We start from the raw sequence: 144179 nt of genomic DNA on the forward strand, positions 1-144179 counted from the left end.
GGTTATTAAGAGAAGTAAAACCACACGGTACCATCATTGTGAAAGTGCTTAAGGCTGGCACATTGTGATTAATCACTGTATCACTGTCCAGATGTAGACTATTTATAGGTGAAATATGCTTTGTTCATGTAGTTGACAGTTTTTCCACTCAGCCTGTTTGAACATCTTCTGAGCGGAAAAAAAGAAGATAATTCAACTTTAGCAGCCTTGCAACAGAAGATCTTAATTTTTTTTAATTTTTTTTTATCATTTTTCAGTCTGACACTCTTCAGCCAGGATGGCTCACTTAAGTCATGATTTTCCTCAAAGACTTGTCAATGTAATAACAAATGCTGTGAGTATATTTCTGCTGATAGTAATCTTCTACATTGTGCAGTACATATTTGATATGGACTTTGTATGCTCGTGCAGACCAGGTGTACATCTAAATGGTATACTGTACTTGACTGTCCCTCCTCTGATCCTCACCTGGGTTGTCAACATCACTGAGCCTCTCCACCAAAGGAGGATTTTTTCCAGCTGGCAAAGTCTTTGTCCCAACAATTTCTGCAGCATTTTTTTTAAGTTGTTTATAAACTACCTCACTCTGAGTTTTGTATGGGTAGCCACTGTTCTGTTTGATGGAGACTGGTACATTTGCCTGATGACAAACCTCAACGACTCTCAGACTGGAATTCCTTGCAAAACAAATCTGAGCTACGAGGAGTACCGCATTAAAGCCGATTATAAGACTGCGTCTCTTGTAAGTAACAACACACAGCAAGCAAACATGCAAAATTAAACCAAAAACAATTTGGGAAATTACATTGTTTTTTATCTTTATACAAATGCATTTTTTAACACAATACGTTTTGTCATATATTGTTTACACGATGCAGAACACTGTACCCAATATGCAGTATGTATCCAACCCAGGACTTAATATAATGGCTGGCTTTTAAAGAAATGTAATGTTATGTTGTCAGTTATTTTGTAGGAGTAGCTGTCAATCTTCCTGTAGTATCATCTCTAAGAAGTCTTTAACTTACTGATGCAATAACTAATACTAACATTAAATCTTGAATTAATCCAATTAAAGAAACAGCAGTTTTTCAAGTTCTCCATGTGTTTAATATTAGGAATAATGATTCATGAACATGCCACTTCAGAGCCCCCTACGGTCACTAAATCTCAGACCAGAAGAAGTTAAACCTAATTTCTTAATCAGCTTCTATGAGCGATGTGGCTCCACATGAACGCACTATTATCTGCCAAAGTTCTTTCTTTTTGTTTTTGTCTGTGCTCTTGGTTTGAAGTGGGCGGTGCTTAGTTGGAAAATCAGAATCAGAATCAGAAATACTTTATTGATCCCCGTAGGGAAACTCTTTGTTACAGTAGCTCGCCTTTACGTCAGTGCACACAGGAGAAAACGATATTATACACTATAAACAGGTCAGAAATAAATAAATTAAGTAACATGTTGGTATAAGTATAAGATAAACTAAGTGTCGAGTACCAAGTGGGTTTACTGGTAGATGGTGAAGTACAGTATAAATACAATGTCACTAATTATGTAATAAATAATAGTAAAAGCGGAGGTGCATGTACTGTCGAGAGTAATTGAGGTATATCCGTAACAATAAATAAGAAAAACTAACAAGGAAAACTAATATTGCACTTGAGGAGTAAACAGAATATTGCACAATTATTATTAATTATGGCGGAGATGTAATGCTCAATGACCAGTTTAGTGACTTAGGGTCAAACAGACTAATCCTTAGAGGAGGAGTTAAATAGTTTGATGGCCACAGGCAGGAATGACTTCCTGTGGCGCTCTGTGGTGCTCTTTGGTGGGATGAGTCTTCTGCTGAAGGTGCTCCTTTGTTTAGCCAGCACGTCATGGAGCGGGTGGGAGACACTGTCCAAGATGGCGTGTAGTTTGGCCAGCATCCTCCTCTCTGACACCACCGCCAGAGAGTCCAGCTCCACCCCACAATGTTACTGGCCTTACGGATCAGTTTGTTCAGTCTGTTTGCGTCCGCTACCTTTAACCTGCTGCCCCAGCATGCAACAGCATACAGGATAGCACTGGCCACCACAGACTCATGAAACATCTTCAGCATTGTCCGGCAGATGTTGAAGGACCTCAGCCTCCTCAGGAAATAGAGGCGGCTCTGGCCCTTCCTGTAAACAGCCTGAGTGTTCTTGGTCCAGTCCAGTTTGTTATCTAAGTATACTCCCAGGTACTTGTAGTCCTCCACAATGTCCACACTGACCCCCTGGATGGAAACCGGGGTCACTGGTGCCTTGGCCCTCCGTAGATCCACAACCAGCTCCTTAGACTTTGTCGCATTGAGCTGCAGATGGTTCTGCTCACACCATGAGACAAAGTTCCCCACCGCAGCCCTGTACTCCGTCTCATCACCACCGCTGATACATCCCACCACAGCAGAGTCATCAGAAAACTTCTGAAGGTGGCAGGACTCTGTGTGGTGGCTGAAGTCCGTGGTGTAGATGGTGAAGAGGAAGGGAGAGAGGACAGTCCCCTGAGGGGCCCCAGTGTTGCTGACCATGCTGTCTGACACACAGTGCTGCAGCCGCACGTGCTGTGGTCTGCCAGTCAGGTAGTCCACAATCCAGGACACAAGGGGGGCGTCCACCTGCATCGCTGCCAGCTTCTCTCCCAGCAGGGCAGGCCGGATGGTGTTGAAAGCACTGGAGAAGTCAAAAACATTCTCCTCACCGTGCTTGCCGGCCTGTCCAGGTGGGTGTGGATGCGGTTAAGCAGGTAGATGATGGCGTCCTCAACTCCCAGCCGGGCTGGTAGGCAAACTGAAGGGGGTCCAGGAGGGGTCTGACGATGGGCCGCAGCTGTTCCAGCACTAGTCTCTCCAGGGTCTTCATTATGTGGGAGGTCAGTGCCACCGGTCTGTAGTCCTTGGAGCCACTGGGACGTGGCGTCTTCGGCACAGGAACGAGGCAAGATGTCTTCCACAGAATGGGGACCCTTTGAAGACTCAGGCTCAGGTTGAAGACGTGTTGAAGGACTCCACAAAGCTGGGGGCACAGGCTTTTAGCACCCGGGGCTAACGCCATCGGGGCCTGCAGCCTTGTTCGAGTGGAGCCTCATCAGCTGTCCTCTCACCTGGTCAGCAGTCAGGCACACAGCAGAAGTTACAGGTGGGGAGGGGGAGTCGTAGGTCTGGAGAGGGCCGTTAGCCTGATGGGGAGGGGGAGCAGAGTACTCAGAGGAGATTGAGGGCCGACAGCAGCTGAGTTAGAGGGGATGACCAGGAGCCGGTGTGTCGAATCTGTTAAAGAACAGATTCAGTTCGTTGGCCCTGTCCAAGCTGCCTTCAACTCCTCTGCTGCCAGTCGGTCTGAAGCCAGTGATGGTCTTCATGCCGCTCCAGACCTCCCTCATATTGTTCTGCTGGAGTTTCCGCTCCAGCTTCCTCCTGTACTTGTACACTGTAACAGTGATGTCCCGTATTTCTGAGTGCCAATCACAAACATTTAGCAATGTGAATTCAGAATATGATGGCAGTTGGTTGTTTGCTAATGTTGCCAGGCAAGAAGTCCTCAGAGTACCCAAATGACAATATAGTTTGTCATTGTCTTCCAGTGTTTATAAGGACAAAGTGAGTTTTTTTAGTCACATTGGCAGCCGCAGTGAATGGGAAGACCGTCCCTAGCTTGGACAGAGCCAGGCTAGCTGTTTTCAGTATTTCTGCTAAGCTAACTGGTGGCTGTCTCTAGCTTTGTATTTACTATACAAACATGAGTGGTATCAATCTTATTGTCTAATACTCAGCAAGAAAGTGAATAAACGTATTTTCCATTCACTTATTTTCCACAACACTTTGTTAAGTGAAACGGGATAGAAGCCTTAGTTTAGTATCAAAGTCAAATACTTGTACACTCGTCCACCACCGCAAACCTCCACCTTACTTTTCATTGGGTGATACGATCATCACAATACTTCCTGTTTGAACACAATCATTAATTATTTATGTTACCGATGAACAAAAGAGAGAAAGAAAGGTTGTTAAATGAAGGTGCTAACGATGTCTGGTTAGCTGAGCTAATTAATAAATTATTCACTGTTCCAAGCGACCCCTCTCAACAGCACAAAAGTACTTTATGTAGGCCTATGTTTTTTTCTAGATCTCTACTGTTGAATATTCTGTAATGGTAGAAGTGTTGAAACAAATTGGAGCTTGACTGAAACCACAAACATTTTGCTTTCTGTTCCTTGAACTACTAAAGAAATCTCTAAAGATTACTTTTTTTCTTTTCCATGACATTGGCTTTGGTGCAATCTGTGTTCTTTTCATTTTTTGGAGCACTGTTGAAAGCATAAAAGCCTATCATATCAGAAAGAAGACATGGAAAAGAGGCTGCAAGATATTGTGCCCTCCTTACTACAGAGTGGTTTATGAAGGTATTCTGGATGAGCAAGTGAGTAACCATTTGAGAGACGAGCTAACAAAAATAGCATCAGAAAGAGCAAAAGCAATCTGTAAGCCCTTCCTTCGAGTTATTGAGGAAAACGAGCATCCATTTACATGTGATGGCAACGACAACGAAAGCACAGTTTCGGAAGCCTGGGAAAAAATTTCAGCTCCAGATTTCCTCTTGATGGACCATGAGAAGACTCACCTGCTGAAACAGAGACGTTAACACATGAATGTTAATTGGAGAGGATGGACTCTGATGAGCAAGCAGCGTTCATACTGAAAACTTTATTAATCCTGGACAGTTTCATGAGGACGAAACAAGACATCTTTAGGTGGTTTGATGATATAATTATAAATCATTTTCCTTATTATCAGCTGAGTCATGATTTGTAGGTAAAGTACATTTCAGATGCCTTTCCCTCTCTCTAGTCTACAATCCAAACTTTTATTCTTTTAAAAGTTTAATGACAAATCATTCAAGTTCTTTTCGTCCCCTCCAGTTATGATATGGACACAGTCCTCATCCCTGAGTTTGCTCTATGGGGATGTCTTGATACTGCTGTGCGTTTGTATTTTAACAATGTGTCAGCCAGTATTGTCAGGAAGAAATTATAATACAGCTGTTTATGCAGTATTTTTCAATTCTGGGTTATGCCATTCTGTTCAATGGCATCCCTAAAGCTGTGCTTCTCTTAATTATCTGAAATTGTCAAGATCACTTTCTCCTGACTGGAAATGGCAGATAGAAGCCTGATTAAAAAGAACCATGCCACCATCTGGTTGTATTACTGGGTAAGATGTTGTGGTAGAAAAGTGGTAGAGCTGTTTGTTTGAATCATACTGTATATTGTGAGTGAAAATGTGGTCCATCTGATGAATTTCAATTAAACTGTTTATGATCATACTGATTACAGTTATTATATTTGTTGGAAGTTCTGTTCACTGTCAGTCAAACCAATCCAAGCGTGAGTTTCTTCCTTCGTGCAGTTTCATAGGAACTTCTGTTCAATTAAAATAAAGTCAGAGGATTTATATTTTATATTTAATATTATATGTAAATATACTGTATTTACAACGTTAATATAAACAGCGTGAATGTAACTTTGATTCATTAAAATACAATGATTTGTTACAGTAAAAAAACTGATGGTTATTCTGTTTGTGTTTCATTATAAAAAAGGTGTGTTTAGCCTTTGTCAAGGTCCTGCTTTGCTATCAATTTGTAGCCGTGCTAGCGGGATGGCTCTAGGGACTGTGATGCTGGTCTGTCGGCTGATCCACCACTTTGGTCCAGACTGAAATATCTTCACAACTCTTGGATGAATTGCTATGGAATTTTGTGCAGACATTCATGGTGCCCAGAGGATGAATCCTGCTGATTTTGGTGATCCCTGACTTTTTCCCCTTTAGCTCCACCATGAGGTGGACATTTGTGGTTCAGACTGGAATATCTCGACATCTGTTAAATAGATTTCCATGCAATTTATAGATATTATAAATAAACAAATATTCAAGGTCCTTACAGGATACATTCTAACTTATTTGGTGATGATCATTTTTCTTTAGTGCCACCAGCATGCATATCTCAACATATATCCAGTTGACTTGATGATCCTCTGACCTTTCCTGTAGTCACCATGAGGTTGACTTTTTAGTTCTTTATTGAAATATCTCAAGTGGATGAATTGTAATAACTTTGATCCCAGGCTCAGTAGAAAGGAAATAAACTAAACATCCTCCATCCTGCAGGACAAGTTCTTTCTGTAAGAAAAGATGAAACTTTAAAAAAGCAGACAAGACTAAGTGCCAAAGAGACAATATGGAGGTTAAAAACATGTATACCTGTCCATCAATTTATACATGCACATATCTAATTATTCATTGTGGCTGCATCATAGCTTAATATCGCTGCAAGTACAGCAAATATAGTTAGAAAACGTATGTATGTCTCTCTCCTACTTCACTTTATTTCTTTCTCAAACTGTGGGAGGACATGGGCCTAGATTGTTAAGGACAAATTAAAGTATGAAACTACCATTTCATGACAATGCGTCATGTCACATTTGAGTCTTTGAAGGAGAGTTTAAAATAGACAGATAAATTTCTCATGACTAACTTTGTCAACACTTGAAACCTTGTATTACACAAACTTGCGGTTTTCACCACGATTAACAACCCCTACCATCCTGCAACCAGATCATGACTGGATGTGGGCACTCTTGCAATTTAGTTGGAACAGAAATATGACGCAAGACAACAATCGTATTAAAGACAAGAACAAAACTATACTCTAGCTGTAAGCTAGATGCAAATAAGACTAAGGCCTTTAGCTTTTTAGTTTCACTGTGGTAAACTGGTGGTAACAGCAGCAAATGCTGCACCAGTGTTGTCGTGTGGATGTCAATGAATGTCATGGGAGCAGGGAACACAAGGATAGGACCCAAATGCAGACTTAGAGGCAGAGCAGATGCAGTTCATCAGTTTATTACAGGAAAAGGCTTACACGTATAGTCAGGCAGGTAGAGGTCCAAATCAGGAGGGCAGCCTAAGACAGGCAAACAAATCAGACAAGGAGCAGGCAATAAACAAAATCCAAAAATCCAGGCGAGGGCCAAGCAAAAGCAGAAATAAATCCAAGAGACTCGGGAGAAGCACAGGAAACAAGGCTGGGACACCTGACACCTGACATCTAAACCACATACCACTGCTGCTGCAAATGATCACGACAACTAGCTGACACTGTATAACCGAAAAAACCCGGACTAAATACACTTAAGTAGGGGAGACAACGAGACACAGGTGCAATTAATCAAGGCGGGGCCAACAATCTAAACTGGAGGGAAAGCAAACTAAGACAAACCACAAGACACACAAGGAGAGGAGAATACTACAAAATAAGACAGGAAACAGGACAAACTATGACAAGTGTGTCATTAATTACACCTACTTTTCCTGTTATGACCAGTCAAAATGTCTGCTGTGAACAGGGTCTATTAGGCTCCACATATTTGACAACATGCCTGTTAACTGTAGATACATTTTGCAGAACTGAGATCTTGCCACATTTATTTTCACCACATTCTGTAGATGAGAATGTTTCTGTGCATTCCCCACACTTACTCAGCCTGTCCAGCTCTTTAGTCATTTCAATGAGGCTGGCAGCAGGTCTCTCTCTTCAGTCAGGTTGGCTTTGATAGCGGAGAGTTTTGCAGCTGTCATGTTCTAAAATAAACCAAGAGACACTTTTCTGTTTATTAAAGGATCTCGGAATCAGATACCAAATAATTAGAAACAGCATCCTATGAAGTGCATGTGTGGTATATTAAAAGGTGGTTTGGAAGAAATTTGGGTGTATGTTTTTTGTTTTTTAATTAATAACAAAAGTGGCTATTTGGATTTACTACTACACTACTGTGAATCTCCTACTGTAAATTAGTTTTTGTTTTATTAACAATAACAATTGCGATTTTATTCATTAACTGGACCTTCTTCTATGTTACTTCTTCATTATACAGTATATGTAGTACTCCATATCTTTAAAGTAATGGCCCTCTTTTAATGCAGAGGTGCTGTATATACATACAAATATACATATATATATATGGGATTTAGACCCACAGTGGACACCGAGGCTGATGAGCCCAGCCAGCAGGAAAACACTCAGCAGCCCCAGACAGAGAACAGCTCCATGAAACCTCCTCTCTGGGCTCCTGGGACCTGAACACAGAGAAGACCAGTGAATAGTATAATAGTAGTATGCAACAGTAATCAGATGATTACATCCATGCACAGCTCAGTCTGTCAGCCTCTCCGTCTGACTGAACATTTTTACCTGCCTGATATGTTGAAGGTCGACAGGTTTGGCATTGACATAGATTTCCTCCATCGCTCATAAAGTGGCCAACTATTTTCTAAAGGGTCAGCTCCGCAGCGAAGACTGCAGCACATGTAAATGATGAAAATCTTGCTGGTTTCAGTTTCTCACTGCTTTAACTTAGGAAGTCACAAGTTTCAAAGCTGCTAAAAGTAGTTTGTATGACAATGCTCTGCCACTCCCTTGAAGCAGCATTATTATCAGACACACCGTATTACAATTAATATACATGTGTTGTATCTGTCAATTGTCAATATGAAAACTTGGGCTGTGTTATTATGATTGATAGCTTGTGCTACGTACACCCTGTATGTAAGATGTTTGTCTCTGTACCAATCTAACTCATGTAACATCTCAGGCCAGCAGCTGTTCTGCACCATAGACTGCAACTAATTAACAGTTAGATAAGAGAGAGTGGGGGAAGGTACAGTGGATATGATAATCCCATGGTGACATACAGAGGTGATTTGGGGTGACAAAGAGTGGGAGGAAATGTATGCACGTGTTGGCAGGCCGGAGCCGACACCCTGTCGATATGGGTGGTTTGATCATTGCATGGGGGGTGACTCGCACATCCTCACTGACCAGCCGCTCTGATCACACCCGAGAATGGAATGCAGCCGCCTGTGAAGATCAATAGGAAGGGGGGAAGTGTGAACTTAGGCATTTACATAGTATTGTGTACTAGGAGGAGCTCAGGCCATATAACCAACTGTTTTTGTACTGCCTCTTCAGACATAGCGGGGAGATCGCCTGGAGAGGTCTCTGTGTTGTGTCTCCAGATATATCTGTATTGTTTGATTGTTTGTAATATTTGTGGGGATATAAATACTAGTTAAAGACATTTGTAGGTCTCCTGTGGATCCCTTCTCATCAACCAACTCGGAGAGAGGTTAGCATACCTCGACACTATCTATCTACAGTAGATTCAATGCTTGATTGCCATTTCAACATAGTCGATAGGAATGAGGATTGGTGAGCTCGCACAAAAGTAAAACAACAAGAACCCCACCTCACATAAAGTGACCACCTTAGGACTTAAAAATAACTTAAGTAATAATAATAATCCCATGGAGATGCTATCAGTACCACAACCAGCTAGGTTGTATACCATTGCATACATGCCCTTACAGTGTCTTGGGCAAATATCGGGTGAAAAATCTCTGGTATCAAGAATGTTTATATGACCAATAAGGTGTTTGGGCTGATTTACAGCTTTAAGAATAATAAAATTAATTTATTGGCATAGTACTCAATAGGAAATTTGAATAAAGTGAAGAAAAGTGACGATTAGACCCCATCGTGCGCCATATTTTAAGGGGGTAGTGATGCCGTGAGCTGTACGGGAATATCTCCCTGATGGAGGCTAGACACTGGTGGTGGGTTTAATATTTTTATTCCTGTCAGAAGAGAGGGCTTTGAAACAGCACTTAAATCTTCATGTCGGGAAATAAAATGGTAAGGCTATATTTTAGAGGCCAGTAGTTTCCTGATAATTTCTTTCAAGGAAGTTTCCTTGTTTACTCTTGACCTCAGTATTTATTTGTGAAAACTTTGATGACAAATTGATACAATATATCCAGAGACTTAATTTGGATATAAAACCTCAAGCAGCATTCCTTTTCATTAACAACTGAGATCACCTGAGTTGTGCAGGTAAATTATTTCAATGGAAGTGAGACAACCTTGTTTATTGATATTAATGGTTCAGTGCTATGGAGAATGAAGCTGCTCTTTAAATGAAGACGCTTAAAGCATTGAGAATGTATTAAAAAACAAACTGCTTCTCATTCTAGTTGGATATAACTTTAATGCATGATTTTACTGATGGAAATACATTGAATACATATAAAACATCATTAATAAACTCATCAGTGATATCAAAAATACCATGTCTCTTCACAGCTGTTTAAAATGTAATCTGTTAATCAGGAGTCGATCCAATTAGAAAGACAAAAAACCAAAGTAACCTCGCTCTTCACGTGACATATCGGTCTCACATGTTTGGACAGTCAGCCATTGTTTTACAAATCCTTTGTTGAGCCAATTTTTAGGAGGAACTTTTGGGGCACCTTAAAAGGTCTCACAGCAAGGGACTGAATACTCACTTTCCAGAAGACACCAAACCCATATGGATCATTGGTGTACACTGGTGGCAACTGCCACCCCTGGTGTCCCCATGTGCCCTTCCAGTAGAGAAAACGTGATGCTGTGCTATATAGGCTGCCCTACCTGCTAGAACATTAGTTGGCCTCTACGTGCCTCTAAATGGTTAAATAGTTAACAGTTACCTGTGTTTTTATTACAAAGGTGTAGTAGTTATGCATCTGAGTCACATAATAAAACAATTTTAATCTTAATCCAGGAAGTGCTGAACCTGTCAGTGCTCTGGTGAACCAGGTGAAAGCTTGGAACACAAACACAAAAGTTTCCCGATAGCCAAGAGAAGTACATACACGATATAATTCTCTATAAAACCAAGCATATTGTTACGATGCAAAACAGATCAGGTCCCAGGTAAAAGTAAAGTCAAGACCCTAATCAGTTGGAAATATCAGTTGGAGTAATAATATTCTTATATTGCAGCCTTATTGCAGTACAGTAATGTAATAAAATGTCATTTCACGCAATTACTTCTTTCTAATATAACATAGCCTATATGTTTACTATAGAAATACATAATAATGTACTTATACACGCAACTTAAAGATTTAGATTTTATTGTATTTTCAAATAAAGTTTCAATTTTACATGATAAAAGGCTTTGAGGATTAGGATGAACTGATGAGTTTTCAAAGTAACATACATACAATACATATTTACAGTATGATTAATGATTGATGAATTCCAATTTTACATTATTCATGTCTACATACAAGAACGGTTATTACTAAAGACCTTGCGTAATCATACAATGTATAAGCATGATCACATTTATGATCTCAAAACATACACCAATGTTAAGCTATTTTCTTACAGATCCATGGCAGAGACGTTGTACATGACAGGTCATTCCAATTAGTGGTGAAAGGTCTGATATGTGCACAGTCCTCTTCACCCCACTGTGGATCTCCACCACCATTATCAGGCTGATTCTCCTCCCAGTCTCTAACAGGTTAATGAACAAGCGAATCATGAATCTGTACATCTCTGACATACACAAAGTTCCTCAGTGGCACATAATGGTCTGTAGGTGAATACATAATAAATGTATGTCTCCTTCCAATATTTTTTTTTCTTTTAAGGGCATAATGAGCAGGATTTGTCGGTTGCAGTTTATAATCATACGATTCAAAGTTGGCCCCATGCAGAGAGCGAGAGAAAAGTAGTGGTCGAGCGAGCTAGAGAGTGAATGAAGAGAGGGAGAGGCATTAGCGAGAACAAAGTAGTGAATCAGTTAAATAAAACGTTATTTTCTGATTGTTTCACAGCTTGCTACGTCCTGACCTCAGGTTGAAACGTCCCGAACACAGCAAAATAATATGAAAATACAGGCAGAGGGCAGGGTCTCTGCAGATACAGACACCGCCACATATTTGTTTGGTCATGAATGTTTGGTCAGTCACCACTGAAGTGAACTGCACTCATCACAAATCCAAGCAGCCTGCAGCCTCTGCTCTCTATGAAGTTCGAAACAAACTACAAACTTTATACCACCTTCTACAGGGAGTGTGTTTGATACTCAAAACTTAAATTGTTGGTTGACTAAATAATGTTGCAATGCATGCACAAATACTGCCAAAACTACAGTAAATACTAAAAATACCATAACACAATGCAGGGTGATTTTATCATTGAAATTCTGAGTAAGAAATGTTTAAAGAAACAGCAAGTAAATCTAAATACCACATGCAAATACTCCCTGTTTGGACAAATTCTCAAGCTTTTTCAACTCTTTAGCTATTTCAACGAGGCTGGCATTCAGCAGGTCTCTTGCTTCAGTCAGGGAAGAAGACCTGTTATCACTGGCCTGGAGATGCTCAGTCTGGTTGGTTGGTGTGGAGAAATCTGCAGCTGAGCCATGTATTGAGTTATGGTCTGAAATAATCAAGAGACATTTCTCTGAAACACAAGATATCTTCTGCATTCATGTTCTATAGAAACAGCTATTGTATTTCACAAGACTACATATTTCCTTATTTTGTCCCACGATTATCAATGATCATACTTAATGAAACTTATGAAATACTGCCATTCAAAGAGTGTAGTGAAACTCTGGCAGTCTTCAGTAAAGGGAACATATTTGACTGCAGTTTAATTGAACATCAAATGTAATTCAGTGCAGCTGTCAGCAGTAGAAATACAACATGTCACTGCTTTTGTGTCTTGAAAATGATACTCGTGTAATAAGCAATTAAGTTGATACTGGATAAATGCTGAAATGCACCAATTCAATTTGAACACGTCACAAAAATGAAATGAGGCATTGTTATGTTGATTTGGCTGTTTGAGGTTTGATTGTGTACAAAATATTGAAAACAATGCAATCGAAACAAAAAATAAAATTTTTAAAAACAGGTCAGAGTAAATCATGGATGAAAAGTTAAAGTGAATGATGCTCCTATAATCATGAGTTCAGCTTGACTAACTTCTGAATGTGAACCAGACTCACAGAGGACACCGAGGCAGATGAGCAAAGCCAGCAGGAAAACATTCAGCAGCCCCAGAAAGAGAACAACAGCTCCATGAAACCTGCTCTCTGGGCTCCTGGGACCTGAACACAGAGAAGACCAGTGAATACAATCAAGAATACAACAGTAATATGACAGATAATAATACACATTTATGCAGAGCTTAGTTTGTCAGCTTATGTGCTACTCATTCTTACCTGTCTGATTCTGTGACATTTTTGAGTCAGATTTGTCAGATTCAACATTCACATAGATTTCCTCCATCGCTCATAAGAATGCCAGATACTTTGTCGAGGGTCGACTCTGGAGCGCAAGTTTCTCTACATGAAAATGAGAAAACTCTTATTGGGTTCAGTTGTTATAAACTTTAGTTTCAGGAAGTCACATCTCAAAGACAGTAAATATAGTTTGTGCGGTAAGTGGTTGTCACCTCACTTGAAACAGGAACTTTCAGAAGCTAGATTTGCTTAATGTTCAGTCACAAGAACAAGTGTAAAAGGAATAAAGTAACTTAATATTTTACATGTTCCTAAAAACTGTTATAGCCTATACTGTAGACAGAAAACAATGTTATTTCTAAAGAAGAAATAACATTGGTGTCGGCTAGGACGCACTGAGGTTATTTCCTCGACTGAGCCGGTTTGGTATTATACGGCTTGTTTGAGAGGAATTGCTGCTTGCCTCGAAAGTAGACGAGAGTAGCCGTTTGCAGTCGGGGGAGGCAGGCCTATTAAAACGCGTGCCTGGAGTCGAACAGCTTGGAGTTGGCTTGACTCGCCTTCAATTAGCGTTAGTAGCATTAGCGTTATTTGTTGCTGATAAAGTGGTTCCAGTGGAAATCCCAAGTGACTCAAGTGTCTGTTCATTTTAAAACAAATCAATACAGGGGGGTTGAATACTGCATGTAAAAGGCATAACCACTTACTTTTCCAAACGATTTTGGTCAGTGGTTTAGACCAGTTTGCATTTATGGAGAACGCACAAAGGCATTTAATTGTTAGTGTCAGAAATGTACTCATTAAGTACATGTGTTACTGCTTAAGTTCATGTGGACAAATATTGGGGAATAATGATGAAAAACAATAATGGCATTTAACGTCATTTAATTGTGCGTGGTGACGTAAAACTTTTTCGGAGCCAATTGGAGAGTTTCATCAATATCACGGGTAAAAACCTCCAATGAGTGCTCAGCTCGATCTATTGGCAGGTCGTTTCCCATCAAGTATTTCGCTTCTGCAGCTCGTGGAGAGAAACTGTGGCGTCTAGCTCTCAAAACTGCGAGCGTCTTTGTCCCCAGAGATTTCCATGTCTCACGCAGAAAAACATCACTAACCGTCATGCGTTTTGCACTCAGCAAGACGCGATCAAAATTGTGCAGGTCTGCATCGGTCAAACAAGCCTATAGTGATTTGCCGTGGGACACGAGGCGCGGTGCCAATGTGTTGTGCACTGCAGTCTTGGTGGTAAGAGGGAGTGAGTCTCGCAAGATCTGCTGCCCACCTGCTCAGCTCAGCTCATAATGTTTTGGTCATTTTATTTGGGGAAAACACACACTTCCCTTTAATCACACAAACCATTTTACACACGTTTTGTTCGTCTTTCCACTTTTATTCGTTACGTTATTCAACCAGCTGACATGTGATCACACAGAAAAAAAAAAAGTTTTATTCCAGTTATGGCATTCATTGCAGACAGACAGAATACAGATTATTACCAGCTCTGAAATCCACAAGAGTTAGTCGGCAGCCTATACTGAAGGACTTTGCTCTACTCTGGTGATTCTCTTTCTTTCTCTGTTCCACCTGCAGTCTGAGAGATGTTGCGCACTGTTAAGCCACAATTACGCAAGGCAGATCCGGGGTTACATTTTGTGCAACAAGCAAATAACTACAGAAACCTCAAACTTATCGTTTTTGGTTCATCATTCTACACAGTTGTATACTTCAAATCAACAAGGCTTGACACAGTGAAAACAGTTTACATGGTTCTGTGAAAAGTGTGGATTTCCTCAAATGTCCCTCTCCACTAATTACTCCCTCAGGGCAGGTCCTGGCCAGGCCTCCACATTTTGAATTACAATACAGGTGTGGCTGTGATGAGCAACATGATGTGAAAGAGACTGTTCTGTTCAAGTTTATATCAAAAGACTGTTATTTCTAAAATCTGCGGATCATTTCCAGGATAGCGATTATGTGGCAATATGAAGATTTGAATATGTAGCAACAATTTCGTTCACAGATTGAGAGCAATTTAAAACTTTAAGTAAAACACTCAAATCTAACTCAATTAAACTTTAAAAAGAACAAGAACTTGGGAAAAATAAACTAGACTGCATATTGAAGTCTTGTAATGGCTCAGAAAATCCCAAACTTGAACCCAGAAGCTGGACTCAGTGACAGACAGGATAAGACAAATCTTTTCATTTCTTATCTAAACCAGGGTCTAGAAAAGCTGCGCAGGTAAAAATAGAAACGCTCTGTCAAAATGTAATAATTCTTATATTAATAATATAATTCATATAATGATAGTAATTTATAGATATTCTCTACAGCAGACGGGGAGAGTGCGGCAGCAGCATGACAGGGGCCTCCAGAAATTAACAGAGCTTGGACCAAAAGTGCCCTTAAATGCTCGTAGTTTATTTTTGTTGCTGTTCTCACTTGTTATTTTTCCAAATAAAACTAATCTTTGTGCAGCAAATTGAGAATTGAGTGTTTATTTAACAATGTAACATAATAATTATACATTTTTTCAAAGTTTAGTATATGCCCCTAAAAATCAGTTCAAGGGGCAATAGGCTACCTTCTGAAAAAAAAGGCACAAGGGCTGCACCTAAAGATTATTTTTATCGATTAGTTGATTAATCTAACAACTAATTGATCAATTATTCTAATGATTATCTTTTTATTACTTGATTAATAAAACAATTAATTTACCCAAAATAAATGGCAGAATATTAATATTCATTAATACTCATTAATATTTCAATATTTTATTCAATTATTTTCTCTTAAAAACAAATGATAACAAGAAACAAAGTAAGTACTGCAGGGCATTATTCTGCAACAAAAAATATATTTGTCTATTAAAAATATTATAATATTTGAAAGAATAAATTAAAATACTACCCTATTTCTAGTAGGTTATTTTTTTTGTTACCATTTTAATTCTACTTAATTCACCACCTTATTCTAGTGTTTGCTCACAAACTACTTTAATCTGCTCACCTTGCTTTTCCCTTCAGTTCTCTTTTTTCCCCCGCGCACACACACACACACACACGCACACACCCCTACACCTCTGGTCTCTGCACGCACACACACACACACACACACACACCCCTACACCTCTGGTCTCTGCACACACACACACACACACACACACACACCCCTACACTTCTGGTCTCTGCACACACACACACACACACACACACACACACCCCTACACTTCTGGTCTCTCTGCACCTACACCTCTGGTCTCTGCACGCACACACACACACACGCACACACCCCTACACTTCTGGTCTCTGCACACACACACACACACACACACACACACCCCTACACTTCTGGTCTCTGCACACACACACACACACACACCTACACCTCTGGTCTCTGCACGCACACACACACACACACACACACACACACACACACACACACACACACACACCTACACCTCTGGTCTCTGCACACATTCATCGGCTTGCCCCGCCCAAAAAACACAACTCCCGTGTTGGATTTTTTCACCCGCGGTTCCGTTTTCACAGCAGCAGGTGAGCATGGAGGAGGCTGGTTGTAAATGACGTCACTTATCGAAACCAACGTGGCACCGAATGACATCGGCACCAACAGGTGCACTTTCTATGGCAGGCCAGTTGCGCCTTTATTACCAACTTTCTTCTCAGAATATCACCCCCTCCCCCGGCTCCGTATTTTATTTTTTACAGCAATATTATAATCAAAATGTTATTAAAACATACCAGATTACCAGATACCCCGGCATCGGCATGCAACGCCATTCACACCGCCATAACACATCTCCAGACTCAACACCCGAGTGCACTCATATTAATCTCGGGTGACTTCAACCATGCCAGTGTTTCAACAACACTGACTAACTTCACCCAGTATGTGAGCTGTCCTACTAGAGAGGAGAGGACACTGGACCTGCTGTATGCTAACGTTAAGGACGCATACAGCTCCCCCCCCTCCCCCCTGGGTAGGTCAGACCACAACCTGGTTTACCTTAAACCCTGCTATGTGCCTCTGGTTAAAAGGCAGCCTGCGACCATAAGGACAGTGAGGAGATGGTCAGAGGAGGCCTATGAGACACTGCAGGAATGTTTTGAGGTGACAAACTGGGATGTACTCTGTGAGCCTCATGGAGATGACATTGATGGGCACACTGAGTGCATCACTGGCTACATTAACTTCTGTGTGGACTGCAATGTGCCAACCATGGTGGTCCATTGTTATCCAAACAACAAACCGTGGGTAACAAAAGACATCAAAGACATCCTGAATGCCAAGAGGAGGGCCTTTACTGATAATAGGGAGGAGGTGAGTGCAATCCAGGCCGACCTGAAGGTGAAAATCAGGGAAGCCAAGGAGAAGTACAGGAGGAAGCTGGAGCGGAAACTCCAGCAGAACAGCATGAGAGAGGTCTGGAGCGGCATGAAGACCATCACTGGCTTCAGACCGACTGGCAGCAGAGGAGTTGAAGGCGCATTGGAGAGGGCCAACGAACTTAATCTGTTGTTTAACAGATTCGACACACAGGATCCTGCTCATCCCCCCTCTAACTCAGCTGCTGTCGGCCCTCAGACTCCTGAGTACTCTGCTCCCCCCTCAACTGGCTATCAGACTAACGGCCCTCTTCACACTAATGACCCCCCCCCCCCTGCCTGTAACCTCTGCTGTGTGCCTGACTACTGACCAGGTGAGAGGACAGCTGATGAAACTCCACTCAAACAAGGCTGCAGGCCCTGTCGGACAGCGTGGTCAGCAACACTGGGGCCCCTCAGGGGACTTTCATGGTGTGAGCAGAACCATCTGCAGCTCAATGCAACAAAGTCTAAGGAGCTGGTTGTGGATCTACGAAGGGCCAAGGCACCAGTCACCCCAGTTTCCATCCAGGGGGTCAGTGTGGACATTATTGAGGATTACAAGCACCTGGGAGTACACTTGGACAATAAACTGGACTGGGCTAAGAATACTCAAGCTCTGTACAGGAAGGGCCAGAGCCGCCTCTATTTCCTGAGGAGGCTGAGGTCCTTCAACATCTGCCGGACAATGCTGAAGATGTTTCATGAGTCTGTGGTGGCCAGTGCTATCCTGTATGCTGTTGCATGCTGGGGCAGCAGGTTGAGGGTAGCGGACGCCAACAGACTCAACAAACTGATCCGTAAGGCCAGTGACATTGTGGGGGTGGAGCTGGACTCTCTGGCGGTGGTGTCAGAAACGAGGATGCTGACCAAACTACACGCCATCTTGGACAGTGTCTCCCACCTTCAGCGGAAGACTCATCCCCCCAAAAAGCACCACAGAGCGCCACAGGAAGTCATTCCTGCCTGTGGCCATCAAACTCTTTAACTCCTCCCTCTAAGTGTTAGTCTGTATGACCCTAAGTCACTAAACTGGACATAGATCTTTACATCTCTGCAATACTTGAAACAATCGTGCAATATTCTGTGTAATACTCCTGTGCAATATTTTAGTTTTCCCTATTTATTGATATTTATATTTGTTCATACCTCTATTAATGCTGTGCAATATCCACCGTCTCATAATAATCTTAATAAGCTATACTTAACTTGACAGTACATGCACTATTACTTACTACTTATTACATATATTATTACATTGTATTATTATACCGTATTATCATCATCAACCGGTAAACCCACTTGGTACTTTACACTTATTTTATTTTATACTAATACCCACGTGGTACTTAATTTATTTTCTGACCTGTTTTAGAGTGTTTTATATTTTTTGCTAGTACTTTTTCCTGTGTGCACTGACGTAAAAGGCGAGCTGCTGTAACAAAGAGTTTACCTTCGGGGATCAATATTTCTGATTCTGATTTCTGATAAATTGCCTGGTCTGAATCTGATAACGTTAGCCTGTGTGTTTTTTGGCCTTTACATAGTCTGTTGCTTTGCTTGACATTACTGTGTTTATTTCCATAACCTTGAATGCAAAGAATGGACGGAACGCAACATAAACAAAGGCCTATCTGGGTAGGGTCTCACCCACACGGTACCACTAAATGTTACAACCATAATAGTCTGATCAGTGTTACTGAACGCTGGTAGCTTGTCAAAGCAAAGTGAAACCTCCTAACTAACCTTATTTTCTTCTGCTTTGAGCAGCCCCTTCTATTAAATATGAGCAAAACTATACATGTCCCAAAACTCAGTTGGCTATTTGGTGCAACCTTTCTAAAAAAAAAAAAAAAAAAAAAAAAAAAAAAAAAAAAAAAATAGGCCTAGGCTACATCAAAAATTTGAAATATTTGATTGTAAACATAGCTGTGTGTGTGTGTGTGTGTGTGTGTGTGTGTGTGTGTGTGTGTGTGTGTGTGTGTGTGTGTGCTAGTCAGCCAGTCATAACATCACCAACACTAATTGAGTGAGTCCAGAAATGAGAAGTGTGCATAGGTCCTCGGGCTAAACAGTCAAAGTCGACATCCCACACACACATACAAACAAACCCATTGTAACATAATTCACTTCCATGCCATATGATCACTGCCAAATGAAAATTCACTAAAACAGGTTGGAGGCTTGAGTTTTTTCTCTTAAATTTCCGACTTTCTTCTCAGAATATTACCCCCTCCCCCGGCTCCGTATTTTATTTTTTACAGCAATATTATAATCAAAATGTTATTAAAACATGCCAGATTTTTTGGGGTCCTCAGACACGTACAGGTTGGGGCGTCAGGTGAGGGCTTGAGGAGGAGGGTCCCATTAGGGGAATTGTTCCATCCAAACAGAGCAAATGAACATCAGCAGTAAATGCTTCAAGATAAGGATGCTAATGCTAATGATTAGGAAGAAATTTAGTAATAATGGCATCACATGACTGTTACTAGTTTATTAAAACTTCCCTTCTCTGATTGGAAAGCAGGAGAATCTATAATATAACAGAGGACATCACAGTCAGATAACAGTGTTCTGCTGTACTCAGATCTTTATATAATGAATGTCAAACTTTTTATCAGAGCAGCTTCATCATATTATCACAGATGTTCTGACATCGTTTTATATTTGAAATATATATTAAGTGGTTGAACAGCATGTGGGTCAGTTTGTTGAATGATGGGAAATTAACTTTTTAAGATGAGCATCTGCCAGCCACTGACAGATTAATGTTCAAATTCAAAAGCCACTCAATAATAAATCATTATTCTGTGTCTGAACTCTACCAGCCACTTTCATATCTTACCAGCATTTGGCTAGCTGGCTGCTGCTAATTTCCCAATAAAAACAAAATCAACTAGCAGCTGCCTTCGGCTCTGCTGGACTGTTAATTACATATATCTGAGTGATAAAGCCTCATTTTTCTTAGCTCTACGCGGATCATCATGACAGACAATGCAGATAACAGAAAGTAACGTCATCTGAAACACACACCGACCAACTTACAGCTGTGCATTAGCCATGCTATTAGCTTGGCAGTGCTATTAGCTTAGCCGTGCTATTAGCCTAGCCGTGCTATTAGGTTAGCCGTGCTATTAGCCTGGAGTACAGAGTTGAATAAAACGGTTTAAACAGCATGAATTAGCTGGCTAATACAAAGCAATGATAAATAGTTTATATAATAAATTCCTTAGAGTAACATTCAAGTTTGACATTTTAAGACCTAGTTCATAAAGCTCCGGCAATAATGCTAACTTTATGCTGTAACATCGAGCACTCAACTATTTCACAAAGTGCCTTAAAACACCTCGGTTAGCTAACTATAACTAATGTCATTCAGAAATATGAGTGTTTAACGTGTTTCCCACAAATACTTAATAATAATAATTCATGAATATTTGACTTACCAACTCTTCTGCATCAGCTCCGCAGTCGACTGTCCGATGAGAGCGGAGAGACGCTGCGGGAGGTGAGCGGTTCGATCCCCGGCTCGGGCAAAGACGGAGACGCGCTTCAGTGGTTGTAAGGCTGTTTAACTGAGACATAATGGCTGTAGAATAGTGTGGGGTTTTACTAACTGATGTAGTAGATTAGCAAATAGTAAACATAGTATTCAAACAACACTATAAACAGTGAGAACTTCTTCTTCTTTTCCTTTCGGCTGTTCCCTTTCAGGGGTCGCCACACTGAATCATGTGCCTCCATCTAACCCTGTCCTCTGCATCCTCTTCACTCACACCAATTAACTTCATGTCCTCTCTCACTACATCCATAAATCTCCTCTTTGGTCTTCCTCTAGACCTTCTGCCTGGCAGCTCCAACCTCAGCATCCTTCTGCCAATATATTCACAGTCTCTCCTCTGAACATGTCCAAACCACCTCAATCTGGCCGCTCTGACTTTATCTCTGAAACATCTAACATGAGCTGTCCCTCTGATGTCCTCGTTCCTGATCCTGTCCGTTCCTGACCCCAAGCCCCCTATATATATATATATATGTGGCAAACTTAACACTCTGGGCCGATCATATCGGGAGGAAATCAAATGCTACTGCTCTGCGTCAGCAAAAACCAAGGAGCTGATCGTTGATTTTCGGGGAAAAGAGGCAAAAACACCCCCTCCTGTCTACATCAGTGGAGCTGAGGTGGAGCAGGTGAACAGTTTTAGGTTGCTGGGAATCAGCATCACAGAGATTGTGACATGGTCATCTCACATATCCAAAGCTGGTAAAGAAAGCTCAGAAACGGCTGTAAGAAGGCAAAATTCCTGTTAACTTTTACAGAGGAGCAATAGAAAGCATCCTGACTGGAAACATCACAAACTGGCATGGGATGCGCACGGCCCAGGACAGGAGGGCTCTGCAGCGGGTGACTAAAACCGCTCAGCAGATCATTGGTACCGACCTACCGAGCATCAGTGGTATCGGGGAGGTGAGGCGCCTGCTCAGAGCCCAAAGGACACTGAAAGACAGTCCCCAGCCCAGCCACAGCCTGTTCACCCTGCTGCTGTCTGGCAGCCGGACCACCACACTGCAGAGCAGCTTCTTCCCTCAGGCTACGAGACTGCTGAACTCATCCCCAGCACTCCAGCGTGTAAAATATATATATATTTTTACTTATTTATTCACTGCTCTACTGTATATCATTTTTGTATGTGTGAGTTTCTGTGAATAGAAAAAAAGGGAACTGCAACTGAATCTCATTTTACACCCGTGTTGTAAAATGATAAATAAATAAACCTTGAATATGTATGTGGTCATCAGAGCAGGACAGCCTGAGCTTCGTGGTCCACGCCAGCATTCAGCAGAGACACCCTGTCCCAAATATATCCAGAAATGAAGATGCTGCTGATATACAAGCTTCAGCTTAATGTGTATTTATCATATAAAGACTACTAACAGCTGTTTGGAGCATTAAAGCTCTAATAAGATGATTTAATGGTGTATTTTTGGTATAATTTTGCATATATAGATAGAGCTTCAAATTAGTTCTGTTATTAATTTTCATTATTTTACACATTTGACTGCTTAGATTGTGACCTTTGAACCCTTACAGTGTGTCAGCAGCAGCATGAGTCATCCATGTTGTGTTTTATTGACTAGTGTTGCAGTTAAATGTCATGTTTACATGTTAGAAGTTGAGTAAGGCATTACAAATAATAAAGCTTCCAAATAAAGTGCAGACTGCAGAGTTTTTCCTTTTATTTAATAAAAGCTCTAAAAACCCACAGTACAGCTCAACCTCAGACTGACACAGTTAGTGACCAGCTGGTGAACGTAGTGAACATTTAGCAGCTAAAGAGCCAGAAATTCCCCTCAGGAGTTGGTAGAGACCAAAAACAGAGCTAAAAGAGAGAGAATATTGAATTTACATTTATCAGGTGACACAAACATGACTCCACATGCAACAAAAAATGAATAAAAAAAAGTGGTAAAATAAAAAAATATAGATTTTTAAATCATAAAAATGGTATAAAAATAATTAAATTAATGAAGATAGAACAAAATGATAAAATGTCCCTCAGTCCCCCGCTGGCCTCCTCTTCATTTCCTCCCTCCACTCATCCACAGAGAGTGGCCAGTGTCGATCCTCTCGGGCTGGCCACACCTGCTGCAGATCTACTGCGATGTCTGCCGCCAGGTTTGGCTCCCCGGCATCAACCTGGGGCTGGCCAGCACTCCCTCTCTAATGGCCACGTAGTCCGTGAGGATGAGGGACCACTGAGTCCTCCTGATCCCGTCAGAGCTGGCTGCAAATGGGCTCCACCAGGCGGCTGGCACTGGGCCAGTTTGCAGAGCCCAAGTTCAGTCCGAGAAGGCAGCTGAAAGAGGAAGTCATGGAGAGGACAGTGAGGGTTAACGTACAGCAGATATTTACTAGAGAAAATAGCAATATTTGAAATTAATCTTACCGTCAGAGACTCTCCTTCCCAGGACAGGAGGTGTCCTTCCCGTGTGCTTCCTTGAAGGGTAGACAACTCGCTGTTTGTCCTGCTCTGGCAGGCGATGCCAGAGCACGATGAGTGTCCACTCTCCTGTCAGAAAGCCCCTGAAGGCTCCGTGCTTCCAGCAGGGCCTGGGCCGGCTTCAGGACATGCTGATATCCCGGCTGGCCGTCACGACCCTGCATCTCCTCCTGAGAGGAAACACCAGAAAGGAAGAGAAGGAGGGACGAACATCACCATTATCATCATCATTAATTAATTATTATTATTAGTAGTAGTTTCTTAGCGAACTTACCTCAGAGTCAGAGGAGGACTGCTGGGGAGCAGGAGTCTAAACCTCAGGGGCCTCAGAGAGGGGCATATTGGTCAGGGTGACCAGACCGGACGGCTCAGACCTGGGTGCGTCAGCTGGATCACCTGACCGGGCCGCTGTGCTGGTGGGCTCGAAGACAGTAGGGTCCTCAACGTCCTCCTCGATACCCTCATCCACCTCCTCGAGCGACTGGATGGCAGCAGCCTCGTCCGGAGTGCGGCACTTCAGTTGTGCAATCGCCCTCAGATCACAGGACAGCACAAACATTAAATACAGCTTTGTCACCACATAAATACATCAAATTAATATATTCAGCTCACCGATGAGCCGAGGCCTCCCCCAGCTGTCCCTGGTAAACAGCCCGACTGATCCGCTGCTGCTGCTCCGCAGTGAGAGCTGCCCGCCAGGACTCAGGCAGCAGCTGGAGAGAGAACCAGAGGAACATACAGATGGCATAGTACTCCTAGATCTCTGGCCTGGCTGACCATATTTCACCTGTTTTAGCGTCCCTTCATTGGCTCCCTGTTCATGTCAGATCGGACTTTAAGGTGCTTCTGATGACTTATGAAGTTGTAAATGGGCTCGCCCCTTCTCGTCCCTCTGATCTCTTTAAACCTTACGTCCCATCCCGTGCTCTCAGAATACTGGGCTCCTACGTGTCCCCAGAGCTCGCGCCCCCTTTTCTCTGAAATAATCTCACTGCTGACATCAGACAGCCAGATAATGGTATCAAACGCTGCACTGATGTCCAGTAATACAAGTACTGGGGTGGAATTTGAATCAGTGGTAAGCAGAAGATCCTTTACCACTTTAGCCAGTGCAGTTTCAGTGGAAGGACAGGCCCTAAAGGCAGACTGAAAAGGTTTAAAGAGATCGCTGTTACTTATGTGAGCCGAACGTTGCCGAGACACGACTCTTTCTAATCCCTTTGAAAGAACGGAAGGTTAGAGACTGGTCTGCAGTTATTGAGAGATCCTAGATCAAGGTGCGGTTTCTAAAGTGGTGGTTTAACCCCAGCAGTCTTAAAGCTAGTTGGAACAGTGCCACTTATAAATTAACAATATTCAGGTCCCAGAGATGGCCAGAGAAAAGTTCCGCTGGAATAGTTTCAAAATGTGTAAGAACTGAGACTAGCTGGGATTCAGCATGCGAGTATTGTAAGACCGATTCTGCAGAGGTAGCTGGTGATGAGGAAGTCATTTTGTGTCTTATTTCATCAATTTTACCACCGAAAAAACAAAACAAAATCTAAAACATCATGAGCCGTAAAGGATGAGCAGCTGACAGGCTGCTTTTGATAAGTTTAGCTACTGTACCAACAATAAATCTGGGATTGTGCTTATTGTTACTGATTAAACAAGAGAATAGGCTGTTCTTGCAGCAGTAAGAGCACGCCTGTATCTCCCTGTAAACCAGGGTGTTGACCTCTTTGACCGTCTTGTTTTGGTAGAAAGAGGTGCAACTGAATCTAGGAGGGTAGAAAGGGCTGAGTTTAAGTCAACGGGCTCTGTTGCTGACGAGAAAGACTCACTAAGTGCCATTAAAGTTACCAATGTGGTGAGTAGTAAAAACATCAGTGACATTAGAAGGACAGCTTCAAATGTAATTAGAAAGTGGTGCAACACCGTGGATGAGACAGAAGAAACGTCCAGGGCAGACACGTCTATCCCACGGGAGAGATTCAGGTCCAGGCTGTTACCTGTCAGGTGCCCTCCCCATGATAACTCAGAGCCAGAGAAGCTGCCTGTCTGGGCAGCTCAGCTCAGTTCTTCACACACACTAGCTGGAGCTCTAGTTCAAAGTAATTGGGATTATGCTGCCATCTTCTGGTACACCGCATTATCACAACATCTCAAAAACAAAACTACAAAATATTTAAAAATAAAGTGATTATATTAAAAAGTCCATCCACTACACATCTCGATCCTGCACATTTCAAAAAGCTTAACTGGCTGACGGTGGGAAAAAATAACCATTTATATTGAGATGCCGCTCACTTATAAAAGTGTTAAAAATATGGCAGCAAAGTACTTAATTATTTCTCACTACTAAAGAAAAAAAAATTCTAGGTGGTATTTGCATTGTGCCTCTATTTCTATCTATCTATCTATTTATTTATTTATGTTTCATATAAACCAATCATGTCCAGATTCTGCTCAAGAATCAAATCATGGATCAGTATGGCTTTGGTAGATAATATGATTTTCATAAAAACCTATGTTAAAACATTAGATTAGACAATTTCTCTACTAAAATCTAAACACGTAACGTTATAGTTTACATTTAGATGAGACATGGTGAAAATGACAAGTGAAGTTTCAGAAAAATAAAATGTACCTCTGAGTCCTTCTCCTGGCTCTTTTCTCCGGCACAGAGTGAACAAAAAGGCTGTATATCCATACTTGAGTACAGTAGAGTCATAAAAGTCCAGATTTTTTGTTGGTTTTGTTGTAGTTTCCCACAGGGAAAGAGTTTTAAACGGAGACGCTGCGCCACTACCGCTGCAGTACCGCCACCGGCCACGAGGCGCTGTTTCAAACATTAAATAAAAAAAAAAGAAAAATGAGGAACGCTTCACGAATTTGCGTGTCATCCTTGCGCAGGGGCCATGCTAATCTTCTCTGTATCGTTCCAATTTTAGTATATGTGCTACCGGAGTAACACAACAGATCCCTGTCCCTGTGTGCTATTTACAGGGGTCTGTCCCAGGACTAACCTGTCCCAGGGTGGGAGCTCACACAGAGACTGGAAGGGTAAGTAAACTGCCTCTAAATGGCTTTAATCTAGACAGAGCACAACAGTATGCAGGGGTCTGGGGTGTTGTGCTGTGAGCCCTGTACCTATAGTGACCCACCAAGATCCAATCTGACCCATCTGACCCAGTCTGGGTCCTGTTTGTACTGCTGAGGAGCTCGCAAGCTTCATGGGAACTCTGTGCATAAAGCGTTTACGTCAGGCAGCCAGGATTGGTGTGCAGAAGGCGAGATAACAAAAGATTTAGTCACAGCTCCTCCTCCTGCACTCCACCCAGAGGCACTCCTCCCCACCGGAAACCCCTGCCTGAGCTCCAACGGCTGCTGCCCCCTCCCCTGAGGACACACACAGAGAGACAGGGGTGAGGGGTGAGGGGTGAGGAAGACAGAGAGACACGCAGGCTGCAACGCGTGATCCCTTCTTGCACTCTGACAGACGTTCACAGCAGCAACAAGCTACTCAGCTCAGCGCCGCGTGCTTCTGAAGAGCTCAACCCTGAGAAGAAGCAGAGGAAACAAGACCGTATATACACAGCTGAAGCTTTATGTTTCATTCATTATCATGTTGCTTTGTTGCAGGACAGCTGACGTGATCACACACACGCTGGCTTTGGATAATAAAGTCTCGCTCTGATGACGTGAATTTCTCTCTGCTGTTATCACAGAACCTCCCTGAGATGGACTTTACGACAGGGCTTACCAGCTAAACTCTTCCAAACCTAACAGGGTTTATACCTCACATTATCAGGACTGAAGGGGGCAAAAAGGGAGTGCTCTTTCTCCTCATTCAAACCCATTTACATTCAAACTACCAGTGTTCTTTAAAATACAACACAGCATTTCAGAGTAAAGATATTTTTGTAACACAGCCAGGATTGATTTTTATTAAAAGTGATTAAACTGTTCTTTATTTTCACATCTGTTTTAGCTGTGGTTGTTTCTTCCTGCTTCATACTTCCTGTTTCCTGCTTTTGTTTTTAATTTAAAAAATGTCAATGCAGTTTCACAAACTTACCACCAGGTGTCAGCCTATGACCGGTCTATGGCGTGAGGGGCGCTGTTGCGGCTGTAGTCTAACTGCAGAACATGGAGGAAAAACACACACATTATCAAAAATGAGTCACAAGAACTGCATTTATTTATCTACATTTATATGTACTTGATGTGAATTGTTGCATTGTTTAACAATAAATCAACCACGAACAATGCCGTTATTGTAAGTATGCGGTGGGGCAATCGCCAAAACCAAATCCCATTCATAAAATCGGACAATTTATAATCGTCTTGCTTTTGTCACATCGCCAAACTTTAATTAAGATTTATTTTTTAAATCGGGGGTTTCATCTAGTAAATTCGGCATACAACAGATACACCTATGAGCTCTTATGTACATTAGACGGTAACTTTTAGAGCCGTTTTTCCGCTGCTATCCCTACAATCACCTACCAAAATACACGGCACAACCGTACACTGTAGCACAACACATTCTAAAAGTTGTAATTATACTGAAAGAAAGTAAAGTTAAAACAAAGTTACTTTGATAATTACTTGTTTTACCAGAAACGTCGACAGGTGGGGGTCAGCAGGTCTGGACTCTAGCAAGGCCCAAACTTTGGGCACCCACACCGCGACACAATCCGAAACATTTTGGGGGGTGGAAGCCGCCCCCATCACACCGAGACGATCAGCCAATCACACAGCCCTGTCAATCATCACTGTCAATCATCATTAAGCAGGGAAGGTAGTTCAGTGACGCATAATCTTGTGAATAAATACAGATATTTACAGGCTATAGCCTATTATTTAACAACCTTGTGAAAATAAGGCAGCTTTTGAGTGGAAGGAAGGTGTATTTAACTTTTCATGGAGCTCAGCTAGCAGTTTTAACATTTTTCCTTAGCTTAGGTAGCTAAACTACTCCCTGAACTTAACTGGTGCGGCTTGTTGCCATGACAACCTCAAGGTCAAGGTCACTCTTGACCACTCATAATTCAATATTTATTTATATTCATTATGCAGCATGATAAGGTGTTTCAGTTAAACTAAGCTATTGCATTAACTACGGTAAATACATATGAAGTAAAAACAGTACAGTCATGTTGTCCAGGCAGGGAGGAAGAGAAAAGACAAAGCAACAGGTTAGTTTGTGCGTCAGTGAATTGGTCTACACTTTCACAAAGCAATATTTTATTTATGATAATGTAACTAATTACTAAACTAATTACACAAGGCCATTTTAGGACCTAGGTGAAATAACTGTTTAGAGAAAACTGCTTTTAATAGTGGCACACTAAACATTTATGGTGTTACTTTGTAGATGTTACAATACATTTGGCAATGAGAACAATGCTGTTGGAATCTGCTGTTCCAACTCTGGCCAATGGCCTTCTGCGGAGATATCCCGCCCCTTCCAATCACCGCACAGTATTTGTTCCCGTTAGGCAAAACACACAGCCAATCAGATGGCTGAATTTGTTCCAATTGCGAGAATCAATGTTTTTGGCATCCAATGGGAGAAGCGGATTTGTTCCAATTTCTCTCAGTGATCCCGCCTCCTGCAAGCGGACTTTTTACTGCCGCAGAGACAGAAGCAAGTCGGTGAGTGAAGCATTTGTCAGTTATTATGAAGTATTGGACGGAAAACATGTTAAAAACTTATAATTCCGTCTGACATTAGTCATACTGAGCTAACCGAGGTGTTTATATGTTGGGAAATAGTTGAGTGACGGATGAAACAGCGTAAAGTTAGAGCATTATTAGTTCTTACAATGTCAGACTTTAATTTTACTGTAAGGAATTTATTATATAAACGTTTTTATAAATTGCTTTGTTTTAGCCATCTAACGTTCATGCTGTTTAAACCATTTTAAACACTGTACTGCAGGCTGATAGCATGCTAACACACCCACCGCTGTCGGCTGGTCGGTGTGTTTCATACTGCTTATGTGATTAACAGTCCAGCGGAGCTGAAGGCAGCCGGCATGTTTTATGGGGAAACTAGCAGCTGGTCGAGTGGCTGGTGGATTCCTTAAGCCTTCCTGTTCCACCAGGAGAGAAAGTGCAGCTCCTCACCGTATGAATATTCAATTAGCCATGCGGCCAGGAAGGTAAACAGAGGCGGAGCCTGCCATAGGTAACAAGCGGAGAGAAGCAACAGTCAAAAGGTCTCTTTTATTTACAGTTTTTACAATGTACAAAACATCTACTAAGACTCCACACTCTTCTGCAGTAATTCTGCCTCGGTTAAACTGTTTTAATACCCCCTGAAGCGCTTCTCCAGCTTTGCCACAGCCGGGGATCGAACCGCTGACCGCTGAGCCCCCTCCTCTTTTTACTCAGTCAATGAACTGTCGCCTCAACTCGGCCAATGGCCTTCTGCGGAGATGTCCCGCCCCTTCCAATCACCGCACAGTATCTGTTCCCGTTAGGCAGAACACACAGCCAATCCGATGGCTCAATTTGTTCCAATTGCGAGAATCAATGTTTTTGGCATCCAATGGGAGAAGCGGATTTGTTCCAATTTCTCTCAGTGATCCCGCCTCCTGCAAGCGGACTTTTTACTGCCGCAGAGACAGAAGCAAGTCGGTGAGTGAAGCATTTGCCAATTATTATTAAGTATTGGACGGAAAACATGTTAAAAACTTATAATTCTGTCTGACATTAGTCATAATGAGCTAACCGAGGTGTTTGTATGTTGTGAAATTGTTGCCTGATGGATGACACAGCGTAAAGTTAGAGCCGGACCAGAGCGTTATTAGTTCTTACAATCTCAGATTTTAATTTTACTGTAAGGAATTTACTATATAAACGTTTTTATAAATTGCTTTGTTTTAGCCAGCTAACGTTCATGCTGTTTAAACCATTTTAAACACTGTACTGCAGGCTGATAGCATGCTAACACACCCACCGCTGTCGGCTGGTCGGTGTGTTTCATACTGCTTATGTGATTAACAGTCCAGCGGAGCTGAAGGCAGCCGGCATGTTTTATGGGGAAACTAGCAGCTGGTCGAGTGGCTGGTGGATTTAAAAAAGTCAATCTAAATATAGATTCTCCTGCTTTACAGAGTAAAAAACGTAAGTTTTAATAAACTAATAACAGTGACATGATGTCATTACTATGTCATTTCTTCATAATGTTAGCATTTCCCGTTCCTTTCCCTTTAAAAGGAGGGCCCCTAAGGTTTAACTTGTCTTTGTGAACTTGCAGGACGCCTTCACCGCTACTCCTCAGCGTACCCTGACTTTGTGGAGGCAGTCAGGTTCCACCGGGCGTTTGAGGAGGCCCAGCAGAAGTCCCTCCAGCCCGGTCAGGAGGGACAGGCCCTTGTTGGCCGGGGACTTCAAATTCGAGACCCTGCAGAGCCTGTACGAGTCTGAGGACCCCAAAAAGATCCGGTATGTTGTAACAAAATGTGGATTATAATGTAGCTGCTGTACTGACCGGCGGTGATAAGAATGAAATGACAAACTGTCTGATTTACTTAGATTTGTCAACTACCTCCGGAGGAAGGCGCCAGCTCCCGACACGCAGATGGAGAACGCCGTCCGCTACGTCAGGAGCAGAGACAGGCAGAGAGCTGCTGCTGCTGCAACCGCCACCACTACCGCTGCCGCAGCCGTTCCAACCAGCAGCACCACCACCACCACCACAGCTGCAGCCACCGGCAGCAGCACAGCCTCTGTCTCGGCCGCAAGCCAGGGAGCCGGGAGTGCATCACAGTACGTGTTTTATGTTAAAGCGGTCTGAGTTCGAGGAACCTGGAGGACCTTTCTGAAGACATGTCAGTGTTTGTCGTGTTGTTACATTATATATGTTGTGTGTACTTTTGTCTTGTTACAGGTTTGCGGCCTTCGTCTCTGGGCGGCGTTCTCTGTCTGCGGTGGAGATGCAGGCAAAGATCAAGAAGCCGGTGCTGCCTAAGCCTGCGTCTCCAGGTGAGTCCAGCCTGAAGTAAACACACAGTTAAACTTCATCGGATTTCTTGTGCTCACATTTTTTGTTTCTTGTCTCTCGTCGGGTGATTACAGCTTCCTTCAGACCAGCTCCTCCCTCAACACCATCCGAGGAGCCTTCAGATGAAGAGCTGGTCAGGGCGGCAGTTGACGTCGAGCAGTGTAAGTAAAAAGTATTACATATTCATGTAACATGTTGTTAATAACAGAAAGACTTGAATTCATGTTTGACTCCCCTTTTTATTTTGCTTCATAAATGTTTCCGTAATCAGAAGGACAGGAAATGTCAGGGTAAGTTTGGTTAAATGAAAAACCCTGTAGCTTCTGCCTGTCTCTAATCACTAACCCACACGCCGGCCAATCACCTGTCAGAACATCACTAACGAGCGCACCCTGCAGAGTCACAGTTTCTTCATCATCCCGTCACCTGCGTAACTCCTCCAGCTGCTGCCTGCTTCCCTCAGCGAGTCTAATGTGTTTCTCATAATTTTGTCTCACCCTCGCTTTCTCTCTTCGAACCGCCTTCTCTGCTCCTGCGGTGTTCATGCAGCTTGGCTGAGCGTCTGCCCGTCGTTCACTGTTAACACACAAATCTAATTCTTTCCTGTTACCGAAACATTTTATTTCTCTTTAAGCCCCAGATGTACAGCCCCCTCTCTCGCTCCTGCAGCATCCACCTCCCGCCACCACCTCAGCAGCGCCACAGAAGGGGGCCGGTGTCTCTGCTGTGCTGGACGAGCCCACAGACGAGGAGCTTCTGGAGGACACACTGGAGCGAGACCACCCCCTGCGACCTCCAGCAGCCCTCGTCAAGGTCCAGCCTGCAGAGCCACCAGCTCCCTCACTGCAGCTGCCACCGCCTGCTCCTGCCCCGGAGGAATGACGACAGGAGGAGTTGCCCGGGCCAGCCTTCCTCCCTCCCCCGCCACCTGCTGGCAGTGCTGAGGTAAGGCTGTTTGTCTAACAGTAAACTTTACTCATCCGGCCTCAGATGTCACTGCTGCCCTGAGATATTAAAGGACCCTGCGTGTTCCTCTGGTTCTCTCTCCAGCTGCTGCCCGAGTCCTGGCGGGCAGCTCTCACTGTGGAGCAGCAGCAGTGGATCGGTCGGGTGCTGTTTACCAGGGACAGCAGGGGGAGGCCTCGGCTCATCGGTGAGCTGAATCTCTGGTGGTACCCCCCCAAACCCGGCCGATCTACCACCAGCCTCCCACGTCCCCCGACCCCTTCTTTGCATGTCGGCTGTTCTTCTGGATGCCACACCGGATCTGGCATCTGCAGCTGACATGCCCCCAGCCTTTGTCATGGACCCTGTGCACAAAGGCTGGGGGAAAGGAGCACTTAACAAATCCTCTGCTTCCTGTTTTTGCTCTGTGACAGGAGAGCTCATCGGGGTGGAGTTCCTCTACTGGCAGATGGGCAGAGTGCTTGAGGACGTCAGCTTGGACCCTGACACTCCGGACGAGGCTGCTGGCATCCAGTCGCTCGAGGAGGTGGATGGGGGTATCGAGGAGGACGTTGAGGACCCCACCGTCTTCCAGCCCGATACCCCGTCCACCAGCGCAGCGGCGGCACCCTGGTCAGGTGATCCAGCTGACGCACCCAGGTCTGAGCCATCCGGTCCGACCGCCCCTGACCAAGATGCCCCTCCCGAGGCCCCTGAGGTTCAAGCTCCTGCTCCCCAGCAGCCCTCCTCAGACTCTGAGGTAAGTTCACTAAGAAACTACTACTGATGATGATGATGATAATATTGATAATAACAACAATGTTCGTCCCTCTTTCCTTTTCTTTTCCTCGTTTCTGGTGTTTCCTCTCAGGAGGAGATGCAGGGTCGTGACGGCCAGCCGGGATATCAGCATGTCCTGAAGCCGGCCCAGGCCCTGCTGGAAGCACGGAGCCTTCAGGGGCTTTCTGACAGGAGAGTGGACAGACTCATCGCAACGCCTGCCAGAGCAGGACAAACAGAGAGTCGTCTACCCTCCCAGCCCGAGGTTGATGGCTCAGACCGAAATCCAGCTCTTTGAGCTGAACCAGAGGACCCTGTCCCGATGGTGAGTTTAACAGGCAGCTGTGTCGATGTGCTGTAATTGGTACTGTGACTGAACGTTTAATAAAAGCTGAAGAGACTAAAAACGGCCTGTTTGTCTTTCAGGTTCTCTCGACGCCAGAAAGAGAGGGGGAGGGCTGTGCTGGAGCAGGGAACTGGTGTCGTCCCTGCTCCAGCTGTTGCTCTCCAGCCTCTCCTCCAGCGAAAGGGCTGTCCTCTGTGCAGGTGGGACAAGGACAGCCCTTTCACTTTGACGTCCCCGAGGAGCAGCCGGGACTGTCTAATTGGGGTCTGCTTCCTCGCCCTCCCACTCCAGATGAGGAGCTGCCCGGTCCCTCACATGGTGGCCTTCTCCCTCCTCCTCCAGCACCGCTCCACCCACCGACACCGTCACGTCTGCCCCTGCTGCTCAGCCTCCTCCTCTTCCTGCAGCCCAGCGTGTGCCCAGGACCACGGCATACAGGAAGAGAAAGGCGGCCCAAGCGGCTGCTGCGGGGGGGGTCACGCTGCCCGGCAGACGTTACAGTACACCTGCAGCAAGTGTGGCCAGCCCTAGAGGATCGACACTGGCCACACTCGCATTGCAGGTGTGTCTTACTGTGCGGCTGTCGGAGGGAAAACTGTGGAGGACTGTATGGAGGAGATGAAGAGGAGACCAGTAGGGGACAGAGGGGGACTGAGGGACTTTTTAATTATTTTATTTGTTTATTTCATACATTTTATAGGACATTTTTACCTGGTTTCCTTTTTGGTTGGATGTGGAATCATGTGAGTGTTGGTGTCACCTGATGAACGTCAGTCCAGTCTTCTCTCTGTTCAGTTCTGTGGGTTTTTACATATTGTTGTAAATAAACTTTCTGCACAATCTGCACTTTGTTTGGAAGCTTTATTATTTCTGATGCATTACTCGACTTTTGACACGTAAACATGACATTTAACTGCAACACGTCAATAAAACACAACATGGATGACTCACGCTGCTGCTGCTGACACACACTTCACAGGTTCAAAGGTCAAAGCTGTCTAGTGAGTTCTCAAATGTGCAAAGTGATGAAAAGTAAACAAACATGTCATTTATTAACATTAATAACAGAACTCAGTTGACTCTTTCAGCTCATGTGAATTAGAACAAAACACACCATTAAATCTTCTCGTTGTTACACCTTTAATGCTGCAAATATGTTCTTGAAACATGATAAATACACACAGTGACGAAGCCTGTATATGAGCAGCAGAGTCTTTAATTGCTCGGGATTGTCATCAGAAATATATATATAAACTACGGAGGGCCAAGGCACCAGTGACCCCAGTTTCCATCCAGGGGGTCAGTGTGGACATTGTTGAGGAAGTACCTGGGAGTACACTTAGACAACAAACTGGACTGGGCCAAGAACACTCAAGCTCTGTACAGGAAGGGCCAGAGCCGCTTCTATTTCCTGAGGAGGCTGAGGTCCTTCAACATCTGCCAGACAATGCTGAGGATGTTTCATGAGTCTGTGGTGGCCAGTGCTGTCCTGTATGCTGTTGCATGCTGGGGCAGCAGGTTGAGTGTAGCGGACGCCAACAGACTCAACAAACTGATCCGTAAGGCCAGTGACATTGTGGGGGTGGAGCCGGACTCTCTGGCGGTGGTGTCAGAGAGGAGGATGCTGGCCAAACTACATGCCATCTTGGACAGTGTCTCCCACGCACTCCATGACGTGCTGGTCAAGCAAAGGAGCACCTTCAGCGGAAGACTCATCCCCCCACAATGCACCACAGAGCGCCACAGGAAGTCATTCCTGCCTGTGGCCATCAAACTCTTTAACTCCTCCCTCTAAGTGTTAGTCTGTATGACCCTAAGTCACTAAACTGGACATTGATCATTACATCTCTGCAATACTTGAAACAATCGTGCAATATTCTGTGTAATACTCCTGTGCAATATTTAGTTTTTCCTATTTATTATTCATACCTCCATTACTGCTGTTGCACTACTACTTATTACTTATATTATTACATTGCATTATTATACCATATTATCATCATCAACCGGTAAACCCACTTGGTACTGCACACTTATTTTATTTTAGACTTATACCCACCTGGTACTTAATTTATTTTCTGACCTGTTTTTATAGTTTTAGAGTGTATTGTATTATATTTTTTTGCTAGTACTTTCTCCTGTGTGCACTGACGTAAAGGCGAGCTGCTGTAACAAAGACTTTCCCTTGGGGGATCAATAAAGTCTTTCTGATTCTGATTCTGAAAAAGAGCCAACTGAGTCAATGAACTGTCGCCTCAACTCTGGCCAATGGCCTTCTCGGAGATGTCCCGCCCCTTCCAATCACCGCACAGTATTTGTTCCCGTTAGGCAAAACACACAGCCAATCAGATGGCTGAATTTGTTCCAATTGCGAGAATCAATGTTTTTGGCATCCAATGGGAGAAGCGGATTTGTTCCAATTTCTCTCAGTGATCCCGCCTCCTGCAAGCGGACTTTTTACTGCCGCAGAGACAGAAGCAAGTCGGTGAGTGAAGCATTTGTCAATTATTATGAAGTATTGGACGGAAAACATGTTAAAAACTTATAATTCCGTCTGACATTAGTCATACTGAGCTAACCGAGGTGTTTGTATGTTGTGAAATAGTTGAGTGACGGATGACACAGCGTAAAGTTAGAGCATTATTAGTTCTTACAATGTCAGACTTTAATTTTACTGTAAGGAATTTATTATATAAACGTTTTTATAAATTGCTTTGTTTTAGCCAGCTAACGTTCATGCTGTTAAAACCATTTTAAACACTGTACTGCAGGCTGATAGCATGCTAACACACCCACCGCTGTCGGCTGGTCGGTGTGTTTCATACTGCTTATGTGATTAACAGTCCAGCGGAGCTGAAGGCAGCCGGCATGTTTTATGGGGAAACTAGCAGCTGGTCGAGTGGCTGGTGGATTCCTTAAGCCTTTCTGTTCCACCAGGAGAGAAAGTGCAGCTCCTCACCTTATGAATATTCAATTAGCCATGCTGCCAGGAAGGTAAACAGAGGCGGAGCCTGCCATAGGCAACAAGCGGAGAGAAACAACAGTCAAAAGGTCTCTTTTATTTACAGTTTTTACAATGTACAAAACATCTACTAAGACTCCACACTCTTCTGCAGTAATTCTGCCTCGGTTAAACTGTTTTAATACCCCCTGAAGCGCTTCTCCAGCTTTGCCACAGCCGGGGATCGAACCGCTGACCGCTGAGCCCCCTCCTCTTTTTACTCAGTCAATGAACTGTCGCCTCAACTCGGCCAATGGCCTTCTGCGGAGATGTCCCGCCCCTTCCAATCACCGCACAGTATCTGTTCCCGTTAGGCAGAACACACAGCCAATCCGATGGCTCAATTTGTTCCAATTGCGAGAATCAATGTTTTTGGCATCCAATGGGAGAAGCGGATTTGTTCCAATTTCTCTCAGTGATCCCGCCTCCTGCAAGCGGACTATTTACTGCCGCAGAGACAGAAGCAAGTCGGTGAGTGAAGCATTTGCCAATTATTATTAAGTATTGGACGGAAAACATGTTAAAAACTTATAATTCTGTCTGGCATTAGTCATAATGAGCTAACCGAGGTGTTTGTATGTTGTGAAATTGTTGCCTGATGGATGACACAGCGTAAAGTTAGAGCCGGACCAGAGCGTTATTAGTTCTTACAATCTCAGATTTTAATTTTACTGTAAGGAATTTACTATATAAACGTTTTTATAAATTGCTTTGTTTTAGCCTGCTAACGTTCATGCTGTTTAAACCATTTTAAACACTGTACTGCAGGCTGATAGCATGCTAACACACCCACCGCTGTCGGCTGGTCGGTGTGTTTCATACTGCTTATGTGATTAACAGTCCAGCGGAGCTGAAGGCAGCCGGCATGTTTTATGGGGAAACTAGCAGCTGGTCGAGTGGCTGGTGGATTTAAAAAAGTCAATCTAAATATAGATTCTCCTGCTTTACAGAGTAAAAAACGTAAGTTTTAATAAACTAATAACAGTGACATGATGTCATTACTATGTCATTTCTTCATAATGTTAGCATTTCCCGTTCCTTTCCCTTTAAAAGGAGGGCCCTAAGGTTTAACTTGTCTTTGTGAACTTGCAGGACGCCTTCACCCGCTACTCCTCAGCGTACCCTGACTTTGTGGAGGCAGTCAGGTTCCACCGGGCGTTTGAGGAGGCCCAGCAGAAGTCCCTCCAGCCCGGTCAGGAGGGACAGGCCCTTGTTGGCTTCGGGGACTTCAAATTCGAGACCCTGCAGAGCCTGTACGAGTCTGAGGACCCCAAAAAGATCCGGTATGTTGTAACAAAATGTGGATTATAATGTAGCTGCTGTACTGACCGGCGGTGATAAGAATGAAATGACAAACTGTCTGATTTACTTAGATTTGTCAACTACCTCCGGAGGAAGGCGCCAGCTCCCGACACGCAGATGGAGAACGCCGTCCGCCACGTCAGGAGCAGAGACAGGCAGAGAGCTGCTGCTGCTGCAACCGCCACCACTACGCTGCCGCAGCCGTTCCAACCAGCAGCACCACCACCACCACCACAGCTGCAGCCACCGGCAGCAGCACAGCCTCTGTCTCGCCGCAAGCCAGGAGCCGGGAGTGCATCACAGCACGTGTTTTATGTTAAAGCGGTCTGAGTTCGAGGAACCTGGAGGACCTTTCTGAAGACATGTCAGTGTTTGTCGTGTTGTTACATTATATATGTTGTGTGTACTTTTGTCTTGTTACAGGTTTGCGGCCTTCGCCTCTGGGCGGCGTTCTCTGTCTGCGGTGGAGATGCAGGCAAAGATCAAGAAGCCGGTGCTGCCTAAGCCTGCGTCTCCAGGTGAGTCCAGCCTGAAGTAAACACACAGTTAAACTTCATCGGATTTCTTGTGCTCACATTTTTTGTTTCTTGTCTCTCGTCGGGTGATTACAGCTTCCTTCAGACCAGCTCCTCCCTCAACACCATCCGAGGAGCCTTCAGATGAAGAGCTGGTCAGGGCGGCAGTTGACGTCGAGCAGTGTAAGTAAAAAGTATTACATATTCATGTAACATGTTGTTAATAACAGAAAGACTTGAATTCATGTTTGACTCCCCTTTTTATTTTGCTTCATAAATGTTTCCGTAATCAGAAGGACAGGAAATGTCAGGGTAAGTTTGGTTAAATGAAAACCCTGTAGCTTCTGCCTGTCTCTAATCACTAACCCACACGCCGGCCAATCACCTGTCAGAACATCACTAACGAGCGCACCCTGCAGAGTCACAGTTTCTTCATCATCCCGTCACCTGCGTAACTCCTCCAGCTGCTGCCTGCTTCCTCAGCGAGTCTAATGTGTTTCTCATAATTTTGTCTCACCTCGCTTTCTCTCTTGAACCGCCTTCTCTGCTCCTGCGGTGTTCATGCAGCTTGGCTGAGCGTCTGCCCGTCGTTCACTGTTAACACACAAATCTAATTCTTTCCTGTTACCGAAACATTTTATTTCTCTTTAAGCCCCAGATGTACAGCCCCCTCTCTCGCTCCTGCAGCATCCACCTCCCGCCACCACCTCAGCAGCGCCACAGAAGGGGGCCGGTGTCTCTGCTGTGCTGGACGAGCCCACAGACGAGGAGCTTCTGGAGGACACACTGGAGCGAGACCACCCCCTGCGACCTCCAGCAGCCCTCGTCAAGGTCCAGCCTGCAGAGCCACCAGCTCCCTCACTGCAGCTGCCACCGCCTGCTCCTGCCCCGGAGGAATGACGACAGGAGGAGTTGCCCGGGCCAGCCTTCCTCCCTCCCCCGCCACCTGCTGGCAGTGCTGAGGTAAGGCTGTTTGTCTAACAGTAAACTTTACTCATCCGGCCTCAGATGTCACTGCTGCCCTGAGATATTAAAGGACCCTGCGTGTTCCTCTGGTTCTCTCTCCAGCTGCTGCCCGAGTCCTGGCGGGCAGCTCTCACTGTGGAGCAGCAGCAGTGGATCGGTCGGGTGCTGTTTACCAGGGACAGCAGGGGGAGGCCTCGGCTCATCGGTGAGCTGAATCTCTGGTGGTACCCCCCCAAACCCGGCCGATCTACCACCAGCCTCCCACGTCCCCCGACCCCTTCTTTGCATGTCGGCTGTTCTTCTGGATGCCACACCGGATCTGGCATCTGCAGCTGACATGCCCCCAGCCTTTGTCATGGACCCTGTGCACAAAGGCTGGGGGAAAGGAGCACTTAACAAATCCTCTGCTTCCTGTTTTTGCTCTGTGACAGGAGAGCTCATCGGGGTGGAGTTCCTCTACTGGCAGATGGGCAGAGTGCTTGAGGACGTCAGCTTGGACCCTGACACTCCGGACGAGGCTGCTGGCATCCAGTCGCTCGAGGAGGTGGATGGGGGTATCGAGGAGGACGTTGAGGACCCCACCGTCTTCCAGCCCGATACCCCGTCCACCAGCGCAGCGGCGGCACCCTGGTCAGGTGATCCAGCTGACGCACCCAGGTCTGAGCCATCCGGTCCGACCGCCCCTGACCAAGATGCCCCTCCCGAGGCCCCTGAGGTTCAAGCTCCTGCTCCCCAGCAGCCCTCCTCAGACTCTGAGGTAAGTTCACTAAGAAACTACTACTGATGATGATGATGATAATATTGATAATAACAACAATGTTCGTCCCTCTTTCCTTTTCTTTTCCTCGTTTCTGGTGTTTCCTCTCAGGAGGAGATGCAGGGGTCGTGACGGCCAGCCGGGATATCAGCATGTCCTGAAGCCGGCCCAGGCCCTGCTGGAAGCACGGAGCCTTCAGGGGCTTTCTGACAGGAGAGTGGACAGACTCATCGCAACGCCTGCCAGAGCAGGACAAACAGAGAGTCGTCTACCCTCCCAGCCCGAGGTTGATGGCTCAGACCGAAATCCAGCTCTTTGAGCTGAACCAGAGGACCCTGTCCCGATGGTGAGTTTAACAGGCAGCTGTGTCGATGTGCTGTAATTGGTACTGTGACTGAACGTTTAATAAAAGCTGAAGAGACTAAAAACGGCCTGTTTGTCTTTCAGGTTCTCTCGACGCCAGAAAAGAGAGGGGAGGGCTGTGCTGGAGCAGGGAACTGGTGTCGTCCCTGCTCCAGCTGTTGTTGCTCCAGCCTCTCCTCCAGCGAAAGGGCTGTCCTCTGTGCAGGTGGGACAAGGACAGCCCTTTCACTTTGACGCCCCCGAGGAGCAGCCGGGACTGTCTAATTGGGGTCTGCTTCCTCGCCCTCCCACTCCAGATGAGGAGCTGCCCGGTCCCTCACATGGTGGCCTTCTCCCTCCTCCTCCAGCACCGCTCCACCCACCGACACCGTCACGTCTGCCCCTGCTGCTCAGCCTCCTCCTCTTCCTGCAGCCCAGCGTGTGCCCAGGACCACGGCATACAGGAAGAGAAAGGCGGCCCAAGCGGCTGCTGCTGGGGGTCACGCTGCCCGGCAGACGTTACAGTACACCTGCAGCAAGTGTGGCCAGCCCTAGAGGATCGACACTGGCCACACTCGCATTGCAGGTGTGTCTTACTGTGCGGCTGTCGGAGGGAAAACTGTGGAGGACTGTATGGAGGAGATGAAGAGGAGACCAGTAGGGGACAGAGGGGGACTGAGGGACTTTTTAATTATTTTATTTGTTTATTTCATACATTTTATAGGACATTTTTACCTGGTTTCCTTTTTTGGTTGGATGTGGAATCATGTGAGTGTTGGTGTCACCTGATGAACGTCAGTCCAGTCTTCTCTCTGTTCAGTTCTGTGGGTTTTTACATATTGTTGTAAATAAACTTTCTGCACAATCTGCACTTTGTTTGGAAGCTTTATTATTTCTGATGCATTACTCGACTTTTGACACGTAAACATGACATTTAACTGCAACACGTCAATAAAACACAACATGGATGACTCACGCTGCTGCTGCTGACACACACTTCACAGGTTCAAAGGTCAAAGCTGTCTAGTGAGTTCTCAAATGTGCAAAGTGATGAAAAGTAAACAAACATGTCATTTATTAACATTAATAACAGAACTCAGTTGACTCTTTCAGCTCATGTGAATTAGAACAAAACACACCATTAAATCTTCTCGTTGTTACACCTTTAATGCTGCAAATATGTTCTTGAAACATGATAAATACACACAGTGACGAAGCCTGTATATGAGCAGCAGAGTCTTTAATTGCTCGGGATTGTCATCAGAAATATATATATAAACTACGGAGGGCCAAGGCACCAGTGACCCCAGTTTCCATCCAGGGGGTCAGTGTGGACATTGTTGAGGAAGTACCTGGGAGTACACTTAGACAACAAACTGGACTGGGCCAAGAACACTCAAGCTCTGTACAGGAAGGGCCAGAGCCGCTTCTATTTCCTGAGGAGGCTGAGGTCCTTCAACATCTGCCAGACAATGCTGAGGATGTTTCATGAGTCTGTGGTGGCCAGTGCTGTCCTGTATGCTGTTGCATGCTGGGGCAGCAGCAGGTTGAGTGTAGCGGACGCCAACAGACTCAACAAACTGATCCGTAAGGCCAGTGACATTGTGGGGGTGGAGCCGGACTCTCTGGCGGTGGTGTCAGAGAGGAGGATGCTGGCCAAACTACATGCCATCTTGGACAGTGTCTACCACGCACTCCATGACGTGCTGGTCAAGCAAAGGAGTACCTTCAGCGGAAGACTCATCCCCCCACAATGCACCACAGAGCGCCACAGGAAGTCATTCCTGCCTGTGGCCATCAAACTCTTTAACTCCTCCCTCTAAGTGTTAGTCTGTATGACCCTAAGTCACTAAACTGGACATTGATCATTACATCTCTGCAATACTTGAAACAATCGTGCAATATTCTGTGTAATACTCCTGTGCAATATTTAGTTTTTCCTATTTATTATTCATACCTCCATTACTGCTGTTGCACTACTACTTATTACTTATATTATTACATTGCATTATTATACCATATTATCATCATCAACCGGTAAACCCACTTGGTACTGCACACTTATTTTATTTTAGACTTATACCCACCTGGTACTTAATTTATTTTCTGACCTGTTTTATAGTTTTAGAGTGTATTGTATTATATTTTTTTGCTAGTACTTTCTCCTGTGTGCACTGACGTAAAGGCGAGCTGCTGTAACAAAGACTTTCCCTTGGGGGATCAATAAAGTCTTTCTGATTCTGATTCTGAAAAAGAGCCAACTGAGTCAATGAACTGTCGCCTCAACTCTGGCCAATGGCCTTCTCGGAGATGTCCCGCCCCTTCCAATCACCGCACAGTATTTGTTCCCGTTAGGCAAAACACACAGCCAATCAGATGGCTGAATTTGTTCCAATTGCGAGAATCAATGTTTTTGGCATCCAATGGGAGAAGCGGATTTGTTCCAATTTCTCTCAGTGATCCCGCCTCCTGCAAGCGGACTTTTTACTGCCGCAGAGACAGAAGCAAGTCGGTGAGTGAAGCATTTGTCAATTATTATGAAGTATTGGACGGAAAACATGTTAAAAACTTATAATTCCGTCTGACATTAGTCATACTGAGCTAACCGAGGTGTTTGTATGTTGTGAAATAGTTGAGTGACGGATGACACAGCGTAAAGTTAGAGCATTATTAGTTCTTACAATGTCAGACTTTAATTTTACTGTAAGGAATTTATTATATAAACGTTTTTATAAATTGCTTTGTTTTAGCCAGCTAACGTTCATGCTGTTAAAACCATTTTAAACACTGTACTGCAGGCTGATAGCATGCTAACACACCCACCGCTGTCGGCTGGTCGGTGTGTTTCATACTGCTTATGTGATTAACAGTCCAGCGGAGCTGAAGGCAGCCGGCATGTTTTATGGGGAAACTAGCAGCTGGTCGAGTGGCTGGTGGATTCCTTAAGCCTTTCTGTTCCACCAGGAGAGAAAGTGCAGCTCCTCACCTTATGAATATTCAATTAGCCATGCTGCCAGGAAGGTAAACAGAGGCGGAGCCTGCCATAGGCAACAAGCGGAGAGAAACAACAGTCAAAAGGTCTCTTTTATTTACAGTTTTTACAATGTACAAAACATCTACTAAGACTCCACACTCTTCTGCAGTAATTCTGCCTCGGTTAAACTGTTTTAATACCCCCTGAAGCGCTTCTCCAGCTTTGCCACAGCCGGGGATCGAACCGCTGACCGCTGAGCCCCCTCCTCTTTTTACTCAGTCAATGAACTGTCGCCTCAACTCGGCCAATGGCCTTCTGCGGAGATGTCCCGCCCCTTCCAATCACCGCACAGTATCTGTTCCCGTTAGGCAGAACACACAGCCAATCCGATGGCTCAATTTGTTCCAATTGCGAGAATCAATGTTTTTGGCATCCAATGGGAGAAGCGGATTTGTTCCAATTTCTCTCAGTGATCCCGCCTCCTGCAAGCGGACTTTTTACTGCCGCAGAGACAGAAGCAAGTCGGTGAGTGAAGCATTTGCCAATTATTATTAAGTATTGGACGGAAAACATGTTAAAAACTTATAATTCTGTCTGGCATTAGTCATAATGAGCTAACCGAGGTGTTTGTATGTTGTGAAATTGTTGCCTGATGGATGACACAGCGTAAAGTTAGAGCCGGACCAGAGCGTTATTAGTTCTTACAATCTCAGATTTTAATTTTACTGTAAGGAATTTACTATATAAACGTTTTTATAAATTGCTTTGTTTTAGCCTGCTAACGTTCATGCTGTTTAAACCATTTTAAACACTGTACTGCAGGCTGATAGCATGCTAACACACCCACCGCTGTCGGCTGGTCGGTGTGTTTCATACTGCTTATGTGATTAACAGTCCAGCGGAGCTGAAGGCAGCCGGCATGTTTTATGGGGAAACTAGCAGCTGGTCGAGTGGCTGGTGGATTTAAAAAAGTCAATCTAAATATAGATTCTCCTGCTTTACAGAGTAAAAAACGTAAGTTTTAATAAACTAATAACAGTGACATGATGTCATTACTATGTCATTTCTTCATAATGTTAGCATTTCCCGTTCCTTTCCCTTTAAAAGGAGGGCCCCTAAGGTTTAACTTGTCTTTGTGAACTTGCAGGACGCCTTCACCCGCTACTCCTCAGCGTACCCTGACTTTGTGGAGGCAGTCAGGTTCCACCGGGCGTTTGAGGAGGCCCAGCAGAAGTCCCTCCAGCCCGGTCAGGAGGGACAGGCCCTTGTTGGCTTCGGGGACTTCAAATTCGAGACCCTGCAGAGCCTGTACGAGTCTGAGGACCCCAAAAAGATCCGGTATGTTGTAACAAAATGTGGATTATAATGTAGCTGCTGTACTGACCGGCGGTGATAAGAATGAAATGACAAACTGTCTGATTTACTTAGATTTGTCAACTACCTCCGGAGGAAGGCGCCAGCTCCCGACACGCAGATGGAGAACGCCGTCCGCTACGTCAGGAGCAGAGACAGGCAGAGAGCTGCTGCTGCTGCAACCGCCACCACTACCGCTGCCGCAGCCGTTCCAACCATATTCATAAGATAAGTTAGTTAGCTAAGAAGAAACAGTAGTCAAGTCAGGTATGTTAGTGACAGGAGAGAAACAAAGTTTAGTTTGTCTACTTGAATATAACTTTAAAGCATAGCTTTTATGACTAGAATAATTATAACTGTTTAGTACGCTTAACTAAAGTAACTTTAATGTAATTAGAATGTTCAATAGCATTGTGGCAATAAATAGACTGTGAATTGTAGTTCAACTTACATCGCTTATGCGTGAATCCTCATGTGCCCATTCCAATCACCTTTGCAGACATGATGTTCACGTTGCATGCAATCCGCTCCATCAAGAGCATGGATTTTCCGTTGAATACAATGGATCGATGTCTCAATGCGATTGTCAGCAATTCAGACGAATTTGTCATTCTACGATTTGACATGGCGATGTCGCTATGACCAGATTCAGTTATGCATGAAGATCTGTCTAGAGTTAATTAAATTGACTGAATTTATATAGCAAATCAGTAATTTATTTACATTTGAGTATAGTTAACGTGTTGAGTAGTGTTAGTTAACGTAGTTAGATTACTGTACGAAGTTAGATATGTATGAATTACTTGTAGACTTATCATTTATTTAAGATGCTTTTATGTAAATTAATCATGTTTAAGCATTAAGCTGATGACTAAGTTAAACATGTACAGCTACGCGTCGTGATTCACATTGTGTGGTATATAGCAGGACTTATCAGCGAGCTAGCAGCGCTGTTGTGGTAACTGTAATGGCTTGATAACTTAGTCCACTATGATTCAGATGCAGTTCTACCTGTATATTAGTCCTGAGACAGCGATTCATTCCTGTAGCAGGAAGCACAGGTAGGTATCAGTAGCATGCTCACGTACTAAGCTCAGCCTCTAGTCGTCAGGTTACTAGTTTTAATACTACTCAGCCAGTAGCCACAACACTACGCTGACAGCTACCCCTTCGATGTTATTCTAACTGCTTGACCACTGGAGACGTTCGCTCATGACCAGACTTCCTTGACCGATCGAGTTGACCATGCACATGTTTCCAGCTGATGTGCCAATCTTCAGACGCATCGAGCCGACTATCGTAACGCCGTAAGCAGCACATGCATTTCGTAGAAACTAGCAAGTGCCAAGCATGTAATTACTGTTCCATTAGCACAAGCGAATCAGAGTCATATTGTCGATTGCCATATTAATCGTTACAAGTTAGCTGTAAAGCGTTGTTAGTGCTCATGTCATGCAATCATTATAGGTATAGCATTAGTCGCTTCTGCAGTCGCTGAGCATTGACAGCGTTCAATGTGTAACCTGATGAAATTAAGTCTGAACTTGAGACATTGTCATAGTATCGGGTATGACTAGTTAATAGCCACTAACTATAGTTCTATGAATCGATTACAGTATTAAAAGTCAATACTATAGATCTTACTATTAGTTTTAATACTTTCTTTACATGAACTTAGCTTTACTTTCTATATGCTACTGCATTCGACATTCCGCTGCAAGGTGCTCGTGCTGTCGTTTGTTACAGCTACTGCGAGGCAGTCAGGTACTAGCGTCTGTGGTTACGGTATTAGAATCCGTCAGACGTGCTGTAGTCCTGGCTCTATGTCAGGTAAAGAAGTGTTATGAACTATCAAATTAATATGCATTCTACTGTCTCATATAAATAAGTTAGCTAATACGCGTGATTTCTAGTTAAAGTCAGCTTACTATTAGTTAACTTTGAAGCAGTTCATACCACCGCTACTTCGCAGTCAGCCGCTCGTAGCAGCGTGTGCTCATCGGCACGGCCTCTCTGCGGACCACCCAGACAGACACAGGCTGGACGGCCTGTGTCATGACGGTTCAACGGTTAGTGACGCGACGCTGATACTGAGAGCACTAGACGGGTAGCTTGAGACTGCAATGTGGTCTGACGTGTGTTGGCTCATGTCATGATCGTGTCTCTAGCAGAGTCACTAGCGTCGATACGTAGTCAGGTAACAGTCGCTAATGACTGCGCCTACGCTGCAGATGTGAAGTACCGACAGTCTCATCGTAGTTCTAAGCCAGTAGATGCGACTTCTTCAACTGCAGCCTCTCACACCATCTCCGTTCACGTCAGCACTTGTCAGCCTAGATTACAGCGCAGTCAGCCGCGCAGAAGCTTCGACTGCTGAGACAGGATGACAATTCGTTAGCTTCTCAGTGTCCTGATACAGTCGTTACTCACTGCTTGCCTGTTCGAGCTGACCAGTAGTTCGTTCGTAATGGGTAACTGCGTATGCATGCCGGACCTGAGCAGTCGGCGCTGTCGGAATGCTAACGCACCTGTCAAGTCTACTCAACAGCCTCGTCACTAGCTCAAGTCCCATCTACTCCTAGTGACTCAAGTCGCTTCCGATCTGATTACGTGTCTTTAAGTGCCTCAGTCCTCCTGAACGCACTGCCTGCCTACAGCTCACGCATGTACACGCTCATGTGCGCGTGACCATTCACTTTAAGCACAAGAACCTTCCTTATCAGCCTATGACCTGCAGAGTCGCTCCTACGACATGCTCTCGCTCATGGCGATTCAGGCGTAGTTGTTAGCTGAGCGCACTGACGCTCTGCTGCGAGACCACTGTCAAGCCGTCGACCTGCCAGGCACGTCTCAGCTGACGCCAATCCCGTGACTTCCGCTCTAGCGACATGTAATCTGAGTGAGCTTCTGCATGCCTGCTCGTCCTCCTGCATCCTCGCACTGGTCATCGTAGCTGGTTCACTGCGTGCTGCGCTCTCGTCTCAGTAAGTCCCTCGTAAGTCCTGTCTTGTACACCACTGCTAAGCCCTCCTGGTTTCTGGCCTCCTTCAGCCAGCATGCTGCTCCGTAGCACGGACAGGATCGCGGGTTCAGTGCGCGGTACGCTACTCCTGCTCCGAGACCGCCTCACCCAGACCACCCTGCCGCCAGCATGCCTTCTGCAGCGCGAGCTCAGGATGCAATGCATGCTGACAGCCCCAGCTGCAAGTCACCGCAGCTCCACTGCTGTCTGACCAGCTGGACGACTGGCTAGGATTGCGCAGTCGCTGCAGGATGTCTGTGGAGTCTAGGATGCGCGTGTCTCGGTATGTTGATCGCTGACTGCTGTCCATGCGCAGTTAGCGAGCCAGCTCGCGTCGTCCCGTACCGTACGCTCGATGTCTGCACCACTGCATGCAGGCTCCGGCTCGGTACCCTCCCGTGCACGGCCAGCTGACAGTCAGCTCCTTCAGCTGCCCTACAGTCGACCTACTCAGTCCTGTGCAGCTCCCTACTTGCAGCCGTCGTTGAGCTCGTCAGTCTGATGTAATCTCTGCATTACGAAGTTGGTCCACCTGTATCGCGCGTTACTCGACTTGTCTGCCTGGTCCCAGCACGGATCTAGGCTGCCAGCGTGCCCCGGCTTCTCGGACTGCCTGACAGGCCACGAAGCTGCACTCGCTCAGCCTAGCAGTGCGCTCGACAGGTGCACTAGCCTGGAGGCGCCTGCAGATCGCAGTGCTGTCTGCGACTGACGTCTGCTCGCGACGTCTGCCGCGATCAGCTGCGAGACTGAGCGAGCTAGCCAGCTCGCAGCTGACAGACGCAGCCGTGGCGTCCTGCCGAGTCACGGCGACGTTCAGGAGGCTCAGACCCTAAGCAGCCTGGACTGCAACGATCTCTCCGAGGAGCTCACGGCAACTCTGTCATGTCGCCCTCACACTGTTCTGCTACCTCCTACCGAGGACACGTGCTCCAGTCTGCTCCATCGTCTCACTCTCGCCGTGACGTCTGGCAGGCTGCTGGAGCTCCTCGTCTCGCTACGTGCCACGACCAGTCTGTGCGTCCTAGGACAGCCAGTCCAGGCCTCCAGGTCTACGGAAGCAGCGCGACTCCGTGCCCACCATGGCTCGCCTGTCCACCACTGCGAGCTGCGATCTTCTCGCTCGCGTGCGCTAGCGACTGCATGACGTCTGGATCATGGACTGAACGTGTACAGTAGACAAGAGGATCAATCGCATGTTCAGTCATCTCGGCTTGACGTTAGCTGGACTGAGCTTGGACAGGAATGTGCTCCCTGTTCAGTGCTCTACGCGCTCTCGATGTGCTACATTCTTATGGCAGACTTGAGCATTGCTCTGTGACGTCGACTTAGGGAGCTAAGCCTGACAGGCTGAGGCAATGCTCTGCAGTGCTCCGTCCATGTAGTATGGAAGTACGTCTATGGTGCTCTCTCCGACAGCTGTGCCAAGTGACACAACGATGACCTATCACGCTCATGCCGATCAGTAGCCGTTACATGCTCATGTCTAGAACATAACTCAGCCACTCGAGCACTCACCGTTCGAACGTCCAGTATTTCCTAGCGATCAACCGTTGGACGACAGAACGACACTGATGCACTGTAAGCTGTGACTCAGCTCTGCTTGAAACTTGCCTGCCAAGATATCTGTACCTAGAGTCTGCTGAGTCCACAGTCATGGGATACTAGAAGTGACTGCTCAACTCTGAAGCCATACTCCTTCAGACAATTTATCCTAGCATGAATACTGATCGCTTAGGCTGCATTGTATGCAGATGCGTGTAGTGTACCTGTACATATGTTCACGACTGGCAGCTCTGGACGGATCCAGACTGGGCTGCAGTTGCGCATGTGAAGATGGCCAAACTAGCACAATTCTCATGTTCATGACGTGAGGACGTCTGCACTGCTCTGATAGTTTGACACGAGTCTGCAGCTGCACTTGCTACTCCGACATAGCTGTGACAGCTCTAAACTAACTAGTCATCTTCTAGCATCTGAATGCTGATATTTGATAAACTGGCATTTATAGTACAACTATGAGCACGACCTTGCTGTCACTCATTAGTACTAGCGACTTTGCAATATTATCACTACGAACAGTGTGACACTATGTCTTACGTATCACGTGCAATCTGTTTGCAGTGAAGCTTAATGTAAATACGACATTGTACTCGTAAGCTCTGGTAGCAGTTTCAGACCTTAATTCTCATTCTGTCTTGAATGATGAAGCGACGTGCACTGATCTCATGACTTAACAGCATGTCATGCCATCTACCGTCACGTTGCATGCCAATAGTGCATTCCATGTCTATATCATGTGAGCCATCATGAAGTTCCAGATTTTCACTGTCTGGCTAGCGGTCTAAGACTGGACAATTGATCAGATTGCATACTGACTGAGTACTTAACTCGTCGCAGCCTGACAGTTCAGCTGGAGTGTACTCGTCTAGGCGATGCTGCATTGCAGCAGCTCACGAGCTGGTTCAGCAGGAGCATGCAAGTCACTATGACAAATCTGTAAGTCACTTAGCTGACTATCGAATCGTAACTCTCTAGTGAGTCTAGACTCAGCTACTGGCATTCTCACACTGCTTGACGTAATCAACTGATGATTTCTAGGAACTGCATGTGCTGATCTGGTTCCTGGCTGACATGGTATCCAGAGTATGCTAGGATACTCTCATTAACTATTCAGATTAGTCTTCTGACAGTAGTAACATGCTGGTCATTACACGTTTAGACAATAACTTATTTGACAGTTATGACACCTGTAACTATATTCTATTAATCTACGCTCCACGTTACTGCTAAGCTATGTATTACGTCGCTAGCACTGATCATCTATAGACCTTCGATATGATCTCGCTGCTTCTGCATAAACTTACTAGATTCATTCTGACAGAGCAACGTAGCTAATTCCATGGAACTTGGACAATGTACCATGTTGATTAGTTCTTCTATCATATTGTCCAGAAGCATAGCCAGATCTCTTTCAGACATGATGGACTGTATCTAAGCTATTGTCACATTGAAATTCGTCTGTTGTGAAATTTGCTGATATTTGCTGATAGAGCACAGACTTTGACTTAGTACGTTCTACTGAAGCCGAATTGTGATTAGTACGTTTTAATATAAATGTACAAGTAATCATTACTATAATTTCTCGTTACATGCTGAAGTCATGTAATACGCATTCGCTGATCAGTTTTATAGCAATACGTGTGACTGTTGCAACTCATTAGAGTGATAGCAGAGTGAACTAAGGCTGAGTTTAGGCATGAACTGTCTCAAGATTCGAGTTAAAGCAACTTCAGATGTCATAGTGATTGAGATAAAGCATCGTTGAGATCACTGAGAGGCTATTCATTTACTGTAAGACACCGACTTCGTGTAATTTCACTGACCTAAAGCGTACTGCTGGATGCTTGCATTACGACTGAGACTGTAGAGATCTACTGATCGTTCACTGTGCTTGATCTAGCCGGTGAGTGCTCTCACTCGATGACTTTAGCAACGACTGACATTGCGCAGTAGTACCGACGCCTGGTCTATATGTAATCAAGTAAATCTATGTAACTAGCCTGCAGTAGACATTGCATAGACTACACAATGAGACATCTCGATGTCGTATGCAGTCGATAGACTCTCTGAATGAGCCACTACTGTGCTGATACGCATCCATACGCGAGACTCCTACCTGGACTGCAGCAGAGCACCGTGGACTCAGCCACTAGCATCATTCCTGCCAGTAGACGTCATTCGAGAACAGTTAAGCTGCCACTGCTTGGATACTACTGTAATCTAGTATCTGTAGTTACTAATGACTTGTAACGTTTGCTTGAACAACTTACGTGCTACTCTTCGAGTGTCTCCTGACTGATCTAAGCTTCTGTACTGCTGTCTGACTTACTCAAGCCACCCGTACAGCTGGATCTCAGAATGAACTGACAGCTTTCGCATGATGGCGATTTGAGATACAGTTACTAGTCTAATGACAACGCGACTGCATTATGCAGGCTATCGGGGCCGTCTCAGTCACGTAAGTTTCTCAGCTAGTCATCAGCAGAAGTTGCTTATGACTTGTTAGCTACGTCTGGACACATTTACTAAGACTCCCAGCAGATGAGCATGTTCACACATTTTGTGAGATGACAGTCTGCTAGTACCTGCCTCACGGCCAGTGCTAGGCATGTCTCACATCGTCATCTATGTCCTAGTGATTCCAGATCTCGTGTACGTATCACTATTCTTACTCGAAACTTGATCTGTACCAGTTTGTATGACCGATCGGTTGATAAGCTCTGCCTCACACTTCAGGCTGACTGCCAGCCTGTCAGTTGAGCTGACTACGTTGATTTGTACTTAGATTACACTCTACTCTCGTAGAGGTACCTGCTTCACTCACCATGCGCGGTCACCCATGTCTACAGAAGACTCAGGATGCAGGCATAGCTTGCTGAACCTAGATTCTAGCTGTAATTATCGTACTCTAAACTAGTCTCAGTCACTCTCAACCGGTACCTGTCAGGATCTTGGCATGTCTCGTCGACCAGCTGCTGCTGCAGTCGTCCCTCTGACGCAGTTCAGTCAGAACAAGGTCCGACATGTGCCTGACGTCCTGAGTTCTCAAGTCTGACGCCACTCGTAGTACCAGCTCGACTCTTGCATTCAGACGTTCTGGAATTAGACGCAGCATGCTAGTCTACCAGCTCTGTACTTCAGTTCTGTACCAAGCCTTACACACTCCTAGCTCCACCGTGCTGTTTCTGTGATTCCATCTACGCTGTGGCTCTGTAGATCTTGTCCCAGTGTACCTCATACTTAGCGCGTGACACGTCTGAACGTGTGAAGCTACTGTCTCAGTCACAGAGCCCGGTTCCGTAGAGCTCGCCAGCTCACACGCTTGCAGCAGCACTGCGATCTCAGCAGTCCTGATCCTGGCTCAAGCTCTATGCAGATGCTGTATGCCGTGCGACATGCGCAGTTCCAGTGCTCCAGCCTGCCTCATGTGACAAGCTAGTCAGAATCTATCACCGGTGACAGTAGCATGGCCCTAGCAATCTAGCTTATCTGTTACTGTCCCTCGTAACTACGCCGTACGTCGCAGTCATTGCATGTAGCGAGCGTGCTGCGATCTGTACTTCAGCATTGTACAGAGATTCTGAACGTATAATCCTCTTGTCATGACTTAAGCTGTTACGACTCCGCTCCGATCCCTTCTATTCTCGTTCCTGGATCCGATTCTCACGTAGCAGGACAAGCCTGCTAGGACCAACCGCTATGCTTCACCGACGACTGGCGTTGACTAGATGCTCTTCCCTGGTTCTGCTCAGGGATCACCTCGCTAGTCTCAAGCCGAACGCGATCCGTCTGCCTCCATCTGACACGCAGTAGAAGTGCTTGTGACATTCTGTCCGACTAGCCCGACTCTACCGCTTACAGTCCTACAACGGCCCCATGTCAGCTTATCGATTAACCATCCGAGATCCGTAGCGCGCTCAGCAGTCCTGAGCGCTACCCTGTTTCGTTGGTTCTGGTGGTAGTGGGCTGTGACGCTCCAGAGCATGAGCGCATTTTACACCATCAGCCGCTCTCTGCCTGTTCCTTCGGACCAATGAATCAGATTCTGCCAGCTTACTTAGCATTCATCTCTCGTCCTGCCCTACTCGAGACCTCGTGAGCTTCGGGCTAGCGAAGCACTGACTTGAGAAAGGGGCCGGTCAGTGTCCCTGCAGCCGGGAGCCTTCGCAGCCAACGCCGTCAGCGTACGGCCTGTCAGGTCCGTCAGGCCCCGGTCAGGGCTGAAACCCGGGTTTCAACCCATCCCGATCCCTACCCGATCCGACTCTTCCTCAGGTTTTCTCTAATCCGGACTCCGGGACTGCTCCCCTTTGTCTGGCGGAAAGGGCGCCGCCACGGACTAATCTTGAGCCCAAGCTCTTGGCCCCGGGGCTTCTGCCATGGTTAGCCCATCGACCAAGGCTCGCCGCCTGGTGGCCCAGAAGATGGGGGAGAGCTTGACCCCCCCTCCTGCGGCACTCTGCGGCACCAAGAGGCCCGACGGCTGCCTCGCTCCGGACGAGCCGACCATTCCCCGGCCCTGGGCGTGGTGCTTGCGCCACACTCTCCGCCTGAACACCCGGGGTTAAGGAGCCCATTGACTCCCGCGCGCTGTCCAGGGGTTTCTTTTCATTCAAAGGCGGTCTTTTTTAACGCACTCCATGACGTGCTGGTCAAGCAAAGGAGTACCTTCAGCGGAAGACTCATCCCCACAATGCACCACAGAGCGCCACAGGAAGTCATTCCTGCCTGTGGCCATCAAACTCTTTAACTCCTCCTCTAAGTGTTAGTCTGTATGACCCTAAGTCACTAAACTGGACATTGATCATTACATCTCTGCAATACTTGAAACAATCGTGCAATATTCTGTGTAATACTCCTGTGCAATATTTAGTTTTTCCTATTTATTATTCATACCTCCATTACTGCTCTTGCACTACTACTTATTACTTATATTATTACATTGCATTATTATACCATATTATCATCATCAACCGGTAAACCCACTTGGTACTGCACACTTATTTTATTTTAGACTTATACCCACCTGGTACTTAATTTATTTTCTGACCTGTTTTTATAGTTTTAGAGTGTATTGTATTATATTTTTTTGCTAGTACTTTCTCCTGTGTGCACTGACGTAAAGGCGAGCTGCTGTAACAAAGACTTTCTCTTGGGGGATCAATAAAGTCTTTCTGATTCTGATTCTGAAAAAGAGCCAACTGAGTCAAAGAACTGTCGCCTCAACTCTGGCCAATGGCCTTCTCGGAGATGTCCCGCCCCTTCCAATCACCGCACAGTATTTGTTCCCGTTAGACAAAACACACAGCCAATCAGATGGCTGAATTTGTTCCAATTGCGAGAATCAATGTTTTTCGCATCCAATGGGAGAAGCGGATTTGTTCCAATTTCTCTCAGTGATCCCGCCTCCTGCAAGCGGACTTTTTACTGCAGCGGAGACAGAAGCAAGTCGGTGAGTGAAGCATTTGTCAATTATTATGAAGTATTGGACGGAAAACATGTTAAAAACTTATAATTCCGTCTGACAGTCATACTGAGCTAACCGAGGTGTTTGTATGTTGTGAAATAGTTGAGTGACGGATGACACAGCGTAAAGTTAGAGCATTATTAGTTCTTACAATGTCAGACTTTAATTTTACTGTAAGGAATTTATTATATAAACGTTTTTATAAATTGCTTTGTTTTAGCCAGCTAACGTTCATGCTGTTAAAACCATTTTAAACACTGTACTGCAGGCTGATAGCATGCTAACACACCCACCGCTGTCGGCTGGTCGGTGTGTTTCATACTGCTTATGTGATTAACAGTCCAGCGGAGCTGAAGGCAGCCGGCATGTTTTATGGGGAAACTAGCAGCTGGTCGAGTGGCTGGTGGATTCCTTAAGCCTTCCTGTTCCACCAGGAGAGAAAGTGCAGCTCCTCACCGTATGAATATTCAATTAGCCATGCTGCCAGGAAGGTAAACAGAGGCGGAGCCTGCCATAGGCAACAAGCGGAGAGAAGCAACAGTCAAAAGGTCGCTTTTATTTACAGTTTTTACAATGTACAAAACATCTACTAAGACTCCACACTCTTCTGCAGTAATTCTGTCTCGGTTAAACTGCTTTACAACCCCTGAAGCGCTTCTCCAGCTTTGCCACAGCCGGGGATCGAACCGCTGACCGCTGAGCCCCCTCCTCTTTTTACTCAGTCAATGAACTGTCGCCTCAACTCGGCCAATGGCCTTCTCGGAGATGTCCCGCCCCTTCCAATCGCCGCACAGTATTTGTTCCCTTTAGGCAGAACACACAGCCAATCAGATGGCTGAATTTGTTCCAATTGCGAGAATCAATGTTTTTCGCATCCAATGGGAGAAGCGGATTTGTTCCAATTTCTCTCAGTGATCCCGCCTCCTGCAAGCGGACTTTTTACTGCCGCAGAGACAGAAGCAAGTCGGTGAGTGAAGCATTTGTCAATTATTATGAAGTATTGGACGGAAAACATGTCAAAAACTTATAATTCTGTCTGACATTAGTCATAATGAGCTAACCGAGGTGTTTGTATGTTGTGAAATAGTGAGTGATGGATGACACAGCGTAAAGTTAGAGCCGGACCAGACTCCACTCAAGTGGAGACAACATAAAAGGAAGTGGTGCTGCCAGTGTTCCTCCCTTTTTTCCTCAATCATAACATTCTGTCATTTGGTTATTTTAAGTGTTACGATTAGTCAAGCCGGGAAACAGGGAATGCCAGGGAACAGGACCCAAATACTTACTATTTATTAAAAAAAAAAAAAAAAAAAAAAAAAAAAAAAGGCTTACACTGAATTGGCGGGCAAAGCAACTCTCAGTTGGTAAGCAGTCCAAAACAGAAACACAAGTCCCATAGTGAGCAGGCAAAATCTAAAATCCAAAATCTGCAGACAAAATCCACAAGGTCCACAAGATTCAAGGCCAAGCGGAAGATCTCAGGCTGACGACCCAGGGGCAGGACAGAAACGGGGCAGCGAACCTCAGGACGGTCCGGGGGCAGGACAGATAAAGGGCTGGGAGCCTCAGGCGGATGGCTCGAGGACTGAAAAGAAGAGCAGAGCAAGTCAGGGGGGCGCCCAGGAGGCAGGGCTGAAGGGCTGAGCAGGTCTCGGTGATGACCAGATGTACGAAGCAACTCAGGAGGTCGGCGACAAAGGCAAAATCCCTCCGGAGGCCGGACTGGAGACCGGCGGCGAAGGCAGAACCTCTCCGGAGGCCGGCGATGAAGGCGGAACCCTTCCAGAGGAAGGATGTGGCTGCTGCGACCCAACCTGAGGCAGGATGCTTGACAGATGTACAATGACGATCTGACACAGAACAAAGGAAGAACACAGACTAAATACACTCAGGTAGGGGAGACAACGAGCTGAACCAGCTGACACAGGTGAAAACAATGAAAGCAATCAAAGACAGGAAGCCAAACTACCTGACAGAAGAGGGAGGGAGAATATTATAAAACAGGGAAACAGGAAATAACAGGACAAAACCCCAAAACCATTCTTCACATTCAATTGGCAAATCTCATACAAGGCGCTTATTGAAGCCGCTTTAGCCTGCCTACCCTTGTTGCTTCCTCTGCAAGCCGCTTTGCAAGCTACCCCAGAACGACCAGACTAACAGTGTACGTGCTTCAAATTACCCTGCTGCTTGTCATGTCGATTCCTGTCCATGATGAGGATCCATGGCAGATCGACTGGTATTATGGATTCACAGCACCAGCGATCTGAAGCAGAGAGTGCCGTTTCCATCCGCCGGTGCTCTCGTCTGGCAAGTAAACATTAAAATACTCCCAGCATTATTTGAATGACCAGTACCCAGACTCCTGGAAACCTTATTTCGGAAGACCATTACAGCTCCAGTCGGAGCTTTTCATGAAGAGTTTTTCACATTGTTCGAGGAACATTCCTATCGAACTCCCACCTGCAGATATTTTATGATAAAAGTTTTCTTTGACTAAAGTGGTCCTGACTGAAATGTTATTTCCACCGTTGTCATGGTTTTGGGTTTTTGTCCTGCTATTTCCTGTTTTACTTTGTAATATTCTAGCTCCTTCTTGTGTCTGGTAGTTTAGCTTCCTGTCTTTGATTGCTTTCACTGTTTTCACCTATGTCTAATTGTCTCCCCTACCTGAGTGAATTTACTGTAAGTCTGTGTTTTTCCTTTGCTTAGTGTCAGATCGTCGTTGTACCATGTGCCCTGCGTTTGGCCCCAGTTCTGCATTTTTCCTATGCCTCTGTGTCCTCTGTGGATTTACCTTTATTGAACTTCTCAAGGATTAGTCTTTGTTGGATGTTTTACCTGAACTTCTTAGCCGCCCTCAGTTGTTTTTGTCTTCCTTCATAGTAAGTAAATAGTTAAAAGTTATCTTTTGTTCATTTCACCATCTCCGTGTGTATTGTCTACATGTGGGTCCACCTCCTGAACTGAATGCAACAACTGTGTTTCACTCTGGGCAGCAGGTTGAAGCCCCTACAGCCCCCTCTTTCAGCAGCCAAGTATTATGGACACTGGGTAGAGATTTTAATGCCAAATTGATATGTAGTGTAAACATTACAAGTATGAACATTTCACTTATGAGCAGCAACTGAAAAGCCCACTCAAAGAAGCTTCTTTAGAAATAACATTGTTTTCTGTCTACAGTATAGGCTATAACAGTTTTTAGGAACCTGTAAAATATTAAGTTACTTTATTCCTTTTACACTTGTTCTTGTGACTGAACATTAAGCAAATCTAGCTTCTGAAAGTTCCTGTTTCAAGTGAGGTGACAACCACTTACCGCACAAACTATATTTACTGTCTTTGAGATGTGACTTCCTGAATCTAAAGTTCATAACAACTGAACCCAATAAGAGTTTTCTCATTTTCATGTAGAGAAACTTGCGCTCCAGAGTCGACCCTCGACAAAATATCTGGCATTCTTATGAGCGATGGAGGAAATCTATGTGAATGTTGAATATGACAAATCTGACTCAAAAATGTCACAGAATCAGACAGGTAAGAATGAGTAGCACATAAGCTGACAGACTAAGCTCTGCATAAATGTGTATTATTATCTGTCATATTACTGTTGTATACTTGATTGTATTCACTGGTCTTCTCTGTGTTCAGGTCCCAGGAGCCCAGAGAGCAGGTTTCATGGAGCTGTTGTTCTCTTTCTGGGGCTGCTGAATGTTTTCCTGCTGGCTTTGCTCATCTGCCTCGGTGTCCTCTGTGAGTCTGGTTCACATTCAGAAGTTAGTCAAGCTGAACTCATGATTATAGGAACATCATTCACTTTAACTTTTCATCCATGATTTACTCTGACCTGTTTTTAAAATTTTTATTTTTTGTTTCGATTGCATTGTTTTCAATATTTTGTACACAATCAAACCTCAAACAGCCAAATCAACATAACAATGCCTCATTTCATTTTTGTGACGTGTTCAAATTGAATTGGTGCATTTCAGCATTTATCCAGTATCAACTTAATTGCTTATTACACGAGTATCATTTTCAAGACACAAAAGCAGTGACATGTTGTATTTCTACTGCTGACAGCTGCACTGAATTACATTTGATGTTCAATTAAACTGCAGTCAAATATGTTCCCTTTACTGAAGACTGCCAGAGTTTCACTACACTCTTTGAATGGCAGTATTTCATAAGTTTCATTAAGTATGATCATTGATAATCGTGGGACAAAATAAGGAAATATGTAGTCTTGTGAAATACAATAGCTCTTTCTATAGAACATGAATGCAGAAGATATCTTGTGTTTCAGAGAAATGTCTCTTGATTATTTCAGACCATAACTCAATACGTGGCTCAGCTGCAGATTTCTCCACTATCAAAGCCAACCTGACTGAGCGTCTCCAGGCCAGTGATAACAGGTCTTCTTCCCTGACTGAAGCAAGAGACCTGCTGAATGCCAGCCTCGTTGAAATGGCTAAAGAGTTGAAAAAGCTTCAGAATTTGTCCAAACAGGGAGTACCTGCATGTGGTATTTAGATTTACTTGCTGTTTCTTTAAACATTTCTTACTCAGAAATTCCATGATAAAATCACCCTGCATTGTGTTATGGTATTTTTAGTATTTACTCTATGATTTAGTAGCCAGTTTCAGTCCAAAACTAGAAATTTTATTAATGAAATGTGGATAAAACAAAAGTGGTCTCTATCTCTGCATGTTACTGCATTGTGGCAGTAAATCTTTCTCTCTTCACAGATGACAAATTCTAGTTTCATACTGAATGCTAAACTGCGGACACAACAGCTAACTATTCTCTGTTGGCTGCACAAGAGTTACACTGCATGAGATGATCACTAGTAGATGAGACCATTTATATGGTTCATTTTTTAAACTTTCGTCTTGTTCTTGTGAAAAATGTAATAATTACAATCATAATCAATCAAGCAGGTCAAAAGTTTGAAAAAACAAGCAGAAAAATCACAATTTGGAGTCAAGTCTCAAAGTATCCACCAAGGTTACACCAACCAAATGAGCAGCATTAAAGGGTCATTCATTGAAGAAGTTGACATACAGACCTAACTTCACAAATACATTAACATGAGTCTTGTTGATCTGTAGTTTCTCTTGATATATCTTGCAGAGAAAACCTGTCCTGCAGGATGGACGATGTTCAGTTATGCCTGTTATTTCCTCTCTGATGAGTCTGGTTCCTGGGATAAAGGCAGAGAGTACTGCAGAGGCAAAGGAGCAGATCTGGTAGTGATAACCAGCACTGAAGAGCAGGTACTGTGTGCGCGTCTTAGCGTTTCCATTAACCTTCTAGCATGTGTTAACACAACACCTAAAAGCAATGTCTACTTTATGAATTCAATCAATACATATCTGAACATAAATCCCTGCAACAATTCCTCTGTCTGACTGTGGACATCGGACCACACAAAATATCCAGGTGGCCATCTGGCAAAAGGATTTAATGAAACTCTTTTTTGTTTTTTTTGTTTAATTCTAGGTAATTATAATGACCTAGGTTACAACAATTTAACTTTTACTTTTGTTATTCATAGATTCAGATAAATACTTGTAAATGGCACATATTGTGGTTAAAACTAAAATATAATGTGGGTTTCCTTATGTTGAACAGCGTTTTCTCTTGGGGTTAACCAAGAAACCTTCGTGGATTGGTTTGAACGACAGAGATGTGGAGGGGACCTGGAAATGGATAGATGGAACTCCACTGAATCTGACGTAAGGCTTCACTTTGGTTGAATATAGACATGAACATACAACTATCATTTTATATTACTTTATTTGTTTTGGATTGAATTTCCAGCAGAGATTTCTCACAAGCATAGATGCTGTGCATGCATAACATCTTTTGTTGATGGCCATCTTTGGTGAAGCCCATAACCAAACTACCTGGGCACAGGTAGTCAGTTTTTGGCCGCATGGGGGAACTCAAGTTGCTAAACTCAAAGCCCTGATGTATAATCACCTTTTTAAAACATTTTATTGCAAATGTGATGGCAAAAATGTACACATCCAGGAGACACAGACCAACATTTACTTTCATCTGGACTTAATTAATGTAAGTCAAATGGTCCATCTCTAATTAATTAACTTTCTTTCACCACTATCTCCTGAGAAAAATATGACTCTTTAGCTGCTTTTTTTTCTTTCACCAGCTAGTCTGTATCTTCATCAGACATTTGGTGCTGGCAGTGTACAGTGTTTATCTGAAATTATTTTGCTAAAAACAGCTTCCTGCTGCTGGAAATGGAGTTGATGAGTGCAGTAAGACTGAACTATACAGTAAACGTGCCTTAAAAATCAAGAGGTTAAAATGCTGCACAGTTGGGTGATAATTCTCAGCGAGTTCATCACCGTTAGCAGCGACTTTCATCACACGTAGACATTTGATTCATTGTTAACATAAGAATATTGGGCCTCATGCAAGAGCATTTTCATAGTCTTACCCTAAACCTCTTTAGTTTTTTTTTTTTACTCATGTGTTTCAAGTCGAATTCAACAGACTGATAACCTCACAAACTATAAAATTACTCGTTCAGGTGAGGAGGTGCAAGTTTGCGATTTTATCATTATCATAATCAATTTTCCTATAATCAGATCTCTAAGTTTAAAAAACAAAACTAAAATTGACAAACCATAATGAGGACCCCCCATGACTAATGCTGCTTCTTGGAGGACAGTTTCTTTAGAAAACACTACAAATGAGCCATTTCAAAGATATGAGAAATTTCCCAAATTAGGATGATATTGGACCCAGTGTTTCAGAAAAATGACTTGTTCAGCCACTGAAGGGCTGCGTTCATGTAAGAGAAACAGTGTCATGATTCTCTTGTTCACTGACCTGCTAGGTACTGGCACAACAATCAGCCTGATAATGGTGGCGGGAGCCAAAAGTGGGGTGAAGAGGACTGTGCACATATCAGAACGGAGTGGAGCAATCATTGGAATGATTTATCATGTAATGCTGCTCTGCAATGGATCTGTGAAAAAATTGCGTAACACTGTTACATATAAAAGATTTGCGGATCCTTTTACAATGTAAGCTATGATTACGCAAAGCTTTAGTAATAAGTGTTCATGTATGTTTGTAAAATGTATGTATGCGATTGTGCTGAAGACTGTGCTGTACAAATTTAAACACCTCAAAATTGCAGCTGTAGCTAAATAGAAAAATAAAGTAGAACATTGAAATGCACCTAATGATGATGATGATAGACCGTCTGTCTTTTCCAATGCCTCACTTTTCTACTAACTAAAAGTAAATATACACAATTTTTAGAATAATTATCCACAATAATGTTTTTTTTTTTTCTTTTTTAATGAATCCCTTTTTTTCCCAGGGAGTGATTAACAAAAAAAATATTTATTTCTCAGAAGTAATCACTTTAAAACCACAGGAACTATTCTATTCTAATGTGAAATCTATTTTTGTGGTGGTATGTAGCCAGAGACACGGCAATTAATCTGTATAGTGATATTTATGTCAATAAAATTATCATGGGGAATTGGCCGTTTATGCAGTCATGGAAACAGCTCTAATGCTGTGTTCGCCATTGAAGTTTTGCTCAATCGCTTGTGGAAGTAGCATAGCGCCAGTTAACTTAGCTAAATAACACAGTACCACAGCTAGCCATTGTGGTTTAAAAATGCACGTTACATACCTACCGGGTGCTCCCGTAGCCAGGTGCATTAAAGGGTAGGGTTAACAGCAAGAATATGTTTTTCTTCCATTTCTTCAGACGGAACAGAATGGGACCGGTGAAACCAAATCAGATGATTGGTGGACGCTTCAAAGTTGAGGCCAGCTCAACAGTGTCGGGCGTCAGTTTGTAGCTTCATGTCACCGGCTTCCATTGAAAATGACTTGTAGCCTGATGCTTTGTCGCCAGTAGTCTGAACACAGCATAATGCTTCACTCATAGTTGTGGCAGTTTTGTTGCATGTTGGCAGCAGTCTATGATGCATGACAAGAGCCTATCTATGATAACACAATTTAGGTATAGAGTAAATATATATAGAGTATCAAACACATACTACACCCTGTAGAAGGTGGTATAAAGTTTGTAGCTTCGTACTTCACAGAGAGCAAAGTCTGCTTGGATTTGTGATGAGTGCAGTTTACTTCAATGGTGACTGTCACTGGAGAAAAGTATCAAAACATCTTCACGGCTAAATACTACTAGAGGAACTACTAGGTGTTTTTATTTATTATTTTTTTGATCATTGGTTAAATGGGTGGTTTTTGCAGACAAATTGTTAGCAAGCACTTCTTCACCAGCTAATTTTTATATTTCACATTCAAGTGGAGACAACATAAAAGGAGGTGTTGCTGCCAGTGTTACTTCCTCTGTCCTCAATGTACTGTCATTTGGTTATTTTTCCTCTTTGTAGCACAAGTTAGAACTCACATGCATAATACTTAAAGCACAATCCTGCGTTCTTTGATCAACAGTTCACTGCAGATATAACAGATGACCAGATCCTGTGTTTGTTTAAAAAATAAATGCTATTCATAAGTATGGTCATATTAGCAATCTTGTTATCATGCAGGTTTACACTACTGTTACATCTGATACTATCTCTGATAATTTTGCCTATTTTTTTCTTGTCACTAGTAGTCACACCCAGTGGTGAACATTTCATACTGTACTTATTTTGAGGTACTTTTCTTGATACCATTTTCTACTACTTTATACTTCTACTCCACTACATTTTAGAGGCAAATAGTGCACTTTTTATACCACTACATTTATTTAATAACTTTAGTTACTTTGCAGATTCAGATTAATAATACATTATATGATCAACAAATAACTGATGTATTATTACGGGTAAGATAAGACATTAATGAAAAAATATAGAAATTCACAAGCTGCCCAGCAGAATATAAAGTAATTAAAATTTGCCCCACCTTTACCTGCTGCAACACTAAAAGGATGTACACATTTATGCATCAATAATTATTCTGAAACGGGCCATTTTGCATAATTAGTACTTGCTAGTAATAAAATTGCTAGTACGTGCTTTAAATATATTTTGATGCTAATACTTTTGTACATTACTTGAGTAAAGTTTTGAATGTAGGACTTTTACTTGTAACAGATTATTTCTACACTATTGCCAATCACTGGTCACATCATAGCACACCACTAGAATGTGTTATCGTGATGCTGCAGATCACTTTATGCCTATTTTTAAAGAGGTGCAACCTCCTCCCATGATAACAGCTTGCTATTACCACTGTTCTGGAGTAAAAGTAATTAGGGCAAGTCTGGTGGGTTGCAGCTGTATTCACTCCTGTGTGTTGGTCAGGACACATTAGCAGGAGCACAGAGTTACTGATTTCTTTATGAATGTTGACCAGTGGATATTCAAGCAACAGAATCCTCCAAATATGGTCTGGAAAAACACAAAGAAAAATACAGGATATCTCAATCTAAAGCATACCCAACAAACGTAAACAAATGACATAAATAACTTGAAGCGAACAGATTGCATAATGAATACCTGGTTATACTGGAAGTCAGTAATACACCCTGCACAAACTGCACTACAAATGCTGTAGACATTCTGGTAAATAGTTGGCTATGCCACATTAGAAGAGAGCTGACACTACCCTCTAGTAGGCAGGTTTTTTATCTGCAATGTAGCTGGATTTAATTAGAACAAATGGAACTAATGGACTACATTTCTGCAGCTTTCTGCATTTGTCCCCCTTTTAAAATGTAAAAACTTGAATATGGCACCAAAATGAAATGAGGCATTGTTTTATTAATTTGGCTGTTTGGGTTTGATTTCTTTTCTGTGTACATTCACAAAATATTGAACCTACCTAACCCTAACCCTAATGGACACCGAGGCTGATGAGCCCAGCCAGCAGGAAAACACTCAGCAGCCCCAGACAGAGAACAACAGCTCCACGAAACCTCCTCTCTGAGCTCCTGGGACCTGAACACAGAGAAGACCAGTGAATACAGTCAAGTATACAACAGTAATAATGACAGATGATGATAACAATAAACATCTATTCACAGCTCAGTCTGTCAGTCTCTCAGTCTGACTGAACATTCTTACCTGTCTGGGTATTTAAGGGTCTTGGGTCAACAGGTTTGTCGTGTTCCTCCATTGATGCCGACTATTTTATGAAGGGTCACCTCTGCAGCACATGCTACGTTACATGTAAATGACTTAAGTTGTCTGCAGGACAAACTCTCCCAGCTGAGTGTGACTGACTCCACCTGCAGGTGGATCACACACTTCCTGTCCGACAGGAGGCAGCACACAAGGCCGGGGAAACGTGTCTCTGACTCCCGGACCATCAGCACCGGTTCCCCCAAGGCTGCGTTCTTTCGCCTCTGCTCTTCTCCCTGTACGCCAACAGCTGCACCTCCAGTCATCAGTCCGTCAAGCTCCTGAAGTTCACGGATGACACCACCCTCTTGGGCTCATCTCTGATGGGGATGAGTCCGCTTACAGGTGGGAGATTGACCATCTCATGATCTGGTGCAGTCAGAACAACCTGGAGCTCAATGCTCTCAAGACAGTGGATATAGTTGTGGATTACAGGAAGAACCCAGCCCCACCTGCCCCCATCACCCTGTGTGACTCCCCAGGTGACACTGTGGAGTCCTACGCTTCCCGGACACCATCATCACCCAGGAGCTCAAGTGGGAGCTGAACATCAGGTGATTGGCTGCAATCTACCTTCCCTCCAGGACCTGTACGCCTCCAGGACCCCGAGGCTGCAGGAAAGATTGTGGCAGACCCCTCCCACCCTGGACACAATCTGTTTCAGACACTCCCCTCCGGCAGGAGGCTGCGGTCCAAAAGGACCAAAACCTCACGCCACAAAAACAGTTTCTTTCTGTCTACAGTTTCTTTCCGTCAGGACCCCCACTGACACTGACTCCCATAACCACCCAACTCACCCCTTTTAGTACAGACTGTACAACTTTTGCACATTCCCATGTAAATATTTTGCACATCTCTGCACAAACTGTAATTTAAATAAGTCATATTGTACATATACTTTATTATTTTCTTATGCTCTTTTTAAATATTATTTAATATCTTATTGTCAATTTTATCTTATATTTATGATTCTTGACCTGCAGTACTTGCTTTATCTTTCCTCATATTTCTACTATGTTTACTGTTTTGCGCCAAAATACCAAAGCAAATTCCTTGTATGTGTGAACCTACTTTGCAGTAAAGCTGATTCTGATTCTGATTGGAGGAAGCAATCGGAGGAAACAGTCAATTTTATTATCAGATTAATTTACCAAAATCCATCAAAAAGATAATAATGATAAAGTGCATTTCAGGGTAATACTTCATTATAGTATGCAGTATATTCAGTGTAATGTGTTAGCTAACTTTAAGGCAGCTTCGTTTCACTGCATATGGTAGCCATCAGCACAGTATAACACAATAACACTATTAAAGGCCTTTTGTATAATCATAACTTACATTGTTAAAGTATTTTCAAATGTATTATTTCAAATCTCATTAAAATCTAAGCCAGTTTTTCACAGATCCATTGCAGAGAGGCATCACACCGCAGGTCGTTCCAGTTTTTAGTTTCCTTGCTAGCATTGATGTGTGCACAGTCCTCTTCCCCCCACCGTGGATCTCCACGACCATTATCAGGCTGCATGCTCAGCCAGTACCTAGGAGGTTAACAAGAAAGTTCATTTTCACAGGATTGGCCAAAGCCCCCAATAAATGCAGCTTTAAGTTTTCCAGTGAACTAATTTGTGGAGATAAAAAAATTGGATTTGAAGTCAACTTATGAGTTACAAGTAATGTTGCAAATTCAGTTCAGTCTGATTCTGATAACAATTATTTAGACAAGCATACAACAATAAACTTAGTCATGTACAGCAATAGTTGTATATGTGTCTATATTCAAATAAGGTGTAGAACATGTACTGTATGCCTTACTCCAGAGTCAGTGGCGTTTCATCAGTCCACTTCCAGGTGCCCTCACTGTCTCTGTCATTCAAACCAATCCAAACAGAAGATCCTTCCTTGAACTTAGTGAGGAATTCCTGTTCAAGGTAAACGAAAGAAAGCCAGTATTCATACTTTAATTTTAACCATTCTATATATGCAATTTACAGGAATTAATTCAAACACTCCGATAATAATTCAGTTTTATTGGGCTCAAAAATATATTAACTATTATAATTGTAACCTAATCATTATAGCTGATACAGTTAATGTTATTTCAGAATTGTATGTCCACACCTGTATCTACCACATATACATAGAGTAAAAATTCATAACAAAAGATGGGAGGGCATGAGTTAGTTGGTGTTTTCTATATGCAGGCGAGAAACAAAAACATATGTGGATGAGGAAAACTTCAATCTGAAGGAGGCAAAGGGGAAAGATTTGATTTGCCATGTTGCCACCATTATTATCCACTTTTAAAACTAAAGGTGACGTCAGAGTGATATTCAATCCCTATTTATTCCAAGGTTCAAGGTTCAATTTATTCATCCATAAATTTATAGAAATTACATTGCTCCCAATCGAATCAACCAACTCTGATTTCAGAACACAAGAAATAAATACCCATCAAATAAAGACAAACATAAAAAGAACATAAAAACATATTCCACAATAAAAAGTATATATATATATAATAAAAAGCTGAAAAGTGCAGCTTGGTGAAAAGGAGAAAGTGTGGTCAGTGGTGGCAGAAGTACTCAGATCTTTTTCTTAAGTAGAAGTAGCAATAACACAGTGTAGAAATACTCTGTTACAAGTAAAAGTCATGCAGTACAAAGGAACACATTTATAATAATACATGATAGTTTATTTGTTGATAAAATGTTGTATTAATAATCTGAATATGCAAAGTTACTAGTAACTAAAGCTTTAAAACAAATGTAGCGGAGTAAAAAGGACAATATTTGCCTTTGAAATGTAGTGGAGTATATGAATAAAGTAGCATAAAAAAGGAAATACACAAGTACCTCAAAAATGTACTTATGTACAGTTACGTAATTCCAAGGTCTTGGAATTTTTCTTTTTATAGAAAACTGGACAAAAACGTTGTGTACATAAAGCATTTAGGAAGTTGAAGTTGAGTCATTTTTATTTTTAGTCACAAATTTGTCTCAGATGGCTTTACAATCTATACAACACACAGCACCCTCTATATAGAGAGCCCTGATTCGGGTAAGGAAAAACTCCATATAAAAGGGATAAAGTAGCACACACTACCTGTTCTTCATAACTGTCTATTACCACCAGATCTGCTCCTCTGTTTCTACAGTCTTCTCTGCCTTTTTCCCATGATGCATACTCAGTGGAGAGAAGATAACAGGTACAACTGAACATCCTCCATCCTGCAGGACAGGTTTTCTCTGAAATGCATCAAACAAAAGACATTAAAGATCAGAAAAGACCCATGTCTGTCTATCTGAGAGGTTGTGGATTCAATGCATGTTCTGTGGATGGCAATGTTTGAGAAATAACCAAGTAATGTACAAGTACCTAAAAATTTTACTTACGTGCAGTGCTTACAGTACACCCCTACTCCTCACACTCTACTATAAGTCAAATTATTTATTAGATTAAATGACTTATTACTTACAGTACTATTTCTAACTCACATGATGCACATCAGAAAAAAGGAAGGCGATATTAAAATAATTCCTGGGAAGCAAAAATATTGTAACTTGGAAATCACCATATAAAGAAGTTGTACTATCATGAAGCAGATCACAATCGTATGAGGAAGTGAAAGTCTTTCAAATGCAGAACTGAGGATCCGTTCAGTCTGTCAATGACAGCAGCTGCTTGGAATAAAACATCCTGCTGAGGGAAAGTGTTGTAGTCCTGCATGTTTCTTTCCAGTCCAGTTTTTTAGGGAACAGTTTAAGCAAAGAAGTCTGTTCACCTTGGAAGCAAGTTATGACTCAGCTGTTGCATATGACTGTTAATGTAGCTTCACACATACAGTGGCCGCATTTAAAACCTAATATTTGGACTGAAACTCTGGCTTTTAGCTATAAAATTGAGCTGAGAGTAGGATATAACAGTGTCATATAAGCCTGTTCTCTGGATCATGGTGTGGGTCCTGACCTAACCTCATGTTAAGAGACAACTGTGCAGAACCCACACAGGCAAGCACTCACTCTGTTTCGACAAACTCTGCAGCCTGTTCAACTCTTTAGTCGCTTCAGTAAGGTTGGCATTCAGCAGGTCTCTCTCTTCAGAGACGGAGGACAGGTTGGCTTTGATAGTGGAGAGTTCTGAAGATGAATCACGGTCTGATATAAATCAAGATACACGTTTCTTAAACAGCAAATCCTTCATGCATTCATACTGATACTGTCTTAAGTTTCTATACTTTGGTAAAAAAATCAAGTCTATATCATTTTGCTGCTCTAGCTGCTTGAACATGACTTTTTACTATGGGTGGAAAAATTCATATTCATGGAAAATATATTTACAAAACAAGTACTTCATGAGGTCAATGTTTAATTTAATTCATTTCAAACTTATGAAAACCAGACTCACAGAGGACACCGAGGGTGATGAGCCCAGCCAGCAGGAAAACACTCAGCAGCCCCAGAAAGAGAACAACAGCTCCATGAAACCTGCTCTCTGGGCTCCTGGGACCTGAACACAGAGAAGACCAGCGAATACAGTCAATAATACAACAATAATAATGATAGAAAATAATACACATTCATTCACAGCTCAGTCTGAGTTGTTACTTGTCTGATTTGTTGAAGGTCTTGCATCGACAGGTTTGGCATGTTCAACATTGACATAGATTTCCTCCATCGCTCATGAACATGCCAGCTTTTTCCTAGAAGGTCAGCTCTGCAGCATGGACCACATGTAAATGATGAAACGCCTGATGGTTTCAATTTCTCCTTTTTTCAATTTATGAGGAAGTGACAAATTTCAGAGGTGATGAAAATAGGCTGTACCATCCACCACTGAAACTCAAATTGCATGACTTCTGCATGGTGTCACGTGTCTTTTTATCTATAGATGATCTTCACACTGCATCACGTTTGTACTGAGATTGGGAAACTGGCTCTTAAATACTATGCTCTACAGATGTGGAACATTCTGCAGAAGCTTGTGAAATTAGACAAGCTTTTAATCAATTAAAATCTCCTTTGATTGACAGAGCAGTGTGAATGCATGTTTTCTTCGAATTGATCTTGTCCCTTATGTTGATGTCCTTGGCCCTTTTTGTAGTATAATTTGTTGAATGTATACTGTAACTTTTGTGGGCTTTTTCTGCTTTACAGGTACTGTAATCAGGACCAGTTCGATTCTCAGTGCGGATGCGTCGGTGCATGACAGCTTACAGATTGTAATTCCCACGCCGCTATTTTGATTTGTGTAACTTACTGTTACCAGCAGTGCTGTGCGAGAAATGACTGTTGAGAAAGGAAAGGCACGTTTCTATTTGTTACTAGATGTTTATTTCTTTCAGTCCTGGCCACCTGTAATGCCTCCACCAGGCCTGCTACACACAGCATAAACTGTAAGTACCAGTCATGGCTACTTGACTTTAGACGGCTGATTTTACAATGTCTTCAAAGGACAGTAACAAAACATTTAAAGACTGTCATCTATATTTTGAAGTGTTGCTCCCTTGTTCTATTTTCTCCTACAGATGTGACATAATAGTGTTGTAAACATGAAAAACTGAGCCACCCTTTATAGTTAACTTTATATTTTTCATTATCTGAAGCATTTATTACACTCATTTATTTTCCTCCCATGATCACAGTGTGGATCATTGGTGAGAGAGCTGCGGACACCTTGGGAAGCAACCTGTTGGTTTGGCTGGGGTGGACTGTAGTTGGCAGTGGAAAGGCCTTCTCCCATTCTTTTCCCAGTCCCTGTGGCGGCGACGGGAGCTCAGCAGCGTCAAGCTGGTCAACATGATGAAGGAGGACCTGCACCAGCTTCACCTCCAGCACCCGGGCATGAAGATCATGTTTTTGTCTGTGACCCAAAAGGTGCCGGTAGAAGGCTGGTGTCAAACTGGTGAAGCTCGACAAGGCCAGGAAATTTGTCAACAGTGTTACAGCTATATTTGTACGTAGATTAAATGGTGTTATGATAGAGCACCCTCACATGACTGGGCTATTTTTGAAAGATGGAGTTTATTTCACACTTAGAGGAAATGATAATTGCCACTTCCAAACGCAGTGAACGGCTTACAGTCGGCGGTATCACTGCTTTCGAATTTGGCCTTTAGGACCCATTTTGTTACACCTAAACATAGCCCTGACTGTCATGGCTAATGTTGATTATTTTTTATGTTCATTATGGTTGTTAAAAAAACAACATATGTAGCCATAGCTGTTACCACCTCTGCTCTTCCTCATTCCTACAATCCCACCCTTTATAGTTTCTCAGTGAATGTTCCACATTTGTTTTAAAGAAATGTCAAAACAAAACCAGCACATAACATTATCTTTTCATTTTTTTACTTTCTGCTAAGATCTATGCAAAATGTTAACCTATAAATACCATCTTAATATTTTCATTTATAACTATTCAATATTATTTTGTTAAAAGTTTTATATCACTATATTTCCAATTAACATGACACTGATGAATGACAGCTTTTAAGAATGTGTTTTTTTTAAAGTAAATTTAGTCTGATCCATTTTATATACCACTACACAAGCAACAGTTTAACAAATTAAAATCGTATCTTGCATTCATGAAAACATCAATATTAAAAGGTTGAAAATTTCATTGCGCATCACCCATGTCTTGAGCTCACAACCTTTGTCACCAATGGCATGTTGTGATCACGTTGAGCTACCCACAAAAACGGCATAAGGGGATGTGGCTTCACACAAAGACTGATGCAACCACCAGGGTCGCGATAACAGCTTAAAGGCAGATTTCAAACTACTGTCAAAAATACTTTTCACACCTCACAGAGGCTCTGGAGTGAAGCTAAACTCTAATACATTGTGCCAATCAAACACATTATGTTAAATAGAGAGAATGAAGAGTGAGATCATCTTTAAACACACCTTCCACCTGCTGCAGGGCTGCTGTGTGGACAACTAGATTTTTCCTGCAGAATTAACTAAATATGATGATAAACACAAGAAGAGATATTATGGCACTCAAGGAACATTTTAAAAGATTTTAATTCTGTTCATGATTAGACACACAGAAACAATATCAACTACCACCATAACAAAGAACAAGTGACACTTGATAAAGCCAACTACCTAATTAGTGCAAATCTGTTGTGTGTAATTATCTTTTTTCTTTAAAGATAGTCATGAATACATGTAAAAAGACGATTAGTGTACCCAGAAACCCGTATGCATGAAGTTTAAAAAATCAGTTTACTGCAGAAAACCAACTGCATCTTGTTATTTAAGTGCATGTAAACACACTGACAGACACATTCAAATTGCTTTACATAAGGCAAAGAAATCCGTACATATCTATGTAAAAATAAATCAAAAAGATAATCTCATCCACTCAAAAAGGCAAGCAGGTATGCATTTCTCTCACTTCATCTTCTCTTCATGTTCCATCAGTCATGTTGGCCTGCTCAGGGGACCAGTAGAGGGACAGCGGTCCTCTGCAGTTTCAGACCACTGAGAGGTGAGGAGGGAGGGAGGCCTTCGTAACCTAGCAGCTGACGGGTGGAGGATTCCCAGCTCAAACCAAACTCCAGTCGGCTGTAGACACATGGGTACTGCCGGTCAGCCCAGCAAACCCAGTCCACCGCCCTCTTCACCTCCTCCCACCGCTCGGGCCTGGAAGAAAAAGTCAGTTGTTAACAAAAGACGTAGCCACTCTGGATGATTTTACAAACCTAACTGTCAGAGCAGAAAATGACAATAAATTATGAAACTTCTCCAACTGAGGAAAAAACAAACAAAAGAAAAACAAGGTTAAACCAGGAATGTATGATTTTAAGAAGTACTTATAAGGTCATTTTTGAATAAAGTGCTAATAATTGTATAGACTGCTTCCTCTTACAGATGAGTTCCTCTTCTGACAATTCAAGCTTTTATGCTTGATCTTGGATTTATCATATCTTCAGTTGACTTTTTACATCTACTGTAGGTTGTAACCCACATGATTCTAATTTAACCTCATGTGAGTAAGGCTGAGAAAGATTTGCTTCATTACCATAAGACATCACACTTCTTTTGTCCCCACATGTCCTGTTTTGAACATGTATTTTGGTTGCAGTATGTGCCTTCAAGTTTAGTCTCAGTTGATGTGTTTTCACAAATACCAAAAAACGCATTCATTTCACTATCTTCATGTTGGTTTTGTCTGGTTTTGGACAGACCTGGGCTGAGATGAGTCGTCCAGGCAGAAGAGGGTGCGGAGCAATTTGCCTTCCGCCAGCTTCTCCACCCTCATCAGCTGCAGAACCAGAAGAGTCGCCACCAGCTTCAGGATGTCTGCATGGGCCCTCACACCTACACCACACCACACACGCACACACACACACACGTTTTTAACATTGGTAGCAAATGGTGAGATCCAAAGCGCAAATCCTGGCCGAGATATCTGTAACTAGTAGCAAGGACCGGCCACAGTGAGGAAAACCGAGCAGATTTCTTCACTAATACAGAAGTTCCCAATGAAAATTGGCCACAATGACAGGACATTTGGAAAGAGATGTTACTGTTGCATTTTTAAAATGTATTTTTTTAATGGAGCACCACAAAAAAATCCCATTAACCTTCATTGTATTGGGGTGGCAGCGGAGGTCTTACTGGTGAATATCTCAAAACCTGGACAAGGCTAGATAATTCTGGGGGAAAGTTGGAAAATGTTGCTTGTGATTTGGGGGAAATGACCACTTCCTTCACTCCTTACTTGCTGACAATGCTAATAAAGTCTGTTTCAAAGCAGAGCTGTCGCATGAGAACTGACCTGTTTTCCACCATGTTTGTAGTTAATAAAAAAAGGATGTTGTTTTTCAACTCATCCTAATGATCTAAAAACAAGAGAATCTTCATGAATAAAGGTAAGACATTTTCACCTGAAGGGTCAATACAATGCAGTTGAACTCCCCAGTAGTATGCAGACCAACCTGCCCTTGGGCAATTTATGTAATTTCAATACTGTTTACATGATTATGCAATGTACTTGAGAACATTTAATGCTTGTATTTGTTTACTTTTAAGTAAAATGTTACATTTAACTTGTAATGGAGAAATTTTACATTATGGTACTTTTATTTAAGCAAATGATCTGTATATTTCTGTCTCCACTGTATGATCCCAATCTTCTAGACCCAGAAACAGATGTTAGAATTGGTAAAAATGATCTGAAATGACAAAGCGATTTCCACACTGAAGGTATGAAACAGGTTCTGAGAGTTCTCACCTAGAGAATGGATGCCCTTGCTTTTCAGGAACACGTTGGCAAAGAGTTCTACATCGACATTTATGAATTCACCCAGTTCTGTGGTTAACTCCCAGAAGCCCTCCTGCAACACACAGATAAATGTTTCAATTTTTCATTTCCTATGCAAACCAATGTCCCACTTCCCCACGGACTGCTAGTATGAAAAAGCATGCTAATAGTCAAGGACAAAAAAATATGTTTTTTTAAATCCAAGAAAGACAAAAAAACAGTACTGTAAGTTGCTTTGGACAAAAGCGTCTACTAAATGAATGCAATGTAATGCAATATGTTACACGTTATATACAGTATGATGACACTGAAATTGCTTAGTAAGAGATTGTAAGGAAAACCCTGTGGTGAAAGGAATGACATTTAATAAAAATAAACTTTCAAACTATGGCAGAACTTAACTTAAATATTGCTAAAACTGACGCAAAGCAACTGCTTTTGTAGCCCAAATTGGCTCTGCTCATGGACGCATGCTGTCAGAATACATCATTGAAACTGCTGACATTAAATCACTCACAACACTGTCTGTTAAGAAATGGTTCCAGTGTTTGAACAAAGTGCAATGCAGGCTTCGTGACAGATAGTGGTCCTAGAACAATGGGTTACAAAAAAAATAAATCAAAAAATCAAAAGATCAGAATTGATAAACCTTTCTCAAAGAAGACATTTTAACTTTCTGCAGGAAAAGCAAAGGTTTAATTTAGGCACACAAGTAAGCCAGCATACAAAATATTAGGGCCCTGGAATTGCTACACCTGAATGAAATGCAGCCATGATTTATGTTTTTAGTTTAAGCTAAGTTTAGTTTCATCTGTTCATTGGCTACATTCAAGTAGACCCAATGAAGTTTTATCATATCTTACTGAATGCTGCATCTTGAAGATCTTTGTCCATCTGAGCTTCAGTACTTCAGGATCTGCTGCCTCTCTCCTGAAACAACATGATCACAGCAGGACACTCTTAGTGAATATTGACAATGATGTGACAGCTGTTCTATATTAACAACACACATGCATCCAGAAATGTAAACATAAACACACACTTATGCTGACTTTCTTTTCCTTCCACATGCATAGATGCATACATAGGACAAATAACTTTCAGTCCATTAGTCAGTTAACATACAGATGATGTAGTCTGTTTTCATTTTTTCAACCAAAACCTTGCCACCATTTCAAATGAGTAAAGCATTTTGACAACAACAATTGATTCACAAGAATTATTATTAGGGTTTTCTAAGTTGAAGCATATCTAAATAATAATAATAATAATTGTTTTTGGACTTACTCGAAGGGTCGATGAACTGGTAAAAACAGAGGATCAGGGTGCTTCATGCCTGACGCAGGATAAGCCTTCTGCAAAGCTCGGGGGCGACTTAGACTACTATTTAAAATCCCACTCCCGAAAACAGGCTGAGGTACACCTCCATCAGGGGCAAATTCACTCTGGGCCTGACTTGCCCCAAAAGAAAAAAATGTTGGTTGAACTGCTTCAGGCATTCTTAATGAGCCTAGTGCCATCCTTTTCTTACGTGGGAATTTGTTTTCAAGTTGGTGCATCGACGGATGCAATGCATCTTTTGTTGGATAATCCCATTTAAGGGGTTGGACTTGAGGCAGAAGGGGTTCTGAAGTCCCAGAAAATTCCTCTCTAACTTTAGAGCCACTGAAACCAAAACCTGATTGTTGAACTTCAAAACTGTGTTCTCTCCTCCCCACCCCAAAGAGAGGCTTGTGTAAGCAGTGATCTCTTTTTGAATTTCTAGTGAAATCATCTGTAGAAGGTGCAGGTGCAAGTCCTGTGTAAGAGAGGATTTTCATAGAGGCAGGGGAACTATTGTTTGTGCCATAAGACTCAGCAGCCAACTGAGGCATGCCTAGATCACCACTGAGAAGATTCCTGATGTCTCTGAGCGTGGGAATTTCAGGTAAAAAGGAAGCTTGCATCCTTAAGTTCCCTGAACTTATATGTGTCACCACTGACTCACTGACTAGAACTGACTCATCATAATGGAGAGAGGGAGAGGGTTTTCTAGCTACAGGAGGAGGAGATGGGCAAGGAGGAGGAGGAGGAGGAGGAGGAGGAGGATCAAATGAGAGGCCTGGATGAACACTGAAAGTGTGCGACTCGGGTTGCGGAAGTCTGTCGCACAGATAAAATCCCACTTCTTCAGATTCCATCTCTTCATACGCCTCTTCCACACAAACATTTTCCTCATCTCTCATATAAAAAATGTCGTCTTCCTACAACAGAGAGACAAATACAGCTCATAAAAGTGTCAATTAGTAAATCACAACAAGTAAATTGGCTCTTTCCTTCCCCCCCGATTTCACAAAACTCACACACACAGTCAAATCATGGAAACAGCAATATTCAGCCTTGTCTTCATTCATTCCTTCCTCTTCACTATCCTGAGGAGAAATCCAGCTGATGTAGGGGAGGAAGTCCACATCTTCCTCTGCGATCAACTCGGGGATGTCTGTGAAGCCCTTCTCTGTTTGTTCTGAGTCCTAAAACAAGGTAGAGAAGCTTGGTTTGGTTGGGAGCTACAAAACATGATGTTACAAAACCTTAAAATCCAGGGTGTAAAGTGAGTGGGTGAGTGGGTTGGTTGCCCTGGGCAGCTACCAGATATAAATACAAATAACCTTATAAATGTGAAAGAGGCTGAAAAATGCACAAACCCTTTCCTCGATGGCCACAAAACTGGTAAACTGAGATAGGATCGAGAACTCTTTGCTTAACTCGATGATGAAGCTCTTCAACTCTGCTTTCTTCCCCTGGGAAAGAAAAAAATCCAGGTCATCCCACCAGACTGGACGTTGGTGGGTTGTTTTTGGTCTCACTCAATAACACACACAAACACACCTCATGTTCAGCTTCATTGGTATCCAGGCTTCCGTCTTCATAATCCCTGATGAGGGCCCTTGCTGTGAGCTTGTGAAGAAACTGAACACATAGATCAATAGACATCATAATCACTGCCTCATCATCCTCATGATAATGACAATCACCATCAACCTGCATCATCTATCTATCTGTCTATCTATCAGGTACTGTTGAGTCTGTTGAGTGTGAGTACTTACTGTGCCCCTGGTCTTCTGCAGCTCACTGGTTGACACCATGGTTTTGAGCTCCTGACCACTCAGGTTTCCAAGGAGGGTGGCCTGTAGCAAGTTACAAGCAACAATTATTTGAGTCTTTTTTCAAGGAAAAATGCCAAATATTTGCTGGTTTCTAGCTTCTTAAATATGAGGATTTGCTGCTTTACTGAGTTTTATATCATTGTAAATTTAATATTGTGTGTTTTTGACTAATGGTCAAAGAAAACAAGCAATTTGAAGATATCACCTTGAGCTCTGGGAAATTGTGATGGGCATTTTTCACTAGTTTCTGATATTTTATAGACAAAACAACTGATTGAAAATATTTGACATATGAATTGATTAATAATAAAAAATAATCGTTAGTTGCAGCCCTAAGTGAGATTCAGAATAATAGCCTACACACACTCACAAAAATATAAAAATATCGGCAAGCAACACAAGAAAAAATGCAATTCAGCAGTAATTCAGTTTGCAGTCATGTGTATAAAGTGCGTACCTGAGTGCAGTGCGGCACAAAGCCGTAAACCAGGGTGTGACAGTCATTAAATAGAGCATGGAGCTGCTTGGGGGCTTGCACAGGAAGGGGCGCTGTTGGATTGAACTGCTGCCACTTTACAGACACTGAACTGCAACCAGGAGACGCCATACGCTTCACCTGACATGCCACCTGCAGCCAAGACAGACAAAACAAAGGGTAAACAGATGGATCAACAGAGGTTATTTCATTCTATGTGAAAGTGTATTTGTGACATTTTATGAGTGTTGGTTGCATTAGAAATGCATTAGGATTGAAAGGGATGTCACTAAAATGGCATTGAATGCACTTCATTTGAGGGTACAATAGTACAACAATCTCTTGTACGAGGCCTATATGGAAACATCTGTATAAGTGCTGTTACATTAAGTGTGAATCATTTATTTTCATTTAGGTGCAATGGAAATGTAGTTATATCCTAATTTTGGATTCGTTTTTTCAACATAATTCATTAACAAATGAGTGCATGAGAAATTATGCAAAAATGAAAACCACAAAATGGTGACCAGTAGTAAAAACAGTTCACACAATAATTAATAGCAGAAACATAAAATCAGAATATACTGTATGATTATCTGTGATTAATTAAAGGTACGCAGTCTCACCTTCTCTGCCCAGTTGTGTTTGGTTTTTGTGTCGAAGAATTCAAAGGCTCCACCCCCTGCCTGAGACAGGGCTCTCAGCATGTGCCGATTGGCTGTCGGGCTGAAACGACAAAGAAACAGCAACACGCACCGTTAAAAAGTCTGTAATCAAAAAGAGCTCAGTGTGCAGAGTATAGTAGCTTCTACTGTACTGTAGACAAATGCTGTATATGAAAAATGTATAAATGTGTTTGTCCTTAGAGCTCAGAGAGTTTTAACCTGTCTGCACCTTTTCACCTTATAAAAGTGTCTTTCTGACTAGTGACGTTATAGATTTTAAACAGTGTCATCGACTGTAGTAGCACAGCACTCATCAACATAAACAGTAAGCTAAAAGGATGTTCTTGTGATTTGGGGCTCTGTTGGGCATTTCATGAGTGAACCTTTAACTGAGAAAATCAAAAGTCGATTTCCTCACACCAGCCGTGACCAATGACCCCTCCACCCGTTCAGACCTGAGGCCGCAGGTGAAGAGGCGGCTGTGCTGAGCGTTGTCTCTGAGCAGCTGCAAGGTGAGCTCTGGGTTCTGGATGTGGCCATCCGACAGCAGCAGCAGGTTCCTGATGCCGCGGGATGGAGGCAGCAGGCTGAGCGCTCGTAGGGGCCGCCACAGCTCAGTGCTGCCCCCTACAGGAGAGAAGTGCTGGTAGGAGAGGGAGAGGAACAGAGCTTTCAGAACACACAGGCATATGCTGCGTTCAAATCATATCATTAAACCGGAATAACGAGCAACCAAGTGGGAAAAATCATTCACATCAGTCTCCGACTCGTTATTCTGAGTCGGCGATATCTAGTATTTCCGATCTGACAACATCTCCCACTGAAACTACAGATACGTCAACAAACTCTTGGCAGAACCGCTTGCAGTTACATCAAAATCAAATCCTATACAATACACTAATACAATCAATTCAGCTAATTTCATATGAGCTATACACTTTTTGTTTGATTGTATCTGGCTTCACTTTGAAACAAACTGCTACAAAAAAGTAGCTAATTTAGGCTAATTATCTGACGTGAATACAAGGTTAGCACAAGGGCTAACCACCTTGGAATAATGTGTGAACACTCCGAAGTTGAAATAAGGGGTGTTTTTCCTGTTCTTTGGTTGGCGTCTCCCTTTGGGCCGTGGTGTGTAGCCCCCCGCCAATAACAGCGAGCAGGCTGTGAGGTCGGGACTTTATAAAAAAATAGCGACATCGTTGTCTCCTTCTCTCCTCTGTCTGTGTGTAAGTCTGTGTGTCTGTTTGGCCGAGGGGCTGGGGCTGAGCTACACTCACACACAGTGCAGAGAGGGCCACAGAGCGGACAGGATGAAGCCCTATCTTCATTAATTCTCTAGCGTGCCAACTTGTGTTTGCAAACAGCAACTGAAAAATTCTACTTATTCTGCCTTTAAGTCTCCTAAATGACTAATTAACTAAACATGACTTTTAAATTTCTTGTTTTTTTTTTAAAAACCTAGCTTTTGGATGAATTGTCCACACACACTAGGTGTGAAATTCCGATTCCGATTTGATGTTACTTTTAATATTAAATTTAAAAAAATCCTAAAAAAAATTTGCTATGAGAAACATTTTTGTCTGGTTATTTACTTTTTAAATATAATATAGCTTTGTTCAGTATGTTGTTAAAGGAATCCCTAAATTCACATAAGAAATTCACCTTACATTGGCCAGTCCATTGTTTCCTGTTTATTATACAGAATATATAGAGTGAAATAGTAAAGTTTAGTATATCTATGTATCACAGGATTAAGTTCCTTTAATGGCTGCACGGTCAGGTTGGAGCCATTTCACACAGATGAAAAATCTCTTTTGTTTACCACACAAGTGCAAAAAAAGTGTAGCACACTTTTGGTACTGCAGTAAAAATAGCCTATTATTACAGTACAGTAATACAGTAGTAGTGACTTTTGTGTAGTTAAGTTGATAAATTACAGTATATTAACTAAGGTCTGTTACATGTTACACAGTTGAACTTTAGTACTAGGTTAATAATATTAATCAATGGAAATAAACGAAGAAAAAAATAAAACATCTGCAGCCCTCTAATTTGGATTTGAAAAACAATATATGCTTGCTTCATGTCAGAGCTCTGCAGTAACATTATTCAATATTCTCTATAACAATGGCTTCCAGGTTGAACTACAGTATGAAAGAATCTGCCAGTCATAACTCACCTTGATGAACCTCTCGGCTGCCTGACGAGCTTCAACAAGCGGCTGTGCTGTCGGGAAAGTTTCTGTGTGATCTGACAGACAAAACCACAGTAGAAAGTCAGGAAAATGACTACTGACTACTGTAGTCATTAGTTACTTTTGCAAAATATTAGGTAAGATAATGATCTATGAGAAATTGATTGAACAAGTTTAAACTAAAGAGTTTGGTTTATTAAGAGGAAACTTTCATGTAAAAGGAGAGTTTGCATGGTGAAAAGTCGGGTGAAAAGCTTCCTCTTTAATGGTGAGACAGTTTCACTTTGTCTCATCTTGCCAACTTGTACTTCCTCTGTATTTTTTTAGGTCTTATCACTATATACACAAAAACATAAGAAGGATAAAACTGACCTGTGCCAAAGAAAATTACATTGAGTCTGAGGTTGTGGTCGAGGGTTTTGAGGACCTGCAGGGCGATTCTCTGGGCCATGCGGAGAGACTCTCCCTTCATGGACTCAGACGTGTCCAGCAACAGGACGACTTCATCGGATGCTGGACTGGAGTTGACGTCAAAGTCTGGATAGAAAACCAACATGCAGGCCTAGAGGAGAGAGTGACAGATGGTTAAAAAAATAAGTAACACAGAGTGAGAGAAAGAGATGAAGACAGACAGACAGACCTGGCTGTCCTTGTCAGGGTGTTTCTCAACCCACATCCTGGGCAGGTGGACCTCAGACAGAGTGACTGACAGCTGGAAACCTTCTGGACCCATGACCTCTCCTGGCAGCACGCTCACCACTGCCTTACAGTCTGTTCTCTATGGGATCACACACACAGAAAAGAAAAAAGGATAAACATGAAAAAGAGAAAATGGACTAGGGTTGTAAGTAATGATTACTTTTTTATGGATTAAACTATCAAGTATAGTTTCGATGATGTAATGACAAATCTGCATCATATCATAACTCAATCTATAGGCTTAAAATTATTTATGCAGTCTAAGCAGCAGAATAAAATAAATAAAAATAAAATACATCAAATTCTGATATGAAGAAAAGAGAAAAGCAAGCATATTCTATTGAAGCTGTAACAAGCAGATCTTTAGTATTTTGACATGGACAAAAAGATAAATCATTTCGAGATTATGTTAATTAAACATCCTCATAATTACAAATTCTCTGCTGATAAACTTCTCATTTTATCAAGTCATAATTTTAGCAAATGTGAGGTAGACAGTTAAACCCCATTAGTAGAAATATATGAAAGAGAAACATTTTTATCTTTATTTTATGGTACGCAGGTTGTGCAAAGTGACACAGCTTCAGTACCAAAACTCCAAACATTTTCTAGAACTTAATTCCTTGATCCATTTTTATATTAAGGCATTCAACATATTCAACACAATAAATGTTTAAATCAAATTACCTTAATCTTGACTTTGTGAGTGATGCACTTCAGGCTGGAGATCTCATAGGGCATCTCAATTGACATATCCAGGGTGAACTCTCTGAGGGAAAAAAAACAACACATTGAACATAGCCTCTAGCTGCACACGCTGGAGTAGGCATTAGAAAAAACAATATAGAGAAGGACAACACACTTTTTTGTCCAAATGTTTTACTTGACAAATGACAGATGAGCCACAATAGATCCACTGCTTCACCACACTACACCACTGAACATTCAGCATTAAAGGAGTCAGATTTCAGGGATCTAATGGGTTCAAAATTACGTTAAACACAAATTGCATTAAAATAGTCAAAACATAACATAACTCACCTCGTACTTGCTGCCTCATCAGTCACACACACCTTCTCCACAGTGACCTGTTGAGCAATGGAAAACAAACAAAAACACGAGAACACCAGCCATTTTACTTTCAATGCTGAGCCCCTCACATACTATGATATCCTTGCCTTTCCTCTAAACTCCATACGAAATTCAAGCAGGTGGGGACAGTCTAGCACTAGCCAAGACAGAAAGACACAAGCCTGATGCAGCAAAATAAATAAACAAAAACACTTGGCCTCGGTTTATAATTTCTCCTGTGATGAATGGTTCATGCAAAAGTAAGTTAGCTTGGTGATAGCAAACTAAACATTAAATTGAAGACCAAACACTGCAGGCAAGTCCCGCTATGTTTGATATGTGTTGCTACCTAATACATTTCATTGACTAAAAAACACTACCAAAAGGAAAATAAGGAGCAGAAATTAAAGAAATCACAGTGATGCAAATACACTTTGTTTTCTTGCTGTTTTGCTCCTTTTTTTTTTAGGTTTTGTCAGACCTCCTGTCCAGGTTCTCCTTACTTGTGTGGTCTGGTTGAGCGCTGCACTCTCCTGCCATGGAGCCACACTCCCAGGCAGGGAGAAGAGAATACTCCCGTCCCTGACGATCAGCTCAGACACAAAGGTAACTTTAATGAGGACAGTTGCATCAGGTGGCAGATTGCCCACACTGATGGTGAACACATCCTGCAGTGAGTACAAAAATAACATGACAACCAGTGTAGAGAAATAGAGTTGCGAAGAGAGAGGAGCTATTTCAGGCACCCCTGGTTCCACAAGTAAATTTCATTTATTTTTCCCATAGACAATGTATGTGACTCACAGCTGGAGCTCCTCTACGCCTTGGATTGGCATGAAACTCTCCAGGTTAAATCATCAGTCCAAAATTTTAACAACTGCGTTAGAAAATACCTGGTCCTTTGATACAAAGTAGACGGTACAAGCTTGTGTACATAAAAATTTCAGAAGTTAACGAAGTTAACTACGACTCCCACGGTGCATTTCGGCAAGAAACATCCAATCACTAAACATAAAATTCTGTCATGTGCGCCGCCAACAGCGGGTGGAAGCTAACGATTATGCTGTTGAAAAAAATGATTTTATAATCTGCAGCTTAAGTCAGTTCAGTTTCAATTTTGGGGTCAACTTTGGTTGAATTCAGCAACTATGGCGCCGGGTTTTGTTGCAACAACAAAGCGTTTTGAATTGGCCACCGCTCTGATTCGCGCCTCTGACTGGATTCTTCTCCATGGCAATGGCCGCTGAGGCTCATGGGTATTGTAGTATTTCTAGCAAAAGGACAGTAACATTGAAGATATTGTTGAAAGAAAAAAATTAAATGGGAATACAGAATGGAGAAAAACACTTACGGAAGCAGCGGTTTCCACTTCACAACTCTAAACACTTTTATGTATCAATTTAATTATTTGATGACATTAATGAAATGCTGTGAAAAGGGTTATAAAATATTCTGATATACTGATTGTGCAGTCTAATATTTTAGGATTGGAAATAGCTAAACTTAGAGCTTGAATCAGCACAATGATATGTGTTTGGTTGAGTGCAGATTGTGGACATACAGGGGCGTCCTGGTCCATGAGGTAGGCTCCATGACCTTTCTCAATAGCCTGCCTGTACTCCTTGCGAGCCTCCTCTTTTTCCTTCACCTGAGTTCCAAACACACATGAAAAAACAAAGTTAAATTGGTTTAGCAAAGAATCCATAATGTTAGTTTTATCCTTTGTGTTGTACTGGTGGGTGAAAATGTATCCAATCACTGAGCAGTGAATCAGAAAAGAGCAGCCTGTCAAAAGTTGCTCACAATGTGTACAAGCACCAAAGATGAGAAAGAAATCCAAAACTTTGTACTGTACATCTGGATCAAATGGACGCAAATTCCAAATGCAAACTTTTGAATCTGGCTTTCATGAGAATATCAAACTGAACTTTTTCAATTTCCTTTGTGTCATTTACAGAAGGGAGCAAACTGCTGGGAATAAAGATAAATAATAAAGAATAACATATTAGATAATAAAGAAATACTGTAACTGGAGGTAAAAAAAATAGTAAAAAAAAGAAATGTTGATAAGAAAGTAGAGTTAGGTTACCTGTCCCACCACATGTTTCCCATTGATGAAAGCTTCAAATCCACACACTGCTGCAGAATCATCCAACGGGAAGACATACTTTGCCTCAATGGGCGCAGAACTTAGATTGGTGTATTTTTGGAAAATGATGACCTAAAAGAGGACAGAGGAGAGGGCAGATTTCAAGGACGGATGAGAGACATATACTGTCAGCGCTTTATTTGAGATATGAGCCAGTAAACTCAGCAGTCAGTTTTTTTAGGAGGTTGAATAAAATCCCCCATCGAGCTGTCATCAACCTAACACACAAAAAAATAAATAAAGAAAAAACTCAATGAGCTGTCTTTTTTCACCTGAGAGAGCAGATCCATCAGTTTGCACTTCACGTGGACAGCCTGCAGAGGGAGCTGCTGACCGGAGCTGTCCAGCAGTCCAGCTGTCACACCCTCCAGTGGGTTTTTAATGCTTTCAACCCCGTCATCCTCCGAACCGAGCTCTACACACACGCACACACACCAAAACATACACAAAATCCTTGTTTTCTGCATTGCAATCACAACAATACAGGACATCTCTTTAAAATCTCTTTCAAAAACAAGTTTAACAAATTACAAGTAAACTAAAAAAATGTAAAACCAAGTATTTCATTGAATGAATGTGAAAATAAAACCCGAGTCTGTATTACTTAAAGTAATTATCATTGATAAAACATAACACCTTGAAATTATTATTTTTTTTTAAAGTGACTCAAGACTCAAAACACCCCTTAACTGACAGTACATTGTATTCCATTTACTTTCATAATTACCATTTATGTATGCTGATTTTAGTACAGTATGTTTTTTTTTCATGCTTCATAGTGTATATAGTAAAAGCTACGTGGAATCAATAAAGGTTTTCTTATCTTATTCCATAATAATCCACATAATTTACAACATCTAAAGACTTTCAGTCATTCTTGAGGAAGGCTTTAACTTCAGTTACTTCTGCATGGAAATGTGATGAATTATAATGACTTGCTTTGATGTGATGGTTAGCAAGACAAAACGCTGTCTCTGGTGATGATAACTGACTATGTCTTTGGAAATATGGGATTGCCTCCTTAGGCAAATTTCAGGGTGTCATAGTTTTAAATGACACAGTAGACTGTGCTGCAGTAGGTTTGCCACATTTAGGCTTTTAAAGGCCAATAATGATATAGATATCTTGAAACAGAAACCACTGATAGCCAAACCTTGATCATTGCAAGGCCAAAACACTGTGGAGATTCTGTCTCCTTGCCCATGTATTTCCCGTGTGTGTCTCTGCTGTGTGACCCCTGTAATTAAATGTCCCTGTAAATCCCGTATTTTGTATAATTCTGTATAAATTCTGTATGTCTTACTTGTTTGTACTATGTTTGCACTGACTGTGGAAAAGAATTTCGTCATTGAGGACAAATAAACTATCTATCTATCTAATCAGAACGGTCCTCTCATTGGGATGGAAAAGCCTTTGAAACAGCATTTAGACACTAAACACGAAAACTAAAACTCTGCTAAAACGTTTCTGTGGTCTGAAGTAAAGTACTCCACACTTAAGCTGAGTGGACCAGAAAATTGCACTTTGATGGTATTTCAACACAATTTTGACTTCATCAAAGTGCTTTAAGAGCCGAAGAAGTCAGATAATTTTTTCAATCATGTAATCTCTCAACTGAAAAGAAAACACAACAATCGCCACCAACACTATGGTGTGTAACATCAGAATTTCATTTTTAAACTGCTAACTCTTAGGAGAACTATACTTTGAAATATTTTGCAGGTGCTCACCTTGGTCAGAAGATGGCAGACTAGGCTCAGCTGAGGTGTCGATGGCAGGACTGAACTCTTTCAGTTGGTCTCCCTCGATGCTGAACTGAACCACGTACTTCAGTTTCACCTGATCAGGACTGTACACCACATATTCATCATCCTGGAGCACAAGTATAATTATACATGTTAAGAGGCATAGACGAAGAGGCATGTATACAGGCATAGACGTATTGATGTGTTACTGCAACATAATGTAGAACAAGAAAACATTTTTTTTTTTGCCTGTACATACATGCTTTTATTCCAGTTTTTAATGAAGTTAAAACTCTTAACTTTGTGTTCAAGTGTTCCAAATCAGAATTGAAAAATCAATTTGATTGGTCATCATGATAAACAACCGATCTGTGTCCCATATTAGGAATGAAAATCAGTTTAGGGACACTTCGTGTAGAGGAAGGCCCTTGTTCTATTTATCTTTCTATCTACATTCACACTCAAACACTCCTACCTCAAACTCAGAGTGAGTGTTAGGGGTGCGGCGGACCCCGTGCACGCTGTGGTGTCCTTCAGGAGCCTGGGTCAGTGTGAGGTCTTTCTTGTTGACGTCCCTGCACCGTCCCAATGCCACATCACACACCAACAGCAGCCGAGAGCCATCTGTCTCACTGGGCTTGGAGTATTTCAAACTGGTGCTGTGGATGGAGGACAAAAGACATGCTTACTAAAGATGACTGTGTTGTTGCCATCTGGGTTCCCAGATAATGTAACTGAGGACTGCAGGCTCACTAGTGCAATATTAGCTTTCTTAAAATGTATTTTCAAAGACATGCTTTTGAAATTATTTTGGGCTTACTTTGTTTCTTATGATTTAAGGCAATACAAGAGTAACTTGTTAAGTTCAAGTTAAGGACAAGTTAACTCATATGTCTCATGTTAGTGGACCCATTTTTGTATGGGTAAGTTGGTGTTATATGTCAAAACAAGTTGACAATTTTTACAGAATAAACCTTGTCAATTTCAGATTTTCTACTAACCTGATGGCATCACTAAAGTAGATTCCACTGCCCAGATTACCAACATCTGTTCTCTCTATCCCATGATGCTCCACTCCAACACGGGGCAGCAGCAGACCACTGAAGAGAAAGTGAAAATACCGAGTTACAAAATAAAAGTCCATGTAAGATTTCTTAATTGTTCAGTTGAAGATGTAGACCTGCACAATAGTGTAACTGTCAGGCTGTCAGCATTACTATGCAGAATATTGATTAACTGATTTAAATTGTGTATATGCTAAGAAGTGAGCTATTATATAAATCTGTCACTACATCCAGTATTTTTGCAGTCTCAGCTCCAAATAGCACTAGAGGGTTACTACTTGAAAATGTATTTATTCATCCATAATCCCTGTAGAGTGAAAGCTGCACTTAATCAAACTTACAGCCAATGACCTGGGTAGTCTATAACTTAATTTTTTTTTTTAAATAAACCCAAAAGAATATATTATGTTCCTCTGGTGGTGTACTGGCTTTTGAAATCTCAGGATGCTCAATTAGTTAAAATGGGAGGCTCTTCTTCAGTGCAATCCCACTGTGTGTTTTAGGCAAAAAGAAAATAGGTCAATTTTTACCACCAAAATTTTCTATACAATATGTAAACAAATACAGATATTATTAGATACATGATATTACAAATATATATTCAATAAATGGTAAGACATTTTTATCATGAAAATTCTAGTATTCTAGTGTATTTGTGTGTGTGTGATCTCACCGAGACAGGACTCCCACAAAGTTGCGGGGGCTGGAGGAATGGAGGAGGGGCTTAATGTTCCCGAGCTCGCTCTTAAACGTCTGAAGCTCCACCCCTCTGCTGACACGCAGAACCTGTTGGATCTGCACCTTGCTGCAAAGCACAGATGGAAACATGGGCACTAAGGCTTACTACTATTTACAACAAATGGATTGAATGGCACGTCCCTGTGACTTTATATAAAGCCTTTGGTAAATAATGTACTATCTGTATTTCCTATGTCTTGAGAAGAGGAAAGGCTAATTAAGCTAAAACTGCATTATATACCTCCAAACACTCTTTGAACATTTACTGGGTTCTTTATTAGATTGTGTGACAACTGTGGTATTTGCTGGTAGATTTGTGACAATAAATGGCCTTAAATAGGAACACAATTAACAGGTGGTGTGCATTTATACCAGCAACAGGTTTTGTGAAAAGCAGTGTGTGTTATTGGGGTTAGAAGCACTGTATCACTGCAAATGGGTTCTGCTTTCCACCAGAATATCGGACATACAAGCATTTCTGAGGCGGTGCGCTACCTGTCCTGCAGCAGAGAGGTCACAGCCTGAAACTCGGAGCTGCTGGAGGGAACCGTCTCAATGCTGCATCTCAGAGCACGGTACTTCCCCAGACAGGAAGGCATTGGGCTTCTCAGAGTCATCTCACTCACGTTCAGAACATCTCTGATTAACTTGACAAAGAGAAATGATCGTGTATATGTTAACCTGGATATGCGCAGGGGACAGTGGTGACTTGGGTTTATGAATGTGAGTATGTGGGGCCTCAAACAATACATTTTTTGCATTTATCATATATCAATATTTTGTGGTCAAACAGTAAAAGTGTGCTATTGTGCTACACTCTAGAATTGTTTACAACAAAATAAGCCAAATGAGTTCATATCATTTGATAATAACAGAGGTTTTAATTACCATACAATAATTTCAATTAACACAAATCCAAATATTTAAAATTTTAATGCATGTACATTCTCTTAAACTTCAAATGTTGAAGAACTAAATGGCTTTAGAAGCCCAAGAGGTCAGAGAAAATTTTCAAGCATGTCATCCCTCAACTGAAAAGAAAACATGACAATCACCTCAAACAATGTGGTAGTTTAACAATATCAGATTTTAATCTTATCTAAACTGCCACGCCTTAGTGTGTGTTTAAGAGTATTTATCAGCGTTAATCAGACACACCATTCTACCTACTAATTGTATACAGTATATACTATATGCTAATTGTCTTAGTATACTGTTTTTGTAGTTAGTTTACAAAAAACCCAATATACTTAAATGTGTTATACTAAGAAGGAATGATACAATATGTATGAGTATGTTGAGTATGCTTAATTTGGTCATTTTTTCCAGTGTGAACACACCACAGACTCAAAACCCTTAGATTTAGTGTGTAGCATGGATGTAAGATACAGCTAGCGTGTGTGCACATGACAGACCTTTTAAAACATGAGTGTTTGGTTCTTTATGTCTATATGTCTGTTATGTGTATCTGTCATAGTGCATGTACTCGTATCCACGTGTTCGTGTTTGTGCATCTGCGTATGTTGTGTTACCTGACAGAGGTCCAGTTTCTGAGAGATGAGCTTGGCATTGGGAAGAAACTGGGGCGCTTGGTGTGGTAGCAGCGTGTAAACCTCAGCCATGAGAGACGCCGCCTCAGTATGATTTGCCTCCCTCAGCTTCCTCTGAGCTTGAAGCAACAAGCCCTCCACCCTGCTCACCTACACACACACACACAAGACATGGAGCACAAGTGCAATTCGAATGAGATTCATGATTAGAAAGTCTTTCCTGAAAGGTGAAACAAACAACAGGCTGATGGGACAGCTGATGTTGTTTTCAGTAGTTTGACAGCAGACTGAGATTTTGCAGAACAATCCAAAACCTTACATCATTGAGGCTGAGCTTATCGATCGAAACCCTGAGGATGTTGCCAAGGCAGCCCAGGGCCTCGGTCCACAGCAGCTCCACAAATACGCCCACTTCCTGTGATAAGCTTCCTGTGTTCAGCTTCTCCTCCAGCAGCAGCTGCCAGTCAAACAAGGCAAATGAAAATGAACTGATCAGTTCATTAGATTCGGCTAGACAAATGTCCAGCAGCAGTGACTCCTAAGGCTTCAGATATAATAACACAATTTCTAGCTCAAAATCCTGCTAACTAAGATATTATTGATGTGTATCAGAAATACCTCAGAACATGTGTGCAGCGCATACTGTAAACCTTATATTTTTTATTTTAGGGTCAAAGAAACACTGACATTCTGGTATATTTTGATGGGTTGCTTTTAAAGTTGGTGATCTAGTATGTGATGCTTACTAAGGCTACCACAATATCAATATAGTTAGTCACAGATATGCAAACCTCAAGACAATTAGGTAGTGTAATGTATTATTAGAATTTGTATTGTATTTTTTATTACGGTGACTATTATTATATTATATAATAGATCATTATCAACCTTAAATATACACTATATACTATTAATGTGTCATATTATCAGGAAATTTTGTAAATTAACTGACTGGGCATGAATTATTGAAAAAAAAATACAGCTACTTGAACACGTGATGATAAAATTATGCAATTATGCTAAAAAATACAATGCCTTGCAGCAAACCAGGGAACTGCATTCTAAGTTACAGTACAGTACCCTTCTCATAATTGCCTGCAGCTTTATTTTTCTTGCTTTGGAAAAGGACTGTCAGCAAAATGTGTAAACTACTACTATTACTAAAGTAATGTGCAGAGAGTGTGTCGGACCTGCTGGAGGGGGGCGGAACCCAGGTCCTGGGCCTGCGGAGGGATGTTGCTCCTCAGCTGCAGACCAGTAGCCTGCAGGGTCTCTATCAGGGCCTTGTACACCTCCAGAGCTTCCTCTGAGGTGGACAGAAACACCAGCATATCCCTCACCGCCGCCTTCTGTTAGCACAAACACAGGTATGTGTTTTTCTGTTTTCCCAACAAGTTAACCTTCTATCCAAGTCTGACTTGAGTCCCAAATTTTGATTAGTTGTTACTCTGATGGGGCTAAAAATGGATGACTCTTACTTGAGAACCTGGGTGATCTGGTCTCATTGGACAGTTTAGTGTCTTATGATGGTCTAAATGCGGTCTCAGAGGCTTTTTCAAACTGATGAGGAAATTCTGAATACTTGTGCTTACACTATTTTGGTATACAAATTGAAACAAAAACCTTACAATTCCACATGGGTTGAACAATACTGAAAATACCTTTTAACTTCAGTTTACTTCTACAGCATAATACAATGAACATCACAGGAAATTATTACAACAAACACAAACAGCACAATATATATAGACACATATATATATATATATATATATATATATATATATATATATATATATATATATATATATATGACTGAAATTACGTTTTGTTTGTTTTCAAAATCGAGCTCACAAAATTATTATATTTCCCAATTGCTAACATGTCATCTGTGAGCTGACATGCAGTACAAGCAGTAATATACAAAAGACTTCATACCTTGGCTGCTACATCATCCTTCCAGTACCTGACCACACGGTACTGCCGTCCTTTCTCTCCTTTGAAACTCTGCAGCTCCAGCACACACCAGGTGTTGCTATTTATCTTGAGAGAAATGTATATTATTAATAATAGTAATTCTAGTACTACTGTAATGGCAGTGGTAGTAAGCTAAAATTAAATTGCAGCTTTACCTTTTCAAAAATCGAATACTTGGCCACTTGAAAATTATCCGGATACGTTGGAAGATCAGAATCAGTTTCAGTATAATGTCTGTGAAAATTTAACAATTGAAGACAAAAATGCAAAGATCAATGACATTTTATTTATTTTATTTGGGAATACGTTTTTCTGCAGAAATGCTTATGAAAACTAAATGTTGACTTAGTTTTTAAACTCTTGTAGTGTGTTTTCTCCAGTTGTTTCTACCACCATGTGACAAAGGTATGTGATAATATGGTTATTCTACCAGAGGTGTGTGGGTGAAGAAAAGGAAGGAAAATTATCCATTTTCTTTTGAAAATTATTCTTATGGTGGGCTGCCTGTGAGTGTGTGAAAGCTACTCTCTTTAGTATTATAATAAGTCTATAATAAGTCTTATAATACGTCTTTGACTGAAGGAGCAGGGAATACTCAAAGATATACAGGAATAGGCTGTCAATCAGCTTCATAAAGGCCTCATCTGTCTATGCCAAAAGTGTCACACTATATTTACGATGCCAAATAAATGCTTTAACCATCTTTAAAATTAATAAGATTTTGTTGTATGGCATTGTCTCCTAATCCCCAGTGTTAATATAACACACTACTGTGCATGTCCAGGATGATCGTTGTTCACACCTGAACTTTCCCAGGACGTTTCCGCTCCTCTCCGGACTCTTTGCCCTCTGAGGCGCGCCAACTGCTTTGCTTGTTGGTACTTTGGACACTACAATGCACAAGGCAGAACACATATACATTAATAACACACCCAACCTCTGGTATGCATTTAAACACACAGGCTATGTAAGCGAGGTGACATATGGATTCCTGAGAAGGATCATGAGTCACTGTGTTGGAAATGGGTGGAGTTCTGATTTCTGGTTCAGCCTGTCTGTCCTCTGTAACTGGCTGACACAGTACAAACAAAGTGAATGATTAGCATTTTACATTGCCACATCTCTGATTGCACAAACAGTGTACAAACCCACACTGCATAATCTGCACATTTTAAAACAACCCAACTTTAATTTTTAATTTATTTTAAAGTTCGATACATAAAAAGATAAATAACGAGCATTTACAAATATCAGGGTTAGGGGTAGGCGTGCTGCAGTAACAGGGATCAATAAAGCTCGGATTTGCATAGCCCTGTAGCCACCGACAGTTTAGTTTTGGAGCCAGCGTTGGTGATGTCCTTTTCTTTGGAGTTTGGTAAGTTTACTTTGAGTTTGGCGCTATTTTCCTTTGCCTATCCAACCATAGCAGCCATTGCTACTCATGCTAACTAGCCAATTTTTCTATTTACTACAAACAAACGAGAAATGTAAAATTTAAGATGCATCCATTAGTGAATTTTAAAGACTTCCTGGATCGAGATTGATCAATATCTATGTGCTTTTTGGAAACAATTACTGCTTATAAGAATAATACCTTGATGCAAGAGTGGGCTTTGCCTCTGTGAGAAGAGAGGAAGAGGAGGTGAAAAAGTGGAGAGAGAGGAAGTATCCAGCTTGTATTCATCCACAGGCAGAAGAACTCCTCTCTGCAGACAGCTGTACACATAATCCACCCCGACCACGGGCGTTTGGTATTTTTGAATGCTACGCAGCCTGTTGGTGCTCAGGTTGGACACATCACTGGTCACTACCAGAGAGCACTGTGGGAAATGAAGGCAGAAATCAGAAAGCAAGTTGTGATTTTTGTTACTGTATATGAACATATCCAACGCGCAGAAGTGCCCTGGAATCAGACAAAATCTAGGAGGCAGCAGCATGCATTGCTGCCATGGTGTCTTACTGACATACAGAATAATCATGAATGCTGAATCTACATTAATAGTACATTGAAGAAGGATATCACCGCCAGAGAGTCAGCTCCACCCCACAATGTCACTGGCCTGATCCGTAAGGCCAGTGACATTGTGGGGCTGGAGCTGGACTCTCTGGCGGTGGTGTCAGAGAGGAGGATGCTGGCCAAACATGCCATCTTGGACAGTGTCTCCCACCCTCTCCATGACGTGCTGTTCAAGCAAAAGAGCACCTTCAGCGGAAGACTCATCCCCCCACAATGCACCACAGAGCGCCACAGGAAGTCATTCCTGCCTGTGGCCATCAAACTCTTTAACTCCTCCCTCTAAGGGTTAGTCTGTATGACCCTAGGTCACTAAACTGGACATTGATCTTTACATCTCCGCCATAATTGAATAATTGTGCAATATTCTGTGTACTACTCCCATGCAATATTAGTTTTCCCATGTTAGTTTTTCCTATTTATTGTTATTGATATTATATACCTCTATTACTCTCAACAGTACATGCACCTCTGCTTATTACTTATTACTTATTTTGTTACATTGTATTATTATACTGTACTATCATCATCAACCGGTAAGCCCACTTGGTACTCGACACTTAGTTTATCTTATACTTATACCCACCCGGTACCTAATTTATTCTCTGACCTGTTTTTATAGTGTTTTTATAGTGTATCATATTGTTTGCTAGTACTTTCTGCTGTGTGAACTGACGTAAAGGCAAGCTACTGTAACAAAGAGTTTCCCTACGGAGATCAATAAAGTATTTCTGATTCTGATATTTAGTTTTTAATAAAAGGCCTTAACCAGCCTGATATCTCTGCAAACAGTCATGCCTGGTACTAAGGAACATCCTCTGACCTCTTTATTGACCACAAACAAAATGTGGCCTCCATTCTCTGTTACTGCTGACTTCAGCTTCTTCTTCTCCGTGTAGGGCAAATTCCTCAGCTCCAAAAGCACAGAGCAGTTCTCAAACACAGCCATGCCTGTCAGGAGTGGACACACCCAAAGAAGTTAAATTTAAATAAATAATGCACACACCTAAAAGAGGATTGCTGGGAAACAAATACGGAAGTAAATCCACAGAACTACGCTGTACAACAGCCGAAAGGAAAAGAAGAAGACGCTGTACAACAAAAAAAAAAAGTGCAAAACAGGCCACGATGTGAAAGTATCTGAATAAAAATGTAACTTATAACGATACAATCACATCGGGGTGCACTGGAAACAGCATAACTGTACATAGGCCTAAATATAGGCCTATGTACAGTTATGTACATGTTTTCGACGTATATTTTTCATATAACGACTATGGAAAAAAATAAAGACACAAAACAATCAGAATTAAACAATTCAGAAAGTAAGCAAGAAAGTGAAGGTGTCCCAAAATGTCGAATGAAATGTTTGATATGCATTTTAAAAATCATTTGGATAATTGTACAAATTAACAACATAGTAACAGCTATTAGCTAACGTTAGATGAGACGTAAGGTTATCTAACGTCTGGTTAAATAAAGAAACTGAGGTTTACTTTACTGTTAACATTCATGCGATACTTCTGCAGGTTGCTGTCAGAAAGTAAAAGCTGACGTTAGTTCTTGTATCAGACGAAGCACTGAAAAACACAGACTACTTCTGTCAGGTTAGCATAAAGCTAGCAGCGGAATCGTGTCGTCTTCCGGTGCGTGTGTTCATGTTTTCAAAATAAAGGTCGCGACGTCAACGTGAAATGAAGGATCTTTCACAATAAACTCCCTCGCTATCATAATGAACAACCAGTGGTGAAAGAAGTTCTCAGATATTTCACTTAAGTAAAAATAGCGGTGCCAAAGGGTATACATACTCTTCTTCTTTTCCTTTCGGCTGTTCCCTTTCAGGGGTCGCCACAGCGAATCATGTGCCTCCATCTAACCCTGTCCTCTGCATCCTCTTCACTCACACCAGTTAACTTCATGTCCTCTCTCACTACATCCATAAATGTCCTCTTTGGTCTTCCTCTAGACCTCCTGCCTGGCAGCTCCAACCTCAGCATCCTTCTACCAATATATTCACTGTGTCTCCTCTGAACATGTCCAAACCACCTCAATCTGGCCGCTCTGACTTTATCTCCGAAACATCTAACATGAGCTGTCCCTCTGATGTCCTCGTTCCTGATCCTGTCCATCCTCGTCACTCCCAAAGAGAACCTCGACATCTTAAGCTCTGCTACCTCCAGCTCTGCCTCTTGTCTTTTCTTCAGTGCCGCTGTCTCTAAGCTGTACAACATCGCTGGTCTCACCACCGTCTTGAACACCTTTCCTTTCATTCTTGCTGATACTCTTTTATCACACAACACACCTGACACTTTTCTCCACCCGTTCCAACCTGCTTGCACTCGCCTCTTCACCTCTTTTCCAAGGTCTCCATTGCTCTGAACTGTTGACCCTAAGTACTTAAAGTCCTGCACCTTCTTCACCTCTGCTCCCTGTAACCTCACCGTTCCACCTGGGTCCCTCTCATTGACACACATGTATTCTGTCTTACTGCGGCTAAGCTTCATTCCTCTGTTTTCCAGAGCAGACCTCCATCTCTCTAGATTTTCCTCCACCTGCTCCCTGCTCTCACTACAAATCACAATGTCATCCGCAAACATCATAGTCCATGGAGATTCCTGTCTAACCTCATCTGTCAGCCCGTCCATCACCAGAGCAAACAAGAAGGGGCTCAGAAAAGCCATGCATTTAAAAAATTCTACTTAAATAAAAATACAAAAGTATTGGCATCAAAATATACTTGAAGTACCAAAAGTAAAAGTAGAGTGGTCCATTTCAGAATTATTTATATTATATCACTGGATTATAATTATTGATGCATTAAGCATCACTTTAATGATGCAGCTGGTAAACTTATCTTAACCTATAATAATGCATCATAATACATATTTGTTGATTATGTTTTGTATTATTAGAATCTGCAAAGTAACTAGTAACTAAAGTTATCAATTAAATGAAGTGGAGGTAGAAGACAATGTTTGCCTCCGAAATGGAGTAGAAGTATAAAGTAGCATAAAATGGAAATACTCAAGCAAAGTACAAGTATCTCAAAATTATACTTAAGTACAGTACTTGAATAAACGTACTTGAAGTAGTTGAATGCATCAGAAATCCTTCTGTTGTTTGTACTTTAAAACTGAATTAAATTCATTTAACTTTCATAAAGTGTCAAAGTGTCAGTGACACTTTGACACTTTATGAAAGTGTCAGTGACACTTTCATAAAGTGTCAAAATTCTCTACCATCAAGTAAAACAGTGTCTGTCTCCCTTACTGATAACACACTGATGATCCATCACTGCATAATGTCCAAGCGGCTGTTTCAGCAAAAGATAGCCTCCATTAAAATTAAGTAGCATGTCCCAAAAGTTGTGCATCTAGCAGCTAAAGACCCAGATGTTTTTTTCAGGGATTCTTTTTTTGAGGGGTTTGTGGAGTCCAAAACAGAGCCAAAAAGAGCACGATGATTGGACAGCTTTATAAACTTGTGCTATGATGGTGGCTGTGTATCTGTCAGCTTGTTATGATGTTTTCTGTCCTCCAGTGCCCAAAAAGTGATTAATGCAACTTCATATTGCAGAGTTGGATTTTGATTGTCAGCAGTAGTATCTCTTTCATGCTTGGTGAAGTAATTTGATATCTACATGGAAATATTGCTTGATGCAGCTATAAAACTAATAAGGTAAAAAAAAAAAACAGTTTACTGATCTGGGTAACATTGCTAAGTAACCCCTTTTAATTTATTTTAGTTTTGTTTCGATAAGAGTTCAGATTAAACAATGCGTAACTGCCCCTTTGTTGTCATGCAAGCAAAGTTGTGTATATTGAAAAAGAAGGAGTTCTGGTTAGAATATAAATAAAAATATAGATGATGAGATGATGAGAAAGAGAAAAATATAGACTTCTTTTCAAATTTATTCCATCTGAGGACCCTTTTCTGTCTGGCTTTTACATTGAAAGAAAATTCACAAGAGTGGAAGTAGTCTCACTGTCAGTTACATGTGACTTGACAGAGTTAGTCAGTGGCTGACTTCCTGGGTCAAAGCAAACACAAATTGCAGTTATCCACATGGGCTGCTTTATTTATAGCACAGCCAAAGGGCCATGCTGCCCTCCTCTGGATGAAGAGTTGGACTACAAACAAAAACGGTATGGAACCCTAAATATGTATGTATTGCCCAGAATAATTAGTGGTGGACAGTGAGCAGCTGCAGTGAACCAGTTGTATGTGTGTGGTCTGGTATGTAAATTAGAATGCTGCTTCTTGCTATTTGAACCAACATCCTCAGATTTTAAACCAGCACTGGTTCTTATTTGTTTGTTCTTGTTATTTATTTAGACAAAATTTCCCATAAAGATGTGATATTTGGAGTGGATAAATACTTTAACATATTGTAAATAGAAAACAGTAAATACTGGATATACACTGTGTTATACCATTTTTACAACAATACCACACTACATTTTTACCCCAAAGATCTACCCTAAAACAAAAAAAGGAATATTTTAAATGATTCAAAGACAGGTACATGCACCAGTGGAAACTGAAGTTTCCAGTTTGAACGTCTCCTCAAATCTAAAAATCTAATTTTATCTTTCTTTCTAAACAGCGGCAAAAGCACTTTCTCTGTCAGAGACAGGAGACACTGAGGTCATAACCAAACCCAGTTAGTAACACAAAACCAAAGAGCTCTGCGGCAACCTGAACCAGCTGCAGCGGTCTAAAATGAAATAATCTGAAATCCAACGATGGGAACACAAAGTTGGCCAAAGCTTTGATTCAGATACCAAGCAGTCTGGTGACTCTAGAAGTGGCACACTGAGATTACTCAGTAGACAATAGTTACTGTTGTCATCTGGTTTGTTTATTTGGCTAAACATTACAGAAAAAGACTGAAGATCATAAATAGCAAATGCAGACAGAGGAAGTGTTTGGACTTAAAGAGAATGGTAGAGGACCAACACCTCAGAAGGTACTGAAGACTTGAGACTGATGTCCAAAACTGGGACATTTAAGCTTGTATACTGTATCTCTACAATTCAAATCCTCTGTATTGCACCAGAAAACATGTTTAGATATGTTTCACATTCACACATCACAGTTTCTTTTTCTTCTGCAAATGTGAAATCTAACATTTCCTCCCGCACAGCATCCTTTCTGTAAATATAAAGGTGAAAAGGTTGTACCGGGACGTGATGGTGAATTTGTGCTTTGAAATGGGGCTTTAAACAATCCTCCTCTTCACTTGGAAATGGAGCGGCACAATCCCACCTGATATCACATTTCAGTCTCTTTAGATGTTCGGTTGCTTTTTTCATTTTTGAAATTTTAAGCCAAATCACCATTCTGTTTTATGAGCAGACAGTAAATTAAACATTGCACACATACACTACTTTGAAGTACTTTATGATTTAAGTAAAAGAAAAAAAATCATCACTTAATATTTGCAAACATGTTTAAATACTCTGTTTGTAAAAATCTTACTAAATAAAGTTGACTGGTAAAATAAAGGTAAATAGTGCTCTGTAATATTACTATTTCTGCTACTACTATTATTACACAGCTTTTTTATTATATTTATTAGATTTATAACAGACACGTGATAGAAATCATGAACGTAAGCTGCAAATGGTACTTTATGAAGCATACAAGGAGTTCAAACAATGCCAAAGAGTTTAGTTATGTATCACAATTCTTCAGAAATGACAGATGAAATCCACAAGGGGGCATGTGAACTCACGAACTTGTGTTTTCTTCACAGTGTGTGGCTTCAATCATGTGGAGCCATCCAGCTGTCTCAACAGGTTGAATGTGCATAGGTAGACTTTCATACGCTTGTTTCCTGTATGAAATGGCTGTATTCTTATTGCACTGCATTTTTATGAACTATGATAACCTGGTTAAGGGCCCTATCTCTCTGTCTCTCTCTCTCTCTCTCTCTCTCTCTCTCTCACACACACACACACACACACACACACACACACACACACACACACACACACACACACACACACACACACACACACACACAAACAATTTCTCCCTCCTCGTCTCCTTGCAATTTTCCTGCTTGTGTCCAGTCTTCTTGACTGTTGTTGCTATGGCTGCTTTGACATAAAGTATGTTGGTGTTCAGGTTTGCTTTCTGTTGTTCTGCTGTCTAAAAATGTTCTAAAATAGATAGTAAATTATTGTTAATTACTGGTATATCCAGAAAGAAAAGAAAGACTGTTTTCATTCAAATCATCATCATATAAGGTAAGGTATAAGGTTCATCTAAATGAAATAATTAAGTCTTGCTCATGACAAAACATTTTTTTTTAAATCTTGGGATTATTTTAACAGTGCCACATTGTTTTGTGGAGGATTGTGTGATGCTTACTCATGTCTGCAGGATCCTAACATTCCTGCATGAATACTAGAAGTCACACAGATGCCTAGAACAAGCCCAGCTGCCCTTTTCTAACAGAATTACTGTTCTATCCCAAGTGAATTTGTCTGGTTGAGTCAGCTAATTGCATTGACTGAACTGTGAAGCACAACATGGCAGCACCAAAAACAGAAACTGTAACTAGTGTTAATGTATGCTGATGTGTACATCATTCACATCCTAATACAGTTGGACTGTAGGACATAATTTGGCCGAGAAATGAAACACCACCAGCTTGACAAATATTGATAGTGTGAGCTACTGAAGATGTGGGAGTAGCTGTGTGTCCAAGAACATTTCTGAATGACAAATTGGACGATCACCATATGCATCATGCTGGAAAGGAAACGATGGATTGAAATAGAATAGCAGGAAGCAAGTTCTTCCCAATCAGAGCTTCCACTCATCCTGTGATTGTGAAAAGATAACAGAATCAAATCAATACCGAATGCGCGCGCACACACACACACACACACACACACACACACACACGCAGCATCTCAGTGGGGATTTTCCCAGCTGTCATTTCTGCTGCCAGGACTTGCATCATCAGGTACCAGAAACCTCCAAAGCTTCTGAAAAGCTGCAGAGAGATGAGAGGATCACTGATAAAACTGAGAATATTCTGAATTGCCCACAAACCCAGAGACAAAAAGTGAAGGATAGAGCAGGAGGCTCTGTTGGAGGATGTATTCAGATCCTTTACTGAAGTAAAAATACTCCATTACAAGTCAAAGTCTTGCATTGGATTGCATTTACTTAAGTAAAAGTATGTAAGTATAATCAGGAAAATGTAGTTAAAGTATTAAAAGTGAAAGTGCTCAATGAAGAAAAATGGCCCCTATGACTGTTATACTGTTATATATCATTAGATTATTACAAAGGAAATATATTTTCTTCATACAGCCTGTGGGTATTTTCCTGCATATAGATTCAATCTGTCCATGTACCAATCATGCCTTAGCACTCCCTAATAGCAGCTACCTCTCACATCTCCCTTGGTAACTTTTTTCTGACTCCAGCAGTTGCAGACAGCACGTTATCTGAGTCATAACATGTTGTCACTCTGTGTTTAATTGGAGTATTACTTCAGAGAAAGCTGATTGCAGATTGGCTTTGATACTCTGCCCCCCCCCTCACCAACCCACCATCCAGACTGTCTTTGAGTAGCTTTGCAGGTGTGACACAGTGTCAGCTTTATTCAGAGCAAGGGCTGAACAGAGATGTGAGTCAGCTTTCTCATTTCTGTGCACTTCCCTTTGAGTCTGTAGAGCAGTTACCTCGATATATTTACTGAAGCAACTCAGGAACATTGTCACAATATTCATTCATTGTCCAGTTGTAATAGCTTAGCTGAGTACTGTGTACCATGTAGCACTGAGCTACATGGTACACAGCTACATGGTACATGAGTGTTGACTGCTGATTGCCCCTCGCAAATTGTAAAAAGATGTGCGAGTATTTCAGGTCTCTTGCATGCTCATGCATGGGTCGCGAAAAGGGAATTTGTTTTGAACATTAAAATGTGTTAAAATGAACGCAAGAGAAAATGATCTCATGTTGTAAATTGTAGGTTGCATGTTGCAAATTTGGTGAAATGCCCCCCCCCCAGGTCCTCTCACACAAGTCTTTTAGTTGTTCCAAAATGCAGGACGAAAACATTTGATGAGCTTTAAGTTTTTGTGCTTGGAGCCATTAGAACAGCCTGACGGAGGATCTATGAGTAGATGAAAGCACTGATATCTTTAAAGATAAACTTAAGATCTACCTCTCTGGCCTGGCTTTTGCTCAGAGTGTTTTATGGCTATTATTGGATTTTATCTTTTATTATTTACTTTTTAAATCCCCTGAAAACTTGGCTTCAAATCTTAAGTATTTATCTATAACAATGAATAAGCATGACAACTAAATAAGCAACAGTCACAGTAAAAACAAAAACAAAAACAAACACCTTTAGGAGTTATTTTTATTGTAAGTTTAACACTCAAAAACTGTGACCAAGCAACCTACCTACTGTCATTAGATTCTGAGTCAAATTCAAATAAGTTAAATCCTGATTAGTGCACTGGATTATGTGACATCACCATCATCATCATCATCATCAAAAAACAGAAATCACTCATGTGAAATGACCAAAGCTGTTGTAAAAAAGTGTGTTGATCTCATCACTTCTATGGTAAGAAGCAGGTTGAGAAAATAAGTTTTCAGCCTTTAAATGTTTTTTATTGTCTTTCATCTACTATATTTTATTGTTTTTATAATTTCATTTTTATCATTTACATCTTAATTATACATACTCACATGCATTAGTCTCCAATTATTTCACAGTTTATATACAGTTTATATGTCTTATTATCAGCTTGTCAGTCACCTGTAAAGCGCGTGTATGAGATTGATTGATTGATTCAGCTAATTCTGCTGTTAACCTCATAAGCATCAAGATGGAAGAGAAAATCATTACTGCTTCATGGGAGTACAAAGCACTGCAGTGGCTTAGTGTCTGACAAGCCTTCCAACTGGACTTCCAGGATTTCATTTTAACTTCTCGTTGGTACATGTAGCAACATGCCCACACTGACGCATGTGTGTTTTCTGACCAGCTCCCTCCTAAAAGTCTGGGGGCGGCCCAAGGCAATGACACTCATAAGAGAAAGATAAGAAAACTAAATACAAGGAGGGGAAAAAATCATTTAATATATTATTATTATTATTATTATTACATTATGTTCATATATGCGTGTATGTGCACATATGTGTATATTTTGTTTTTCACCACATTTTCTTTTTTAATTTATGTGTTTATTTAATTTATTTATCATCATCATTATTATTATTATTATTATTATTATTATTATTATTATTAATTTACTTATTTATTTCTCTCTCCTCCCCCTCCTCCTCGCACATCCCTCTGGTCACAGTTAGGCATATATGATTACAAGACACACTTACACAACACACTTTTGTTTGTTAGTATACACAAACACGTACAATACTCTCACCAACAAAAACAACAAAACACCTGTACCATATTCAAATCGTAACCACTGTTTGTTATGTCTTGTGTTGATGTCTGTATATTTTGTAACACATTTTCCCTCTAATTTGTCATCTCTTTGGATTATGTCACAGTGAGAAAATGAAAAGGAAAGAAAAACAGCTTCACACATGTGCCTGCACCTCATAGAGTACTGCAGTGCCCAAACCTGCCAGGAGGAGGAGCTCTGGCTCCTATGGTTGACACCAACCATGCTACTCTCTGACACAGTGGATGATGGTTAGAGTGAGGATTTTATCTCACATTCCTTCTTTTGGGAGCCACACATGGTCATAATTTCCCTGAATAGTAGTCATCACCTTACACACCAGACATTTGTCCTCCTGATTGATTCCATTCATGCAAAAAAGTAAAGCACATTAGAGCTCCTCCTCCCTCATCCATCCCTTCTTCCTCCTTCTGCATCCTTCTCTGCCTCCTCTTTTTATACCTCCTGTGTTCACTGCCACCTGTCTACTGTCTTTCCCTCTTCCACTGATGTTATTTACTCATCTAACTCATCTTATTGCACAGTATGTCACATCAGCTGGACATGGATTCCCTCCATCTCTCTCTTTCTCAGCTTCTCCTCCTCATCCTCCTCTTTCTCCTCTTGTGGCTTAGTTAAGCTTGAATGAGAGAACACAGGGAGTGTAGTAATACTGTAGCAGGACTCTGGGTTAAAGTCACACAACTGAAAACCTGACACCTGCGGTGGACTGCATGGTGGTGGATGACAGTGGCTGCCCAAATATCAATATAAGACACACACAGAAATATGAGGAAGCAAAGCATGAGTGTGTGCGTAAGGATACCTGCCCACTTTCTAAGTACACATTTGGGTGTTTTCATCTATTTAATATTCCCTAAAGGAAACATTTATACAATTTCCCTGAAATAATGTTTGTTTTTTTTGCACTGAGCGAATCATGTTACTCAGTTGGCAACAAATATTCGTTGTCAGATTTTTGGGCTTCTGAACTTAATTTTTGTTCAAATATTTTATGATTTGAATCATAATTCTATTAAATATATCCTGTATTTCATTTTGTGTACAGCGGCTTGCGTTTAAACAACATTAAGCACTGATGCATTGTAGAAATACAGCTTATTTAGCTAAATGGAAAAAGTAAAAAGGTGTTTCTGCAAATATTGTTTCGGTATCATGGAAAACTGAGGTATCAGGTCTGCATACTACGGCTAAGAATTTGCAGCCATGCCCTGTGAGGCTGCGCTCAGTGGTACTTGAGCTAAATGCTAACGTCAGCATGCTAACATGCTCACAATGACAAAGCTAACATGCTGATGTTTAGCAGGTGGTGTTCACATTCACCATCTGGCACCTTGTCTACACACAGGCTGCATAGCAAAAGCAGCACATTGGCACATCAGCAGCAGAAGCTTCAGTCCTCTCACTGTCTACACAGGATGCATTCAGGCACGGTACTGCTTTGTAGATCACCCATGTTTCAGCAGCACTCAAAGCAACACACTGTAGTTATGCACGTAAAAGTGAAGTTGAACTTGAAACGTTGAAATATGGGGTAAAGCGTGAGTGAAACAAAAACCATTATAATGGCCCATGTAGACAGCTGTATCGATAAAAAACAGAGGTGAATCTGAACTGTCAGACATGCGAGAGACAGATTATAAAACGTGGCAAAAAAACATCACACACAAGCAAAGTATTGGACAAAATGAAAATATGAAATGATCATGGTGCTGTATGGAAAGTTTGTGGATCATTTAAGTTGGCAATTCACCCAATAGATGTTGAGACATTTCATTTAAACCCCGTCAAACCCATTGTGGCGCCAGATGAAAAGTCAGGGGATCACCAAAAGTAATTAGGATTCATCCTCTGGGGACCATGAATGTCTGTACAAAATTTCATGGCAATCCATCCAGTAGTTGCTGAGATACTTCAGTCTGGACCAAAGTGGTGCTCTGACAGACCGCCTGACTGACGAATGTCCTTGACTTAAAGGCCTTGTAGGTTTGTGCCAATCAATGACACAGTAATCACTTAAATGTAAACTACCCCCACTGATTGGAACAAGAATCAATATAACAGAGTGAGAGAGCTGTTAGGGAGACTGAGTGAGCCATACAACATCTGGAACTTGGACAACAAGCTATGCATTTTCTCCACCTACTGCTCCCACAAATCCACATAGCAAGGCTGGATTTACCAGGTGGGAAAAGTGGGCAACCGCCCTGGCACTCCAGACTCCCAGGTATCCGTGCATGCAATCAATGTACGTCAGCTGGCTTTGGTAATTTGATTAATGGAAATTTTATTAGAGAATCTACACCACAAATGTACAAAATCAACTAAGGTAGGTTTTATATTAGTAGGGCTGGTCACATCAGCATTTAAAATGGCAGAATTTCACGACGAAAATCACTTCATTCCAACGGAATTGTCACAATCAATGGATTCGCTTGCAGCGGAAAAGTAAATTCATGTGAATTTTTTCCATCAAGATCAATGTTGGTGAACTTTGACATGAGAATTTGTGCTGTTGACCATCAGCAAGCCGTCTTGACACTGCTGAACTTTAGGGGTAATGGAGAGCAAGAGAGTCCAAAATGGAGGAAGCTATTAATGTTATTACTTTAGCTTATTAGCTGTGTTGCACCATCCACTTTTATTTAATCTCCTCTGTTGGAGCCATTACTACGAGGCCAGGACAGCGACACTTTTGATTTTGGCATCAAAAATAACATTTTGCATTTAAAACAAAACCTGAACTAAAAAACTGACACACATATTCAAAAAAGTTGTATTGGCACTGAAAGAAGTTCCACTAAAAAATAAAACTCAAGCATAAAAAAAAAAGAGCTAATTTTTTCCCCAGGGCCCCCTAACAGATTTATCCTTCCATGATCCATACAGACATATATAGAAAGACAAACAGTCCCTCTGTTTATTTCTTTCTCCAGGCCTGCAGCAGATTGCTTTGCACAGTACAATGATCATAACAGTCAGCATTAATATTTTTGTGCTTGCTCTTCTCCCAGAGAGAAAGAGACAGAAGAGGTGGTGCAACTAAAAGGGAAACATTTTATGTTTTGAAGTAGGAGGTCATTGTGGGAGCTGGAAACAAGTGCTGCAGGTTCAGTTTTAAATCCTTGTTGACATTCATTTTCATTTCCCAACACAAGTGCTGAATGTGAACAGACACAATGTCCAGTTAAGATAGATGGTGTAAACTGATCCCTACAACCCTCCTACATTTAAACTTTGGCTGAAGCATGAGAGCACAGAATCTGAAAAAAGGCACACATGCCTTTGTAAGGGACTGCTTTTGTGCATATACTGTATGTATGAACAGTATGATCTTCATTTGTCAAAGTGGAGTCTGCATTCATGTTTATTGTCGGTATTGTGAGTCCAGTCTTAGGTCTGTCAAAGTCCAAACTTTGTAGAAGCTGTGACTCTTTTAGTGAATTGGAGATCATTGGGAATTAAAAAGGAAACAGCTGTCAATGATATACTTCATTCTCGGGTTCACTCATGAATAAGCCACTGACTTATTTTGTGAGGGTCCATTGCACAATTCTTTCTTCATCATCTATAGAGTAAATTGACCTTTTCAGTTAAACAGACAGCTGCCATAAGCTGTCTGGCTGTCTTATACTGCATTTTCAGTCATCAGTCGAATAGTTTCACATCATTTTCCTCCAGTTATTTGGTATGTACACCTGATTCAGGTGGAACAAAGTACTATTTATTAGGAAGTTCTCAAGTTCTCAAGGGTGATTAACGATTCAAGACACTGTCATATAAGGCCCATTTTGCTTCTCTAATTCTTTTTGAACAAATTGTTGAGTTGCAGCAATCTAGGTCTTTTGTGTAGGACATCATTAAGATATGTAAGAAGCTGGAATAAATAGCAGAAGAACTGAATAGTGAGCCTTCGACTAAGAAAAGAATATTCAAGTAACTGCCCTCAGTGTTTGACAGCTAATCTCTGGAACATGCAGAGTTAAAACATAAAATAAATGCTAAGCACAAACAAAAGACAAAAACCTGACAAAAAGCAATATGTTGCAGATTACTTTTGCAACTACTTCTTGAAATGCTGGCATTTAACTAACCTTTCTAGACCTTCAACTCTTATTCAACTCTAATTAAATGAAAGAATGTGTACGTGAATGCAGAGCTGAAATCAAGGTTGTTTATAACTGAAAAGTGTTTGACGCAAAACATGTCAGACAATGAGCTTCCTTGTCAGAAAATAGAAAATTATCCAACGCCCACTGCAGTTCTGCATCATGGAGCACTAATGGAAGCATTGTAGATAAAATTAAGGTACAGGTGCAAACACCTCAGGAGAATGAGGTCGAACAAATTCATTTTGGAGATTCCCAGTCAGACAAAAGTCCAGCGAGCAGTGAAATCTGACTCCTCCTGCCAAACAGTATTAAATTGGCTCATTTTGTCTTTGCTCTCACTCGCTTGCCAGGTTTCTGATAACATATTCAATACAAAGCTGGCAGCAAATTAATGGCCCCTGACATAATAAACAGAACTCGATACTGTTTGCGTAGCCTGTGGGTGTGAAAGCAATTCACTTCATAAATGTTGGCAATAGGCATCCAATTAATTTATGGACTGTCAATATCTGTAGTTAACATGGAACAGGAAAGAGATTATATCAACAACCACAATAAGTATTTACATATTTTTTATGTTTAAACAAAAAGATAATTTAAATTCAAACAAGTTAACAAACACAATAACAAAATATTTAATAAAGTATTTCACTTAATGTGTTTTGGGAGACACTAAATTTCAGAGAGAATTATATTGTTTTTTTTCTCCACTACATTGATCTTCAGCTGGTGTTCGCTCAGACCAGGGGCCTGGATCACGAAGCAAGTTCAGTTTAGTCTGGCTTCCTTGAGCCTAACATTGACCGTCCTGGATAACCCGTAGCACAAAGCTGGTTATCAAATAGTTCTGTTAACTCTGGGTTTTCCAATCCAGCTACTTTTACAATGACTAGTTTTACAATATATTGGGATACTTGCTTCCTACTACTTAAGGTGAATTCTGAAGGCAGGACTTTTAGACTTCAGCAGTTTTGTAGATTTCAGTTTCCTTTCAAGACTAACAGCCCATGAAGCAAAAGCCTCAAAAAGATGGCCTCTAGGCGAATACTCCTCGTATTTTTCTCTTCTGCCAGATATTCTGACTGAAGCCAGTCACTTTCACTGGTGCTGCCTCCATGGAATCTAATTTCATGCTGCTCTCACCGTGCACCATCCTCTGGTCACGCTACTGATCTAATATCTCAGCCGTTGGATTGATTTACATTGCTACAGCTTCTATTTGGAATGCTTCTGTCTTAATGTAATAACTGAACCTGCATGCTTTTTATGTCAATGTTGTAGGCCATTTGGGTTCGGACTTCATCACATACCACTGCACTAACTAGATTGACCAACACTGTCTAAAGATTTTCTTAAAACTAACATATGACAGAAAAGAACCTGAAACTGGTTGGACTTAGTTTGAACTGCTTTACATCAATGATTGTTTTTTCTAGAGAACTACTTAATAATTAACTTTAAGGATGAGCCATTGTAAATAAAGATTGTGTTATATTCTGACATCCATGTCAGATAATTAAGTCAAGCTGGGAAACAGGGAATTCAATGGAATAGGACCCAAGCGCAGATAAGCAGGTAGCTGGTGCAGATCAATAGTTTATTAACAAAAAGGCTTACACTGAATTGGCAGGACAAAAAGCAACTCTAAGCAGGTAAGCAGTCCAAAACAGAAAAACAAGTCCAAAGGTGAGCAGGCAAAATCCAAAATCCAAATTCCACAGACAGGCAACAACAAGGGAAGAAACCAGGGCACTAGACAGAGATACAACAACAAACTGACAAATGAACAACCAAGGACAAAGACTGAAATACACTTAGGTTAGGGAGGCAACGAGACACAGGTGAAAACAATCAAAGTAAATCAAAGACAGGATGCAAAACTAAAAGAGACTTGAGGGAAGGAGATGAACACAAACCCCAAAACCATGACATGTGCAATATGTTTAATTCAATTCAATTCAATTTTATTTATATAGCGCCAATTCATAACAGAATTTATCTCATTGCACTTTTCCTATAGAACAGGTCTAGACCGTACTCTTTATAATATTATTGACAGAGACTCAACAAATCCCACCATGAGCAAGCATTTGGTGACAGTGGCAAGGAAAAACTTCCTTTAAGAGGCAGAAACCTTAGACAGAACCAGACTCAAAGGTGGGCGGCCATCTGCCGCTGCCGTGTTTGGTTTTGAGAGAGAGAGAGAGAGAGAGAGAGAGAGAGAGAGACAGAAAGAGAGAGAGAGAGAGAGAGAGAGAGAGAGAGAGAGAGAGAGAGAGAGAGAGAGAGACAGAAAGAGAGAGAGAGAGAGAGAGAGAGAGAGAGAGAGAGAGGTTTGGGGGCAAGCACAATGCAAATACCACCTAGAATATTTACAATAGTAATAATGTAATGGTAGTGGTAACATTAACTGTGTGTTCAGACAAAATATGAGGCCAATTTTGGAGGTGGTGTGACTGACAAAATGACACAAAATCAATGGAAAAATGCAGTTAGATGCGAATTTGCCCAGGCGGCGTGAAATGACGTGAAGACGAGTCCTCGCGAGTTGAATATGTTTTAACATGACCTCTTATCCCGGGGCTTTATGAATCTGCTTCATAAACATACAGAGATGAAAGGAAAAGGGAGAGAAACTTGGGGGAAATAAAACAAAGAACTGAAGTTCCTGCTGAGTTCTGAGATCAGTCAGAAGCTGAACTCAACACCAACACACACAGGCACACTCCCACACAGGGGCAAATGTTTGCAGCTAGCTTGCAGCTAATATCTGTACAGTCTGTAAATTGGCTGTTTGGGGCGAATAAACACAGAGTGCACAAACCGTCCAGTAGTCAAATTTGTGTGAATGACTCATTAAAATATGTTCATATACAGCTAATTTGCAACATCCATTTTGTGTGAAACGTGATGCTGCCCAAAATCCGTTTTTTATCAACATAATGAGAAAACTTAACTTAACAAATCTACCACGTTGCAAAAAGTTGATACTGAATGTATCAGTAAAATATTATCTGACAACCTTTTGAATTTGTTGTAGCAGCTAAAGCCTCAAAAAAACATTTGATGGTTAGGCACGCACAACACTTTAAGGTTAGGTAAAGTTCATGGTTTTGGATTAATATTGAAAAAATACACTGATTTGAAGCAAAAGACAGATGTGCTTACTTAATCAACACTTAGCAGAAACCACAATCTTTCCCTGACCTTAACCAAGGTAACATAATTCAGACACCAATTACATGCAATCCCTGCAAAACATACTTGGCAAAAATGAATTAGTTGCATGTAAACTCAATTTGGCAAAATACAACCTCAACAAATCTGACTGTTTGCCTCTTCGCCAACAAAATGGGGTACAGCAGGATTATTGTTCAATTTGCGAATTCAGTACTGGATTCAGTTTTGAAAAATACTATTGACCTCGAAAGCATGTTCTCTTCTATTTCCTGTTTCATGAACCAAAACAGCACTGAGAGTTAAGAGAGGTCAGGAAGAACACAAAGTAGCCTCATACAGCACAGTATCCTATTTCTCCCCTTTCTCTCCATTAATGACACACCACTTTTCAATGAGGTCCATACTACAGTATGCCTGAAATAAAAGCATTTGAGGGGATTGATCGATACCTATTGATTGCTATAAGATATTTAGTTCATCTATCCACTTAACTCGGGCTGAAATAAAAGCAGCACTCTGGACAAAGTTGTTTTTTGTTCTTTCACAGCTCAAGCTGTATAAACAGACCCTAAAGAATAACCCAGTGGTTTGGTGTGAAAACCGCCTGTCGTTTCAGTTCAGCCGAATCGATTTAGCCTGGATTTCTGTTAAACACATTAGAGCACTTTGATTTTTTCTCTCTCTCTTTCAAACCAAAGTCTCTGCAGACACTCACAGGTCTGTCCCTCCTCTTTCATAAAAAGCATTCTCACTCAGAGTAAATTTAGAAGACAGGTTTAGTTCAGCCTTATGGTGCCCCAAAATATCATGAATTTAAAGTATATTTTGGATGGGTGGATTTTTGAAAGGTAACAGACTTTTGAACATTTTGCAGACAGTTTTTCTAAAGCTATGATCAAAAAGCCAAAAGCTAAAATAAAAACTTACATGATGTCATCTGGCAAATGATAAGAAATGTATAGAGTATCTGAGTATATCTGAGCGATGCTTGTCGAAGGTCCCTTTCACACCTGTAGTTTGGTTCACTTGTTCTGGACCAAGGGGAAAAAAAATACGCATTGTTGTCTTTTAGTTGTAGTCCATTTTGACTTGAACCAAGAGGAGTAAACATGACGTCTAATGGACTGACAGGTAATTCACTGAACAATTTTGATAACATCATTCTGCATCATCATCTTTATTCTTATTCTACACTTTACCATGCTGTTTGGGTTCATTTATTTTCTCTGGTGGCCACAAAAAGCTTGCTAAGAAATAATGTATTATCAAGATTGCAACTGGACCTCATATGTCATAAATAATGACAGAGACGTAAAAGCAGGAAAATAAAAATAGTCATTTGTCGTAAAAGGGTGGGGGGGTGGGGCTGGATGAAACGAGAAGGACACAACACAAGCTGAACACATCTTTATTTTAACTTTTCTAATGCAAAATCCCTGCATGAGATCACATGATCAGCAGATGGATTTAATAGTAGTTAATTGTTGGAAATCCTGCTAAAATCACTTATCCACTATCACACAGTCTTGTGGTTGGTCTGCTCTATTTTTACACCACAAACTAACTGCACCAGAACTCGGTTGGAAGCAGAGCAACACTCACATTTTCATGCAGTCTTGGTCCAGTTGTTTGGTTTGCAATTCGAAAAGACAGCTTTCACAGCAGCCAGAATCAATTAAACTATATGGACAAATGCAACAGAGTTCGGTTGAAGCTTACCAAACTGTTTAGGTGTGAAAGCACCCTTAAGCTACGGTAAATAAACTGATAGCTTCTTCTTTATTGGACTCTCCAGTGTGTCCCACCCCTTATAGGTCAGCCCAGTGAGCAGCGAGTGCTATTCATCATGAGACTGGGCCCTATTAAGCCCATATAGACAGCACTGATGTGCTGTTAATATCAAATACCAAGGTCAACCAGCGAGCACCAGCAATTCCTTACTGACTTAAAACTACAGTATATTGTTTATAATAACAATGAGAGCTGAAGTGAAAAGAAATACATTTTACCAAAGTGCATTATATGGTCAGCAAATGGGAATTCAACAAAACCACATTAAACATTTGTTATTTTCAGCAACTAAACCTCAAAGAGGAGTCCTTTCCTTTTATATATCAGCCTTTTCACCCAGCAGAACCTCTCAGACTGATGAGATGCACAAGAGATACATAGAGAGTGGTGTTCAGCATTCAATGGTCTTTCCCTCTTCATATGCTTTAAAAAGAAAGCGCTAAAAGAAGAAATGCTCTTCACCCATTCACGCCACCCTCACCTACAGAGCATACCTCCTTTAAACAGCCCTCCTACATACTTCAACGAAAAAACCTTTTTACCCTGCGGCGATGGATGTGTATCTGCTATGCAACTGCTTTTAGCACCAAAGCTTACATGGACAGCCGCAGGCATTTTTGTATGAGTTGCCTGCCTTCTGTCTTAACTTGTGTATCTGAAGTGACTTTAAAGTTAGACAAAGTGAAAAATAATTGATCAAATTTCACGTCATTCATAAGTGTTAGCTTAAAGTATGAACTATGATGTTCACCATAGCGTATACGGAGCTTCTGATTAGCCCAAATTCTGACTGAACATACTCACCATGACAATGCTAACATGCTGATGCTAAGCGGGTATAATGTTTACCATGTTCACCATTTTAGATTAGTGTGTTAACATGCTAACATTTCCTAATTAGCACTAACCACAAAGTGTAGCTGAGGCTGATGGCAATGTCATGCAGGTGTTTGGTCATAAACCAAAGTACTGGACAAACTGAAATTTTGACCTATACGACATCCCTGCCTCGTTGCTATATGACAAGGCAGGGGGTCACCAAAGTGAATATATTTCATCCTGCGGTGGACATGAAAGTGTGTATCAAATGTCATGGCAATCTGTTAGTTGTTGAGACATTTCACTTTATAAACCACAAATGTGAACTTCATGGTGGTCCTAGAAAAAAAGTCAGGACCAAAGTCAGTAGGATACATCATCTGGGAACCATGAATGCCTGGACTAAATTTTGTGCCAATTCATCCCGTAGATGTTTAGATACAGTATTTCATTGGATAAGTGAAAAGTTTGACCTGCTGGTGACGCTTGAGGGAAAGTCAGGAGCTCATCAGAGTCATTAGGATTCATCCCCTCGGCACCATGGAGCTCTGTACCAAATTTTAATGGCCATCCATCTAGTATATATCGAGACGTTTCACATTGACATTAGCCTGGCTAAAAATATAAACCTTTTAATATTTTCACAATCCATTTAGATAACAAAATAAACTGTATTCTTTATTTATGTATTTGATTATACTTTTGATTCATCAGTGTAATTTGTTACTCTCAGGCACTGTAAGGCATTGTTATCCAAATTTTCTCTGCATTAAATGAACAAAAAGATGTGTCAGAGGGGATATACATTATTTTTTTTGGTACCAAATACACAATGCATATGAATGAAACCGTTGCAAATTCTGTGTTGTCTCTTCAAAGTGAATAGAAGATCATCGGCTGCTCACTGCCCTTAGAGGACTTATTCAGCCTTTGCTGCCTCAGTAGAGCAGCCAACATACTGAAAGACCCATCCCACCCTGGACACCATCTGTTTGACCTGCTGCCCCCTGGTAGACGCTTCAGGTCCATCAAATCATGGACAAACAGACTCAAGAACAGCTTCTACCCCAGAGCCATAAGAGGAATGAACCCTGCCAAACACTGGCACTGACTGGGACCCGCGTGACTATCAGCACCACAATACTTACAGTTACATTTATATAACACTGCGCAGTTGTCTACATCCCAACTGCACCTTTGCATGTATATTCCTTACCACACTACTTGTACATAGGGCCACTGCAATTCAGCAAATGTACTATATCCAGAAGTGCAATATCTCAGCTATCTTATTGTTTTATAGGTTATAGCAAACACATATATTTTATTTATAATATATTTTAATTTCTCTATTTTGAATTGCTGTTTGATATGTGTGAATGCTCAACCAGGATTGCGACTCAGTTTCATTGTACTCAATGACAATAAAGTAATTCTATTCTCTTCTATTCTATATGAGGCTAAATTCCCTGACTAAAGGCTATCAGTTTTGCAAGTGTTACAAACTGATTTGGGAGCAGTAGACCCCCAGGGTCTCTGTGTGCAGACGCTATTATGACTGTAACTTTGATTTGCCTTTTATAGTAAGTATTACCGACAAATCCCAGGTAAATCTCTCTACAGAGGAATTCGTCCAGTTGATTCCTTTTAATTCTTTTACAAAGGTTTGAGACAAATTGAATAAAGTATGACTAAACCTTGCAGTTTCCAGTGGGATTTTACCTCCAAAGCTTCTTTTCAGCAGAAGCAATGTGAGGTAGAATAAAGACAGTGAAATGCACTTTGATAGTGTTCTTCCGGGCTCATGAAAGGTACACTGTAAAACATTTCAAGCTGGTTCACCTTTGAGACATGAGTTCCCCCGCTGCCTTTAAACAAGAGTAAACTCAACTTGAAGGTAACCTTTTTTCCAACTCAAAAAATAAAGTAGAAAAAGTGCAGTTCCAGTCATGCTCTGTTTACAGTTGGCAGTTTGTTTACTTCGATTCTCATGGTTTTGATTTTTCTGTCCACTTGTACCTGATCTTTTGTCTTTTTTATTTTTTCAGATCAGACAATTTTAAGTCTTTCCCTTTTCAGCAATTCTCTAAAGGAGGCGGTTTGCCTGCTCTGTTTCTTTCTGTACTGTCATTGATTCTGTTTTAAACCATCCTGCTCATTCTGGTTACATCCTTATTTTTCGTAATTCAGTGACTTTCCGTTATGCGGAAACTGGAAGCAACTCTGGTAGAGAGAATCTAAGCTCAAAGGTCCACTTACTACATGTAGCAGCCAGAGCTTTCAAGAAAGACTGTCCTCACAAGACAAAAACAGCATTTGTTATTTGTTCAAAAGCATGTATGAACTATTTTCAGTAAGCGATTTGTTAATTTTTAACAGGGGGGGTGGCTCTATGGAAGAATTCACTAAATACATTAGAGCTTTATTCTGTGAAAATGATTGGCACATTCAACATGAAAAATGGTCTGCTATTAGCAGAAATAAGAGATACTACCATTTATAGACATAGTTCACAGTTAGAGTGAGACAGGCTAGGAGCTCAATGCTACTTGCATTTGATAATTACTTTGGAACACATGATTATATATATTATCATCACATAATTGTAATCATCCCTAGAGCATTTTGTGTTGACATAATAGATTTAAAGTGGTTTAAACTAACGCACATTTTTGATCTTACTTTATAAATCTGTTCATACAGTTTTACAGTCCTTCTTGAATTTAAAATCCATATAGGACCTCATTCCTTTCTCTTTCACTGAATCAGAGAAAATGTGTCAGCTCAGCAGGGCTTCAGCAGTGAGGAATCATAAATGGAAGATATTTTATGGTCCAAATGTACAGTATATCTGCAGATTCAAAACAAGACCATTAGTGAACCTTGCAGTTATTCTTTCTCTCCATATCATAACTAGGAGGGATATGGAAATGTGTGCTCCCCCATCAGCCACACTTGCAGTTATCAAAAATATAATAAACAGACGGAAAACCATAGCAAGCCTGATGAGAAAGAATTAGGAGTTAAACATGTAAGGAATCATGCCCAACTAGGCTCCACTGCTCTGTGTAGATGAAAGCACAAGATTTTCTAAGTCAGATCAATAACTGAACGGATTACTTCAGGGTCGTCTAACACAGTTTAAAAAGCACATTTACTGGAACGCTAAAGCTACAGAGCACAATAGATGATCTGGCAAAGAGCTGAGGGAAAGGAGCTGGTATATATACTGAGTGATTAATGAGAGAATGAGGGGCAGGTGCGCGGGTGGGTGTGGGGATCATGTGACTGGAGATGGTGGGAATACATGGAGGGCAACTACTGAGGTGGAGAAAGGCAATCTCTGCAATGACAGGAGAGGTTTTTGACAGCTGGCATGAGAAATGGACAGAATGTGTAAAACGAGTAAATCTGAGGTTGACGCTTTTTTGGAAACTATAATCAGAAAACATTGAATGTAATGGTTGCCATGTTGCCATGGACTGTTCATGATGTTTTGAGGTTGTTTGAGATTTTCCTTATGGTAGAAATGGTACCCAGTAGTGTTTTTTTTAATTTCTATTCTATTTTTAACATATATTGTTCTTGCTATTATGTTTTAAGTTTACTTGTGCCCCCTCAAATAAAGGTGGTGTATCATACTGAGACGCTATCAGTAATTTTCATTACTTCATGATTTGCCTACCTTACAGTAACACCTGAAGTTTTACTGGGAATCCACACTTAGTTCCACAATTGTAAAAATCAGAGACAGCAGAATTCTCAAAAAAATATTTTAACTATCACATTAAGACCACATTTACATTGATATTCACATCCGTATGTCTAATACAGACACACTAGATGCTAACAAGCTAACTCATAAGCACATCACATATTATTTCAGTATTAATATTATAATGTTATAAAGGAAAGTGAGAAGAAGGAGGGGTTTCAGAGGGAGGACAAGACAGGTGGTGGTCATGGTTTGGGTTAAAATAAGTACTTATATAAGGACAGGGGACCTTTGTCATCATGGTTACAATAATAAATGTGGCTAAGATTAGGGAACGATCATTCTGATGGTTGGAAACACCAAACAGACAGTGGTCTCCTCTGTTAAAGTCTGGTGTTTTTTTTACCCATCCATCCACCGCGATCTCCCATGGACGTATTATAAGAACTCAAAGATGACACCCATTCACCAAAAAAGGCTTGCGGCCCACTGCTCATGCACATTGGTGTTTCTCCCACTGGACCCTCCCACGTGTTCCCACTCGGCCCATAGACTTTACATTGGGATGACATCAAGCAAAAGAAAAATAGGCTCTGAGAAAGTTTAACAAATATTAAACCTAAATGGATTCAATATCCATAATACAAAGAGTCCTGTAAACAGTTTTACAAATGTTTACAAATGGTGGTCTATGGAGAAATAGATTCTTGGGCTGCAGGGGATTTTGTGTTGCAATACCACGAGTGTCCACTGGGATCAATTGGCAGCAAGACTGAGTGGTCACGCCTTAATACATCTAGGCTATGCAACCACTTCCCTACAGGAACTTTGTCGCTCTATAATAACGTCGCCTTACTTCCTATTTTTCTCTCGCCATAAATACCATGGCCGCTAGAGGACGTTGTTAATTGAACATAAACTTGTCTTGGGAGGACCGTCTCAATTACTTTTATCCAGCCAAATGACTGAGCATAATGAAACTGACAAGCAGACAGAATGACAGGATAATGTAAGTGAACCAAACATGATTAGCAAGTTGGATTTACTTTCACACATTCAAACATGAACCCAGAGCAGGATTTTCTTGTCTCTCTGCGGGGGTATGGTGGTTGGCCACTAATGCTTTACTAATTCCTCCCCATTTTCTCCAAGCCAAAGAGTGTAGATGGGAGGTCAGACCAGCTTACTGTCTTCCTTTGTCCTTTCCCTCTTAAACCCCAGTTTCTTCTTTCCATCAGCACTGTCTGCACGTTCCAACTGAAAAGGTTAAACTAAATCTGAATCAAATTTAAAATGGATGCCATTTAAAATATTTCCCTTCTATGCATTTGATGATTCTTATACATAAAAATATGTTTGGATCATTTAATACATTTTCTGTCTGAGTGCCCAATACTTTGCTGGGGATTGTTATAGTTGAGGCAGGTTCATGTTAATCATTCATAGCAATTTGGTCTTTCACTGCATGCACATTTTACATAATGAACTTGACTCATTCTCTTGCGTAATTTGTGCACATCAGCAGTAAATGTTATACATTTAAAAAAAATGTTCATCCGACTTTTAAGATAATTGACTAACTAATAATTGAATACATTTTAATTGACATTATCATTAACTTGCCAGCTAGAATGCTAAGTCCCTGCTATGTCCAGTGTGTAAGGAGACTTTGGGGTCAACCTGGCTTCTTAAAGTGACAAACACACACAGATCTGTACGCCAACTGCAACACAAATAGGTATTGTGCAATTTACAGTTCAAGCAAAGGCATCTTTATCAGGTCAATGCAAAAAAGTTGATGTCAAAATTGAAAGCTGTTAAACTGGAAGCAAAATTTCTTTAAACATATGAATACAAATACTCTTTTGCTCTTTGACTCTACTGTATAACTTAAGTCTATAACCTCATGTTCTACATTAATATACAAATATTGAATCAACATAACCTCATTATATTTTCTCTTGAGCAGAGTCTCAGCAATTAATTTAATCAATGCACTGACATAAGCATAATAATAATAATACAACTTTATTTATAGAGCACTTATAAAAACGTACCAAGTGCTTCACAAAGAGAGAAATAAAATACCACAGTGAATGATAAAAAATAAAATACATAAAAACAATAAAATAAACAGACAGCTCAGGTAAAATGAGGATATGCTTTCCGATAAAAATGTGTTTTGAAAAGAAGACACTGACTTAGACAACCTAATTTCTTTGGGCAAGTTGTTCCAGAGCCTCGGGGCCCTGATAGCAAAAGCTCTGTCCCCCTTAGTTTTCTACCTGGACTCAGGAACAGACAGGAGACCCCTGCCTGAAGATCTCAAACTACGTGAAGGTTCATGAGGGATGAAAAGGTCTAAAATATAGCCTGGAGCCAGGCCAAGGAGAGCTTTAAAAGTAATCAATAAGATCTCAAAATCAATCCTAAAACAAACAGGGAGCCAATGTAAAGAGGCTAAAACAGGAGTGATGTGATCGTACCTCTTGGTCCAGGTTAACCATCATACAGTATATGATCGTAATGACTTGAGACTGCCAAAGAAAGACAAGGAATGTATCATGTGATCATACATTTTTTTACTTTAATGAATAGTTAATTTGCTCTATCACCAAAAAAGTACAATATCAAGTTAACATGTCTTACCATGTTCTTGCTATGTCACAAGACCCATTTTTCTGTCACTACTTTTCATGAATGTAGCTAGGTAGCTAGTTAGCTATATAGAAAGATGACATCACCATTCTCAACCCCACCTACAAAGCTCTGGTTGGTTTGGGGAAACAGACAAGCACAACACCAGATCTTTGAAGTAGTTAGAAAATTGAACAAGTAGCATATTGTGAGTCCATTCACATTGTGCTAGTGAATTTCTCTTCATTCATATGCACCCTTAAATGTCTCACTGGAATTATTCATAATCATTCTTTAATATCTGTGTGATTAATGGGACATACTTTGAACGACTTAGGTATCTTGGAAACTGGTGTTAAGAAAGGTCCTAACTGTGACTCTCAATGATGCAATACTGTGACATCGTACATGTAGTGCTGTGCCACAGGGCTCAGCATGCCTTCCACTACCCCTCCTCCTACACTCACTCACAATACAGAACTGCACACATAGCTTTAAATATCTAACAACATATTGTAGAGGGCAGCTTCTTTAACCAGTTAAGATGAATATCAACTAGTGCACATCACATTAATGCCATAAAAGCCGATAAAAGGAATGGCTTTTAGATGCATTTTGAATTTTGAGTACTCCATCTCTGCCCCCTCCATGACATTTACAAACGCCAAAGTGTTTGAGTAGTCCTAATGTGTTTATCTTTGTGTTTCATCCCTCCAGGTAATGGAAAAGGACAAACCATTGGCACTGATATCAGAGGAGGGGGTCGAGCAAGGTTTCCTTAATAAGGTAACTGACATAATGAATTCAATTCAAGTTTATTTATATAGCGCCAATTCATAACAGAAGTTGTCTCATTGCACTTTTCCTATAGAGCAGGTCTAGGCCGTACTCTTTATAATATTATTTACAGAGACCAAACAAATCCCACCATGAGCAACCATTTGGAGACAGTAGCAATAAAAAACTTCTTTTAAAAGGCAGAAACCTTGGACAGAACCACACTCAATGGTGGGCGCTGCTGTGTTAGGTTTTGCGAGAGAGAGACAGAGAGAAAGAGAGAGAGAGAGAGGGGTTTTGGGGGAGGGGGAGAGGGAAGAACAATGCAAATACCACCTAGAATAAAAAAAAAGTAGAATTGTAATTGTAGTGCTAATATTAATAAATTAATAATAATAGGAATGACAGCGATAGGAAAAATAATGCCACTATTAGTAAAAGAGCCAATAACAACAACTGTAGTAGCAGTTGTCGAGCAGGAACACGGGGGCAGCAGGTAGCCCATAAGCAGAAGCAACACTTTCAGATGATCTGCAGTTCCTAAAGTCCCGGCCATGTTCGTGCGGAGCTGCTCCCCTGCAGCTGGGCATTCCCTGCTCAGTTTGCTTCCCTCATAGAAGGTACTAGCAAATGGAGGAGTGGGCATCGACCGCCTGGATGTACCGTTTATCACCAGTCGAGACTGTTGAGAGCAAGGTTAAATGTTAAGTGAGCCCCAATCCCAAATTGCATGGGGCTATGTCCATGTACAAATTTCCAGAACTAAGACCTGCTAAACCTTTTTCTTGAGACAAATTGTGAGTGAGAGCAAATCATTACGTTATCATCAAATTGTTAACAAAAGACTCAGCAAGATGCATTCAGATTTTGAGGTAGACTAATGTGGCATCAGTCATGAAAACATTCAGTTTAAAATGTTGAACTATTCACTAAATGATGGATAGGTTATGGTGATTCTTTAATTCACAGATGGAACGCACATTAAAAAATTGAAAGGACTTAAATTTCACAGTCATTTATAAATTGGTCATTGAACAAAGAAAATGTTCACAATGACAGTGTTAACATGCTGATGTTTAGCAGGTTGATTTAAAATAGGCCTATGTAAAAAGTAAGACATAACAGAGTAACATTAGAATGAAAAGAACACATACACAATTAAAGAAAAAACTAAATAAATAACTAGGTACCACCAGGTAGTCAAGAAAAGTGCCCCAACATGTTTGAAACAGTTTTATGTGTTTTTATGTTTAAACCAAAACACCTAAACCAAAGTATTGGACAAATTGAAATTTTGACCCGATGATGGCGCATACAAAGTCAGGGGATCACCAAAGTTATTCCAATTTATCTTCACTTCATAGTGAAGCCTAAGGAAAAGCCAGGGTATCACCAAAATCTCGGAACCATGAATGTCTGTACAAAATCTTCAACAGTTGCTGAAATATAAACCAAAGAGGTGAACGGGCCAACTGACAGACCAACATAGCCATCCTTAGAACCATGTAGCTAAGATTTGTTTGATTATTGTATTGGCACACTACAGCCTCCATATACAGTACACACCTGAGGACAGAAGCAGTGATTAATGTGTTAGCATTACAGAACCTTGCACCAACAGTACAGGTTTTTATAACACATAATGGGGGTCTGTAAATAAATAAAACAATAAAATGTTTATTCAAGACTTTTTAGTCCTTTTTCCTCATAGGTCATCACATAGCTGGGGACCCTAACGCCACCCAAATATCACAAAATCTGATGGGAGTGGAAGTCACAGGATCCACTCTGAGAATCCTTGGAATGGGTGTTTTGAATGTCCATTTCTCAGTGGATGCTTACATAAATAAAACATCCTGATGATGTGTGTGGTTGCTTGAATTGACTTCCTCTGGGATGCCTCTAGTCTCACAACCAAAATAGTTGTGTTCAAGATAACATTCAAAATAATGCTGTGCATATGTATAAAAAATAACACTTAAGGACGTTCTTAAAATGAACAGGGCTAACAGTCTATCTGCATTACATTTAGATTTATCCATGCATAGAAATGTGCAGACAAAAACAGGCATGATCTCTGAAACTACCTGTTATGCTATCTGTAAAATTACTGAAGGGTGTTTTCACCAGAAAAATAAAGAAATTGGAAGCCTTATCTCGGACTTATGACTTCCATATCTCATAATCATAAGGAAAGATTATAAGAACCTAGCCTGGATCTGTCCAAAGGTTAAAGAAAATCCATCTACCAGCATCTCTAAAGCTCGCTAATAAACACGTTAAATCTCGTTTGTTCAATCCGTACAAAAACCTAAGTGACTGTTTCTGCTCTTGTTTGCTTTAATGCTGTGCAGGAGTGGTGAAGATGAGAAGGCAGTGGGAGTGAGTTACTGTGAGAGCCTGGATGACCTGCTAAAGAGGTCAGACTTTGTCCTGCTGACACCTGACACAACAGGGCTCATGAAATCCACAGCAACCTGAACCTTTACCAAGGTCTCATCTCAGAATCACTTTATTGTAAAAGTGCAACAAATGTTACTTTAACTGTAAAAAAAACACATCAATTGACAGAAAAACATAGTATGTACAGGCACGAGGCATTCAGGGATCTCACTAATTTAAAATGCGATACAGTTGTTTTCAGCTTGGGGTCAGAAGCCAGTTATGTACTTCTGTTAGACACTATGGTACATGTATATGCTAAACTGCTTTAACCATTTTACTTTAGAGGACTTCACATAATCCATGTTGCGTTTAAGTCTCTCTTTGGCTATGTACCATAGAATTTATGGATATAAAACAAGTGAGACTTGATGAGATGATTTTACAACTATAAAAGATTAAATGCTTTTATCTTTTCACACATTTGTATTCACTATGTTTCAAAGTCATCACTCTTCTGTAAACATAACATATTACAGTAATATGAACTCCATATTTTGTTACAACTGATATGAAACAATGTTAAAGTGTCTTTTATTTTGGACTGGATGATAATAACTGAAGAAAAAGAAAATGAGGCCAAGCATGAAAGTTCATTCTTGACCATGAAAATAGTAGTTTGACAAAACACTCTAACCTTGAGGTACAATTATTAGCTTTGAAATTAGTATTAGAATTAATTTACAGAACAATAAACCAATGTAGTGTAACCCTGTCTCCTAGAAATTGAATTTATACGTATATTACTAAATTATTTTCCCAATTACATTTTACTGACAAACTTTATTGCTGCTTGGATTGTGTTATGTTTTGAGTAAATGCACAGTCTGTGGTTGGGTTTAGGCTGCAAAAGCACTTTGGTTAAGGTTGGGAAAAGATTGTGGTTTTGGTTAAACGTTAATAGACACGCTGTGTCTCAAGTCACTGCAGACATTTTCTGTATTAAACCAAGACCATGATCTTTCCCTAACCTTACCCAAACGCTGCCATGTGCCTAAACATAAGCATGACAAGTTGAATAATGCTTTAGTCACTGAGTGTGTATTGTATTGCAATGTCGGCTATTTTGGCAAAAAAACAAATAAAATATGTTGTCAGTGAACACATTAGTGATACGTTCAGTATCAACGTTATTGCGACTTGCCATATGGGTTAATTAACAACATTTCCTCATTATGTCAATAGAGAACATAATCCGGCCTGCATTATGTTTCCTTCAAAACATGTTTGCTGTTGCAAATTAATTGTACATAAATGAAATTTCTAGGAGACAGGATTGCAACATGATACATACAAAATAAACAAAAAACAAGTTGCAAAATGTACAGCATGAATAAATGCAGCTATGACTATTTTCTGGAGCTTCCAACCGCACCATATGCATCAAACTTCCTCTGCTGATGAAGACTATGTGATATGGCGAAAAGCTCCAGAAAAAAAGCTAGTGGTAAGTGGTGTTTGTTTGGCCAAACAATTTCGCTGTCATCTCAATGCAAATACTCTGCCTTTCAACAACAAAGTAATTTGTTGGAAAGGTTACAGCACATACAGTAACTTGCCAAGTTTCAATCCCTGTCATATCTCATTAGTTAATAACAAACTGAGCCTAACATTCCTCCCCCTGCCACCTCTTTATGCCACAGGGGGAATATGGCACTCAGTTTCTACCTGAAACAGAAGTGTTGAACCTCAAGCTCGGGTTAAAAAGGTGAGTCTTTGACGTAAAACTAACTAAACAAACTTAAATGTAATTTCATAATAAGAGAAAGAACTATGTAATTTGGTGTTATCTGCTAAATCATTTTTCCACAATCATCAACTTGCAAGATCCTTGATGAAGATCCATGAATGGTTGTTGGGCCGACAATGTTAATGTTACTGAAACGCATTCTTAAGAATCCAATACCAAAATATTCTTTTTATATACTTGTTATAGACCTAAGTCTGTGAAGCAGGAAAAGAAACACTACAGTTTTCCTTCTGCTTAAAATGAGTACAGTGCAAACACAAAGTATGTGTTACCACATTGATCATAAATGAGCGCAATGTGACACAGCTGCATCCAGTTATCCCTGTCTCTTAGAAATAACTTCTATATTCTACTAATTTGCAAGAGCAAATATGTTTGTAAAGGAAGGTAATGCTGCCCGGATTAAGCTTTTGATCAACAAGAGGAAACTTTTATAATAAATGTATCTGCCAAGTTGCAAAATGTTGATACTGAAAGTATCTGCAAACTTTCACTGACAACACGTTTCACTGTTTTTCACTACAATGTCCACTCTTGCAATACAATATCTGCTCGTAGCAACTAAAGCATGATTTTGTTATGTTTAGGCACTCACAGCACTTGGTTAATGTCAGGGAAAAGAATGTGTTTTTGGTTAAATATTGAAAAAGCCCACAGTGACATGAAGCATGAGACAAGATGTGTTTACTATATTAACATTTAACTAGTACACTTTTTCCCTAACCTTACAGTGTTTCCCACATTATGACAGTGAATCTGTATATATAAATATTTGAAAGAATATATTAATACATTACCCTATTTCTAGCAGGTTATTTCTTATTTCACTATTTTAATTCTCCTTAATTCTCATTCTTATTTCAGCAGACTGTCCTCACCAGAAAAATGTCTATATAGGCTGTTTTGTGCAAGCAGCTTATTACGACCCATGTTTACGTTTATTGTAGGATGATAGTTATGACAGGAGCAAACCAGGAAGTCAGGTGACGTAGTATAAAGAACTAAAAAGTCTGCTTATGGAAGTGATGTGATGGAATGGATGGACGGCACAAACAAATGGGGGGCTTTCAGCCAGAAGACCGGGGTTCGTTTCCCGTTCTAAAACCAAAAGTCAGCGTTGACTTATTTATGGTTTTAAGTTACATAACGTCACGTATGTGACTTACGTACTTACATTAGTTACAAGACATACGTGACTTACGGAACATACTTAACTTACGTTAGTTGTGTAACTTACGTAACATACTTATTTTAACCAAAACCATCATCTTTTCCTAGGCCTAACCAAGTAGTTTTTTTTTTGCCTAAGCCTAACCAAACTGCGACAGTTTCACAACGTTAACCATGTGTTTAACGTTGACTTATGTATTCTCACCTTACAGCCCGTCCTCAACTGCCACGGTAGGGCCGCTAATTTAGGAAACGCTTCTGTGGGTCGTATTAGAGGGTAGGAACCAACGACCTATGTGGTCGTATGGGTTGGAGGACTTGTTATATTTTAGAGTTTACTCACAAACTACTTTAATCTGCTCACCTTGCTTTTCCTTTCAGTTTTCAATAGCTTGGCCTCCAGTATTGCTGCTTTCTCGAGAACCGCTAATCCAAACTACTTAACACTCGACACTGCACTTCCTTGGGTCCTCAGCAATACGAATGTGAAGTCGATCAGCAACGGTTGTCGAGAAAATCGAAGGACAGACATACAGACAGACAGACAGAGGCTCCTTCCATTTTAGTTAGATGTGGGACTCAGGATGTGTGCGCCCAAATGAGGCTCTTGAGGCCATGTGTGTGAGTGAATGTAGCAATGGTAAGGCTGCCACTCACTCTCTATCTATGATTGTATTTTAAAAAGGGCACGCTGTCTAGAAATGAAGGGCACCCTTTCAGCAGGCAGCCCACACAGGCCTCCCTGAAGCCCACAGAGCGCCTGACTCCGGCTGGCCTTTTCCCTCAAGGCTACTCCTATAAACTGTGAAGGTGATCCTGATGGTGAGAGCTACATTAGTCCAACACTGATGTGACCTCACTGAAAGTGTCCTTGAGATCTTTTGATTGTCCAACACCTCCTTAGTTTAATTTACTCGACAGTCTTTTCCATTTACGCATTAAATCACTATAAGGCTTTGCTCATATAGGCATATTTGCACCTGAACATGGTGGATGGTGTTATAAATTATGTTTGTATTCCATAGCCCTATTCAGACAGGATTAACATGAGGGGAATAAAAAATTCTCTGTGCTCCTCTGTAATTTAACTCATTGTTCAGGACGGCATTTTAACCACTGCGAAATGTGGTCTGTAACAGACTTGGACATTCTGCAGGACTAGCCAAAAGAGAATACCTGTACCTGACATTATGACAGCACACTGGATGAGCTTTTACAGGGTCTGGCTCTGCTGATGGCATTTTTCCATCTTCACATTGGTTCCCAAATAGGCCTAAATGTTGTGCTGGTGGTGTTAACATGTTTCCGTCCATCATTAGCAAAAACATTTTTCATTTCCTCCATTTTCACACAAAAGTAAAATTTTACACTGAAAACAATAAAAAAAATTAAATAAAAGGACAAGAGCTCTTCACACAGAAAAAACTCAGAGATTCGCTTTAAAATACAAGGATGTCGCTCTGGATGATAATTTAAATTATAGGAGGACCAGCGAGATCACTGAAAAACAGCAGGTAATTGCGGCTGTAATTATTATTGGGGTGTGGGTGAAGAATTATCTGCATACACCCTCTGGACCGAATTAAAATCACTGGTAATGTTAAAATCACCCCATTACCCCTAGAGAAATAAATCCAGCCTTAATGGGGCTTTAGTTCAAGTATTGTTTCCAGGTTTTCTGGAATCTCCAATTCCCCATTCGTTGCAGTCTTGTAACAGCTGATTTATTAAATATATTACATTATGGCTCTATATTTCACAAGAGTCTGACTTAGTGGGAGGGTCTTATTTAAGTGTCACAGCAACAGCTTCAGCTTAGTTTATTTTTTCACCTTTCTGACCATTTACAAGGCCTGCCAGTTTTAACACTCTAATTATTCCAGATCCTACGCATCCTGTTTGTCTTCAGCTCCTTTACCTTCCATTACTCACCTGATCAGTGCACACCTGCCTCTCATTCCCCCTAATCAGTCACTCCCTATATATAGCTGCCCTCTAGCCTTAAGGCCCAGTCACACCAGAAAGTGGCACAGTGAAATTTATCTGGGTATCTTTGCAAACTATGTGCTTCTAGAAGCCTGGTGACATAGTGACTACACACAGGGCTAGTTGGTAGGCTAATGAATCTGGTGAGCTAACAACTAAAATGGTAGCCAGCCAGGAACCTGCTAGCGCTTGTCTTTTACAATGGTAAATGCCAGTGGGACCTCACAATGTATTCAAGAGACGTATTTGTACCATCATCTCTTCTCTCATAACTGCCTTGCCTCTTTTGTGGAACAGTTTATAAGTTAAATGCTTCTCCTGATTTGGACTCTCTGGCTTTCTGTTGCCTCAGAGTCCAGCAATGTCAAAACAATTTGCTATTGGTCAAATTTGGGTGTCACCAAAGCTTACCAAAGTTGAACTCAGTGTGAAAGATTCATGCAAATTTATTTTGCCCCTGCAAGAAAATCCACTGATCAGGGCGATTCCATTATAATGAATTGATTTTGCAGGAAAAAATGCTGGTGTGACCGTCTATTGTGCGTCCTAGCCTCAGTGGTCCCGCCCTTGTTCTGACTCTTCTGTTAAAATATTCCTAAATACCAATGCGCAGTTAAAACAGTCCTTTTTTCAATTAATAGGATATAAAATTCCTCATGTCACATTGTGGGGAAACTTTTTCTGTGGTTGGAGACTATCTAAACATGGCGGTTGCAAAAATGTTGATCAGGTTTGATGAGTTGCTCCTGTAATGGCAACTTGATCACTTCTGTCAATATATAGATTTTGGCACGATTACATCCTTCTCACATTAGAGTCAGTTGAATCTGTGTTAATATCCAAAATGTGGATTAATGCAAGGCATTTCTCTTGCTCTCTTTTTTTTGGTACAAATCAACTGAAACATATTTGGTGCAAATAAGTAGACATCATGCTGGTATGTATGTGTGTGTGTGCTTGTGTGTGTGTGAGTGAGAAGGTGGGTGGATAAGTGGGAGGATAGTGTGTGAAGAAAAGCTTAATGAACTGTGCTTCAAGTGTGACTCAGTGCGCAGTGTCCTTCACACATGAAATTAACATAATTTTAACTTTTATCTGTGAAAAAGGATGAAAATAATAAGAACCTACACATCAGAAATATTGAAATCTGGTGGGAATTGAAGCGCTCTCGGTGAGTCACGTATAGGAACTGCCTGAACCAAAAACAGACATCAATCCCTCTCTTCCTGTTTTCTCTCAGGCTCCACTAGATGCTTTTATTTGTTCATGGCTTTGTCAGTGGCCCATCCTCATGTTCCACTTCTATTTTTGCATGTTCAACTACAGTAGATGAAAGCATATCAAGATTTTTTTTTTTGCATCAAAGCTCAAGTTCTTCGGCAAGAGAACTTTTTTGTGAAAACAGCCAACTCTGTATTATTATCCAAATGAGGAGGAGGAATATGCCATTCTTTATTAAAGCATGAGAGCACACAAGAAAGTACAATTAGTGGAAATTTGCCTTTGAATTTTTTTTAATGAAAAAGCTAGAAGCCTTGTCTCATTTGCACAAGGATACTGAAAATACTTGTTTTAAAAATGGGACTCAAAAAGAAAAAAATAGATATAACCTCATGTTTAGACTATTGTGTTCACACCCAAACTCCAACTGTCATCTGTTATAAATGTAAAAACAGAACAGACCTGAATTTTAAAAGATGTTAACACTGTATTAGCTGAACATGCTTTTCTGAAGTGCTGTGCAAAGTAGCTCAGCTCTGCTCTTGACACTTTTTCTCCTCAGAAGTGAGAGAATAATCACTGCCAATTTTCACAAAGAATAAAAAATGCCTGGCTTTAATTATAATATAAAATCCAGGCTATTAGGACTACATTTTTCAGGTCTCCTGGTAATTTTAATTAACACTTTTTTGAAACTATTAACAGTGTGGATGAATGTAAGAGGGCTGTTATTTATGTCACTCCCAAGGGAATTGGTGAGCTTTAAGGGAATTAATCATGAAGTTGACAGAGCTGGTGAGGCAAAAAAGTGCAAAGATGACAAGTTTTCTATTTTCAACTGCAAGCATAATACAGTTACAACATTAAAATAACAAAAGCAGAGTCCAGGTGTAGACAGCAGATCCTGGTAAATGATACGATTCAGCACCAGCCTCTTGAACGTCTTCATGTCGGATGTCTGAAAGCCCCTTCTGGGCAGGCCTTCATCCATGTTGACTAAAAGTTTGTCAACCTTTATATAAATTTTGTAACATACATATTTCAAGCATCCTATTGCCTTCATTCAGGAGTAGCAAACCAAACTGCAATCTGTTCCTGTCTTTCACTGAACCCTGCTATGTTTTCTTTGAGCATCTCCTTGCACACCTTATTGTTTTGATTTACTTTTACGTCCTTAGTGGCATGGTTTTTTTTTTTCCGTGACGGAGGTGTCTCCCTGCTTTGTAGAGTTACACCAAGATGCAGTTAGATGTAGTGAGTAAGACCTTCAGTGTGTCCTCACAGCTGTCAGCTACAGCATGTGCTGACACCAGAATCATACAAAGACCCTCACTGCTACCACAGAGCTCATGCACTGTAGACACCATCCAGACACATAAGCAAAGATTATGTAGTAAATTATAACTTTCACATCAGCACAGTATTTTCATTTCAAGGGGATTTTAAGGTCAAACAGTTAAGGCTATATTTTTAGCTTTAGCTTCATCTGTTTGTTAAACCTTTAAAAGCAGGTGTGTGTTTTAAAAAGGGGTGTGTTGCCACAGATCACCACGAGAATACTGAGGGTTGGTCTGTGAGGAGCCGACGAGTCTCCAGGCAAATGACATTACAGTCACCCCCCTCTCCTCTCCTCTCACCACCCTGCCTCATGTTTCTGTCAGCTCAGATTGTGTAGGAGCCCATCAGTGTTGTGTCTGAGAGGAGAGTCCAAGGAGTCAGACACCTCTTGTTATCTTGGGGACTGAACTTGAGAGAGGAGCGGCTGTCAGAATTCGTTGACAGAGTGCATGAGGCCGCTAAGGTCAGTCTGAGTGGGTAGGGGTTTCTTTTGTCCAAAATCACTTTATAAAGAATGAGGCAGAAGTGCCCCTGCTTTTGCCCCAGCCACTCAGTCCATTTATTATCATTTATCCTGTTATTATAATTATTATTATTATACAGTATTTTATTGTCCAAGGACAACCTCCACCTGCCAACCCAAACTCCTGAGGCTCAGCAGAAATGTCTTCTTGTAAGGATGAGTACTTAAAGATTGATGAAAGAAATTCTGAATTACAGAATTTAATTAATTATCAAGTTACAGAAGCTAGTGGAACAGAGGCCAGCCCAGACATGACGTCATGGGATATCTTAGCTCCGTTGTGTCTAATTTATTTTGATACGGTTTACTAATATTGGGACTTATTTTACTTTGCTAATTGGTGAAGTGCACTGATATATTAAGTTATTGTAATTAATTTCAAACAGGTCTATGTTTTAATAATCATTTCAAATTAGTATGGCACAATATTGTTTGTAAATCCAAACTAAACTGTCAGTAAAACATTCTTTTTATTTATGATGTTGTCTGGGGTCATTTATTGGTTGTGATACTTTCACTTAAAACAGGTAAACCTTGGTGGTAGCATGTGGGTGTGTGAATGTGCATAGGTGTGCAGGTTTGTGTGTGAAGAGAGAGAGAGAGAGAGAGAGAGAGAGAGAGAGAGAGAGAGAGAGAGAGAGAGAGAGAGAGAGAGAGAGAGAGAGAGAGAGAGAGAGAATGCAAGACCATCAGAAAAGACTTGAGAAAAATAGCAAATGAAAAACACTGGAAACCAAACAACCCAGCTTTACGCATTAGGTACAATGACATTTTAAACAAATATAAGCGTACAATTAGGAACAAAAAACTAAATTATACCCACAAGAAACTTGAAGATACTGAGCATGCCATTAATCAAAATCAATTCTGGGATATGTGGAACAACTTCAGCACAAAGTAACAACAAGCACTGCCCATCCAAAATGGTGACATCTGGAGAGCACATTTTGAAAATCTGTACAAAGACAAACCAATAAATCTAATTAATTCAGATCAATGTATTATAAAAGAAAAACTCCAAACATTAGAAGAAACAATTAAAGACAACCAAAACCCCCTTGATTTCCCAATTACATGGGAAGAACTGACCACACAGACAAAGTCTCTCCAGCAATGAAAAGCTTGCGGTCCAGACGGCATTAAAAACGAAATGCTCAAATGCAGCACCCCAGAGACGCAAGGTGCAGTGTTGTAGTTGTTGTACTACAGTGAGGATGTTTTCCCGACATCTGGTGCAAAGGGCTCATTTCTGGAGTGCGCATGCGCCAACATGCATGCTGCCTGTTGCCATAGCTCCGTCTCGTCATTTGAGGGTGGAGCTGGACTCTCTGGCGGTGGTGTCAGAGAGGAGGAGGCTGGCCAAACAAAGGAGCACCTTCAGCGGAAGACTCATCCCCCCAAAAAGCACCACAGAGCGCCACAGGAAGTCATTCCTGCCTGTGGCCATCAAACTCTTGGCCATCTAACTCCTCCCTCTAAGTGTTAGTTTGTATGACCCTAAGTCACTAAACTGGACATTGATCATTAACGTCTCTGCAATACTTGAAACAATTGTGCAATATTCTGTGTTAATACTCCTGTGCAATATACTCTTTTCTGTTTAAAATTGATATTTATTCATACTTCTATTACTGCTGTGCAATATCCACCGTCTCATTATAATCTTAATAGACTACACTTAACTTGACAGTTCATGCACCATTACTTACTACTTGTATTATTACATTGTATTATTATACTGTATTATTATCATCAACCGGTAAACCCACTTTGTACTTTACACTTATTTTAATTTTATACCCACTTGGTACTTAATTTATCTGACCTGTATTATAGTGTATTATATTTTTTGCTTAGTACTTCTATTCCTGTGTGCACTAACATGATAGGGAGCTGCTGTAACAAAAGAGTTTCCCGTCGGGGATCAATAAAGTATTTCTGATTCTGATTTCCCCCGTTCATAAGAGTGGGGACAAATCAGACCCTGGTAACTACCATGGCAACTGTGTCAGCAGTTGTCTAGGTAAACTATTCTGTAGTATTCTAAATACAAGAATACTAGATTTCCTTGAAGAACACTCCATCTTGAATAAAAATGAAATTGGCTTCCTCTCAAAACCACCGACCACGTATACACCCTTCACACTTTAATTTACAAACATGTACACCAAACAAAAAATGGTAAGATATTTGCTTGTTTTATTGACTTCAAGAAAGCTTTTGACTCTATTTGGCATGAAGAGCTCTATTACAGACTTTTACATGGTGGTATTAAATCAATGTATTTGGAAAATAGATGTACTGTAACAATTGGAGACAAACAAACTGAATCCTTCACCCAGAGAAGAGGTGTTCGTCAGGGCTGCAACTGAAGCCCGACTTTATTTAATGTGCAATGTAATATAAATTAACTTGCTGTACAGTTGGATCAGTGTGCTGCTCCTGACCTCTCCCTCTTAGATAGAGAGGTGAAGTCGCTGATGACCTTGTTCTATTTTCTCCTATTGAACAAGGACTATAGCAACAGCTGGACATAGTAGAAAAGTGCTGTCAGAACTGGGCCCTGGCAGTAACTATGAAGAAAACTAATGTCATGTCACGTTTACCATTAATAATCATATCATTGAACACAGTATGAGTTATACCTACCTTGGTATAACCATAACAGCATCAGGGAGTTTCAACATGGCAGTGAATGCACTAAAAGAAAAAGCTTGAAGAGCTCTGAATGCAATTAAGAGAAAATTTTGTAATTTTCAAATTCCAATTGAAATTTGGCTTAAAATATTTGATAGTGTCATCCAGCCCATTGCGCTGTATGGTAGTGCAGTACAGGGTCCACGCAGTCATCATAGCTATATCTGTTGGGACAAACATCCAAGAGAATTGTTACATGCAGAATTCTGCAGATACATTTTACACAGAAAAACACCAATATGTGCATGTAGAGCAGAATAGGCAGATACCCACTGATAATTAACATTCAAAGAGTGCGCTCAAATGTTTTAATCCCCTTAAATCCAGCCCCCTAGACACCCTCCATTCCAAAGCCCTCCAAACCCAAAAGCTGAGCCCAGAAAAGAGTCCCCTATGTCAGTTGGTGCTGAGACTAACTGCCCCCCTCAGACACACTCTGACCAGTCTCACAACAGCTCTGCTTAACAAACACCAATCAGAGTAAACCAAATTATAATGCAATGTAAAGAAAACTATTAGGAACATTGGAAAGAAGAAACTAAAAGCCAAAGTAGCTCAGAATATTATCTGGCCCTAAAAAGAGATTATGAATTGGCAGAATGTCTCTCTACTATCAGAGATAGAAAGCAGAGACAGATCCTGACCAAGTGCAGCCTCGGTGACCACAAACTGACAGTCGAAAAAGGAAGACACAAAAAATCCTGGCAACCAAAAGAAAACAGAACATGTGGTCAGTGTTCGATAGCTGAGGTTGAGACAGAGATGCACTTCCTCCTACAGTGTACAACATTCGATGAAATAAGGAATGTTTACTGTAACAAGTTCAACTCTGTAATCTCAGATTTCAAAGAGCTAAATGATCTCTCAAAATTAAAAATACTCCTAGGAGAAGGAGACAGGGCATATCTTGCTGCACAATATGTATCAACATGCCACAACCTGAAGGACAGTGAATGACCTACACACACACACACACACACACACAAACACACTCTTAAAAAAAATGTTGCAGATGTTTTCACTTTTTGTATTTGTATTTTAACTGCAAGTCTACAATTTATTATTATTATTATTATTATTATTATTATTATTAGTATTATTATTATCCTATCTTAGTTAATCTGTATATAGTTTAATATCACACTTCTTCTGTTTATGTCTTTACACATGCTTTGGCAATGTTAACATCTGTTTCCCATGCCAATAAAGCCCAATTGAATTGAGAGAGAGAGAGAGAGAGAGAGAGAGAGAGAGAGAGAGAGAGAGAGGAACATGTAACAAACAGACTCACTGTATAGACAAATGGTCAAACTAAGGCTTGATTTAATAGTCAAACGAGTTGCTTGAGGAGCATTCGTTAAAGTGCAGACGATGTGCATCTATTAAGGCTTTTCTTGTAACAGATTAGATTAGATATATAGGCCTGTCACAATTATTACCTGATTATTTCAGCTGACTGCGATCATTTTGCATAATCTTTAGTTTCTACAATCAAGGGATGTGTTGCAGTTGAATATTATTTATTATTATTTACATTTTGATGTTGAGTCATATTTGCTTCTTTCCTTAATAACATTTAATCCAGATTTACTCTGAATAATTACAATTATATTTGATTTGCTTGTTGCCTGTAATGCAAAATAAAGAAATACACGCATGTCCCTTCAGCGGCTTCCGACACTTAACGACACTTTGGGGCAGTGAGTAGCTGCAGGTGCACAGTGGAGCTGCTCAACTTTCCGACCGTGTTGTGGAAAAACATGGAATTAAAGAGCTCTGCTGTCTAGACCTTACTGCTATTGGACAGCTTCTTTTGTTTCAGCTATGAAACCATATTTCTTGCTTTCCGAAGCAAGATGATGACAGAGAGGTGCCAATAACGGGTCTCTTTATAGCGGAGAGTCCCCCCCTTGAGTGCAGCAGTGCGTTTGACAGCTCTGGGGAAAGTTATGCTGGAGATCATTTACAGGCAGACCTTTGCTGCTTAATGTCAGTATATTCATTTTGAGTGATATTTTGGTTTTTGATATAAGTTTTGTCAAATTTTATTGCTTCCATCCAGCTTTTCTAATGAGATAATTTGCATAAAAAACATGCAAACATGGCTTTGTGTTTCCCCGTTGCATATTAACTTTTGAAAATAAAAAAGAAGCATCCTTCTACATTAGTTAACTGTCTTGAACCACTTTTTCATTACATTAGGTAGGCCTACACAACATGTTCAGAACAAGCTATTTAAAATAACTGCAGCAGAGCAAGAGGTGAAACCTTGTTTCAGAACACGCATGTGCTCTTTGAAGATTAACTGACACTAGTTTGCCAACTACCGCATAATTTCGACATTGGCATAAAATTATCAGAAAAAGACAATTAAATCATTAATCACAATTATTTACAATTAATCGTCATGACAGCCCTATAGGGGGGCTGTCCTTCTGTCACAGAAGAGTTGTCTGTCAATGTACAATTTGTCAACGGAGATTACAGCTTTTCTTCTTTTTCTTGAGGAACTGTTTTCTTCTTGGCAAAATCATTTTGCATCTTCTATCAGTATTTCCTGAGGGAAGGGGTCATAAATGCAAAAGATGGTTCATCTCAGGTCCTTCCTTTGGGTATAACCAGCTCACTGTGTTTAAAGTGTTAACATTTGATAATAATTGGTGTCTGATGTTTTGTATTTGTGTTGAACCTGATGGAATGGGATTTTATCGATTGGCATCTTAAATGCGATTTTTTTATCTGTTCCTGGCTAAACTCCAAACTCTGTTCAATAGCTTAAAAAGTGAAATCCTTGTATCGAGAGCCAAGAGTTTCTGGCCTACTTGATATCAGAGTGTCACTAACCTCAGGGCAGAAGCCTCTGTCTGGGTGGTGTACAGTTTTATTCCTTCTTGCACAGTGAAAACACCAGCCGAGATACTGTTTGATTGTCAGTGGTAAACAGGAAGATTTATGTCCTTGGCTATTTGCAGAAGGGTGCCCCAATGTTGATTCTTGCCCAAGGGCCACGATGTCATTAATCTGATCACATATTACGAAAAACCCCTGTTTACAGCAGTAGTAATATTTGCTACTTTTCAGTTCATTTTTTCGGTACATCAAGTGGCAATGTCATGCTTTGTCTGCTTTAAACTAAATGTATTCCTTATCAGCACGTGCCACTAGGGTTCACTGTGTTGAATGAGGCTTCCAGTAATGGTTCTTTTTGTTATGCAATTGGCTGGAAAGTGTTGCTGCTTCAGAAACCCTCACTTGAATGTCAGTAGTCAAGAATGGCCATGAGCTGCCCTCTATTCGGGGTCTGATTACTAATGTGAAAGCGTAAATCTTCATAAACTGGTCTCAAATATGTTAGTTTTATGTTTTAAAGAGATGAAATCACTTCCTAAAATAGATGGGCACTGTAATCTTGTAGCAAACATCACTCTAAGGAGTGATCGAGGAGTAAATTGTGCATTTTTGGGGGGGACAATTTTCAAATGCAGATTAATACACATTTGGTGCTCTAGTGACTATTTACCTCAGCAGGATGGTGCATGTGGGTACAACTCAAATAAATCGAAAGTGCACATGTTCACAGTAAAGAAGGGATATCGCACCCAGTGCAACCGTGTGGCTCATTTATGTCTTTTATAGTTTTTGGACAACAATGGAGCTTTATGACACAGAGGAATAAGATATTTTTTTGCCACAAAGACAATACTTGGTAGTAAAATCAATAACTGGTTGTGGTCTTTTCATGAGATTTGTTGACAGTAAGAAAAATATCACTATACTACACTGTTCTTAATTCTCTCCAGTCATGAGTAATTATATTGCAAAGTATTTAATTATAGATGAACATTTATTATTCTTGGGATTCATCACTGAAACCGACCAGCAGTTTTTACCCTTGTAAGTGTCAAGTGTACTTTCTGATGCTACATTTTCATTAGTGCAAAATGTCAACACTTCTGAAAGTTAACTTGACCAGGAGGCTTTTGGGAACATTTTGCTCATATTGTGGGGCTCTCTGTGGAATATTAGGGTGGCTTTTTCCACATGAAGGTGGTGCATTTCAAGTAAAAATATTTCAGTCAGTTCAGCAGTGAGAGCGATGACTTCTAGACCTCATGTGTATTTTAGAGAATAGGCAAATTTACATTGTGGAGGTTAACAGAGGGAGGGCACTGTGCCAGTCCCTCTGAATGTGCCAGCAGGGCTACAATTTATTTCAGCAGAATAGAGACGTCCAGCTGTCATTTTTTATACTTCTGCTTTCAAGTGTAAATAGCTTTCCAATGGCCAAAAAAGTATTTGAATTAAACTTCAGACTGTTCCAGTACAATTTTTCTTTCTTGTTTGTGTTGTGTGCAGGGTGCAAACTACAGGAGATCCAGGGGGAGCTTGGCTCCACTTAATAAGACATGAGTTCCCCTGAAAAGTTTGGTTGGTCACTAAAATACTGACAATATGCTGTTTTCTATTTTTCTGTATCTTCATAATCACGGATCATGAGTAAAATTAGGCTATTGATATATGATTTATGCATGAGGGTGATTCATCACTAATTAACACTAAGAAAGATACCGGCATGCATGCTGTTCTTGCTGAGGTAAGGTAAGGGCTATTCCCAATTAACCGTATTATTCACTGTTAGCACTGTATTTATGTGATGGGTTTTGATGAGGACTGGATCCCTTGTAGGCAGCCTGGACTGTTTTAGTTGGTATTTACAATGCTCATGCATGTGTCTGTTGTTAAAGGCTGGTTTGTTGATACATGACCCCCGTGTTTGATGTCTTAATTGTACTGAGAAATTATTGTGCTCATCTGTATGTGATGAGTAACTTTAACTCCCCCCCCACTCGTAAAAAAAGCGAGCCCCCCGAAAGCCATGGTATAGTTTGCACACTGGTTGTGTGGTAATTGTAAGTGTGCAGAAACATTTGTAGTTGCTGTATGTGCTGTGCAAAAAGATGATGAAAACAGCCCAGTATATTAAGTACAATTGAATTTTAAATCTAAAATAATAAATAATAATAATAATAAAACTTTATTTATAGAGCACTTATCAAAACAAAGTACAAAGTGCTTCACAACAAGAAAAATAAAATAACACAGTGAATGACGAAATATAAAGAAATAAAACACATGAAATACAGAAAAGCAATAAAATAAACAGTAAAATAAACAGCCAGTAAAAACAATGGTGGTGAAAGTACAATGAGATTGTTATATAAGATCATCGTGTTTTTTATGTAAAATCTTAGCAAAGCTAGTAATATAAATGTAGTGAAGTAAAGAGTACAATGTTTCCCTCTGAAATGTAATGGAGTAGAAGTATAAAGTAGCGTGAAATGGAAATACTCAAAGTACTTCAAATTAGTATTTTAAGTACAGTACTTGAGTAAATATACTTTGTTACATTCCACTGGTGTTTACCCAGAAATAATCTGTAGGTACTCTTTCACTGTTTTTTTTAAAATTAGTGATTTGTTAATTTAATTTTTCTGTGACCAGTTTACTGCTAACAAGCTACTGAGGCTAATGTGTTACTAATACAACATTCTCGCTAACTGTTAAATTACTGTTGAGCTATTGTTACTTTTTTCCCCACTTTTACTCTTGTGGACTCTACTGCATGTACTCCATATGTTTACATGTAGTAGCTACTTCCTGCGGGGACTTTGTTTCCTCCTGGCACGAGGAACAGCCAATTAATTTTTACAGTGTGTTTGGTCGAGCTTTTGTTTATGGTATCTCATCTTTTTCTGATTTGTAATCAGTATCATTGAATTTGTTGTTTTATCCAACAACGATGACAATGTTTCCCTAACCTTATCTAAGTGTTTTAATTGCCTAATCACACCCAAACCTTTATTTACCATCTTTGCATAACTTTAACCAGAAGACGCACATTTTAAAAACATTGGATATAAAAAAAACCAACAACAACACTGAACATAATCTGGGATTTGGCAGAAATTAGAAATATTGAGGCTCTTGTCTGGCAATGACCACAAGATCAGGTCAAATGCAGCAGCCACCTTAAATATAAATATTGTACTTAAGTGGTGCAAATTCCCGAACAAATTGGCAATTAGCAAAGTATTAAAACAAACTGACATGCAGTGAACCTGGGGCTTTTTGGGGCCCTTGGGCAGTTGCCAGCTTCGGGCAGTTGGTAATTCAGCCCTCCCTGTAGTACTACTTCTACCACTGCTGCAGCCACTGCACTGCTAATATCAGTAGTAAAGTGCTACCTGTATGGCTAATGGGAGGAGGTAGAGCTGGTCATCCGCTAATCACAGGGTTGGCAGTTTGATACCCAGCTCCTCCTGTCCACATGTTCAAGTGTCCTTGGGCAAGATGCTGAATCCCAAATTGTGGTCACTGCTAACATGAAACCCCTTTGAATAAAAGCTATATAAATGCAGCCATTTACGATTTATTTATTTATGGCTTACATAGCAGCTAGAACAGTAAACAAAAGTCATAAAATAATCTCAGTATGAAACCAACCACAAAGGTTATTCAGTATTGTTTATAATGCTATATTTTTATCTTTTACTGTTTGCTCTAAAATGTGAGAGATACCTGGGTATCTTAGGAGGATGGCACTAAGTCAACAGGAATTGTAGCTTGTGAGAGAGGTTTGGGAACAAAGATAAGGGCCCTGGTAACAGGGTGCATTCTCGAGCAAAGCGCAGTTGTCGATGAGATTTCAAGCTTCCGCTTTGGACTCTTTTGCATTAAAAAAGACACTTACACTACAAGATAAATGTGACAGTACAATTTGTGATGTAGTCTGTTCAAAAATCACATGATCAACCAGGGGCATAAAAACAGACAGTGAGGTTGCACTGGGGACCGTCTAGATTGCTGATCACACAACAACGTGCAGGGACAACGGGGCCCTTAGAGATTTAAATTACCACTGTGGAATCACACCTGTGTTAAAAGAATAAGCAAACCTATCTCCATCATGGTTTTCATTTATTTTGGTAAAATAGTCAGTAGCAATCTAAAACAAAATGATATGCTTATTCTACATAAACTATAAATAAACGTTTGGTGCACTTTGGTTGTACCTGGTTCCTGTTCCCAGTTCCCCGGCATTCTTACCGTGAGTCTGTTTTGGATTTTTTGTCTCCCTTGGGCCGTGTCTGGAGTCTGGATTTTGAACTTTGCCTGCTCCATATTGGACTGGTTAGCCTCATTGGACTTACTTCCCTGTTTCCACCACTGCCAGCCGGTAACCCATTTCCTATTACTTGGACCTGTGTCTGCCTACCGGTCTGTCTGCCTGTACCTGCCTGTAAACCACATCACCCACAATAAACACTGTAGCCATCTTAGCTACTTCACCCTCATACCGCTTCCTGGTCATCTGCATTTGGGTCCACATACCACTACACAGCACATGACAACAAGTGGATTTGGCAAGGGGACAAGGGGATTTGGGGTATCTGATGGGCTGCCCCTATTTGTTATCAGGTTGATATCATTTCGGAGTCAGGTTTTCCGCCTGTTTCATTGTGTATGTGTTTTTCAGTTGTTTTTCATCAGTGTTTTATCACTATTAGTATTAGCTACACTTAAAAAAACTAATAATAATAATTCTTATTATTGTTATTTTACACAAGCTAATTAATGATTTTGCCTGGTGCTTGTAAATTGTATAGGTAGATTATGAGTAGTATAATGTTACAACAGCATGTCCAGGCCCTGTTGGTGACAAACCACAGGCCCAAAGCGGTACTAAAACACAATTTAGAAAAGTCATATTGAGAATTATAAAGGCACTTACCACTGGCCCTGGGTGATACATTGTTAGTCTCGTTATGAATAATAAGAGGGTATTAAGGTGATTTTAGCTGAACTGACAACGAGTGACATTCTGGTGTCTAGACCCTACACACAGTGTACCGGCAGGCTAAATTCATAGATGTCATTAATGCGGAGTATATATGGCAGAAATAAGGCTGTTTGTTGTGCAGTAAAGTCGTCATTTGATGGGATTTATGCAGACTGTGTGTAGCTGGCCAGTTTCCGGGACATGGTGGTGTTTTTTGTTAAATATTGCAGGTCTCTTCTCTCTTGTCGTGCGCTATAGGCTTCATTTCACCATCATCTCTTGACAAATAGGAGTGCACTCGTGAGGTTATTGTTGCACCAAAAAATGCCTTTTGTTAAAGTCAGAGGTCATTTCAGCACCACAGTGACACCGACAGCTCCTCTGCTCTCAGGAGATGATGCTTGTTTTCACGTTTCAGCACTTTCACCTTCAAATAACTCATTCAACTGTAAAATACAACACATTGTTGGTAAAATATATATATATATATTCCATGTGTGTGTGCTTCATAACTAGCGTGCACTAGGGCCCATTGTAAGTACCTTACGCCACTGGAATTTAACCATCATAGAGACCTCTATAGATAACACAGAGACTACCAGATACTGTTACCAGACAAGTAGGATTGATAAATAAGTACATAAAAAATACTGCCATAGGGATTATAATAATAGCTTATAAATGATTTTCTTTGACTATGTTTCAGTTTCCGTACCTCTGCAGCCATTCATTTTACAGCCTTTATCTTTCTGTAACATGTGTTCTCATATTCAGTCTTAGTCTGCAGTTTGAATTGCTTTCAGCTCTGTAGATGAAAAAGCATTGATTGAACTTATATAACTACCATATGAATATGGATGTAGGTACCTCTTATGCATCTCTTTGTCCTTGAATAATAAAGTATTCCCACAGTTATTTAAATTACGATCAAATACTGAATGTTTCTCTACACAGCCAACAATTGTGAAAGAAATGTTCTTATCCCCCTGTGATTTAAATCACAATATTGTAGATGGTCACAAGAATGCGATTGCACAAGGATGTAGAGCCATTTATGATTTCTTTTACAGATAGAAAAATAGAGCTCTTTTTATAATAGGGTGGCCAGATGTAGCAATTGAATTGTAACAGTTTTGATTTGCAAGTTGTCCTGGCATCCTGATAAATTTAATAATTGATTTGATATAAATTATTTGATATTTACTCTGAATGTACGTTTTTTTTTTTGCTTTTCAGGAAAGTAAGAAAGCTTTTAAAAGCACTGGTGTAGAGCTCTGCTGGGAGCAGGAAATGCCATTTTCTTCCTCAAAACTCATCATTGAAAACTATTTTCATCCTTGGAATTTCAGGTTGGTAAAAGGTTTGGACAATTTGTCTGCCTGCTGTCCTCTCAGGAGCTGTGCTGCTGACACGGCAGCTGATTCTCAGGACAGTGACGGCCCGAAGGGAGGGCAGAGTCGGTGTGGACTGAACGGGTGGAAGCTTCAGTGGTGCTTATATGCCACTGATGTCTTGTGTCTGATGTGAAGCTCACAGCCAACATCTGAAAAGAAGGGGACATGTCTGTCTGCAGCCCTATACTACATAAGTGGAAAACTGCATTTGTACACAATACAGGAAGCGTACGCTTTTGGATGACATTAGTGGCCTTTACTGTAATCATGATAAAGCACATCTGCTCTGTTCACAGCTCCATACTTGCAAAACTATTGTTTTATATGTGGCAGACAATTTTTTCCTTTCTTATTCTTTCCCACTGCTCGTCAGAATTTCTAGAGGAAGTCTACTTGTTCTGTTCTTTAATCCTCACCTGCTCACAGTGATGTGTTGCAAAATGTCAGTGCAGATTTTGTATATAAAAAGGATTTGATGGGTCATTTGACCAGGAGACTTAGTGTTTTCATATACATATTGACACGTTTTTAGATATTGATAGTGTGTACACCAGTTATAAAGATGATTTAGGTATGAGATGTGTTCAAATTCATGTGGAATTCCAGTGTAAGTAGATATGGAAACCCAGTATGTATAATTGCAGGGGTGATGCTCAGTAAATCAATCAATTTGTGTCTGTGGGTGGAGGAGTTTGGTTGTACATCTACCTGAGAAGCTTTTCTCTAATCATTTTATGCACAATGACCTGCAGAATAGTCACCAGGAAACAAGCTGCATATTTATTTTGTGTTGCAACAGAGATATAGAAATATTATGCAGTCAGAAGACAATGCTGTTGATGATCCAGGTTGTGAATTTTCTTCTGGGGAGGATTTGGTGGAAGAGTGGTGCAAAGCTTTGCGTACAGTTGAATACACCCCTTTCAGACGTGCGCTTCTCTCAGAATACTGGCAATTTGAAATGTTGGCTCCGTGTTTTTAAACAGATCCAGATTTAATTTTTCTGGAAAAGTCACAATGACAGTCTGACTAGATAGGACCACGTAACATTTCCGTAATTCTTCCAACACACCTCAAGTCTTGACTGAATGCAGTCGCATCAACGGAAAGGCTAGAGTACACACACAAATACACATTAGAGAAAGAGATATTAACTGCACATATGTTCCTTATGACAGTGTAATAAGTACACTTCTCACATAAATATAATTTCTTTTGCGCAAGAAAAAAAAAATCAGTACAGTAAGAAACTTGTTTAGAAAACAATTACTGTGAGTGAGCTGTAAGATGTTCTTCTAGCATTACGTGAGCCTATAAATACATTTTCATCATGATGTTTTTTCCTTGCAATATAATGCAGCAGAAGAAAAAAAAAACCCCATTAATCAGCCATGTCCTTCTAAATTTTCTATTTCCGTTGATGCCCACTTACAAGAAGAAAATCTAGTAAAATAGTTTACTCACAATATCAACATAGGAATGAAAGCCTATATTAATTGTACCTGTTGAAACGGT

The 144179-nt window shown here is 41.1% G+C and overlaps 5 protein-coding genes, 2 long non-coding RNA genes and 1 other non-coding gene across 23 annotated transcripts; 3 read left to right on the forward strand and 5 right to left on the reverse strand.

Moving 5' to 3' along the window:
- Positions 1–10103: 10103 nt before the first annotated feature.
- Positions 10104–22010, reverse strand: LOC122886001. 2 transcript variants are annotated; one of them, XR_006380227.1, is made up of 5 exons: positions 21996–22010; positions 20997–21139; positions 13142–13264; positions 12926–13027; positions 10104–12351 (listed from the first exon to the last, which is right to left on the reverse strand). It is a non-coding gene; the product is annotated as an uncharacterized LOC122886001 (long non-coding RNA). The 2 variants fall into 2 exon arrangements; XR_006380226.1 differs by lacking the exon at positions 21996–22010 and having other exon boundaries at positions 20997–21324.
- Positions 22011–22977: 967 nt separating this feature from the next.
- On the reverse strand, positions 22978–28312 carry LOC122885822. 3 transcript variants are annotated; one of them, XR_006380199.1, is made up of 7 exons: positions 28155–28312; positions 27613–27674; positions 26182–27093; positions 24165–24265; positions 23827–24085; positions 23499–23722; positions 22978–23408 (listed from the first exon to the last, which is right to left on the reverse strand). It is a non-coding gene; the product is annotated as an uncharacterized LOC122885822 (long non-coding RNA). The 3 variants fall into 3 exon arrangements; XR_006380200.1 differs by having other exon boundaries at positions 28146–28312; XR_006380201.1 differs by having other exon boundaries at positions 28134–28312.
- LOC122886195 lies at positions 26403–26508 on the reverse strand. Its single transcript, XR_006380304.1, has one exon. It is a non-coding gene; the product is annotated as a U6 spliceosomal RNA (small nuclear RNA).
- Positions 28313–30935: 2623 nt separating the features above from the next.
- On the forward strand, positions 30936–33067 carry LOC122885821 (vegetative cell wall protein gp1-like). The gene is made up of 6 exons (XM_044217504.1): positions 30936–30992; positions 31083–31316; positions 31438–31532; positions 31626–31712; positions 32186–32496; positions 32931–33067. The coding sequence occupies exons 2-5, from the start codon at positions 31129–31131 to the stop codon at positions 32431–32433; spliced, it is 618 nt and encodes a 205-aa protein (XP_044073439.1). The 5' UTR covers positions 30936–30992; positions 31083–31128; the 3' UTR covers positions 32434–32496; positions 32931–33067.
- Positions 32644–34283, forward strand: LOC122885820. The gene is made up of 3 exons (XM_044217503.1): positions 32644–33256; positions 33368–33601; positions 33703–34283. The coding sequence occupies exons 1-2, from the start codon at positions 32786–32788 to the stop codon at positions 33572–33574; spliced, it is 678 nt and encodes a 225-aa protein (XP_044073438.1). The 5' UTR covers positions 32644–32785; the 3' UTR covers positions 33575–33601; positions 33703–34283.
- Positions 34284–42930: 8647 nt separating this feature from the next.
- On the forward strand, positions 42931–62088 carry LOC122885818 (CD209 antigen-like protein E). 7 transcript variants are annotated; one of them, XR_006380198.1, is made up of 9 exons: positions 42931–44004; positions 55225–55851; positions 55972–56776; positions 57597–57769; positions 58299–58421; positions 58536–58637; positions 59212–60158; positions 60517–60620; positions 61751–62088. XR_006380198.1 is itself a non-coding variant. In XM_044217498.1 (8 exons), the coding sequence occupies exons 3-8, from the start codon at positions 58355–58357 to the stop codon at positions 61899–61901; spliced, it is 762 nt and encodes a 253-aa protein (XP_044073433.1). In that variant the 5' UTR covers positions 55860–56776; positions 57597–57769; positions 58299–58354; the 3' UTR covers positions 61902–62088. The 7 variants fall into 7 exon arrangements, 6 of the variants coding, with proteins under 6 accessions (XP_044073436.1, XP_044073433.1, XP_044073434.1 ...); XM_044217498.1 differs by lacking the exons at positions 42931–44004; positions 55225–55851 and having other exon boundaries at positions 55860–56776; positions 59212–59406; positions 60016–60158; XM_044217499.1 differs by lacking the exons at positions 42931–44004; positions 55225–55851; positions 55972–56776 and adding an exon at positions 56848–57198 and having other exon boundaries at positions 59212–59406; positions 60016–60158.
- A 4044-nt stretch (positions 62089–66132) lies between these two features.
- Positions 66133–72023, reverse strand: LOC122885569 (C-type lectin domain family 4 member E-like). Of its 3 annotated transcripts, none has more exons than XM_044216827.1 (7): positions 71942–72023; positions 70719–70892; positions 69438–69539; positions 69053–69187; positions 68136–68278; positions 66846–66952; positions 66133–66571 (listed from the first exon to the last, which is right to left on the reverse strand). In XM_044216827.1, exons 2-7 carry the CDS (start codon positions 70828–70830, stop codon positions 66418–66420), a joined length of 753 nt encoding a protein of 250 aa, XP_044072762.1. In that variant the 5' UTR covers positions 70831–70892; positions 71942–72023; the 3' UTR covers positions 66133–66417. The 3 variants fall into 3 exon arrangements, with proteins under 3 accessions (XP_044072762.1, XP_044072765.1, XP_044072764.1); XM_044216830.1 differs by having other exon boundaries at positions 70706–70892; XM_044216829.1 differs by lacking the exons at positions 70719–70892; positions 71942–72023 and adding an exon at positions 69638–69759.
- A 20-nt stretch (positions 72024–72043) lies between these two features.
- Positions 72044–95437, reverse strand: parp4 (poly (ADP-ribose) polymerase family, member 4). Of its 5 annotated transcripts, none has more exons than XM_044216822.1 (35): positions 95301–95437; positions 94623–94750; positions 93380–93605; positions 92588–92675; positions 91941–92019; positions 91747–91851; positions 90999–91157; positions 90128–90265; positions 89791–89958; positions 88754–88905; positions 88194–88325; positions 87458–87556; positions 86932–87115; positions 86442–86583; positions 84984–85126; positions 84652–84783; positions 84124–84210; positions 83066–83230; positions 82533–82579; positions 82179–82260; positions 81433–81570; positions 81165–81354; positions 80778–80848; positions 79051–79238; positions 78557–78656; positions 77913–78083; positions 77396–77476; positions 77178–77258; positions 76994–77089; positions 76658–76819; positions 75597–76552; positions 75173–75239; positions 74280–74382; positions 73231–73363; positions 72044–72685 (listed from the first exon to the last, which is right to left on the reverse strand). In XM_044216822.1, exons 1-35 carry the CDS (start codon positions 95311–95313, stop codon positions 72478–72480), a joined length of 5214 nt encoding a protein of 1737 aa, XP_044072757.1. In that variant the 5' UTR covers positions 95314–95437; the 3' UTR covers positions 72044–72477. The 5 variants fall into 5 exon arrangements, with proteins under 5 accessions (XP_044072757.1, XP_044072756.1, XP_044072759.1 ...); XM_044216821.1 differs by having other exon boundaries at positions 76652–76819; XM_044216824.1 differs by having other exon boundaries at positions 76652–76819; positions 95296–95433.
- Between the last annotated feature and the right edge of the window lie 48742 nt (positions 95438–144179).

Source organism: Siniperca chuatsi, linkage group LG12 (assembly GCF_020085105.1).
Source record: "Siniperca chuatsi isolate FFG_IHB_CAS linkage group LG12, ASM2008510v1, whole genome shotgun sequence".
NCBI lineage: Eukaryota > Metazoa > Chordata > Actinopteri > Centrarchiformes > Sinipercidae > Siniperca > Siniperca chuatsi.

What these genes read in the sequence shown, in the direction of transcription:
- LOC122885820 (XM_044217503.1), top strand. Translation starts at nt 32,786, where the DNA reads ATGTCGGCTGTTCTTCTGGATGCCACACCGGATCTGGCATCTGCAGCT. An exon ending in AGCCCTCCTCAGACTCTGAG is followed by an intron (nt 33,257 to 33,367) that starts GTAAGTTCACTA and finishes GTTTCCTCTCAG; the next exon opens with GAGGAGATGCAGGGTCGTGA.
- LOC122885818 (XM_044217501.1), top strand. Translation starts at nt 58,355, where the DNA reads ATGGAGGAAATCTATGTGAATGTTGAATATGACAAATCTGACTCAAAA. An exon ending in CATCTGCCTCGGTGTCCTCT is followed by an intron (nt 58,638 to 59,211) that starts GTGAGTCTGGTT and finishes TGATTATTTCAG; the next exon opens with ACCATAACTCAATACGTGGC. An exon ending in TAACCAGCACTGAAGAGCAG is followed by an intron (nt 60,159 to 60,516) that starts GTACTGTGTGCG and finishes TATGTTGAACAG; the next exon opens with CGTTTTCTCTTGGGGTTAAC.
- LOC122885569 (XM_044216827.1), bottom strand. Translation starts at nt 70,830, where the DNA reads ATGTTGACCAGCTTGACGCTGCTGAGCTCCCGTCGCCGCCACAGGGAC. An exon ending in CATCACCCTCGGTGTCCTCT is followed by an intron (nt 69,188 to 69,437) that starts GTGAGTCTGGTT and finishes GATTTATATCAG; the next exon opens with ACCGTGATTCATCTTCAGAA. An exon ending in TAGACAGTTATGAAGAACAG is followed by an intron (nt 66,953 to 68,135) that starts GTAGTGTGTGCT and finishes TACCTTGAACAG; the next exon opens with GAATTCCTCACTAAGTTCAA.
- LOC122885821 (XM_044217504.1), top strand. Translation starts at nt 31,129, where the DNA reads ATGGAGAACGCCGTCCGCTACGTCAGGAGCAGAGACAGGCAGAGAGCT. An exon ending in GGAGCCGGGAGTGCATCACA is followed by an intron (nt 31,317 to 31,437) that starts GTACGTGTTTTA and finishes GTCTTGTTACAG; the next exon opens with GTTTGCGGCCTTCGTCTCTG. An exon ending in GCCTAAGCCTGCGTCTCCAG is followed by an intron (nt 31,533 to 31,625) that starts GTGAGTCCAGCC and finishes GGGTGATTACAG; the next exon opens with CTTCCTTCAGACCAGCTCCT.
- parp4 (XM_044216821.1), bottom strand. An exon ending in TGTTTGTGGTCAATAAAGAG is followed by an intron (nt 93,606 to 94,622) that starts GTCAGAGGATGT and finishes CATTTCCCACAG; the next exon opens with TGCTCTCTGGTAGTGACCAG. An exon ending in GGAAACATGTGGTGGGACAG is followed by an intron (nt 84,211 to 84,651) that starts GTAACCTAACTC and finishes TTTGGAACTCAG; the next exon opens with GTGAAGGAAAAAGAGGAGGC.